Source organism: Labrus bergylta, chromosome 21 (genome assembly GCF_963930695.1).
Source record: "Labrus bergylta chromosome 21, fLabBer1.1, whole genome shotgun sequence".
NCBI classification, from domain to species: Eukaryota; Metazoa; Chordata; class Actinopteri; order Labriformes; family Labridae; genus Labrus; species Labrus bergylta.
In genome coordinates, this window is record NC_089215.1 from 20,605,848 (window position 1) to 20,750,026 (window position 144,179).

Sequence of the window (144,179 nt, forward strand, 5' to 3'; positions counted from 1 at the left end):
TGACTTCCAAATAAGTCAGCTCACTTTCAGTTCAAACAATTAACGCGATTGACCTGTTACGTGACTCAAATTCCTAAACCTGTTGTGGGCCAGTGGCTTGAGGGAAGCAGTTTAGAAACATGCTAGCCTGGCTAAATGTTCACATCATTCTTCAGCTGTGATTTCTTAGGGAATTCAGTCCTTTTGTGTTAACATGCTCTTTTTAACATGTTCACCATCTTGGTTTGAATTGTAAACCTGCCAACATTTTCAGCTCATTAAGTCTGTATACAAGGCAGGCGCATAGGAATGGAGATTAGCGTATCCTTGTCATAATGGCAATGCTAACTCGCTGATGTTAAAAAGTTTTACAGCTGCAACCTCTTGAATCAATCAATCAATTTTTATTTGTATAGCGTCAACTCATAACAAGTGTTATCTCGAGACACTTTACAAAAAGCAGGTAAAAGACCTTACTCATTGTCTTTTAACATTACAAAATAGTTTACTCATAGTTATGTTACAAAAAGCAGGTAAAAGACCTTACTTATTGTTATATTACAAAGACCCGGCCTATCCATCATGAGCACTTTAGCAAAGCAGCAAAAGTTACAGTGGTAAGAAAAAACTGGCAGGCTGTCAACCAACAATCTCGAGGAGCCTAAAGCCTGGCTCACACTGCAGGATAAACGGGTCGATTTCAGCTCCGATTCTTCCTTCTCGACAATCTCAGGGTCTCTCCCGACTCAAGGCTGCTCGGACCCGATTATCTGCTCAGATTATCTTGTAGTGTGAGCAGTACAAAGATACAATTGTAACGATTTATTTCAAACATGTTTAATATTAAAATGTAAAATCTTGATGTTTACGTCATGATTGCGTCTGGCAGAAGTCTCACACGACTACAATATTTACAAGAGACAACGGAGGACTGTAGTCATGGAGACCAGTGGCAGGACGCAACCAAGCTATTTGTTTTCTTTTTTGAGTTTCCAGTAGGCAGATCATCTGTGCAGCACTTTTCTGAAACTTGTATCCATATATCTACTAATGTGTCAACTTTCCTATTTCCTACAACAATTTCCACTTCCTTTTCTTTCACCGACCACCGTCCTTTGGAATTTTCAAATCAAACTTTATTAACAATTGTCAACGCTCCGTCCCGATTTCACTCATACAGTGTGAGCTCTCTGGCCGTGCCCGACAATCGGGTCGTACAGTGTATGAACGTCAATCTCAAGGTCTGGTCGGGTGTCGTAAACGATTCAGTCGTACAGTGTGAGCTGAGATGCCACCCCGACTTTTATACAATTGGGGATGAATCGCACAGTGTGAGCCAGGCTTAAGAAAGCTCAAGAGCTTCCAGGACTGAGAGAGTTTGTGACTGAGATTTACAGATAGATACGTGCAGTAATATGATGTACTGTATATACACAGAGAGAGAGAGAGAGAGAGAGAGAGAGAGAGAGAGACAGAGAGAGAGACAGAGAGAGAAGCTCAAGGTGCCAGTTTCCCCTGTATTCTAAGCCTATAGCAGCATAACTAAAAGCTGGTCTACACTAGCACCAGCCCTAACTATAAGATTTATAAAAAAGGAAAGTTTTAAGTCTATTCTTAAAAATACAGATTGTGTCTGCCTCCCGGACCCCGGCTGGAAGATGATTCCAGAGGAGAGGAGCCTGATAACTGAAGGCCTTACCTCCCATAGTAAACTTAGAGACTGTAGGTACCACTAGCAGGCCTGCATTCTGGGACCGTAATGTTCTCGAAGGGTAGTACGGCACTAGTAGCTCCTTAAGATAAGATGGTGCCTGGCCATTTAGAGCTTTGTAAGTGAGAAGAAGGATTTTATGTCTTGATCAAATAGAACTCCTAGATTCCTAACAGTGGTACTAGATGCCAGGCTGATGTCATTAAGGACAGTCATATCATTAGAAAAAGTCTCTCTGAGGTTTTTCCGGCCTAGCACAATAACTTCAGTCTTGTCTGAGTTAAGTAGCAAAAAATGTCTGCTCATCCAGGTCCTAACGTCCTTAAGGCGTGTTTCTAGCTTACATAACTGACTGGTGCCATCGGGCTTCATTGATACATAAAGCTGAGTATCATCTGCATAACAATGAAACTGCATGGAGTGTTTCCTCATAATATTTCCCAGAGGAAGCATATATAATGTAAAGAGAATTGGTCCAAGCACTGAACCTTGTGGCACTCCATGGCTAACTTTGGTGTGCATAGAGGACTTATCATTAACATGTACAAACTGAGATGGATCTGATAAATAGGATTCAAACCAATTTAAAGCAGTCCCTGTAATTCCAAGTAACTGTTCTAATGTGTGTAATAGGATTTGATGGTCGATAGTGTCAAAAGCAGCACTAAGATCTAACAAGACGAGTACAGAGAGAAGTCCCCTGTCTGAAGCTAGACAGATAATTCAGTTCTCTATGTAGGCTACACTTGATGTTTCAACACATTAATCATCAGTTAACATTTTTAGCATGACAACATTTAAGCTACAGCTATGTTGGATTTGAGGCACGCAATTTTGAGCCAAATGCTTATTTAAGAGCAAATTCACATTTTTAAGCTGAGGTATAGGCTACATCTCCTTGTTTTGGACAATAATTTGAATATGGAACTTTAAAACACTTTTAGCCTGCTAACATTTGCAGCTCTGTTAGGCTGTAGCATAGACTGTAACTATATTTTTATGTTTTTATGTCTATGGGCTGTTGCATGGGCATCGGAGCCATTTTTAAAATCATTTGTTTGGGCCCCCTCACTTTTATTTACTTTCTGTAAAGAACATTCCCTTTCTGTAGTTTATAGCCATGTTTTTGTTCACTTAGCATACAAAGTATCTGACTGACAGCAGCCTCACTGTTTGATTAGCATAGCGCTAATGCTAGCTAACATCAGCAGAACAGCGGAGAGATGAGGAGAGGGAGGCTAGAGGACTGACTGGTTTAACATGTTTGATCAACAGCAACATGGGCGTAAAGAGATTTATAAAATAAGTTATGATCACTGTGAATCAGTCCATCTCAGCTAATTAACAGCACATTGGACCCCAACATGTTTGTAGATGACACAATATTAATGTATGTCAATCATCACAACAGCTTATAAAGAAGAGCTCAACTCACGTATGTTTCCAGGATTTTTATCACTGCCCTATCAACAGGGAATTATACTGCGACATACAAAATTATCGTTCCATCCTCTACATCATCATCATATTTTAGCAAAGTGAAGTTTGCAATGGTGACTTTTGGGTTGGATTCGGTCCCATTTTTTGGGCTACATGTTGAACATCTTTATTGTTGTTAGCATACTAACTATTACTAAGCACATATAGCTAGCTAAAGCTGAGGGGAGGATAAATGCTTGCCCCACATGCGCTTATCTCCTTTTATAGCTTTTACTTTATTAAAATCAAATAAAATCAATGTACCAAAAAAAAAAAAGGTGTCTCTGGGACTATGAAAAACATTCACACTAATAATGCAGGATTTTAATTGACAGTCATTAGCGTTCCATCATCAACTCAACCATACTTTCCACAATACAACACAATCCTTTTTTTTGTCAGTCTATTGTTAATGAGACTTCCTTCAAGGAAGCAGCTGGATCACAGCCAAAAGTAAAACTACTGTAGGCCTATGAGTTGCATCAATGGTCGTGACAGATAGTCTGATGGGGAAGTTTATATTTCTCAGATCTTCTCTTATGCAACCACATAGAGATGAATCGTACTGATGTAATGTTGAGCTAAAGATAACTGGCTTTCTTTAAAGGAACAAGGATAAGCTATAATTCTTGTGATATAATAGTGCAGGTTTTGGCTGGTATACCTGCTGTCTCATCACTGTGGATTTAACCTTTTAAAGCTCGTAACTGACACACTTTCCTTTAGTGACTCTTCTCACAAATTAAGTGAGCATAAGCCGTAGTTACATTGTTTGAACATTTCTGAATATGGATCTCCAATTATTGTTGATGGAAAATGTAATAAAGAAAGAAACAGATTCTGAAGTACTCGATACATATAATGTTAGTTTATATGCAAAGAAAAATCTATAAAATTCAAGCTATAATAGCCTAAATACAGAAATTAAGAATATTTCCTCTCCAGGCCATCAACTACATCAAAATGTGTCCTACTTACTTTCAATAAACTAATGACTCACTATCAAACTTTTCCTGGCAAAATGTTTGCTCTACATACTTTAATTTGCTTTGTGTGAAACCACCACAGAGATATTATAAATAATTGTATGGTAATAATGGTCAGTCTTCTCGTCCATGGTCCTGTTTGGTTTTACAGGTTATAGAGAGGCACCAGCTTTAAATAAAGACTTTATTTATGGGTTTCAAACTCCTCATGGTTTAGGTCTAACATCAAATGTATGTAACTATTTACATGATACTCAGTCATTTCTGCATTTTAACCGTCTGATCAAGCATTCAAAGGTTAAGTCATGTTAAGTGATGTAAAGGTAGTCGAACAAGTCTGGTCTGGGAGTCTTGGCTGATGTGCTGTAAACAACAGCAACATGACTCCACCTCTGCTGCCTCTCTCAGACTAGACTGCACTGCAGACTGATATTATTGTCAATGGGAAATCATTTAATACTGAAACATAAACAATCAAATTAATATAATTTTAAAAATGACATTAATAATAGTAATGCAAAATAATCAGTCTATCTACTCCACAATCATCTTCAAATGTCTCTTCTGCTAAATCCAGATAAAAACATAAAAACATGTTCAAATGCATCAGAATGTAAATGACAGCTACTCTCTCTTATAAGGGGGAGGACCCCCAGACCCCCCTTAGATTGTTCCACACATATTTTCATGCTTCTGACGCCCATGGGCTGTAGGAATGTGCTTTTGGCTAAATGATGCTAGCACAACAACGTTCTCCAAAATGACAATGCTAACATGCTTATGTTAAAGGTGAAATGTGCACTTGTGTCCTTTGGGTTGGATTCAGTCCCATTTTTTAAACTATGTTTAAAATGTTGAACATATTCATTCATTATTGTTAGCATGCTAACTACTGAGCAAGTAGCGAGCTAAAGCTGAGGGGAGAATAAATGCTTGCCCCACATGTTCTTATCTCCTTTTATATCTTTTACTTTACTAAAAACAAATAAAATCAATGTACTAGAAAAACATAAAAAATGTCTCTTGGTGTCTCTGGGAATATACTCATACATGAAAGAAATCCATCTTTATAATGACAGAATTTAATTGACAGTCATTATCATTTCATCATCAACTCAGCCATACCTTCCACATTACAACACACTCCCTTTTTGTCAGTCTATTGTTAAGTATACTTCCCGCAAAGAAGCAGCTGGATCACAGCCAGAAGTAACCGTAGCCAAGTGTATTAGTTGGCAAGGCAGTGGTTGTGACAGATTTCCTTTAGTGACTCTTCTCACAAATGTAAGTGAGCATAAGCTGTAGTTACATCATTTGAACATTTCTGAATATAGCTCACCACAGAGATATGATAAATAATTGTATTTAAATGGTCAGTCTTCTCGTCCATGGTCCTGTTTGGTTTTACAGGTTATAGAGAGGCACCAGCTTTAAATAAAGACTTTATTTATGGGTTTAAAACTCCTCATGGTTTAGGTCTAACATCAAATGTATGTAACTATTTACATGATACTCATGCAGTCATTTCTGCATTTTAACTGTCTGATCAAGCATTCAAAGGTTAAGTCATGTTAAGTCATGTAAAGGTCGTCAAACAAGTCTGGTTTGGGATGTCTTGGCTGATGTGCTGTAAACAACATCAACATGACTCCACCTCTGCTGCCTCTTTGCAAAGCATCAGTCTTACTGTTATTGGAAACTCCACATTCCCGGGGAGACAGATTGTAGAGGGGGAGACAGGTTATAATTGAATGTTACCAAACTGTAACACACATACCTATCTTTTTCATGTGGCCACAAATGAAGCCCAAGGCATTACACGTCTTTTTCACAAAATAAGTCGCATGTCAGGTGTAGCTATTTTTAAAATGTAAGCGAACCTAAAGTGCAGTTAGGTACAGTATGTTTTCAGTTGTTTTTTAAAATGTATTTCAATTCAATCAGGAGAGACAAGTAAACAAATAAAAGATAAACACTTATTTGACATATATGATATTGAATGATTGTCAGAGAATCATTTTGCGCTTGAACAATATGTGAGTCTATGTATGTGACACACAGAAATGTGTCATCACACATGATGTGATCAAATGTGTAATTTGGAGCATTAGTTCTGTTACTTTGTGTAAAATATAATTTAGAGTGTGGTTCCAATTTGTGCCACGGAGGCGTAACCTCTAGGTGGGACAGCTTAGTGTGCTCGGTAGCCCTCGTTTTCAGACTGGCAGAAGCAAGGAAAGGGAACAGACTATGTTGCTTTGTCTCATTATTTCCCTGTTATTTACAGGTGAGTAAATGTCATAAATCACATACATGTGGTCTATATATTCTTCTATAACATGTAGAAGCTAACACAATCATTAAGTGTGTGTCAGGATGTGTTTTAAATGTGTTTTGAAGGTTTTGAGGTACTTTAGCTATGATGCTCATGAGCGCTAGCCTAGCTCATCGCCACGTTCATATATGGGCGCCACTGTACGTCGGTCATGGCTTGTCCCTAGCTCCCATGTTGTTTTGCTAGTTTTGTAAAGCTCAAGTACCTGTGAGTTCATGAAGACTGTTCATTTTAATATTTTTTATTTTTTATTTTCTTGTAAAATGTCTAACGCCAACTCCGCTAGCTTCGCAGTTTCTCTGGGATTTCCCATGTTATTTGTTAGCATGGCAAGCTAAGCGAGGATTGATCTCCTGTATGAACCTGTATGCAACTGTGCATTAATAAGAAGCTCTTAAGTAGCAGAACCAAATTACCGGTATTTTATATTTCTTCAAATAATAATAACACACAAAAACATTTATTTTGTAGTTTTGAGAACTTTTGCATGTAATATAAGACGAATATAAGTTTTTATATATATATATATATATATATGTGTTGAATTGTGGATAAAATGCTCTTTTTGAAGAAAGAAATGAAAACCAAAATACAGTTTAAGTAAAACTGAAATACATAATCATATGCATAAAAATAAAGACTGGCAGAAGTGAGGAAAGGAAACACACTATGTTGCTTTGTCTCATTATTTCCCTGTTATTTACAGGACAAATCTAATCTGGCAACAGTCCTCCATACGGGTCCTGTTACAGATTCTTGGTGGCCCGTACGGGGATTGGCCTTTGGAGCTGTGACCCACTAAGAGCAGACAAGTAGCTGAGAGGGACCAACGGTGAATGACTGGGAAAGACATTGCCATGACAGACAGCGAAAGGAAGAGCCTGGTGTGGAACATCAGGAAGATCCTGTTTTCGTTGTCACCTGATAATCTTTTTCAGGTCGCTGTTAATGTTGGCCCAGTTGCAGACAAAGACCCGTCAGAGCTTTCAAGTGGAGACGCCGAGTGATGTTTTGAGTCCACACCTTCATGCACTCATGGGTGAATTATTGGCCTTGAAAGATGTTGTTGATGATGTTGTCCTGTCTCAAAGTGGTGTTACCATAAATGTTGAGCAAAGTGAAAACACAAAGCCACAGCCCACACTTACTGTGCTGGTTAATCCAGCCACAGTTAATGTACCACTTGCTGATGCAGCCAGTGTAGACACTGCTGCCCTAGCTAACCCACAGCTATTCACAAAAAGAACTGATGATGCTGCATTGAGTCATGTTAATGTTTTACCAGATAATGTCCAGAGAATAATTTCGGATTACAAAGATTTGGTTAAAACACTTTGTGGTCCTGTACACATTCCTACTTCACAAGACACCACACAACCTACTCCAACACAACATAGCATGCAACCAGACACTACCAAACACCCTACACCAGAACAAGTAATGTCTCTGAAGAATTTCCCCTACATTCATCGGCATGAATTTAAGGTTCATGGGGGCCAAATTGGGGATCACTCATCTGACATTAGTTATAACAGTGTGTGTAGACAGATTGAGGAGGGAGTTAAGGACAGTTTTATTGACTCTGAGATAGTGAGAGCTGTGCTGAGGATTATCAAACCCGGAAATTTCAAAGACATGCTAGTAAATAAGGAAAACATGATTGTAGCTGAGCTGAAGGGGTTCTTCCAATCACATTTGGGTGAGAGAAATAGCATAGAACTATTTCAAGAGCTTATGTGTGCAAAACAAAATGAAAATGAAAACCCTGCAACAGCTCCTCTATCGTGTTATTGGCTTGAAACAACGAATCCTTTTCGGTTCAAAACAGTCAGGTAACGGAATCCAGTACAGTCCAGACAGAGTACAAGATGTATTTTTACATACAATGTATCAGGGGATAGGACACAAACACAGTGACATTCGCAGAGAGATGAAATCCCTACTTTCAGACCACACAGTTGCGGATGAGAGAATTCTTAAGCACGTCATGAGATTAACTAGCGATGAGAGTGAACGACAGGGTCGGCTAGGGTCAACACAACGTGCAAAACATACTGCTGCACATAGCGTACAAGTTGAAGGAGAAAATGTGAAGCAGCCAAACACAAACAAAGAGACTGTTGAACTTAAAACTAAAACAGACACAGTACAGCAGTTTACAGAGAATATAGATGTACTCACGAAGTTAGTTGACTCACTAGCAGAGACAATACAGAAAGGACAAGCTTGTCGCTGTTCATCTGACAAACCTCATGTAACCAGGAACAGAGAAACCCTATGGATGTCCAAGATGCGTGAAAGAAGGCTTACAGGATTGTAAGCACTGTTTTGCATGCGGTGAACAAGGTCACAGAGTGTTAGGTTGCCTAAAACACCCAAAGCATCAGGGAAACGCGAACCGGTTGCTGCGGGGGGACAAGCAGTAACCGAAGCCCTTTCCAAGTCTCATCAAGAAAATGCTCCAGCTGTGTTAGACATCCACCTTAAAGACGAAAACAATACAGTCTCTGAAACACCTGATGGCAACAAACGTTGCAAATGCAAGAAAACTTGCTGAACCACTTTATGATGTTTCACCATCCCACCAGGGGCTTGTCGCTAAACTAATTGGCAAGAAAGACAACTTACTGACAAAGACATTAAAGTTCAGAGTGTCACTAGCCTACTGTATTAGTTGGCAAGGCAGTGGTTGTGACAAACCACCACAGAGATTTGATGAATAATTGTATAATTGTGTAATATAATTATATAATTGTATAATGGTCAGTCTTCTCGTCCATGGTCCTGTTTGGTTTTACAGGTTATAGAGAGGCACCAGCTTTAAATAAAGACTTTATTTATGGGTTTCAAACTCCTCATGGTTTAGGTCTAACATCAAATGTATGTAACTATTTACATGATACTCAGTCATTTCTGCATTTTAACCGTCTGATCAAGCATTCAAAGGTTAAGTCATGTTAAGTGATGTAAAGGTAGTCGAACAAATCTGGTCTGGGAGTCTTGGCTGATGTGCTGTAAACAACATCAACATGAGTCCACCTCTGCTGCCTCTCTCAGACTAGACTGCACTGCAGACTGATATTATTGTCAATGGGAAATCATTTAATACTGAAACATAAACAATCAAATTAATACAATTTAAAAAATGACATTAATAATAGTAATGCAAAATAATCAGTCCATCTACTCCACAATCATCTTCAAATGTCTCTTCTGCTAAATCCAGATAAAAACATAAAAACATGTTCAAATGCATCAGAATGTAAATGACAGCTACTCTGTCTTTTAAGGGGGAGGACCCCCAGACCCCCCTTAGATTGTTCCACACATATTTTCATGCTGCTGACGCCCATGGGCTGTAGGAATGTGCTTTTGGCTAAATGATGCTAGCACAACAACATTCTCCAAAATGACAATGCTAACATGCTTATGTTAAAGGTGAAATGTGCACTTGTGTCCTTTGGGTTGGATTCAGTCCCATTTTTTAAACTATGTTTAAAATGTTGAACATATTCATTCATTATTGTTAGCATGCTAACTATTACTGATAAATAAATAGCGAGCTAAAGCTGAGGGGAGAATAAATGCTTGCCCCACATGTTCTTACAACACACTCCCTTTTTGTCAGTCTATTGTTAAGTATACTTCGGCAAAGAAGCAGCTGGATAACAGCCAGAAGTAACCGCAGCCAAGTGTATTAGTTGGCAAGGCAGTGGTTGTGACAGATAGTTTTTATTTCCCAGTGGAAACAAGGGAGAATCGTCTGTTGCGCAACCACAAAAGAAATGAATCGTACTCATTGACACATGTGATGTAATGTTGAGCTAATTATAACTGGCTTTCTTTAAAGGAACAAGGATAAGCTATAATTCTTGTGATATAATAGTGCAGGTTTTGGCTGCTTTACCTGCTGTCTCATCAACTGTGGATTTAACCTTTTAAAGCTCGCAACTGACACACTTTCCTTTAGTGACTCTTCTCACAAATGTAAGTGGGCATAAACCGCAGTTACATCGTTTGAACATTTCTGAACATGGACCACGACAGAGATATTAAAAATAATTTACTAGCAAGGACCACGCCACAACAGAATTAGTTTAACATTTAATGTGGATTGTAAGATATATTGACAGGTGTATGTGTATGAGAGGGGTGTAGGTGTGAGATGGCCGTCTTCTTTCAGGCTGGTCTGGGAGGTTGATCGGGCGAGAGACTCATAGTGGGGGTTCCGTCTCAGGTGTGAATCCACCCGAACTTATTACAGCCCCAGACTGTACCTGAAATGAGAGAGACGAGGGGACGACGTGTGCCGAGTTGGATGGGAAGAAATAAGGAAGGAGGGAAGGGATGAGGAAGGAGGGAAGGGATGAGGAAGGACGGTGAATGGATGAGAAGGAGGGAAGGGAGGGTGGGTAGAAGGATCTGAGACAAACGGGTTGTGGTGAGGGGACCAGGTGTTAAGTAGGCTGTCAGGTAATTGGAGGTGTGGTTTTTGGCGTGGTCCTGCTCCCGAACCTAAGTTAATACATTAACTCCATTTGTATTTAAATGGTCAGTCTTCTCGTCCATGGTCCTGTTTTGTTTTACAGGTTATAGAGAGGCACCAGCCTTAAATAAAGACATTTAGGTCTATAACATCAATGTAACTATTTACATGATACTTAGTCATTTCTGCATTTTAACTGTCTGATCAAGCATTCAAAGGTTAAGTCATGTTAAGTGATGTAAAGGTAGTCAAACAAGTCTTGTCTGGGATGTCTTGGCTGATGTGCTGTAAACAACATCAACATGACTCCACCTCTGCTGCCTCTTTGCAAAGCATCAGTCTTACTGTTATTGGAAACTCCACATTCCCGGGGAGACAGATTGTAGAGGGGGAGACAGGTTATAATTTAATGTTACCAAACTGTAACACACATAGGCTACCTGTTTTTTTCGTGTGGCCACAAATGAAGCCCAAGGCATTACACATGGCTTTTTCACACAAGAAGTCGCACGTCAGGTGTAGCTATTTTTAAAATGTAAGCGAACCTGAAGTGCAGGTAGGTACAGTATGTTTTTTCAGTTGTTTTTTAAAATGTATTTAAATTCAATCAGGAGAGACAAGTAAACAAATAAAAGATAAACACTTATTTGACATATATGATATTGAATGATTGTCAGAGAATCATTTTGCGCTTGAACAATATGTGAGTCTATGTATGTGACACACATACATAGACCCCCCCCCCCCCCCCATGGAGTCCAGACACTAGGGGTGGAGGCGTCAGCTGACGATGTCGTCTGGCTGTATGCGATTAGGAAGCTGACTGAAATGTAAAGACTTGGGTTGATGAGGAGATGGTTGATGATGGTCGTCTGAGGCTGAAGGGATGAAGAGGCTAACCAAACTGAAGACTGGGGTTGATGGGACGATGGCTGATACCATGATCATGATTAAGACTGTATGACATGTTTAAAGACATCAAGTCACACTGCCTCAAGTTGTTTCCTATTGGAAGTGTTCAGCAGCATCAAGACTTTTCTTTTGAGCACACTCAGTCTTTATGAAGATTTTATTTTATTTTTGACAAATTATAAATGCTCAGATGTGAGTAAAAAGCTCCATAATTGATGGGAGATGTATGAAAACATGGCAGCATCATGTGGTCTATTCACAACACAAGAAAGACAAGTGTTTGGTGTTTTGATATGATTTTTTAAAATCCACAGTTCATCCTTTACAGTCACACCATCAAACAAATCCAGGCTCAAACAAACATACTTCTCGTCACTTACAATAGAACTCTTGACAGAATTGAGATAGATGGCACCGTCACATGGGGGAAGGGAACATGATGAGGGAGTGTTTTAATAGGCAATTTAACAAAAATATTTCATTTCATTAAGATAGATTTTTTTATTTTTTTATTATCATATACTATGAGGATAGAATAAAATTTTGTCTCTGAAAACGGAAGGTCAGACATACGGAGAGTGCTATGTTGAAAGTGTTGCATAGTCGAGGAGACACAAACATAAGGGTGCTGAGGAGCTTAATTTAAAACGACACACGAGGGAGTAAAAAGCTTGTTGTGTAACGCAGAGGGTAAAAATACTCTTTTTTTTTACGTGATTGTTTTGGCTCTTGTAACCCCCCCACACACACACACACACACACACACACACACACACACACACACACACACACACACACACACACACACACACACACACACACACACACACACACACACACACACACACACACACACACACACACACACACACACACACACACACACACACACACACACACACACACACACACACACACACACTTTTAAAAAGTAGCTTGACCTGCCATCTCGATGCTTGTGTACTAGCACTAGTATTGTATAGTCCATCTTTGTGCAAATGTAACTCAATAGAACATCCACGGCAATCACAAGTGATATAATCTCCCAAGCATGTTTTATGAACACAAGGGAACAGCTCTTTTTGTGTCGCTCGCGTTGCAGCCTTTAAAACTGCCCCTTTGCTGCGATCATTCTGGTTAAAGTAAAATATCCTCATGGCATGAAACGGAGGAACCAGCTAAGCTTTAGAAAAATACTGTCGCTGTAGCTTATGGGCTGATTAAAGCTCCATGCAGTCAAACTTGTCGCCGTCTTTTCTTCCACACAGACTCCTTCTTTAGTGTTTCATGAGAGCAGACTCCTCACAGGAATCCTTGTCAAACAGCAGCCTCTCTTGTTCATTTTACTCACTGCACATCAGCTGAATAATAAAAGCTGGAAAATTGGAGGGAAAAAAAAAACTTGGCTCATAAAATGTCTCAAAAATGCTGTGCAAAGCATATTGTTTTTCAAACCAGATATTAAAACATAGAGACATGGGGTACACTAAGAGAGCCACACCCAGTCTCTGCTGCAGGTTCTAGCTTTACACGCTGCATCCACGGAGCAGGAGCTGAACTCCATTTCTTTCTTCTCTTCGCTCATCCTTTCCATACATTCATTAGTAGTCCTGTATCCCGTCCACAAGTCAACCAGCTGTCCATCCACTTATTGGGAGCATGTAGGAGTTTGTACGTCTCCAATAGCAAAAAAAAAAAAAAAAGTCTCATCCCCTAGTCATTCTCCTCAGTAGCATCTGCAGACCTTGGCTTCACATAAAGTCTCTGTCCATCATTTTCAAAAAAAAGATCCACGATGCTGGCTGATGTCACCGGAACTCATAGATGGCTGCACTGTGCTCAGGGACGTGGGTGAGGTTTAGAGACTGGTACCTGCAGAGAATAAACAAAGTGGGTTTTTTTTTTTAACAATAGGTGTATGTACTAGCAGTGTAATTAGTCAGAAGTGAAGAAAAACAAGAGTATATAGTGCAACCTCTTGATTCAATCATCATATAAACTCTCAAGATATAGGGAAATATTAACAGGAATAGGCATGCACAAGATGTGTGATCTGCTTATGACATTATTGCCCTGTGAAAAGAATGCATTTCTTAAACACACTTTTCACAAAGAAGCCAAACTTTTTTCCACTTTGTGACATTCTTCAGATAGACATGAGGGGTGTTTCAGGTTGTTGTTTTTTATCTTTGAAGACACAGTGCTTCATACTTTTTTGTTAAACTATTTTTTTTTTGTGCATTTTTCTTAAACACTTAGCTCTATCTTTGCACGAGGCAGGTTCCTCCATATTCACACTAGATACAAACTCAGAGTCTGCTAAGTATAGCTTCACCATGGTGTAGTCGTGGCTAACACTGCCGCCTCCCAGCCTGGAGGTTGGGAGTTCTGAAGAATAAACAATTGGGGTTGGAGCGCTCTCTGCTGGACAAACTATGGAATAACACTGTTTCTATCCACAACATCAGGAGCATTGTTTTTGGTCCTGTTGGAAATGATTCTAAATCTGCCCACATTTCAGTTATGCTGCAAGAGTCAGCGTGCTGGGTCTATTACTGAGGTATCAGTATGTGTATATAGGTTTTCCAACATGTGGCAATATTGCAAATTTTTTAGTGATCACATAATTTAGAAAACAATGAATGGGGTGTTTAAGAATTGGGGTCACCTAGTGGTTAGGGCGCGGGCCCCGTGTTCGAATCCTCTCTCTCTCTCTCTCTCTCAAGAAGTCAGAACACCAGTTTACACATCAGTAAGTGGGGACTTTTTTCTCTTGTAAATGTGTTAGTGTAAAAGTCTCACAAAGTTCATATCTTTCAGGCTCTGAATCAAACAGCTTTCAGATAAATGACACTGGGATCCGTATAAATGTATGCTGAGTAAGCACAGTGAGCTGTTAGATAAAGAACTGCAGGTGTACATCTCTCAACTTCACAGCAAAGTAACCAACAGTGTCTGTGTCCTGCTGCTGTGTGGAAAGATTCTAAGAAAAAAAAAAAAAAGGAAAAGCCCAGCATCCAATCAAATATCTGTCTCACACACCGCATGATAAAGGCAGACATGTTTATTTAAACTGCTGGAGCTCATTCGGCTGCAGAATTACTGTTATACTTAATTTACATGCGCTGTCGCAGAATTCCACAAGTATCTAACAAATCTACCAGGACTGAAATCTAAAGGACTAAACTTAACTTAATGAAACCCAAACTGGGATCCTTAAGCCTTTAATTTATTGAAAAAACCTCTTAGAGAAAAGAGGAGATACACAGGGCTTCGACATAAATACAACGATTAATGCTTTGGACCACTGCAACAAACTGCTCTTGGCGACATCATTTTCCTGTAATTCTACTAGAGAGTTTACATTCAGTCATGTTACTATGAATCATGTTTGGGAGATATTTAAAAGTCTGAATCTGTAATAAAGCAATGTGAAGACAACGCCAGGCATCCGTCTGTTGTTTGGAAATGAACCCATCTGATTAGCTTGACTAACATGACGAATAAAGACAAGTTTGTTCAACTCAACCTCAAAATGTAAACGTTTTCTACAATGAAAAATGGAACTTGGGGGCGCAGATGGCCTGGCGTTTAGATCAAGCCCCATGTACGGAGGCTATAGTCCTCAAAGCGGGCGGCCCAGGTTCGAGTCCGGCCTGTGGCTCCTTATCCACTCTCTCTCTCTCTCTCTCCCTTGTTTCCTACCCTGTCCAATAAAGGCAAAAAAGCTAAAATGATTTTGATATCTGAACATCGATCACTACTTCTGCTTGATGGAAAAAGAAATGGAGGGCAAACCTTATGCTCATGTTCTGCTTTCTCTTCATGTGTTGTTATACAAGCTACTTAGAAGGAAATAACAGCAAGAGTTAAAGTAAACACGGCTCCTGTCTTCACAGTAATGATAAAAGCCTGCATCATTTTGAGTATGACAAAAGTGCATCAATCATTTTAAACGTCCCTAAAAAGCATAAAGTTATCGTGTTTATTTACGGTAATCTGAGAGGGAAAAATTAAAACTTCCAACAAGTATTTAGTCAGAGCAGAAATGAAATCAAAAGTAATTGGTATCAATTACTTAACCATTATGTGCCAAGGGATTTAAAATACAGGCCAAAAGATGTCAAATGAACTTTTCTTCTTGAGAAAGCTAAGGATTTTTTAATGTTGACAAATCTCTTCCAAAAATTATTTATTCATCTTTTATTGAGTCCATTTTGACTTTTGTGATGATCTGCTGGTTTGGTGACCTCAGCATCGTTAACAAAAACAGGCTGGGAAATATTGTTAAACTTGTTGGCGTTGACTTGAATGATCTCGGCCATGTTTTTCAAGTAAGAGCCACTCGAAAGGCAAAGGCCATCTTGGAAGACCCTCAGCACTCCCTGCATGCAGAGTTCAGACTTCTGGTGACAGGGCGGAGGTTCACTTATGTTAGGAGGTCAAAATCAAACAAATACCTGAGGTCGTTTGTTCCATCAGCTGTTGGGTTTTTAAATAAGCTGTAGGCATTGTTGTCTTTACACTTACACTATGCACTGTTGTTCTTTTGTCCCTCACCTCACTCACATCCATCATGGTGATATCCATGGTAGTTTTATATGTATGTATTCATGTCATTGTGCTGTTTTTATGTATTGACTGTATGGGCCTCTGTTGCAAACCAAATTGCCCCTCAGGGACAATAAAGATTTTCCAAATCCAAATGAAACAGAAACACTTGAGATGGAGTACAGGCAGGCCTATGTATGCTTATAACCAGACACTCAGAAGGCAAAGGCCATGCTGAAAGACCCTCTCCACCCTCTTTATGCAGAGTTTAGACTTCTGCCGACACGGAGGAGGACCGAATCAAACAGATCTCTGAGGTCGTTGGTCCCATCAGCAGGTCGTTTGTATCATCAGCAGCTGTGTGCATTGTTGTCATTACACTTACACTATGAACTGTTGGTCTTTGTGTCTCTTATCTCACTCACGTCACTCATGACGATATCTATGGTCATGTTTTATGTTTTTGTGCAGTTTTTTTTAGGACCTGGTCTTTGTGGAACCTCTGTTGCAAACCAAATTGCCCCTCGGGGACAATCAAGATTTTCCAATCCAACCCCACAACAATATCAATCAAAAGTAACAAACTGTTGGGTTCATGTTCTGATCATCCAAATAAGGATGTGCACAGTCTAACCATTAATAATCCAGAAAAAGATCATACACATCAGCTCATCATCTAAGCATCTCTAATGAATAAATTGCCGCTTTTCAGAAAAGCACTATATAAAACCAATGTATTATTATTATTAATAATAAGAATTAAAAGCACCTTCAGCTGAAGATTTGGTATGCAATAGACGTTTTCCTTCTAGATTCAGTCTAGATAAATCTGCTGGTTCTTAAACTGACTTAACTTGAGCTTCCAGTAACTTAGTTTGGTGCTACGTTACCATTCAGAGCTCCTGTGGTAGTAGTAGCCCTCGATGGTTGCTGTGGATTTCTGGAAGCAGATGTAGTAGAATCCAGCAAAGGAAGCTCCGCTGATGTCTTTGATTGTGTGGTCAGGGACCAGAAACTGCTCCTGAGAGGAACAGAGAGTGTGAGACACAGCATACCCTGAAGTTCATACATGACAAAAACAAAAAATGCTAAAGCTCAATTTGAGGGAAGCACCTTACCTTCCACCTCATGAATATATAGTCAGAGTTCTTCAAATGCTCGTAGTCAAAATCATCCGAGTTGAATGACTTGGCATACTGGTAGAAGGCCTGGAACTTGCCCTTGACATTAAAAGTAAAAGGATTATGTCAAAGTAAAGCAGCCTGCAGTGGGAGCCCTCTGAGTGAGAGCACGACTGAACAAGCTTTCAACCTACCCAGTGTTTACGATCAACATCCTCATCTGCATCCCATTTTCGGGTGAGAAATGGCCGCTTTCTGCTGATGATCTCTCCAGCAAAGAACGTGGTGAGTGTTGGGTATTCCTATGATAGTGAACGCATTAGAGAAACAGTGACATTTTTCTGTGCCCTTTTGCATTCTGTCCGTCATTAATAAAAGGTATGGCCTGTCTGGTCAGAGCTTACATTCCCGACAATCTAGAAGGAAAAAGTGACTTCTGAGGTGCAAAATTATTCATATTATATCGCTGTTGTCTTACTGTGTTATAACGCTGCAAGTTATGATATACAGTAGAAATAAAACAAAAAAATCAATCTCTTTTACCAAGTACATTTTGGTTTCACTTTGACAGCTACTCCAATGTGTTTAGCAGCAAATCTTACTAACTGTTACTCAGCCATACTGTCAAATATATGCTACATTTACCACTACATGACTCTGATTCAGAAAAAGTTTCTGGCATGAATGCAGACAGAAAATGCACCTTAATACCCTGAAATCCTAAACATTCATAACGCCTGGAGCTAGATTATTTAACAGTCTTCACACAGACACAAGCACAATTATAAGAAGCCTGTCCTATCTTCAATTATGTTTGTTTGTGTACCAAAGAAATCACTTCCCTCACCTCAGTCAGTCCCTTTATCTTCAGGTAGCCACACAGGTAGGAGTCCTCCATGGTGACATGCTAAAATAAGGATAAGGATAAGGATAATACTTTATTGATCCCCAGAGGGGAAATTTAGGCGTTGCAGCAGCACAGACAAGTAAGCTCAAAATACACATTAAACAGAATAGATAAGATAAATAAAAATAAAAATAGGGGGTATATACAAGTACAAAATGAATGATGGCGTTAACTATGCAGGGAATTGAGACAGTATTTACAGAGAATGACAAGTTCAAGTGAGAAGTGATGATTAAAGTGATTTGGTATGATAAATAACAGCAAGTAATGTAAAAACAGCAGAGAAGAGAGGCAGTGTTGTACCACAGTAATGCAGAGTGCAGTTGTATAATATAATGTAGTATAATATAATATAATATAGTGCAATATGATCAATACCGTGTAATATAATGAAATGGTATATAATATAGACTAATATAATAGAAAATATAGAACATACTGAAAAGAAAAGAGACATTTGTCATGCTACAAGTATTACAATAGCTTCTTCTAAAAGTGAAGTGAATCATAATGCTGCAAGAGTAATCCAATTTTTTATAGTATTTTATACCCTGTTATTCAAAACTGCGATAAACTTGCCGGTTTACATAAACCTTAATAAATAGTTTAAGCTCTTACAATAAGCATTTTTGCCAACAACAAATACAATGTCGCTTCATTTTGAAATTGGTTACTATTAAACAGTCGAAAACACCGCTACATCCACAGCTAGTAGCAAGGCAAGTCACTAAACCACAGGCCAGCGCTCATTGATTGTCCAGCTGTCAATCATCGCACCGCCTGTATGACAGCTCACCAAATGCCCCTGACAGCTGGCCTTAAGAATTACATTTTAGTGTCACAGTCCCACCTGCAAAACAACCTCCACGTCGTATGAGTTCCCTTTGCTCTTCTGGTGGCCCCTGAACTTGGAGCCGCTGTACAGAAGCGACGTGACAACTCCCGGCTGTTGGGTGTTTATCGGCGGCGGTGGGATAAGCGAGGCCGAGGATGAAAAGGCCGCGGTGGGGGTGTCGCTGAGGTATCCAGCGGGGACAGGCATGGCTCCCGCTACGCTGGAAAGCACCGTCCACGGGCGATGGCCGTCCGAGCGACGGACTCTGTCAGCGTTTACGGAGAGGTTGAGCAACACCGAAGACGTCCACCAACATTCAAATCCCCCCCGATTCTTCCACAGTTTAGTTTACCGGGGCGGGCAGCAGCAAGCTCCCAGAAAAGTAAGTGGACTTCGACGCGGCACTGTAGCCAGCAGAATCCCTCTTTCTCATTGGCCAGCTGAATTCACCTCGCTAACATCCTCGTCGTTCATTGGTCCAACCTGCGGAAGGCTTTGCAGGAATGTTTGGGTGTAGTTTTTTCCTGTTGTGTAATAGTGAGAAGAGGCACTTGTAAAAACTACATTTCCCATTTGCTAAAAGAATTAGCGGCGCTGTCAAACGTAGAAGGTCACACGCGTGCTTTTGAACACAGAGAATGCTATGTGAAGCTGAGGGAGACATGCATGGCAGTAAATAGAGTAAAAGCTAACTTAAGAAACAAGCGAGTACAGTAGAAAGGAGAGCTGTTAAGAAAACCTTAACTCGTAAAAAATGCTTCTTTAATTTAACTAACGCACAGTGGTCACACACAGGTCGCCTAGCAGAAAAGACAACTAGCTTATCAGTTAGCTTTCTTCCAAACATTACATTTTCACCTCACAGCCGCTATGTTTAGGAACCTTTTTAGACTTCAGACTCAGCTTGGAAGTTGCCTGTCGCTCAGTAAAATATGCCCAAGAAGTCAGCACGTTTTAAAATACTCCACAGCCACGACAGGTAAGATAACATGGATGTAACATCTGCCCTAACAGTTCATTCGTGTTGCTAATTATCCTTGTTGAGCGAGTGACGACTCATGCAATTGTTTCTGCTGTTTCCAGAAAGAAAAAGATTCTATCAAGATGTCAGTATATCCCAAGGTGAAGGTAAGATGTCACAAATATGACAGAGCTGTGATTGAGGACAATAATGCAATTGGAGGAAGAAAGTAGGCTACTCTCCTTGTGTTCACTCAGTAATAAGAGCTCACTTAACTTTGTTATTATAGAGATAATGACTGGAATAATAGTTCCTTTCTATATGTGTGTCATTCTTCTTCTCAATGAATGTCCTAAAATGTCATGCAGGTGGTTTATTTGAGATAAACCTAGACCGAAGGAAACTGAAAACTCCTGGAGGGAAGCTGTTCACAGTGCCAAATGAAGCCTTGGCCATCGCCGTAGCAACTGAGTGGGATGCTCAAAGGGACACACTCAAGTTCTACACCATGCACTTGGTATGGCTTTTGAATGGGATCTGGAGTGTGAAAGTTTAATTTTCTATATTAACTCTATTTCTCTAAAGTTCAAATGATACACCAGAAAAAAAAGTAGAAATAGAAATTGTGTTATCACTCTTCCTGCAGACAACACTGTGCAACACCGCTCTAGACAATCCCACCCAACGTGATAAAACCCAAATGATCAATGCTTCCCTGAAGTTCCTGGAAACTGACACTGTCTGGTAAACTATTTATTTATTATAACAATTTATTAAAGCATACCATATTCATTGTATCGCATATATCACCCGAGTTAATTTCTTGGTCTGCCCACTGTAAAAGAGATCACAATGTTAATTTAAACATTTTTTCATGACTATGTTTACAATTGCAGCAAAAGACGTAGTTCAATATAGATTGACAACGAGAATATTAATGTCCATAATGTGATGCAACTGACTGATAATAAGTCACTTTATACTGGCTGCATTTAGACAAACTTGTTGACTGTAAATGTTGTTGGTTATGTACAGAGATATTGTGATGATTTTTATTTTTTATTACTCATTTGTAGATGTCAATGGTGTTTTATGGTTTGTGTAGTTACAGAGTAGATGAGCCCCATGGATTGGTTGAGCTACAGAAGAATGAGTGGGACCCTGTGCTTCACTGGATTGAAAACAGGTAACAGCTGTGTTAGGTTTTGGAAAAAGTCCAGAAAGTCATTAAAGCCCCCAAAATGCCTTTTAGAGCCTTTGTTATTTAGTCTACTGTTATTTAAAATGTTAACTTCATTAGTCTTTCCATATTACCTTTTTTTTCCACAATATAATTGCAGATATAATGTCACCATTGGCTCATCATCCAATATATTGGGTCCTGAAATCCCAGAGGCAACCAAAGACACATTCCGGCAACACCTGAACTCATACAACTTCTGGTCCCTGACAGGTTGGTTATCTCTGAACCGATCCTACAGCAGCACTTCAGACATTGTGCACTTCTTCTTTGATACTGAAATCCATTTAGAAATAATAAACATGCAACAATAGTGCTGAATCTTGCCATGCTTAAATATTGATCTGGAATACAGTATTGCAATAAGGTGTAAATGTATTAGTACAGAATTTAACAGTGAAACGTTTTCTTTTTTTGTCCTCTGCAGGGCTTGAGTATGTGATCACTCAGTTGAAGTCTGTTGTTCTGTCGATGGGGATTATTGACAGACATCTGAGCGTGGAACAGGCTGTGCTGCTCTCCAGGCTGGAGGAGGAGTACCAGGTAGGAGACTAGCGATGGTGTTCCCAACAGCTCTTTTGTTATAATTAAGCATATTTTTAATATTTCTGGCGTCTACCTTGTGACAATCAAAGGAAGAGCTAGTATATCCTATCAATAACTTTTAAGAAATATTGGCAGTACTTTCTCTTTCTGTTTTCACAAGGAGTTCTGCAATTATACAATTTTTGCTCAAAGTGACAATTTTTCTGTCTCTGTTTCATAGGTTGTCATTAGTTGTAACAGCTGAGAAACACAACGGTTAACTTGCTGGTCTTCCTGCAGACAGCCATATTTACATGTTTTTCTTTCCTCCTACACAGATTCAGCACTGGGGAAACGTGGAGTGGGCCCACGACTACGACATGTATGAACTGAGGGCGCGAGCTGCTGCTGGAACTCTTTTTGTTCATCTCTCATCTGAGAGCACCACTGTCAAATGCAAACTTATGCAGGACTGAGAAAAAACAAGCTCCAACGTTCTTTTTGAGAGCACCAAGGAAATCTGCCCTCAAACTTCCCAAACCTCTCAGTTTATCCATGTTTCTGCATCCTCGCTGACAAACATAACACATAGTCATATGTCTTCAGTTAGCAGTGGCAGCTGCTGCTTCTGTGATCTGTTATACAGTGACGTTATCTCATTACATAAAAACACATTAGCACGCTGGTTGTGTTGTTGTAGTGTTTATATGTGTTGGCTGCCAAGTATGATGCCCTTCACCGAGTTTCCAGTCAGTTCTCAGTCAGCCGTGACATTTTGGACTCTGCTCATGGTTTGAAGAGAATGGTGACTAATGTTGTCTGTGTGGTTGAGGAATGTTAATTCAATGCCAGCTTTCTCTGTATGCTACATTTGAACTCCCAAATGCAAACACAATCCTCTTACAGTGCACTATCCGTACTAACTGTGCTATGTAGTGTTTGGTAACAGTAAACTGCATGCAAAAACATGAACCTGCTATACATGCCACTGATTATATACAGTCATTTAGATGGTCCTTCTATATGATGTATGCACATTTATATTTACATTATGCTAATAAGGGGGAGATTGAGTGCTGTACTCAGAAAGACTATTCATTTGTATGATAAACATTCAGTTATGTTTTTATAAAATATAAACTAAGTATGAAAGTGACTTTAATCCTCTTCTGTTTGTCATTTTTTGTACAAAGCTGAAGGTTTTGTTTTATAACAGTTGACATGATTAAAAGTTATTACAATAATTTAGTTATCTGTATCGACTTTGTCTATTTTCCAACTTTAAAAAATACCTCAGCAAAGGTCATTATGATTTACTCACAATCTGCATCATTTCATATCACCATGGGTGCCACAGTCATAAAAAGCCATTTGAACTTCGATTGATGCGACCTTTAATGCATATTATTTACAACCGCCCGACTGTCTTGATGAGCGTCCCAGCTGTCCAATCAGGCTTCAGGTCAGACCTGGAGAGCCAGTGACGTTGCTCTGTGGGCGGGACTTAGAGAACGTTTCCTCATGTATCATCATCGTCCCATGGACTGACTTGTTTGTTGTCGAGCAAGATGGAGTTCCTTTTGGGAAACCCTTTCAGTACCCCAGTGGGGCATTGCATTGGTGAGTAACCATATGTTTCTGATGCTACACTGCGTGAAGACAGATGTATTATTGTCCAGGAAATTTATTTAGTTTGTGCGATGTCCGTTCACGGGCTCGCTGCCGTTAGCATGCTAACGTTACAGCTGGAAACCGTTAGCCGCCTAGCTAACCTGTAGTAATGTTTATATCTGCTGCCAGTGTGACAAACATACCCCGAACTAATTAAAGATGTGTTTTTGTCATAGGTCAGCGCTTAACTCATTAATGAATTCAATTATATAAACCTTAAATGACGACTGAAAGCTTAGTCAGCTAACAGTCAGCAAGCCACCTTTCATCGTCATTTAATGAGTTGATCTTCTGTTAGTTACTGGGGCGCCTTCATGGGTCATTTCCCCCTAACACATCATATATGTTATCCAGAGAGAGCGACGGATGGCTCCCTGCAAAGTGAAGACTGGACCCTGAACATGGAAATATGTGACATCATCAATGAAACAGAGGATGGGTGAGTAACTGGAGAGTAACTTATTGATCTTTGCTCTAATGTGCACCTGTCTTCCTTGTGCCGGTGCTGTTTACATAATGAGATACACCATCAAAGCCAGTCCGTTTCCTGTTGCATCTGTGTCAGACTAAAAGAAGTAACCCGGCTCTGGCTGTGCAAAGTGGATTTATGCAAGGCCTCGTTGCTTATCTCATCCCTCCATTAACCTTGTACTGTATGTTTAAGCTGGTGTGTGTGAAGTCCAGGTCTTGTTTGATTAGCAGGTTGTAAACTGGCTTAGGTGGGTCTAGACCTGTACTCTGTGCTTTATAACAGTAGTATAAAAGTCTGACTCTACTTTTCTCTTCTACAAGCGGTGGCATACACCCACTGCTGTGTAGCTGCTTTGACCTGTGAGTAGCTTGCAGAGAGAAGAAGTGAATTATTGCCACCTTATGTCAAAACAATCACATATGGGGGGATTGCAAAGAAGAATCATTGACATACACCTGCACCTTATATTAAGCTTCCCAGTCTTTGCACTTGACTGGATCATCGCCTTCCCTCAGCTTTAAAGTCTCTCTTGATAATTGTTTTTTCCCCCTAGGAAAACCAGTCTCTTTAAAAGCTGCAGGCACTGAACTATCCATAATGTGTGCTTCTGCTTGTGTGTTTATTTGTCCGTGTGCAGGCCAAAGGATGCCATTAGAGCAGTGAAGAAGAGGCTGAATGGAAACAGGAACTATAAAGAAGTGATGTTGGCTTTAACGGTGAGTTCAGTGTGGACAGACGAAGGTCATCACCGTTGTGTTTACAGTATATACAGCAAGAGTCTAGCCCTGTAATTTCCCTCGAGCAGTGTAAAAGTATGTCAGGCAAATAACTTGGGGCCCATATTATTTACATTCACACAAAATTTGCATCCAAAATATTATTTCCAAAGTTTATTTTCTGCACCCATCAGGTTCTGGAGACGTGTGTGAAGAACTGCGGCCATCGTTTTCATGCTTTGGTCACTAGCAGGGATTTTGTGGATGGCGTACTTGTAAAAATCATCTCACCTAAAAACAACCCGCCTACAATCGTTCAAGATAAAGTCCTCGCCCTGATACAGGTAAGATAACAGATAAATAACCTAATGTCATAGATAAAACTTGTGTCTCTAACTGAGTTGGTGAGAGTTTGAATGGGGTTTAGCCGTTTATTACAGTATGTGTGGTTGCGCAGCGGGCCTCCTGTCCATCACAGGCAGAGCCTCAGGTAGAGTACAGTGTCTCCGGGGCTGCAGCTCTAGTTACCTGTCACAGCTCAGGTAACCCTGCTGGGCTCTTATTTCCTCCAGGGAAACCATGTGACCACATCTAACAGCATGGACCCAGGAGGAGAGGAGTGTAGGGGAGGGAAGGGGGGGATACTGTACAACAACCGTGAAATTGTTCCTTGTTTTGTCTCGACATTAGAAAGGCAGGTTTTTTTTGAAGAGGAGGGTGAGATTGGAAAACTTTGGGAAAATGAATTGACGAGCACTCCCTTCATACAACAGAAAGAGTATTGTTGACATATCTTTTTGCACAGTGTGTAATACAGTGTTGGCCAACATGACTGCGGTTGTGTTATGCTGCTCCCTTATAACCTTTCTTCTCCCTTAGGTGCCGGTGTGTGTACTCTGCAGTTGTTAGAAAAAGTGCTCGTTTACACAGTAAATAGTGCTAGCCAAACTCTTGCCAGTTAGAGTTGACTTTTATTGCTTTTATGTAGTTTTTCATCCAAAGCTGGAAACAAGTATGCAATTTAAACGTGAGCTCATCTAAGCTTGCAGATGAAGTGACTCAGTGTAACACTTTTTGGATAAAGACCTCCTTCAAAGTCCTTGTGCTATTTTTCTTTAAAGTGTGTCATGTGTTTAAGCTCTCGTAATGGCCCAATTTAGCTTCATCCGGTCCAATCATGAGAGAGAGAAGCAAACAGCTTTGTGTGGTTTTCTGACTGAACGTATTCAAGCCAGACAAACAGAAATGATCAGAGAACAGGCCTCTTTTAGTAGTCTGACATCCCCCGGCTTTGTTTGCCGTGTTTGTCTCTCCCTTTAACCGCTGCATTTTCCTTTTTGTTGCTTCCTTCTCCAGGCATGGGCTGATGCATTCAGGAGCAGTCCGGACCTCACAGGCGTTGTCCAAATCTATGAAGAGCTGAAGAGGAAAGGCATCGAGTTCCCCATGTCAGACCTGGAGACCCTGTCACCTATACACACACCTCAAGGGGTAGGAAGCAACTCATTAAGCAGCTTAAATGTGGACAAAGGTTTCTGTGTAAAGACCAAACTTATTGTGAGATCATTTCTCATAACTCCTCTTATTTCTCTGTCATATCTAGGTGGCAACTGCTCCAGAGGGCGACACCACCCTTCATAAATACAGCACCGCTACACAGCCCGCACCACAAGTTGTCCCACCAGCCTACACAGCCCCTCAGGTCCCCAACATCCTGGCATCTGGAGCCATAAATCCTACACCTGAACAGGTACAATGTTCTTATCACAAGCACACTAAATCCAAACAGTCCTTTCAGATATGTAAGCGTACTGTAGCAGCCTGCCGGTCCGTCACAGCAGGACAGACTCCTACGTTTTTGTGATTTTTCTTTGGCTCCACACAGGTCACAATGATGGGTCACAAGCAAAACAAATAAAATGATGTACTACTGCTTAGTTTAAATGTCTTAAGTAAATAGTTGCCAATCCCACTCTTATTTTGTCGCATGATCCATTGAAAGCCCTTACAGATGATTTAAAGCACCTATGTATCCACTACAGTTATCATTCTTACCAGCTGGATTTTACTAAACATGAATTATTATGTCGACATTTTTGCCACAATCGAACAACCCTATGTGTAATTTGTGTTTTCTTTTTTTTCTTTTTTGTTATGTTAAGTTAAGAACTCCTCACTGGAGCTTTAAGTTCTTTTCCAAAAGTGTGCTCAAAACTTTAGAAAGTCTTTGAATGTTTTTTTTTTTTCCGTACCTTGAGCTAACTAGCGCTTACACTTTGTATGTTACTTTTACATAGAAGTTTCAACTGTTAATTCATAACCTTGAGCTCACCTCGCTACCTTTTTATTAGTTACTTAAGATAACTGTTTGAAGTTTATCTGTTTCATCATAGTGTATTTTTTTTCTCAATTTATTTGTTACTTTTAGAGAAATATCTCATCCTTGTTTTTCATACTTGTTGCTAACTACTAACTACATACTTGTTGCTAACTACGTCAGCTGCACTTGCCTAACAGATTTCTTTATGTTATGTTTCCTTTTATAAATGACTGAGTTTAACAGGTAGCTTAAGTGTTTTTGTAATGAGTGTTAGCCTCATTCAGCTTTGAAACATTTTGTGTTTTATATTCCTCCTGTAACACTGTAAGAATTAAGAAACTATGTACACAAAAAGTTTTCTGTTCACTCTGACATCCAGATCTGCCGGCTGCGCAGCGAGCTGGACATTGTTCGCGGAAACACAAAGGTGATGTCAGAGATGTTGACTGAGATGGTGCCAGGACAAGAAGATGCTTCAGACTATGAACTACTACAGGCAAGAAACCAGTGTGTGTGTGTGTGCGTGTGTTTGTATGTGTGTTTCTGCCTCTATGTCTTTGTGTGTATGTGTGTTTCTGCCTCTATGTCTTTGTGTGTATGTGTGTTTCTGTCTTTGTGTGTACTTTCTGAAATCAGTGTTAATAGACTTGGACTAGTGCACTGATGCTCAGAATATATGGACTCAGAATATAGAGAGGAAGACTTCGACTTACTTAATGGTGAACACTGTTTTTATCTTTTTTAAATAAGGCCCTAACAATGTTTTAAGAAAATGCTGACACACGTGTTCACCTGCATGCTTGTTCACTTGCTGTCTTGTTCAGCCACTGTTTGAGTTGTGATGCACGGATTGCAGTCATATGACTTTGGACTGGGCAAGCTGCGTCATAAGATTTGACATTCTGATTAATAACAGGAGGGTTGCAATTATTTTTGAGTTCATTAGACACCTTCAGCGATCTCACCGCAGCAGAGATGATCAGTGTGTCTACCTGAGAGTGGCCCGGTGCACATTTATGCACAATGCACAGTGCTGAAACTGAGAAGTCTGATGACCCGCAACAGAACCCCTAAGAATCTTATATCAGCAGATGTAAAAACTTTTCTACACATCCAAAAGCTCCCACTCAGACAGTCGTGGTTCATACAGTGAAATAGTTTGGAGTGACACAGCCATCCTCCTTACAATCCTTCATCAGAGCTGTTTTCAACCTTTTATTGTAGATGCTTAAAGTTTATCAGTCCTCTCTGATGGATTCCCTCTGTCCTGTCGCATTACAACAGTTTACAACAGTTTTTGGTCTGGCTGCTCTAATGTCTCTTATTTGCTGCCGTGACATCACTGTGACATCACTGCACACATGGGAAACTCTACAGCTGCTTTAAACAGCTTCTCTGATTATTTAAAGTAAAGAGTTGAAGAATACATCAATAAACACAACACAAAAAAACATCACCTGAAAGCTTTCACTGTTCAAGAAAATTTATAATAATTTAAAGATACATTTGAATCTCTGTTTGAACAGTTTCACAGCCTGTAAGACAAACATGAAGACTCACGGATAAATGAGAGTAAAAGCTCAAATTAGAAGCATCAAATAGATATATTTATGTGCTAAAGTGAAAATCTCAAGCCCATCTTGGAACTTGGCTCATAATCTAACCTTGAGGACTCAGTCTTGGACTCGGGTGATGGAGACTCAACTCGTACTCGTCTCTGATTATTTATTTTTACTCTGACTCAACTCTGACATGAGCACTAGGGACTCATGACCCAACTGGAGGTTTGGTGACTCGACTGCAACGCTGGCTGACTATTGTGTGGCTGAACAAATCTAAAAGTCAAATATTTTAACTTAAGAATGAAGCAGCAGGAGTATACAGCTATCTCAGACCAATATGCATCTGTGTGTTCTTGCGTTTATACACTTTGTGCCCGTGCTTGTTCTAGGAGCTGAACAGGACCTGCAGAGCCATGCAGCAGAGGATAATGGAGCTCATCTCTTGTGTTTCCAACGAGGCAGTGACTGAGGAGCTGCTGCACGTCAACGATGACCTCAATAACATCTTCCTACGCTACGAAAGGTTAGAACAAACGAAAAAAAACCACATACAAACAACACCTTGGTATGTTTGCACATATTTGGTTAAGTCAAGTTAAGAAGTCCTTCTAATTTCTTTCATGTTGTTCTTTTTTTTTTGCCTCAGGTATGAGAGGTTCAGGTCCGGGAGGTCTGCAGCTCAGAGTGTCAACAATGGGGTGAGTCAATCAGTCTCTCAGGTGGGGAAACAGCTTGTTTTTGCATCACCTGTTTGTTTTTTAGTGACTGATGTTTCTGTGTCAGTAGTGTGGACTGCATGTTGTATTACAAGTCATATCAGGCATTAATGCTGTTATCCATCAATTACCCAGGCAGTTCCCGTAACTGAGTTATAAAGAGCGAGTCATGCAGTGTCACTGGATCAGACTAGCATGAGTTAGCAGGTTTTTAAGTTTGTCTCCACAGAGTTTAGGAAATGAAATGCCTTTAAGTATGAACGCACATGAAGTTTTTAATGGTATTAAGTAAATTACCTAATTTGAAATGCTAATTCTGTTCAAGGCATTTTCCACCATGTGTTAGCATCAAGCTAATGCATTCATTTATGTGCATTCAGTCCATCCTGGAGAAGTCTGACCCCCACCCCAGTACAGTCAGAGCAGGCCTGGTGTGTTTACCACTAGTGTCCAGTATGGGCAAATATCGCCTGTGACGATGCAGTAATCAATGCTAAGCAGAGTCTCAGAATTTTGGCAAGTACTGGAAGAAAGCCACTTTTTATTTGGAGAAGAACTTCTTGTTCTCTTTGCCAGGGCGAAGTACAACCAACAGTCTGGTCTATGGAGTGCGGTGCTCCTAAAGGGTGATTTCTGAACTATCAGCCAAAAAACTTTTGTCAACAGTGTTGAAAGCCTTGTTTCATTTAGCATCACCTAAAATACTTTTTTTTTCCTTTCATTTCTTGTTTCCTGTTTTACTTTGTTTTACAGCCTTTCAGCCTTACTGTTTCCTGATTTTCAAGCTTTGTCAAAGCCTCCATGAAATAAGCAAGTCATTCCTTTACTTTCTAAACAGGTCCATGTGCTGTACATAACATGCCTGGGGCGGCTAACAGTAGAGGCCATTCTTGCTTCATCTCTTTATACAATAAGGGGCAAATGTACTTCTGTGTAATGTATCCTTGTAATCCTTTTGCTCCTTTTGCAAACGGTCTAAATCTAAAGGAACACATAAAAAACATTAAATAACCCAGAACTGGGCTGCAGAGCTTTTAGTGTCTTCTTGCTCAGGGGCTGTTTGTGCAAATTCCAAGCAGGAAATTTGACTACATTTGGGTAGTCATACAAGCCCTGACAGTCACACACAGTTAGAGTGAATTTATAACTGTTTCAGAGAGTTGGTGGTAACTGCGCTGCAGTGTAAAATGGTAATCCTGCCTACCCATATCCCTGCGACATGATTGGCTGTTCGTTGTATTTTTATTCTTCTCTTTAATGTTGTGTGTGAACTAGCTCTTTTGGTGCATAAGCGCCCCCCTTTCCCAGTGTCTGGGTGGTGTAATTACAGGTTCAAATCTATCAAACTTTTACTGAACATTTTTTTTATATTTATTTATATTGAGAAAAATTACATTGCGATAATTATTGTTATGGTTTTATCGCCCAGGCTTAGCAGTAACCCCTCCTCCAGGTGGGTGACACTCCCACAGCTAGGTGTTTGTTCTGCCCTCTGAGTCTGCTTGAGCCACCCAAGCCCTTCCAGAGAGGGGGTGTGGTCAAACAGCTCATTTGCATTTAAAGGTACAGACACAGAAATAGCCTGTTCTGAGCAGGGCTGAAATAGAGGGGTTTATAGACATGATCAAATACAGGATCAGAGTGGATTTAGAACAAGAAACTTCGCACATATGTTTTGAGGAGTTCTGAGACTTATTTATACTTGTTGAAAAGGAGGATAATGTGACCTTTAACAGTGATGTCCCGCTCTAAATCTTTCCTGCAATCACAACAATTCTAACTTTTTGTGACATAAGAAATCTAATTCCCTTTAAATACAGTTTGTATAAAATAATTTACAGTACCATTAATTTAAAGCAGTAATATTTCCCAGAGCTGTCTGTTGTTCAACAAAGACAAATATCTGCTCAGATGTTTCGCTGTAGAAACATTTAAGTATTTTATTTTGTAAACCTACATGTGCAGAAGAAAGTTGCTTTACAAATACTGAAAGTAGGGTTCCATCATCCATGCAATATCCTGTGCAATCTCAACGGGACCTTGAGATTGCAACATTTTCTCAGTTAAACACAACAATCGAAATACCCACAGCAAGTTTATCCCATGAACACATGAGGCATTAAAAGTCCTTTGGAACATACAAACCTCTTCATTGGGTTTCCAGTTGTATTTAGACACGTTGTATCATTCACAGTTGTCATGTCATTACATTGTGTCCCTGCACAGGCATGTTACTGGTATTCACTGTCTCTTCCTTTCTGTTCTTTTCTGTTCTTCTGTTTTTCTGTGGCTAGCTGAGACAGGCAAGTATGAAAATATTGTCGACCTCCCTGAACGATCAGAGCTGCTCACCCCACAGTGACTGTAAAAAAACATGGCTGAATAATATGGGCCCTGCCTCCTCCACTAGTATCTATCACTCCCATATGGCATGTTTTGACTTAGTGTTTTATGATATGATGAACCTGGAGATAGACTTCAGTGACACAAGCTAATGCTTAAAACAGTAACGGCTTAAACCTTCAGGACCAAATATTCAATCTTCCCTCCCCCTCCCTGCTGTATTTCGACCTTCTTAAGGGGACTGTTTTGAGCTTCAAGATGACTCACTTTTCTAACAATTAAAACAACAGGAGATTAAGAATTAATGAGGATTTGCACAATTCATCCTTCCCCCTTAAGAAACCGTTTTCCCAGGAGGTACTCAATTTCCTCAGTTTGACATTTTCATGCTCTCCTGAAGCTAACCACCACCTTTTTTTGTCTACTTTTTCTCATAATGCATCATGCCTTTATTTTTAACCACCATTTTTGTTCTTAAATATTTCTTTTTTAAAGACAGTCAAATGACTATATTCTGTTTCCTACCTCTCCTTAGCCTCCCACCAAAGGATTTGTTTTGCTGCTCATGATCCAGAATCCCCTAGTCGTTCTCTTAGAATACAAAATAAAAGGAGTGTTACTGTGTGTTTTCTTTTTTCCTTTAGGTCCTGAGTGAGGCTACAGAAGATAACCTCATAGACCTCGGCCCTGGCTCCCCTGCGGTGGTCAGCAACATGCCCAGTGCTGCAGCCCCGACCAGCTTGCCCCCCGCCATTACAGCCCCGGCAGGGAGGCCCTCCTCCCCGGCCACCCTGGCCTCTCGCCTGGCCGGTCTTGGTACGTTGTACAGACTCAGACATTCGCTTACTGTAGGACTCACTCTGACATCACATTATGTATTACGTTAACATACATGACTGCTGTATAGGAACTTTTTTTTAAAATCCTATTTGCAAAGAGCTCACAAACATTTCTTAAAACAGTTCCTACATTTGTAAATTCAACGTATTTATTACTGTGTTTTTGAAGCGTTGGTTAATGGACTTTGACTGGTATCTCCACTCGTTATGTAAGAGATAATATACTGTCAAATCTGGTGAATAAGATTCTCTATTTCTACCTATTTTTTCATCTAAAAAGTTAGCTGCATCCTATTTACCCACGCTACCAACATACAGCTAAAATAGTGACACGCGCCATCATAACCACAAGAGCAGCCACCACCATCACCCATTGCAAGCAACCTGATTTATTTACCATGGGACCATTTATTGCTTATTGCCGGCTGTCCTTGGATGAATTGCAACAATATAGTGATAATTGTGTGACTGATAATGGTGTTTCTGTCCCCCTCCAGACGTGGGTGCAGACAGTGTGAGCAGCACCTTGAGCACTCTGTCCAGCTGTAAGCCTCCTCTTGCCCAGGATGACTTTGATGTGTTTGCTCAAACCAGGACTGGAACTCTGCCTGAGCCGAACAAGACGTAAGGAAGGACACGTCAGAAATGTCTTCTTGAAACTACATTTCATCATTTTCTCTGACGTCTGAGTATATCGAATGATTCAGTGTTTTATGCAGAGGTGATAGAAGTTGAATCTTGTAGGATGTCATGGTCATTTTGAGGCCTATAATGAATCGTTTTGGAACCAACAGCACATAGAAATGGCATAAAAAAATATAGAAATGTCACACAGACTTATTCAATTGTGTTGTTTTGATTAGGGTTCAGCCCTGAAGGGGTAGAACCCCTATTGTGTTTGTGTGAATGTATCGTTATTATTATTATTATTTGTCTTGTGCTGCGGCTCAAATGATAATTACTGTGTTAGCTTTAAACAGTCTATCCCTTCCTCTTGTTTCAGATCTACAGCCGAAGACAGCAAAGTCCCAGACAGCCTTCCTCCCACTCTGGAAGTGGTACAGCCGACTGCAGGAGCGGTGAGTCTCTGTGGCGTTTGTGTGTCTGCTGTGGGCTTTTAATTTTCAGTGTCTTCATAAGAAAACATCTGAGGGTGTTGATTGTATGCACCATGATTAAACAGACAGCTTGGCTTAGTCCTGGGCGATAAAACAATAATTATCGCGATATAACTTTTCTCGGCATTTTCCAGCACCGCAATGAGCTTATGATGGTGAAATGTTCCTCTGTTTAGGTATAGCTTGTCATGTTCTGACGATAAGGAATAATGAAACCATAATTAACCATCTGGTTTCTTCAGCTTTCACTCAGGAGCAAAAATCTGCCTTTAAATTATGAAAGAAATAATGATTAAACATTTATCGTGATAATTATCGATGATGTGAAATTTGTTATCGCCATAATATTTTTAGTCATATCGCCCAGCCCTACCGTTGCTCTTGATTGTGCTGCTTGATGATGATAATCACTTAATTAAAATTGAAAAAAAACACATTTTTAGCTTAACTTTGAGAATATTTTTTCTTACTCACCTTCAGTCTTAACCCCATATGGTTTAAATACTCTGGCTACAATTCCTGCTGGCTGGTTATAAATCTGTGTGACCCCTTGGCTATTGTGTTTCACGCTTTACTAAAAGTGAGAACTAGTGTGTGGTGTGCACATCCAGGCAAAATGCAAATAAGGTGCAGGATTAAACATTCACTAACTGCAGATTAAAAGAGAAAGATCAGCACACTGTTTTTTACCATTTTATTTTGACAGTGCAACATTTCAATCTGCAAAATCTTCCTCAGGAAAATATGCTTCCTCCCTTACGTATCTCATTGTGGAATATTTAGATACTTCTATAAACCTCTGCCAGCTCAAACATTTGTTTGAAATCTATTTTTGTGCTGCATTGTAAAATACAAAGAGGATTTTCTTGTTCCTGAGGTATATGTCGACCCTCTGCTATGTTTGTTGTCCCTATCTTGACTTTATCAACAGGTGATAGTGATTCTTGACACACGCTAGAAAACACTGTTTGTCTCCTGCCACGTTTGTCTGAGTGACATCTTGTAGATCAAAATGTTGCCCTGATCAAATACATTGCCACTGGACAGTGTGCAGATCTTTCTCTTGTTTTCATGCTTTCCAAACAATTTTGTCTTGTCCAATGAAGTGTGTGTGTGTGTGTGGCTTTGTGTTTACCCTGTTTTGACACTTAACACAACTGAATTGTGGGGTCAGAGGGCTGATCATGTGCTGCTGCATGCGCTCAGTCATCTCCTGCTGTGACTGCCATCATCATCATGTTGCCACGCCGTCCACACATATGGACTTCTTTTTGTTTACCACACAAAATACTTACCGAGTTTGTATTTGAGTTCCTTTAAATCATATTTTTTTGTTGTTGTTTCGGGCGGGTTTTTTTTTTTGTTGTTGTTTGTTTTGTTTCTGTTGTGGCATTGCTGCCCCCTCCACCTGGTCTTGATGCTGCCCCCCCCCACCATAGGGTGTCCGAGGACAGACCTCTGTTATGGATGACATAGAGCAGTGGCTGTGTACTGATGTGGTGAGCCCATCATGATTTTTATTTCTGCCTGGAGTTCTGTCTCACCTTTTTCTCTTTTCCTTTTTTCATCCTGTTTCAATCTTTCATATTTTTAAAGTGTTTTTACAGTAACACATTTCTCACACATTTCCTCACTGTTTGATCAGTCATGGATTCATATCCTACTTCACCTAAACCTTCCTAACAACAAAGTGACAAAGTGGTCAAATCAGTATGGAGTTTTGCTTGCAAAGTGTAATGATATAAAACAAACTTTGAAGAGGTCTGAGGCTCTTAGAGGGGGAATGAAGGTCCAATATGTCAAATATTTAATTAATGAAATCATACAATGACCTTACTATGTGATCAGACATTAAGGAAACATGCTGTGTTGATGTACTGGCTTCTCTGTCAACAATGCAACAGCCACTATGTCCTCCTTCAACATTTAGATTCCTGTGTGGAATGGTTTAAGTTTTGGTTGCTAAAGCACTGCAAAACTTCATGCTCATTTTTCAACAAGTCCAGGCTGCGTTGTTGAGTGGTGTTCCAGCTGTTTGGTTGGGAAACAACTGGTGGATTTTCATTCCTTATCACATTCATGAGCAGAATGTATTCTGGTTTTGGTGGTAATGTCGGGTGAGTGGCTCAGTGTTGTGTGTTAAGTTAATTCTGAAGTTTTGAGTGTGCGTGTGAAATATCTCCACGGTGATGTTGATTAGTGTTTGGCACATGAGAAAGATAATGAATGTCCTGTTTTGCGAGGATTAATTGAAGCAGAATAAACTCTGAGGTGTGAAATTTTATTTATTTTTATTTGTTAACAGAAAGGAGATGAAGGTGAAGAAGGCGTGACAAGTGAAGGTAGGCAAACTTTAATCTCCTCTTAAATTAAGAGTTGTTCCCATACTGATTGGGTCTATAACATGGTATCTGTATGGTGAGTATACCAGTCTCTATACGCGGATCAGATACTTTTAAAAGTTGTGCTCTAAGAAATAAACATTTAAAGCTGAGTGTAAATATCCATTCATCAATGCACTGTAATATATACTTTTTTCCTAATTCAATATCCATTCAGTAAATCCTAAGATTGATTGTTTGTGTTGTCAAAATCTAAGGCACGCTTTAAGCCTAGTTATAGTTATACTATATAAAACTCTCTGAGTCGCCGTTGTCTTAGCAACCAGTTTAACAGATGTGCTCTTTAGAGCATCCTGTACTTTCATGTTTTATACTTTGTTTGTAAAAGAATGAAATAAACAATCAAATAGATTTTAGAGTCAGTGTGTTCTAAAACCAACACAAATAATACACACATGGTTATTTAACAAATATCAGAAGGTACTGTAATTAATTATCAGGGTATTTCTGTCATCTATGTGTATTATTGAATTGATATGAAATTGAATTCTGAGCTCCTTGACAACACGCAGCCCTTAGATTAGCTTTAAGAATTTGGTTTAGATGGATTATTATCATCATGTGAATCAGTGCCATATGTACATGTAATCTAACAAGACACAAGAGTACCAAAAAGTAAGACAAAAAGGCAATAATGCAGGAAGGATATAGTCCAAAACAAATCTGTAAAATTAAGGAAATAAAGTTTTTACATTCAAATTTTCCCCCACATCCTCACTTCTGATTGGTTACCTGTGCATGGTGACGGTAGTTAAATGTAACCTGATGAAACAAACTATTCACTGGCATTGCAGATGCAAATGCAGCTGAGGGTGCAGCTGTTGTTACACGTAAACATTAACTCTAGGTCATATATTTGTGATCATTCTGATACTCACCCAGCTCTGTGCTCTGTTTGTTTTCCTGCTCGTTTGACCTTTGCAAGTCAAGTTCATGAACCGTATTCAAAGTTAGCAAAATGTGATCATGTAGTAATATTTATTTAAAGGAAGAATGTGCGACTTTTTGATCCAGTAGATGTCGCCCTCGAGCAACAGCATGAAACCAAAACAAACTGCTGTTTGGAGACAACTCCGCTCTCCTCCAGCGGCACACCTCCAACCCCTCTCCTATAAAGCTTTAGAACAGCTTCATATGTAAGGCCGTCCCGTCCATGTAAACATGGCCCGCCCCCCCAACAGCCTTCCCCGCCCCCCCTGAAGGTAAAGTAAAAAAAATATATATATATTTCAAAAGATTTATTTTGGGGCTTTTTGTGGTTTTATTGTAGGGATAGGATAGTGGATAGAGTCTGAAATCAGTGAAAGAAGTCATTTAAGGATACCTTTCCGATAGAAAAGGACAGCTGTCTTTTTAAAAGTAACACATGAACACCAAGATTCCTTCAAGTGTTTGTGTTGTCATGTCGGCTTGTCGGCTTGTCCCCACCCCCCCCAACGCTGTAAACCTAGGGGAAACACTGATTTATGTGTAACATGTCGCACATTCTGCCTTTAATACTGGAATCTTCTGAGGCTTCTGTGAACAAAGATGTGAACAGAAGATTATAGTTACTTGGTTTTGTCTGGTACAGAAAAGTTTAGCTCTAGAAATCAGCATTCAGAAGAACAAATCTCTACATTTTAATTAAAAGCTACTTACTATTTAACATCACAAATTTACATTCTCTTCCTTCCTTTAAAAAAAACCAATATATATATATTTCCAGAGTTCGATAAGTTCCTAGAGGAGAGAGCCAAAGCAGCAGAGATGGCCCCGAGCCTACCGTCGCCCCCCAGTGGCGAACCAGGAGCAGGGCAGGGGACCCCAAGCCGCAAAAAGCCAGACCGGCCGGAGGACTCTTTGCTCGCCATGTAGACCCTCCATCCTCTCAAGCTGCATCACCCACAAGGAGAGACTGACCTGACACTGAAAACACACCCATCTCACAACACTGATCAGTTACACTACAAAGATTTGTACACACTCTCCGAAACCAAAAAAAAAAAAAAAAAAAAGGGAATCATTTGTGTTTGGGTTAATGTATCACCAGAAAGGGAAGAGAACACACAGAAAATCTTATTTTGATACGCCAACAGAAGAAGAATCTCCCACACATGATGACGTGTGTCATAGACTTTGAGGCGGCCCTGCTGTCACCTTCCTCTTTAGGTGTGAAGAATCTCCCTCTGCCTGTTTGGACTGCAGAGCTTCTTGTTGCAGCTAATCCTTAAAAAAAAATAAGTTTTATAAAAGAAGCGACCCGCTGTCCTCGTTAACCGTAGAGAATCACTTTCTTACCTAAGCCCTTAAAGCATGCATCAACACCACGCAACTCTCCCAATCATTTACGTTCTCATGATTAAAGACAGAAATATTATGTTGTTATTGTAGGCCGGATGCGGACCTACGACGATATTGTTTTTGGTGTTTGTATCAAGTCCCTTTGCAAGTCAGTCAGTCAGTCTTGAGTTGAACTGTAAATCTGTAAATGACAAATGTGGAGTTTATTAGTCATGTGTATATTTAAGCTACATAATGTATGAAAGAGATGTTGATTTAATGCAGAGTAAAAAGAAAAGGGGGAAGGGGGGGTTTATCATCCAGCTGCTCTGACGAAAGGGGATGTACCTGAGTGGGCTCACGAGAAAAGGGAACGTCATTAACTGAAAAATGAACCGAATGAGAAGAAGAGAATGTAGTTTTTTTTTGCGATTGGCATCATTGCGCACTGCAAACCAACAAATGTGTTGTCGATTTCTCTCTGATTGAACGTGCTGATTTGTTCAGTGCAAAGAGATTACGTTGCTGAGATTTTCTTAGCCTGAAGCTGCTGTCTGACTCATTTTTGAAGGTAGTTTGTGTGTAACTCCGTCTGCAGAGAAATACTCTAGTTACTCTTGTTTCAAGCTGGAGGTTTATCTCTTTCTTTTTTTTTTTTTGCATAGGTTGCTCTGTATTATTTGTGTTCTGCGTTCACAGGACCAAATCTGTGCTCTCACCTGGATGTTTGGAGGACATCTCTTCATAATCCGGTTGCTTACGTGCAGCGACGTAATTAAAATCACACTACAGAAGCTGTTTTGCACGTTTAGTGCTGTGCATTGCTCCCGTTTTATTTGGTCTTTGCTGACCTTTCAACGTGACATTTTGTTTGCAGAAATGAGCTGTCTGCAGACACGACAGCAGCGCTACAAATGAACGCTCCCTTGACAACATTTAATGCAACATGTTCTACAACAAACAACAAGCTGGAAACAAAAAAAAACAAGCACGCACTTTGACGTCAGCGTTACCTTTGGACGTGTGAAGTAGATCATTTAACACTAATGTAATTAATGAGGGAAATAATGAAGCAGAAGTGTAGAAATTATTTATTTGGAGCTATTTTTAATCATTTTATTGTAATAAAGAGAAACATGAAATGTGCTGTTCTAAGGGACAGACGCTGTTTGTTTTGAGTGTTTCTGGATTTTGTTTCGATGTGTACATTGCTGCTGGCTAATGTATCCTCTTTGTCATGGTTCTGTTTGTTAGATATTCTTGTGTCCACGCAGAGTTTATAAAGCTGATTCTTGCTGTAAGAGACTCCCATTTATCTCATGAAGGATACTGGTTTTTAGTCTTTATTGCTCTTACTTTAATGGACTGTAAGCACATGAAAAAAACAGACGTCATTAACTTCCTTTCAACACTTTTGACAAGCATTAACATTGCACATTTTAAAAAGGGAAGCCTCCTGTTCCCTCATTTCAGTGTTGAACGTGTGTGTGTCAGCTGTTCTGTAGCTTTATATCAGCTCATTGAGGAAAAAAAGCAACACGCCTCTAAATGTGTTTTCTAAAGAATACATGTTGTCACTCTCCTGTTTGATCATCCTGGTTTATATCAGTGACGTGAAACTGAATCTGAGCGTTCCTGAATCTCCCATCAGTTGTCTTTTCTTTTTGCAGGAGAACAATGTGTTTCCTCGTGCGTCTCTGAATGATATGAAAAGATGCTGAGAATGGAGGCTGTGCTGTGCGACTACTACTTTTCCTGAGTTGCCTCATCTCTCATTTTTTTTCCTCTGTTTTTTGACTTCTGCATGAACTCTAATAAAACACTAGCAGTGTGTCCGCGAGCTGGCTTTGTTGTCTTTTTTTTTTTGTTGAGCAAAATATCTCTCCAGTCCTCTCCTCGGTGTGCCATCCCTCTCCCTTTTCAGATGGTTAGAATGACCGGTAGTAAACCCTTTCCATTTACCTTACACCCATCCACCCCACCTCCTCCTGTCTCTCTCTGGAGGCCGGTGGGCCCCTCACCAGGGGCTTCCCCATTGGTTGTCAGGAATCGCCTCATCCTAGACGTGGCCCCTCTAGCCTGGGCTTAGTCACTGGAGCGTTTTTTCCCGGTCAAACAGAAAAGAGGGGTGTGCCTGTCAGACAGAGGACTGGACTACAGTAGTGAAGAGGGATCCTCTCTCACTCAACATGTGCTGTTTCTGTTATCACATGAATCTTTATGAACTCATCACTCGAATAGAGCTGCTGGATCTCTCTCTCGAAGGTAAATGGATGCTTTTACGTTCTCTCTGAAGGAGAATTTCACCCAAAAAAAAACAAAGGTAACAATTTTAAAAATGTCTTTCATTTTCTGCCATGTATTTTAAATTTCCTAAAGATTTTTCTTTTTTTAAATCACGTGGACATTTAGTAAAACAAACCATGTGCCTCTTGTTGGTGTAATGCTGACTGTGTAATGATAATCATGAGCCAATGTTTCTAAACATAACCCCCATAACTGTGCTTGTTCTCCAGTAGTGATAAAAAGAGAGATGTTGATTCTATTTCCCATGCTTCACATTTTCCTGAACATAGTAATGTGTGTTGCAGAGTCAGTGTGTGGATCTGCTGGATTCTCAAGAACTTCTTCACTGAAGAGAAGAACAAGGAGCCACTTTCCCCCCCAAGACAACACATGCTCCCTGTTAGCACACCCTGCTGGTTGGACTACAGAGCCTGACCACACACACACACACACACACACACACACACACACCCCCACCCTACATGTGTCGGAGGTCAGATCGGTTAGAAGAAGACCATGTAAATGAAATAATCCACTGAGTGGTATAGTGGAACAGACAGCTGTTGCACCTGTTTAGCAGCGTAGACTGAGAGATGATCTGCCCTCCTGGATGTGTTGAATACGAGGGGGAATGTAGGCCAGAGCTGTGGTGCATTGTAGTTGCATTGCATGTCACGCTCACAGTGCAATGGATCTGCTCTGCAACACAGAACTTGGTCATATAACAACTCCGACCTCAGATCTTCTTTTACTGTACACCTTCTTCTGCATCTCATTCACTCAGCGTTACCCCTGTGTTCTTACTTCTTCTGGTTTTCTTCCCTGTATTTACTCATGGAATAGTTTGTACTTTTAAAATTAATGTCACAATTATTTGGGGTGTGTGGGGCATGTAATAACTTTTAATTATGTACTAGTTATCTACAATGGGAATTTGGGGAATTGAGATGGGATTTACATGCACCCCTGTAGAATTTAAAATGTAAAGATTTGATAAATATAGGTCATTTGACACAGTTTAAACTGGATCTTTGATTTTAAATTGGTAAGATACGGGGCGCCGGTAGCTTAGTGTTTAGTGTGTGTGTCCCATGTACAGAGGCTATAGTCCTCCAAGCGGACGGCCCGGGCTTGAATCCGACCCTTTGCTCCTTCCCCGCATGTCATTCCCCACTCTCTCTCTCTCTCTCTCTCTCTCTCTCTCTCTCTCTGATGTCTGACTCTATCCACTCTCCTGTCTCCAAAATAAAGGCATACAAAGCCCAAAAATAAACCTTTACAAAAAAAGTTGACCAGCTATAAATGTCATATACTTTAAGAAGTTGAATTTTCTGTTATTAATCAGCCCAGATGTGATACATTACTGTACCTCAATAAGCTCACCTTCTCTATGTTATATTGAGTTCAGTTACATTCATTTGACAGCTCCGGTTACCTGCTGATTTGAATCAATTAAAATCAGAACTTTAACTTGAATAAAGATAAACGAGAACACATCCTGTTATTTTATATTCATGTGCAGGTGAGTCTTTTTGAACTCATATGCTACAGGCATATCAAAAATCTGAAAGTCCATTTCAACAAGCTGCAACATTTATATTTACATTTACACAATTAACAAGTATTATCATCCGACCATTCAAATAATTTTGCTTTGAAAGGACCAGTCTGCATTAAGAGCTCTTTTCCTCTCAGTCATACATTTCACTTCTTATCAGCATTTACGTCTATCAAATATGTCGAATGCAGGACTTAGAGTATTTTCTCTGTTGTACTACCATTTTTTCTTCAGTAAAGTTGAATTAACATTGCCATTTTTGTTTTAAACCATTAAACTGGGACTTAGGGGGTGGTAAATTTATTAAGACATCACTTAAGTCTGTTTTATCAAAGGACTTAAAATTAACTATTTATTTCTCTTGTGTTGTTTGAAGCTGGTTTTTAGCTGCAGCTGATGTCAGACTGTGTGGGTCAAAGACACGAACTGTTACCTTCTAGTGTAAGAAATACTTTGCTATCAGTCAAATCAGAATTGACACATTCAAACACATGTCTGGCAGATTTGTGACTTACATTTTCATTTGAATGTCAGGCCCTTTTTATTAAATTGCCTAGTTTCCATTTTTCTATCTGGGCAAAAAAAAAAAAAAAAAAAAAAGCCTCCAGTCAGCTGCTTGAATTGTGTTCCTGGCAGGGACAGTCCAAGTGTAAACACGTCTCCTGACTGCCATTGATTGACATGCTGTGCTGATTTTCTCATTACTGACACACACACACACTTGAAGCCATTTAAAAATAAAAAAAAGCATATTCCTGCGTTAAAGTGGTGTGCCTGCTGTATGGGCTTTCAAATGTCAAAGGGTAGAGACGTGTGAATGTCAAAGTCCTCGGGGTGTTACATGATCTTCATTAGTATGATATCAATGTTGGATCACAGTTAAAGGATAACTTAAAGCTCTTGTGAGGGGTTTTTAAGAGACGAAAAATTCACAAATAATCCTCTTTATGACCCACAAAGGCAAACAAGGCCATCAGCGACACGATTGATCATTTATATATATTTATTTTGAATTATTAAAAAGCTGCTATTGGGTCGTCAAATGAGGTGTGCTGAAGTATACGCTGCCGAAAAAGCTTTAGTTCACATTTTTCTCCTGCTAAGATTCCCAGTTAGGGACACACTAGACTGTTAAAAGACAAGAAAGGACAAGAACAGCAAAGAGCTAAGAGGTACTGCTTTGTCCATAGGGGGCGCCAAAATCAATGCAAACCAGAAATTCCTCACAGGAGATTTAAGAGGAGGGAAATAACTCGGACTGTCGATGTTCACGCGTTTGAACATTATTCAAAAGGCCTTAACATGTTCATAATCTTTTAAAGCAAACTCAAATCAAATGACGTAACATTCATTTTTCTTTAAAAATAAAACATTTAGATGATAACAAACCTTGAAGTGAAAGGGAGACCTCAGTCATGTCACCAAACAGCAGAAAGCAACAGTGTGGGTCATTATGGACAGAAGTGATGATGTAATATCAAACTGTGTTCGTGCATTAAGCCTGATATTCCAATATAGCTCAGTGGATTATCAGTGAACAATAGGAACATATGTATTTTAAAACTGAAGTCAAATAAGCTGTGCACTGCAGACTCTGGTCTCTTTTTACTGTCAAAAAACAGACAATAGATCTGTAGTCATTTACACAAAGATCCCAGGTATGAAACACCTGTCTCTTAACCGGGCTGCATTATCAGTGGCGGGTCTAGAGGGGTGGCCAGGGGTGGCCCCCTAGAAATGTGATTTGCCACCCCAAAACATCCTAAACTGTGATTGGCTATTTACCCTGTCAGAGTAAGAATTTGTTTTAAAACCAACTATTAGCTTTTTTTGTGCAAAGGCTGCTGATAGTTTTCTTTACATATCGATGTAACATATTTTCTTTTATTTATTCTTTCAATGCTAAATAAAAACGTTGCTATCTATTTAATAAGACAGGTTAATAGGAAAGTAATGCACTCTGTCTAACTATCAATGAACTAACTGGCAATGTGTAGGGACCCAAACATTACAAGTTAGTGTGCAGGAGTTTGCATGCAAGTACTTTTAATTGTGACTTTGAACATAAATCTTCTTTTTGTGTCATTAAATATTTGAGCTAATGTTGCTTTTGCTATTATCTTGTGTTATAGTAGATATTATTGGTGAAGTTAGAAAGTGTGAATAATAGATTCACACTTAAGGCCACCCCTGCATAAGTCAGTGCCCCTGTGCATGATCATAAACTCACAGGTCACATCTCCTGATCGAGTCATTCACAGCATGTTCTGTTGCACTAGGCAGCATTTTACTGTCTGTCATTTTCAGGGAGTCATGATAGGCTAAATATACGCGCTTATGTGCTCAAGTTGGGCTGTGTGGAAAGCCAGCCTCAAGTGGACACTCGAGGAATTGCAGTTTTTTTAACTTCCACTTTGGCTTCATTGTTCAACACCAGGCAACATGTGCCTGTGTGGTCCTCTGTAGCACCCATAATGTTTTGTAATAGGTGCCTCCATATGCAGCTTAGCTTGAGGTAATTTTGCACAGGTCCAGGGGGAGGCCTGGGCCCCACTTAGATTCTGATGTACGACGCCAAAATCTTGAATCAACAATTTGGGCTGTGTTGCAGGAGGCCGCTTGTGGCTTTCTTGTCGTTTCAATGTTGCATATTTAGACAATTGTAAAATTAAAAGATGTAATCATGAGTTGTGTGATAACTCATGATTAAAACAATAATAAAAAAAAAATACCAGGCCCAGATATACCAGAATACCATCATCTCAATAATCCACCTCACAGTCTAAACAAGCAGCAGAGACTAAATGATCTATTTGTGTTTATGATTTACTTTATATTAATGTTGCAGATCAATGCTTCCCAATGTTCCTCTACCTGCACTCCTGCTTCTGCTGTGGTCTGCCCCTGAGCTGCACATTTCATGTAATCTCAAAAATACATTTCCACACTCGCAGAAATATGAGCGTGTGTGTGTGTGTGATTATAAACAACTGTTAGATGGATTAAGCAGGAGTGAAATCAAGGGAAACACTTAGAAGTGATTTAATAGAGGCCATTCATCGGGACACTGTGCCACCAGCTACAGTCTCATAACACAATCTGCGCGTTGACTTTTCGGGCCTGACTGCTGCCTTTGCTTTCTGTTTATCTGCCTCCAAAAGAACCCCAGTCGCCTCCGAGCACTTTATGCTAAGTTAATTTACCCAAATATATCCACGGCATCATGGCGGCGGCGGCGGCGGCCCCCCTTTGCTATTCAACATCAACAACTTTGTTAATGGAAACTTGCTGATCCATAAACGTTGACGCCGTTAGCTGGGGGGCAGTTCACATATGAATGTTAAAAACCCACACAATCGATGAGGGGCATTTGCAAAGGAGGCATAAGGTGTGTTTAATTATATCTGCGTCACAGGGTTTTAATGTGAGTGTGTGTGTGTTTGTTTTTTGGGGGGAGGGGGTTGCTTTTCAGGCTCAGGCAGGGGCCTCTTGTATTTAAATAGGGTCACATCTCGGCCTCACCTTGCAAGTGTTGTGCTATATTAAATGCCACTCATGTTAAGTGTGTTGAAAGCCTCCCCCTTGATGTAGTCAAGACATAATATAAAGGTTAAATTGAAAAATGTCCCTTCAACGCTACAGCTACGCCCCATGATTGATCTCCCTCGCACGGGCAGGAAAATGTTGGGCAGAGCTCGGCCTTTTTTTTGTAAGAGTGTGAATACAAAATGTTGTAATAAGGGAGTGACGGGATTAGAATTTAAGTGTCAGTCAATCAGGATTTCCAAAAGGTCAATAAAGAAATTAGCTTAAATGCAGGCAGGAGGACGTTGGTTTGAAATGATGGAGATCAGTCAAAACAACCCTTTTGTTTTTTTTCTCACAGCAGATTTGCTAAAGTAGTAGACGTGGTGTTACTGCACATATTAACGGTAGCTCTGGTCCATCCAGGTGTCCCATTTTCAATTTTAAATTATGCAAAGATGGGGGGGGGGGGGTTGCTAAAATCAAATGTGAGGGGTTGAATGTCCTCAAAATAAGATTAAAATATAAATCAATATTCAAAGCTATAAAAATCATTTAAGAAATTAGAAAGAATGTCAGAATGTTGCATGAAAAACATCCTTTTTTAAATCTAATGTCACATTGCACGTATTGTTTGATTTCATTTTGTAAAACATCAGATGCAAAGTATGGATTTGCTTTATTTACTTTACAGTCTAACTGGTTTAATAATAAGAACATTTATGTGTGACACTGTAGTGAAGGATGAGACAGATCACCTGCGGAGCCCCATGAAAGTTAAACAGCTGAATGGAATTCAGATGTCAAGGATTTCATTATTTACACCTATGATACTCCTACTGTGACACATCAAGAAGACGTCAAGATGTGGCTGTGGGTCAGTGGTAGAGGTCTCTTAAGCTTCTGCATTCACATGTCAAAGTGTCTTTGGGCAAGACACTGAACCCAAAAATTGCTCCTGCTGTCAGCTGCATGTGAATGCGTATGAATGGGATTAGTTCAGCAGCCGTCAGTGTGTCAATGTGGTGTGTCGTTGGTGAATGAAGACTTGAAGCTCAGCGTCTGTTGCTGACTTTTAAAATTTTGTTAAGAAAATAAAAGAAGTGGTATAATGCAGGTGCCTTTTTAAAACCCACATTTCAAACACTTCCGCATGCTGAGACTGTAGTTTGTTTTATTTCTATTAAATTAAAAATTATGAAAAAGTTCAAATGAGAAAATAAAAGATGTTCCACTTGTATGAAGTAGATATATTTTTTGCTGATTTTGTTCCCAATTTTCAAAAGGAGGAAAAAAAAAAAAAAAGAAATTCTAATGAGAAGCAATTGGACCATTAATCGAGGAGAAACTGAAGAAATAAGAGTTAAACATGCTGCAATAACCTGATTAATTAACAGGCAACATTATTCTGAATGAATTCTTCTTTTATGAACAAAATCATCCCCAAACTTCTGATCAGAAGATAATCTTAAATAATCCGAGTCGTGGACTTTGTTTAGACTTTTAAAGAACTTTAAAACACATCATCCTTTGACATTTTATATACAATACATGAAGATAATACTTTAAAGGTAGTGAAGTCTTTGTCAGCAGTGGACACTGAACAACAGTCTAAAGACATTATGAACTCTTTTTACTGTATTGTTCTGTGTTTTTCACATTTGATCTTTTGAATGAATCTTAAACAGTTTCTATTTAAAGATGTCTTCCACGTCTCACATACTGTACCTGTACACTTTGTTCTTCATCAAGTCTTTTCTGTCTCGAAACGTCCTCACAGTTCCTCCCAGGTTTGGACAGAGACGGTCATGAAGGAAAAAGTTTGTGTCCTCCTTTCCCCTCACAGAGTCCAGAAGTGCAGGTTCAGGTGCTGAGGCTCTAGAATGTGTACCGGCGGCCCTGTGGTTGCTACGTGAACCGGGACATGGGAGGATCTGAACCCCGTCAGCGGCGGATCAGGAGTCGACAGGATGTAGTCAATGCTGAACTTGATCTCTGACTCCGGTTTCCCCGGCTGGGCAGGGTTCAGGTTGAGCTGGTCCTGCTGCTGCTGCTGCTGCTGCCCCGGCCTCGGCCTGTCAGGGGTCAAAGGGCAGAGGGAGGAGTCGGGTTCGGGGGCCCGAGCCACTGGCGCGTGCCGATTGGCTCGGCTTTCCAAAGGGTGGAAATGTGTTTCTCCCGAATCTCGGAATCCGATTTTCATGTTCCTCCTACGCCTGCGACGACGGAAGTTTCCGTTTTCAAAGAGGTCGAGCATCGATTCACAGCCGCTGGCAAAAGTCCAGAAGTTTCCTTTTCCCTTCTCGTTGCCCTCTGTCCGAGGAACCTGAGGAAAAACATGGGATCAAAAATAACAAAAATTAGACAAGTGAAAATAATTGGAAGAAAATGAAGAATAATAGCGAAAGGGAAAACAAATAACCTAAAAAGAATACTTCAAATAATGACATAACTCAAAGTGAAGAAAGTACTACACTAAGGTGTGTGTTGTTGCACCTTGATGAAGCAGCTGTTGAGCGACAAGTTGTGTCGGATGGAGTTCTGCCAGGCTCTCTGATTGGAGCGATAATAAGGAAACCTCTTCATGATGAACTCGTAGATTCCCGACAGAGTGACCCGCTGATCGGGGCTCTGCTGGATCGCCATGGCTATCAGAGCTATGTAGCTACACACACACACACACACACACACACACACACACACACACACACACACACACACACACACACACACACACACACAGAAAACAGAAACACACTTAAATCAGTGAATACAAATGGAAAAAAAAACATTTAACGTATTATATAACCTGTCACATGATAAGGGGGATTCACACTTATACATATATACATTATAAATATATTGTATTTCACCTTGAGCTCACTTAAAGTGTGTTTCTAATAAAAAATTAACTATAAATCTCTTAAATCTGTTCATTATTCCTGAAAACATTCCTTACAAGAAACTGGACTTAAAGTTATACATTTTTTGTAATAAAATTCCCCCAAATTCCCATAATGCATCGTAACCATAGCAACTGTCAGAATCAATTATGCGGTAAATATTGTATTGAGTATTTATAAGATGAATATACAGTAAATAAAGATATATAGGTGACCAATCAGAGTACAGTTTGATGTGCTGCAAACATCCAGGAGACGTGTTCTTAACAAAGTGCTAATTATTATTATTATTATTATTATTATTATTATCATTATTATCATTATTATTATTATTATTATTATTATTATTATTATTATTATCATCATTATTATTATTATTATTATTATTATCATTATTATTATTATTATTATCATTATTATTATTATTATTATTATTATTATTATTATTATCATTATTATTATCATTATTATTATTATTATTATTATTATTATTAAGTGCTGTAGAGACTGATGACTAGTCTAAATGGACTGCTTCATGTTCGGGAGGGTCTGCTGCACAAAAAGTATACTACAACACTGTTCACAGATACAGCTCTGAACTCCCACAACACAAAGAGAATCGAGGAGAGTTGTGTTATTTTCGTTTTAAATTCTTCTATAATAGGGCCACATGAACAAAAAATCAGGCTGAAAATGAACACAAAATTCAGACTGTCTTCTCAGCGGAGAAATCAAGAACGCAGTGATTAACTCGATCAGGATGGGATGGAAGGTTTTGAATTATTTTTGTTTTGTTTTATAATAAATGGATGCATGGAATAAAGTGGTTGCAGTGAAAATTAAAATACTGATGTAAAAAAAAAAACACTTGAATTAATGGAAAGTTAGAAAATAAATGGAATGGCCAAAATAACAGTAAAGTGTTTTCAGCAATCACAACCCGCTCAGACTACATCATAATCAAGTCACTTAATCTAACTTTGACTGGACACTATTGTATGTCGTCGTAAAAAGTGTTCCGTACATTTTTTTAACATTTGATTTTATAACAATCAGAAATATATTTAATAAAAATGATAGTTTTTTTTTTCTTTTTACGACAATAATCTATTTAACAGAAAACATTTCAGAGCTCACCACTTGTAGAAATAAAGTCTCATTTCTACTTTGAACCGCACTACATATGTAACTACATCTCTTCTTTGGTTCATTTTTTCAGTTTAAAAAGCTATGAAAAATATTTTGCCCATAAAGTTCTGAGAAAGTGTCCAAAATCGTGAGGATCAAAAAGTTAATTTGACATAAAAAAAATGTCGACACTGAAGAACCAATATCAGCCAGGTAATGTTTTTTTTATATTATTTTACATCTCTTTTTAGAACCTAAAAATGTGTATGACATTACAGATCATTTGATGTGAAACAGTGAATTATAATAACACAGAAGGAAAAAGAAATGTGAATACCTGTAAGCGGGTCTGCACATCTTCTTCTCCTCGTCCGTGCTGGATGAGGGGTATCCATCTCCATCGTAGTTGAAACAGTTGAAGGGGTAGTTGGAGTTATCGAACATGTCTACACCTGGAGGAGTCGTGGAGGTGTGGGGTTCACAGCAGCACCCTAACACCCTGTCCTGCTGCTCTGTTCTCCCACCATCCTCTGCTCTGCTCAGCCAGCTGACACTCAAGGCTCTACTGGAGACGGCTGCCTCAGACCCCCCCCCCACACACACACACACACACTCTGCTCCTCCTTCTCCTGCTCGTCCCAGCTGCTATCCAGGATCGGCTGTTGGTCCCAAGGACTTTAAACTCTTGTTGGGTGTCCGCTTAAGTGTTTTATCCCGTCCTGAAAACAATTAGATTCACAAATGTGGATTTTAATTCAATCTCCCCACTTGGTACAAATCAATTTTACAACCAACACTGCACATGTTTAAGATATCAAGACTAGGCCCTATTGGAAAAATCCACAAGATTTGTGTTTTTCATTTGAATTTGACCATTTTATTACAAACAAAGCTGTACTACAAAGTATTACAAACATTAAAACAATAAACTTACCTAAAGACCTCTTGCCCTGAATAATAACCTTTACCAAGGAGGAAAAAATAATAAAGTGATAAATATTTGCTGGTTTGTTGAACTTGTAGCAGTGCAAATTTTCTTGCAGGATTTGGCTAATAATAATAATAATAATAATAATAATAATAATAATAAGGCTAATATTTGGAATTAAAATGTTATTCTTGAGTAAAAGGATGTATTCCCATAGAAGTGATGTGTTACAGTAAAAGTCCTACAAACAAGAAATGCGTTTAAACTTCAGTTCTCCAAAATTGCCCTCGGCTGTGCAGCCTATACTGAACAGGATATTTATATATATATTAATATAACCCTGGGTTGTCAGGTGTGTTGCCGTTTATTGAGAATATTCAGAGACTTTCTTTCAATAGTTCAGGTCAGAGCCCGACCCTAATTAGGAAACCCTTTTAAAGCCGTTTAAGTCTCTAAATGTAATATGGGAGGTAGAACTTTCAGTAATCAGACCCCACTTCTTTGGGATCATTTGGCAGATAGACACCCTCTCTACTTTTTAAGTAAACTCAAAACTTTCTTTTTTGATAAAGCTTGAACTTACGGCTGGCTCGGCCACGAGTTATGCTGCTATAGGCTTACACTGTGGAGGGACCTGGATGACTTAGGTCTCGTCTCCCCCTCGCTCTCTATCTGTATGCATTTAAATCATATTACTGCATGTCACTGACTATAACTCTTCATGTACCATGAAAGCTGCTAACGATTTATCTTCCTTGGAGTTTCTGAGCTGCCTTGGACCTTGTCTGCTCTGTTTAAAGTGTCCTCAGATAACATTTGTAATGAATTGGCGCTACAGAAATAAAGCTTATTGATTGGTTGATTAATTGATTCAGTATTGCATTTCTAACAACTTATCCCTCTTTGAGCAGTTTGTGGGAAAATGAAAAAGTTGTGGAAAAATGTAGATGACACAGCATCATAGATTTACTGATAACCTGAAAGACTTTTGAGAAAACGATTGCATGCACTGTTGACTATTTTTCTGCTTTCCACTTCTCTCATCTCACATTGTCTATTTTCATGTTAAAGGATATGATGTCATGTTTTCTGATCACAGGGGGGAAAAAACATTTTTTTAAATTGTCCAATAAAAATTCTAAATAAGATACTTTAGTGAAATGATTTCCCCACCACCCCTAGTTGTGGTATATTATATGAGACCTGCCGATGGACTTGAAGGTGTTCCTTTTTAATTTGCACTTCATTGAGCTGGTCCAGTCCAGGTAGACTCACAGTAGCACCCTGAGCGAGTGTGCTGGACAAAGGCCTCTGCTGACTCGCCTCCAGCAGGATTCTGGGTGGTCTGCTAAACTTGTAGTCTGCCTTCATGTTTTATTTAGCTTCTTTTTATAGCCTAATCTCTGTGACTGTACTCAAAACAGCCAGCCCCAAACCAACAAACAACATCCTTTGCATCTTTGTTTTCTTTTTCTCTCCAGTGTGTGTGTGTGTGTGTGTGTGTGTGTGTGTGTGTGTGTGTGTTGTGTCCACTCTGGCAGACGTTTAGTCAACTACGGGAAGTTTTGGAGATGCTATCAATAATGCTCTATAATGGCCATAAATTGTTTCCGTGTCTATGAAACAGGGGGATGTGTATTTTGAAGGATCTTAACGGGGCAATTGGAGGTCTCCTGTGGGGCGACAGAGGCCAGAAAACAGCCTGGGGTCTGCGGGGCCTCTGTGTGTGGCCCTGCTGCTGCAGGAGAGGCTCATGGGAGTTTTAATGGTTAATGTAGAGACATAAAAGCCAGGTTTCTTTTCTTTACTTTTTATAATGGAGCTGCTCAAAGGTCAACATTAATCTCAATTGAAGGTTCTGACAAAGACTTCTTAGATCATTTATAAAAAGTTAAAGGCTCCAGATACACTGTTTTAAAGATTTTGGTTGGAATTGTCTTTAGGTCCTGAGAGAAATTAACAACTCATGTGCTCTGAAAAAGGAACGAAGGAAATCTGTCATCTGTAGCAGTTTGTAAGCATGTAAAAACCTCGACCAATGTCTGCCACGAGGTACCAATCTGATGAACCAATCAGATGCCTCCCTATGTCCCTGTTCGCTCTCTACTCCTCTCGTGCACTAGCTCACACTCAAAGTGCTCCGTTGGCCGCTGTGAGAAGTGAAATAGTCATGTTGTTTCTACACAATGCAAGAGATGAGCTGAAGTCCGCTACGAAAGCAACAGCACTCTTGCATGTAAGTGAGGGGGGCGTGGCTTTTGAGGGAGCACAGAGGGGAGGGGCTGGGTGCAGACGGAGCACTGAGGGAATGCTTTCTACTTCATGCTAGTTTTTTCGAAAATGACCAACCCTGCCTTTTAAAGTGATCTCTGATGTGATCTCGACTGACTCTTTTTTGTGTCTCTATTAACACACAAAGTTGTGTTTTTGACATACAGGTAAAAATAAAAAAATTCCCCTGAGTGTGGGTGTAACTGTGCAGGGCCAAAGCTTAGTTTATAGTATTGAGGTCATATAACAACTTACTACAGAACTACATTATAAAACATTTATATTCATTGCAAATAAGTAAAAAAAGGATGTTGTGTATTTGTTGAATTGCTTGTTTCAGCTTTAAGAATTGTAGATTTTCTTTTATGAAGTATTTTACTTCAGGGCCTCTTGCTGCAACTAACATTATCAGTCATTCCTATAAAATCCGGTGTTAACGCTTTTTGTTGACCTGATGACTTTAACTGTTGTAATTATTATTATCAGTCCTGTTTCCTGCTAATGTCACTCATACTTTTACTATCTTTATTGGCACTATAGCCACATGTATGTTTCATCTGTCGTTACCATTTGCTCTGTTGGTTTTTGTCTCTATCCAGCTCTCTCTTTCTGTGTCTCTCCATCTATCCGTCTTTCCCAGCCCATCACAGTCACAGCAGACATCTGTCTAACATGAGTCTGCTTCTGCTCCAGGTTTTCTGCCTACTAAAAAAGCAGTTCTGCCTGGCTACTGTTGTAATGTTTTGCTCATGGTGGATTCATGTTTGGTCTCTATAAATCATATAACAGAGAGTAGCTCTAGACCTGCTCATTTTTGCACAGTGTCTTGAGATAAACTTTGTTATAAATTGGCCCTGATACAACAAAATAAAATGCTTGATTAAAGATTAAATATTATGGTATGAGCTAGGGCTGTGCGCAATAAAAATCAATATGGCAATATATCGTCATGTGCTGCTTGTATGGATGTTACAGATTCAATATGGTTGCAAAGCTGTCATGACCATTTTGAAATACATTTGATCTATGCTGCAGTTCATAATAACACCATAGCCACAGCTCTGGGATTCAAATATGTTCATGTATTTCTAGGATCTCTGAGGAGCTGAATTGAAGTGTTTGAAGTTGTAGGATCCTTAATATGCATCTGCTGTTATTCTCAACAATAAAGAACAGCTGTTGTAGTGATTTCTGTGTAGGACATGGTCATGATTCAAAATCAATGTATATCACCATATGTATCGTGGGGTTGTGGGAAATACCACCCAGTAATATGAATGAGCTGAATTATACAAACATGGCCCTGAATAAAGAAAGCATGTCATTTTAGCACAGTTCTGTACTTCAATATGCTTAACGAGCCTTTTACATAAGAGTTGTTTTTAACATTGTATTTGTTTTCACAAGACTTTTCTGTTACTACAACTGTCATATATTTCACTATATAATATCAAGTCACTGCAATCAACTGAAACATAAGCTGACAATGGGTACTTTTCTGCCTTTTTTCTAATAGTTTGAATACATTGTGACGTATTCATCGCGTTCAATTAAGAACTTTTCTGTTCCAGCAAAAAATCCAACATTTATTGTATTGTAGGTAAAGCATCACAACACGTCCATCACTACTGAGGAATAGGTTGTTCAGTTAATCTATGTGTTGTTGGTACAACAATGCAACAAACAAGCAGCCACCACGGTGTCAGCCGTCAGGATTTGTATGGACGTCCTTCAGAGCAGCGGGGCAGGTTGATTGAGAAACAGTTCATTTCCATTTCATTTATTTATTTAAAGGACAGTGCACATTAATCAACATTTCTGTAAATGTGCCAGTGTTAGCCAGCAGGCTCATTTTCAACTGTAGTCCTTTGGCAAGATGTAGGCAAGGCACAGGGTGGCTAAAAAATAAAAAACATGTTAAAGAATACACACAGCAACAGATAACAACAGTATAACTTGATGCCAACATACTGGCTCCATTAAAACAAACACAAAACCATACAACTTTTCTGAGCAGCTGAGAGGAGAGAAGGAGGAGGAGAAGAGAAGGAGTGGAGGAGGTCGGTGAGGCAGGTTGGTCTGAGCTGAGATCAGATAAGCACCTCCCATGACCAGGCTTCCTCTGTCTGCGGCTGCTGCAGCGATTATAGCCGACAGCCTGCCTGGTCACTCTCCGTCTCTCTGATGGTTGTCTCACAGTCCGCTTCCTCCAGTCAGAGCTCCATCTGTGTGTGTGTGTGTGTGTGTGTGTGTGTGTGTGTGTGTGTGTGTGTGTGTGTGTGTGTGTGTGTGTGTGTGTGTGTGTGTGTGTGTGAGTCTGTGTGTGCATGCATTTATGTAAACCAACCAAGAAGTGTTTCCGGGGGCTGTTCTGTGAGGAAAGGTTATCAAAACACTCCAGTGCAGTGGGAACTGTAAACATGCTCCTGCACAGAGCAGAGGCTGAGGGCCATTTTTGCTCTGCATGGTGCTGTGCAGCCGCCCTCACTGCATCCATTCACTGCTGCTGCACATAGGAAGCTCCACAGCTGGCCTGTGTGCACCTAGGTGTTCAATCACCCAGTGTGTACCAACACTTACTATTCTCACTCATTGGGCTGTTTTTTTTTCTTAATCTTGTTTGGCTTCCCCAGATATCTTTTGCATTTTGGTCCAGCTTGCCGATGTCCAATTTCTAGTACAAAAAGACACACACACCTTCAGTACAACAACGAAACCTGATGGACAGCTTTAGATAAGTAATGACTTTAACTTCAGTCAGCAAAAAAAAAGGGATGTTTGTTTAACATTTTCTGCCTGAGATGAATTTACCCAATAAAAAATGAACAATCTTTAGACAGAGACTGTAGTATCAGATCACGATTTAAGGAAAAGTTTTCTTTTCTTTTCAAGAGTGTTGTTGAGAACTAAAGGTTATGATGGACATACAGAGCTAGTTAGTTGTAACTAAGCAGCGACCTCTGGTGTTGAATAATGAAGCAAACGCTGAAGTACAAAATCCTGCAGATTGTCAAGTGTCCGCTTGAGGCTGGGCGCAGAAGCACCTAAAGTCACATACACAACCATTCTAAAAAGGTTGTTTTTAAAGCCTGACGTAACATGTTGACAGCCTGGTTCAAAAAACTAAATAGTATGATTAGCTTGTGTCTCGATTTGCAGGGGGGGATTTTGGTTTTATGAAGGATGAGCGTTATTCACAATGGTGTGAGGAGGAGCTGACTTGATTGACAGGTGGGCACGATGTAATCATTTTCAAGAGGCTTAAAACCCGCCTCAGCTCCAGCTCTCAGCCTGTTGTTAGGTTGACTCAAAGTCAGGTTGAGACAGTTTTTCCAGCGTGGAGACCGCCACCGATGGGACTCTAAAGCCCCCTTCAGTAACAGATGGGTGACCTCACTCAGGCTTCAAACATTAATATTTACAGTCTATGATTGTTAGCCATTGTAGTGGCAATTTCTTCTTGTGTGTCATATAAAAATTGTCACTTGTGTCATAGGAGCCAACCTGTTCGTTCCTGATGCCTGTCCACTTAAATATACTCACAGATCCGTTGTTTCACTTGATTTCTTATTTTATTCGTAATTCCACTTGTTTCCAGAACAGATCCAAAATGAATATATCAAAACTCATAACAAAAGGTCACGATCAAAAAACATTTGCTGCGTGGCTCCTAAACCTCCACCACAGTCCACAAACAAAAAACGATCTACTATCTCACCACCTGTGTATCAGACCCAAATTAATTAACTCGGCTCCACCCATAACACAAAATACCTGCCAAAATATGCCCAAATAAATCCATTATTCACCATAATGTCAAATCAAGTACTTCGCATAAATTAATACTTATTTCTTACAACACAAAACATATACTCTGTTAACACAAACTTAAACCATACTTCTGAAACTAAAGTTACCATAATTAAAATGGCCTCTACAGCCATGTTTTCTGTTGCTATGCTAAGCCCAGCCGTATCCTCTCTGCCTCAGGTTGGACTGAATTTGCACGAGTAATGTAGGTTTTTAAAAAATTGTCAATTCAAAAGCTGTCATACAATATTTAACGCCTCTTTTAAAGGGGCACATTGCATACAATCAAAGTGATTTGATTTGACTGTGGAATACTTTTCTGTTTTGGAAAAGCTTGTGTCCTCCCTTGATCCTTTATGTGTTGTGGTCACTGTGTCTCTTCCTTTTGTTGTCTTCTGAATCGTATCTCCTTGGTGAGTCTCTTTGGAAACATTACTTGCAGCTGTTTCTTCCCTCTGCTCAGTTTGCACCCTTGTGGACACAGGAGGAAGTGCACCACTGGAGTTTAAAATTGGTGAGTTTCTTCAGAAAACGTGATGTCTCTGATTAGAACTCAGTTTAAACTTTGCATAAACAAATAAAAAAGAAACTCTCAAGGATAAGGAACATTTATGAGCAGTTACTGAATGGGGGCTTCTTTTCAGGGAGGTGGTTTTGCATCTTTTATGTTTGTGGGTTTCTTATTCTTATTAATTTGTATGAATTGTGTCACATTTTGTTCACAGCACATATTTCATGTCTTTGGAGAATGACCCCTCCTTTGTCATTCCTCTAAAGGTTTCTTACATTTTTTTATCACAAGGAGGATTTAGGAGGACATTTTTTCCTGACTCAAGTATTTAGTTTTTTTTTTGTATATTTAATAATGCCCTTCGAGGCCAGTTGTGACTGTGTGTTATACTAATAAAAAGTAATATTATATAAAACATGCACATTAAACACATACAAACTCACAAACTTTTACTTAAGAACAAAACAAAGACTCACTTTCAAATTCTGCTCATTTTTGTTTTATTGCACTTTTACCATGATGCAAATAAGTGAAACCATGAGTTGAATAATAAAAAGAAGCATTTTCACTTTAAGAACACACCCTCTAAACGTTCTCCGTGGACACACACACACACACACACACACACACACACACACACACACACCTCCAGATACACACACACACACACACACACACACACACACACACACACACACACACACACACACACACACACACACACACACACACACACTCACACACTGCAATGACCTGACAGGACAATGGAATCTCAGACTGTGTAATAAAACACTTATGGAACAGATGGCGTCAGCACACACACATACACATATATGTAGACCTCCGTATCTTATCTAGAGCTCGTACCGTGGAGGATTTGAACCCTTTCTGCTATGAAACCAGACATTCAAGTATTTCTATCATTGCACAGGCACTAGATTTTCCTACTGAATATATTAACTTTCAGCCAGACGCCAACAGTTCAGCTTTCAGCTGTTGGTTTTCAATGAAATATACATCCTGAAAAATAATCTTGCCACAACAGCAACATCTGGACATCAAATATATTACAAAGAAACAAAAATATAAAACTATTCGTGTCACATTTGGCTTTTTGTACCTTAAATCTGACCTCAAATCTGTTTGCATTGTTCAAGTTCAAATCAAGATGAAATGTTGTAAACACAGGTGGAGACTCAGTGAAGTGCTTGTTGTAGCTACAAATTTAAAGTGATTTGGATGCCTACTGGGAGTTCTGGCAGCTGCTTTTGCACATGCTCAGTTTGCCCTCCTGTGGACAAATGAGGAAGTGCATGCTAGTGTTGTAAATTGTGTTTTTAACAGAAAACTTTGATTTTACTGATTAGAATTCAATTCAAACAAATAAATATGAATTTCAATAAATACTCTTTAAAGTACAAGTAACATTTATGGGCGAAAAAAAATTAAAGGAAAAATCCAGGAGTAAACCTGCACTCCAGTCAATATCTCCATCTTTAAAACCAACACTCGTCAGCTCTGCGGAAATAAAACAATAAAAAAGACACTTTGCAATAAATCTTTTTTTTCATCAAATCAATAAAACATCGTTTTGATCATTAAGACAACAGGGACTTCCACCTCTTCCTCCAAAACACTTGCAATACCAACAATACGTAGAAACACATAATTCAGTTTGTGAAGAAGGCCGAAGAGGAGAAGAAGAGGAGGGAGGGGAGGGGGGACGAAGTTCTTTACAAGTCCCTCAGAATTCACTGAATTCAAAAGAGAGGGTCCTGAACGAGTCAAACAGAAGGCGTCTCTTGTAAGACTTTCATGGTTTGGTGGTGCTGTGTGAGACAAAGGGTGTTTCTAACCTACACTACAGTCAGGGGCTGGATATTTTAAGGAGTCTGGGTGACGTGTAGGGCGGGCGAGGGGGGGTTGTCTCATTCGTAACCCGCCCCCAGATCCAAAGAGTCCAATCCAGCAGGCGTCCACTCCCACACAGCTTCTATATTCCCCTCAGACGGGCGCCGTTCCTGTAAGATCAGCGAGAAAATCTAAGAGTCCTCTGAGAGAGATTGACTACAGATGCAGCTCGTCTGTCTAACAGGATGCTATGTCAGTTTAAAGAGAAAGACTGAAGCTGCTCAGTCCAGTCTCCGGTCTCTAGAATTGAGTCTCATCAAGCTGCCAGCTTCCCCAGACAGCTACCTATGTCGTGGGCTGCTGTGGGTGTGGTCTGTCCCGTGGGGTCCCTGTAGGTTGTCCTCCACAACGTAACTGTAGCCCTCTTTATCGATGCAGTCAGACAGCACATTCAGGACCTGGTGACAGAGAAACAGCACCAAAACAAATGTGAAGGTTTGAAATGTTTGGCCTGAAGTATGTGTGCTCACATATGTGTTTGATTAGCATTTAAATATCCAATCCATGCCTCTGAAAATATTTACTTTGACTATTTTTTAGACTAAAGAATCATTCAGACGTTACATTCCTGTGTCAACTTTTAAAAAAACAAAACAAAACAAGGAACAACAAAGAAAATGTGCTTCACTAAAATGTCACAAAATCTACAAGCAGCCAGTTTCATCACAGCACAATAAGTTGGTTTGAACTCAATTACCACTTTAGGTCAGACAGATAGCCAATCAAAGCTCAATATAATGGGGTGGCCATTAGATTTCATAAGGGCCTATGCCACACCAGCCCAGACCCTGGATGCTTTTAAAACTCCAAAGGGTTCTTTTAAAAAGACTAGATGTTCTTAGGAACTGATCTACATTTATGTGAAAAACAATAATTATCTTTCTGGTTTGAGTTAAATTGAAATATTGATGCCACTGTCATATTTGTGTAAATAAGTAAGCCAGCAGCCAGTTAGCTTAGCCAACAGTTAGCTTAGCAAACTGGCTGACTTAAAACAGTGGGGGGAGAGCTCCAGGACCCAGAGGCATTCTTCATACCTGGCGTAGTCGACGGTCCATAGCATCCAGGTGTGGCTGGATGAGGATGGGACTGAGGCGGTCCCTCACCAGGGACTCTGCCACGAGCGTGGACAGCTTGTATTCTTCCTTAGCCAGCAGCTGCAGACGCAAGTGGGTCGACTTCCTTACCCTGCAGAAACATGGAGCCGCGGGGGGGGGGGGGTTCAGTTCTACCCATATGCTCTGCAGCACTGACGATGTGAATAGCCAACTCATCACTTATGTTTCTGTTATTTCTCACCAGGATAGAAAAGGATAAATAACGTAGCACATCTTCAGAAGCTACATGATAACAGCAGCACACGGGTCTTACCTGCAGCACTGAGTCAGCGGCACCAGAATGGACTTCTCATCATGGGAGTGCTTTCCAAAGCTGAGAACAACATAGAAGCATAGATGATTTTAAAGATGATCACTTGTGTTTTAAATATGCTGCTGTGCATTTGTTGTGTTCAACTCTGTTTTATGAGCGTTTGCCTGTTGTCATGTATCTAAGGAAACATGCTGTGTTGAAGTGCTGGCTTCTCTGACAACAAAGCAGAGAGAGGAGTGTGTCCTCCTTGTATGTCTTGGTACAGGTCCAGTATGGTCAGTATTTGTTTTGACCAGAGAAGGTAGGCGGTTTTAAGGCACCCACACACAGCCCTCGGTTTGCCAGATATGGTGTTTCAGCGATGACAGCGGGCAAGTGAACTGGTTCAGATAAAATTGATTCTACTCGACCTGAAAAACATTTTTTCGAATAAGCCCCATGACCAAAAACTTGCTCAAACTAAGTTAATATTGGAGATGCTTTTGAAAAATGGAGAGAAGTTAGAACGCAGAAAGGTTTTAAGACCGATGCAGAGCTGGCTAAACACTGAAGCTTCAGAGTCTGCAACATGGCAACCTACATGCACATCGACTCAAGTGAGGAGGGGGCAGGGAGAGACAGCTTACTCCAATGTTTTGAATTTGGACTGCAGTACCCGTTTTAAACACTAGGTGTCAGAGTTACATTTTATTCATTCCAATGTTTTTTTTCTTCATTATTCGTATATGTATGGATGTGTTGCTATACAGGTGATCCCACAAGTTGAATTAATAAAAGTAAAAAATGACTCATTTGTTAACTACATTTTCTAACCATTGCGAGCATAATGCAGTGACTTACCCTCTGCCATTGTCCAGATGGATGATAAAAGTCTCATTTCCAAACTTTTCAAAAGTCTCATAATGATGCCGATCCATGTTTCCTGTGTTGGAGCAACAGTGAACAATTCAGTAAAAGAAACAAGTTGCAAAACAAAAGATTACACAGAATGAAGTTCGTGTGTCATAAACTTGTTGTCCACCCACCCATGAGGAAGTCAAAGATGGTCATGTCCATGATGTCCAGTAGTCGTGTGCCGCTGTCATAAGGCGGTGTCTGTTTGACTTCCTCGCAGTAGTCGGGGTCTACCTCCCACCTGAAGAGCAAATAAAACTTTATTATTATTTAAAATGTATTCAGATGCATGACCAGGGTATGTGTGCAATAAATAAATAAATAACAACTAATACGATCTGTTTCTCCTTGCATAATGTTAGGATGAGATTACATTGTGAAACTAAGATCTCCCGCTCTGCTCTCATGAGGGTTTTTTTTTCCTGGGGTGTGTGTTTCCCCCCCTGCTTACAGACAGTGTGTGGAATAAATACCCTCTAATATCTGGTCCTACAGTGAATCCATATGTGTCTGCTTCATCTCGTGATGCAGCACTGTCTGAGTGCGGGATCGATCTCTTACTCTGCCTTCTTGCGTTTGTGGTAGGAGCGTCTCCACGGGTTCCTCCAGGTCTTGCGTTTGGCAAGGGCCAGGTCTGGGAGGAAGGCGGCCAGGGAACCTTCGATCTGGTCAGGTTTCCCGCACAGAGCGTGCTCCGTGGAGCAGTAGTACGAGCACTCTCCGTAGAAACACACGTTGTTGGCTGAGGATCGGGAAAAAAAATAAACACAACGTTTTGGGTCTTTATTTTGTTCAACCTTTGTCTGAAGCAGCTGAAAAGTGGCTCTTGGGTAAATCCTATTTTACTTCTAGGCACTGCAGAGTTTGAACATACATTTCCTGCCCTTTTGAAATGCAAACCACATATATTCAAAACCCAATTTCCACAGAGATTAAACCTACCTGGACACATTCAGTGACTTGTATTAATTGCTGAGAGTGTCAGTAATTTGAATCCTATAAAATGTAAAGGTTGCATCACTAATTAACTGTCATTCTTCAGCCCGAGCTAAAGTCCCCTGATAATACTAATCCCATGCAAATGAATCTCCCAGTAATTCAGGGCACAGAAGTAGCTTTGCATTACATTACAAAGTAGGAAAATCTTTAAGTTTGCACCGCTAAAAATGATGGAAAAACTACAATTAGTATTCTTCTGAAATATTGACCCCAACGCAGAGTGGGTTTGGGATACACACGGCTGGAAGTGAAATTTTTTCAGCTATTAAAAATTCTGTGGATGTAGCAAAATCAATCTCATGGTTTGTTGGTAAAAGTCTTTTTTTTCTCCTCCAAGACGTGTCTCTGAAAAGCAATATCTCTGCTCTTTTTTTTTTCAGTTTGTACCTGGTGAAATGAAAAAAGTCCTCCAGAGCTTTTTGTCCCGTGTGACATCTCGGATCTCTTTGGTCATGTTGACGAGTCGGCCTGCCACGGGAGGAACGCGACGGAAGTCCAGGATCCTACAGGACAGAGACACAGACAGAGGGATGTAAAGAGTCTGTGGGGAGGTAAATGGGACAAGTGCATGGGTTTAAAAAAAAAAAAAACAATAAAGTTTTGTAGTTTGGTCCTGCTCATTAAACCAATTCTGTAAGTGGACAATGTACATTAATGCAATTTCTTTAATTAACATCAAAAATAGGACTTCATTTAGTTAATCAGAAGACACAGACATCATGCACATATAATTAAATCTTGTTTTATACTCAGGGAGAAAAGGGTCTTCACCCCAGATGGGACTTGAACCCACAATCCCTGGCTTAGGAGGCCAGTGCCTTATCCATTAGGCCACTGGGGCAGACACAGGTACTGCATTATCTATGTAATTTTAACTCACAACCAACAGAGGGCACTGTGACATCATGAACAGTGGAACAGTTAACCTCCCTGAGGTTTTTTTTTTATGCTATCTTTTCTTATTAAACACATTTTTTAACTTCCACACAGCTTTCTGATTTAAGATGATTCTGACTATAAACATCAAAAATGTTATTCCTGTGAAAGCATCTTGATTTTGTGTGTTTGCATCATTCGGCACGAAATGAGCATTAGTGTCTATGTGAATGTGTTCTATGGAGAGAGAAAGCTTTTAATAAAGCTGTCTATGTTTAAAGATGGGGGAGTCTCTCTGCTTATGTGCGTGCCACATGCTGATTTTATGCATGTGTACTCCCTGTGCTCAATACCTCCTTGCTACAAACTCAGCACGGGCTCTTTAAAAATTGATACCCCTGACAGCACCTAATGGCTGAAGCCTGAGGGCAGAGACGCCTGGAACGAGAGAGAGAGAGAGAGAGAGAGAGAGAGAGAGAGAGAGAGAGAGAGAGAGAGAGAGAGAGAGAGAGAGAGAAAGAGAGAGAGGGGGGGGAGAGAGCGAGAGAGAGAGAGAGACATGTTGTAGAAAAGAAAAAGAAAAAAGAGAGCTGGGAGTGTGTCATACAAGTGATGCCATTAAGAAACAGCGTCGGGTGGAGGGAGTGGGGCAGTCGGACAAATTCATGCCTCTCCCCCCTATGACACATGATGAAGCAAGAAGCTGGACTGTTGACCTGCTGTGCCTGGGAATGATGCCACGCTGAAGGGAACAGCTAGGACTATTCAGCAGCATTTTTTGGGGGGCCAAATGGGGCATGGGCCCTTTTAAGTTAAATTGGGTATCTGTTCAGTCAGAGGCGGGACTTAAGTTCAGAACAAGTCATTGAGCTTATTTGCAATAAACTTCAAGCAGATAATGTTGGTACCTTCTGTCATGACTTCAGGACATACGACTTATAAGGGAGTGCTTTCATATTATGCTGCTGCAGGATTTATATTTAAAAACCCAAGCAACATAAATGAAACAACTGTATCATATCATAGTGTTAGTAGTTAAAATACATATGATTAGTGGGGAGAGAAATATGTAATGTTCCGACGTTGCTGACACTATTCTTACCAGGTAACATTCACTGTATAAAAAGATGGACAACAGACTGCTCCCCAAAAAGGAAGCCAAAACATTTTGAGCTCCCCTATTGGCTGTCAGCACCTGTGGCTTCACTTTTGTACATTGGGAGGAGATAAAGATGCATTGTCCATCTGTATATACAGACACAGGTGATTGCTCTAGTTGGGGCTAAGTAAAAAAAAAAAATGATACGCCCCTTGGAAACGAGTTCACTCCGTTCATAACTCATCCCTCTCCCTTTGATAAAGCTTATTCCCGTGGTGGCCATTTTTATCGTGTTTTATATTCAGGCTTAGATTGAGAGGCCTGCGGGGAGCAGTGCATGAACAACAGAATGAATAAAAATGTCATATACTCCGAGCTGAAAAATATAAAGATGCTGAGGGGGTGTCATGAAAGTTATAGGGTTTAATAATCGAAGGTCATATTGGCCCTTTTATGTCTTCATATCTGCTCTCTTTTACCCACCTCGTGCAGCAATGCAAAGAGCACATCCCATTTAAATCCAATCACATAATTAATGATGCTTAAAGCAGTGTAGCCTATATAAGAACAGACAGTGACTCTGTGTGTATGTGTGTGTGAATGCTTCTTTTAAAGGAGCCTGTGTGTGTGTGCATGCGTGTGTGTGTGTGTGTGTGTGTCTGTGGACCCCCTGGGAGGCAGTGCAGCCTAAGCCTCTGCAGCCCCACCAGCAGCAGCAGCAGCAGTAACACAACATAGTGTAGCTGGGCTCTAATTTAGAACAGACAAAATAAGGGGAAAAAATAAAGCGCTGCTTTTGGCAAACCCTTCCTGGCTTATATTTAGAATGGGCACAGGGCCTTTCATGCCTTTGGTTTCCTCCTCTTACCCTTAACCCACACATATGCTTGGAGTGTGTGTTTTCAATTGTGTGTGCGTATAGAGGACCAGATGTGTAGCAGACTGGTAAGGAAAGCTGCTGCTAATGCAATTGCTGCTGAACTGTGTCATTGTGCCTGAAGGGAAAGCAGATTCAACATCTCCACCCTCCTCTGTGGCCCTTTTGTGTGTGTTTGCGTGTGACCTCAGTATCATCACCAGCTTTCACACAACAACACAATCCCTAACATACAGCCACAGTGACGTCAGCCGGACATTAATAGCAACGCCGCCGCTGATACTCATTGCTCTCTCTTGCCCATCAAGGTTTCCTGTTTTCATTTAAGTGTCTCCAGCAGGCCGGCTGGCTGTAAAGTGTTAACCTTGTAAAGGCAGTGAAGTCACAGAGCGTGGTGGTTAGCTAAGCAAGGAGGCTGCAGTCATTGTTCAGTCAGATGCTAGCTGCAGGAGGGCGGCATTCATTCTCTATGACTCATGGCCTCTTTGAGTGCGCAGCCTCCACTGTACGGGGCCAACTCACACCACTCACTTTGAAAAAGGATGAAAGTCTGAGGGAAGAAAATAAGTGCAGATGATACCTGGAGTACATGCACAGAAGCAAAATTAATATTCCTGCACCTTTCAAACATTTCTATTTACACTTGACTGTAAAAGTGAAGTGCCCAGTTTTGGCTCAGGTCTGGTGTTTGGCAGGTTTTGGTTCCCCTGAGTGGTTAATGAGCTGACACAACGAGAAGAGACTCAGTAATCAAGGAGAGAACAACTTTCACAACACTAGCCCTCAAGGTAAGAAAAACTTACTTGGCATGAAGGAGCAGATTGAAGAACATTGTCTTTAATCTTAATTAAACTAAAAAAAGAAGTGTGGCATCAGGGGTTGTTTCTGGACCAAAACATGCTGCTGCCCCTCTGGGTGAGTTTTGCTCTAAGCTTTAAATAAAAAAAAGAATGTGCAGAACAGAAAAACAATTTCTTAGGATATTTACTGGATTTTTTTTCTTTTAATTTATACCCCCTCTTGTCCATCATAAGTCTGATGTTAAATCTGTGGAAAACACTACCAACAGTAGCAATGTATAGCAGAGTATCATCTGCAAAATGTCGGTAAAAAGTATGGAAAACATCCATCTGTGATGCAGAGAGCCTCCGAGGCTACCTCAAGTTTCATAATGTCCCTGTAGAGCAATCAAAGTCTGACCAAAATAGCCTGAACCACACCCACACATGTGGACTTACCTGTCGAGATGAAAGGCAGCGATCTCAGCGTTGTGTCGTTCAAAGTCAGAGAAATAGAAGAAGTCGGGTGGGGTCTCCTGTTCCCGGGTCTGCCTGCAGAGACACAAAGAAATAAGGCTTAGAGGTCAGAGGTCAGATACAATTGTCATGCAAAGCCACGGTTTGACAGTCAGCAATATCCTAACCTGACCATGCATCATATGAAGACTTAGATCAAGACCCAAGAAGGTAAATGAACTGATTATCTTTAACCACTGTATGAACCGTCTTCTTACTTGGAGAGATGGTCATGTAGTTATGTAATGTATGTCATTTTCTGTGTTATACTGAATGTTACATTTCCTGTACTCTATCTTTATTTAGATCAGCCTGCCCTGATAGTGTTTGTGAACGGTCAAATAAACTATCAAACTAAACTGAACTGAAAGAATTTTCTTTTTTACAATTAACACTGTTACTTTAGTTCGAACTGATCCAACATGATGAAGAATATTTGGGACCTATCAAGAAAAGCATTGCAGATATGAGGTTATTAAGATGAAATGCTAACATGAGATCAGTTTTATATCAGAAGTATAGCCTTCCAGTTCTGCCTAAAATGGTGCATTAGGTCTGATGGTCTGCCGCTCCGTGATGATATGTGTAACAATATCAACAGTGTAGTAAGAGAGAGTGTAATGTTGGCTAAAAAATCAGCAGTCTGTTCTTTCCTCCATGAATCTAACCTATATTTTGAATCCCAGAGGGGTTCCCCAGTCCCCATGTATCAGAACATCTCCAGTTGTAAAATGTGGATATGGCACATAGACAGTGATTGTGGATCCAAATCAATCCAAATGAAATTCAGATGTCTTCAAAACAATTTCACATTTCTCATTCCAGACGAGGCCTCTTCCGTTATGAAACACTTACAACCGTTTGCCAAATACTGCAAAACAAACTTTTGCGAGCGACAACCAAAGCCCAATAAATCCTGTGTCCTTGGCTCAACAAAAAGAGCCCTCATCACAGTCACTGCGGCTGTTTAGTGGGCCGACGAGAAGCGGGGGACAACCGAAGGTCAGATACTTCCTCCTGAAGCGCCCACTCCTGTACCTATTTCTGTCCGCCTCTGATCCTTTTCCCCAAAAAAACTGCTTTGCAAACACATTCTGCCTTTAAGCTCTTACTGGAGGGAAAAGAGGCTCTTAAAGGCTTAAATCACAGAGCTGATGGAACACGGGCCAGGACGGGGCAGGACGGGGCAGGACAGAGAGGACGATTGGGGGTAAAAGGGTGAAAGTGAAAGTGAGTAGAGGGTGAAAAGGGGGTGTGGAAAAAATGTAAATGTGTTTGAATACACGAGGACAGCTGAGCAGACCATCTCCAAAATACACTCTCTCCTGCATTTTTGAATGATTTTTTTCTTGAAAGAAAACGCTGCATTCCCTTTTCCTTTTTTTATTAACAACAGTAAATACTTTCCAAGAAGGCAGCTGAGTGTAATGATTTGGACTGCAGCCCCTGCCATTTCTGCCTCAGCTCGTTGAGGGAGGATAAGAAGAATGGAAACTATCTTGGCAACTTCTCGTTTCGCTCCTTTTCTCTCTCTTTATTCCCTGCAGATGCTTCTCTCTCTCTTTCTCTCTCTCTGTTTATTCTGCTCAAAATCCTCTATCTTGCCTCCTCTGCTTCTCCCTGCTATCCGCCACGCAGAACTGTTTTCTTTTTTTGTCTCTTCTCGTCCATGGCTTAATACTTTTTATCTGTCTGCCGCCCTCGTTTCCCTGTGTGTCTCTCTCTCTCTTTTTCTCTCGCTCTCTCTCTCTTCGTTCGTCAGCTGGCTGGCTGATTGTAGCTCCACAGCTGCGTGGCTGACATATGCACCAGTCATTAACCAACCCAACACGAAGCCCAGAAACACATTCATCCAATAGAAATTCCTCAATTTTCTCCTCTGTTTATCGCCCTTCTTCTTCTGATTCTCTCTCTTCTTCCTCCATCACTCGTCTCTCTTGAGCACTTGACTGACAGCCACATGCAAATAAGTTGCCAAATTGGACCTAAGTAAACAGAAAATCATAATATTTGTGCTTATCAAAAGGGGAGCTAGCGTTCATAGCGCCTTTTTATATATTTCTGAACCTCAGTTTCCTCCCTCTCGTCTCCTCTAGCTCATTCTTCCCAGAGTTAAGGCCAGAGCGCCGTCTGTTGATTGTATCGCTCTCTCTCTCCTCCTCGATAGCCTCGCTTCAGGGACGCAGCTCTCGCTCTACATCAAGGAAAAATGAGACTGACTTTGAAAGCAGAGAGCTGTCTATTTACGCCTGTGACGCTCAGCTAACAGGACAATATCACTCAGTCCAGCATATGAGGTGACTACAGCTGTTTTACAGACGAGGACAGTTGTGCGAAGGCAGGGCCGGGATTTATTGTCCGCCAGATGAAGTTAGTCTTTGGGCGGCATATCTGTGGGGATTTTTGGAGACTGTTATAAATAAAGACTTGGAAAAGTTGAAACTGGAGTTGAATGATATCATTTGTTGGACTAGCATGAAAGGCTAAAACAATGTTTTTAAGAAGCTCTCTGCAATGAGAAATGTAAAAAAAAGTTAACTGTTCTGTCACTATAATCTGGATTTTTTTTTTAATGGAATTGACAACATTTAAAGAGTGAAAACTTATTCAGCTTTTTTGACAACAGGAGGTCTTGTATTAATTTCTTAAATTTGAAGCCAGCAACTGCTAAGATTAGCTTAGCATAAAGAAAGGACACAGGGGAAAGAGCTACCCTGGTTCCGTCCAAAGGTAACAAGCACACTTAAGTCACTAGTTAATCTGTTAAACTTTTGTCTATCTGTGCAAAAACACTTTATTTCTGAATGAGATTGTGTATAAGCCTTCATTAACTGCAGCAAAAGATGCAACACTGATGCAGTTGTCACTTTGTCAGTCGAAGTGTCGCCTTAAATTAACTGAATACATCTTTAATGACACTCCAGAAACACAAGAATTCCCCAAAAACGCATTATAAATACATGTGTGTTTTGGTGAAGATGAAACCACATGATTTCAGTTTTTTGTCACTGATTCATAACTGTTGAGGTTTTCAGGAATCACATTGAGGTTTTTTCTTTGAAAGTTTTAAATTATGGGATCTTCTGCAGAGTTACTTCGAAGTTGCCAGGCAACAATTAGAGCAACTGAACCAGGAAGTCACGTTAAGAGATGGCATCTTATTTAGTGATCTTTAGAGAGGATGGTAGGTGGATTTTGTGATTTCATGACAGAGAAAGGCCAGCTGTGGCTCAGTGGTAGAGTCGGTCATCGCTCAACCGGAAGGTTCGATCCTCAGCTCCTGCAGCCACATGCCCAATGTGGAGCAATTTAACCCCAAGTTACTCCCGCTGCTTCGTCGGCTGCGTATAATTTTGCATGAATGGGACTAGCTAATACTGATGGCCACTTTACAAATGGTGTGTGAATACATGTGAGTAGGTAGGTGTGACCTGCAGTGTAAAAACGCTTTGGGTAGTCAGAAAACTAGAATAGTGCTCTACAAAATCAAGTCCCTTACGGTTTAACCCTCTTTTTTGTACACTTATGCTAAGCTAACTACTAGTTATGTCTTCATATCTAACTGACAGGTATTCTCCAAATCGTACTCTTGCTAAGACAAAGAGGCCAATAAATCAGAGTATATCCCTAATAAATCTAACTGTGCATGGATGATAGCATACAGTCTGACTCTTATCCTAAGTAAAACTCATTTTGGGGTCACTGGGTTTTTATCAAGAACAGTACGACAGCATCAAATAAGTAAGGTACATTCTTAAGTAAACCAAGATCATGTTCTGAAAACTGAAAGTAAAGTAATCTGTTACATCCACAATTTAAAACCTTAACTTTACATTTCAAGAAGCTAACCCTAAAATTGCGATATTGGAGAGCTGACTTGCCAGTATTTGTGACCTTGCTGAGCATACAGGGGTCAGGGAGATATTTTTTTGGACCATGAGTATGAGCAAACACTCTCCTGCAATGATTAATGATCATTCAGCTTGAAAGAAATCCACATGCATACTTCACACAGTCCTGCTACATTTCTGTCTCTATAGGGGAAGCTGCCACAATAAGCTGCTTTATTCACACTTCTATACATACACTACAATATATATGAGGGAACACAGCTCAGTGTAGGTGTGCGCGTTTTGCGTCGCTGCTTTTTTAAGTAGTAAGTAAATGGTAATATGAGGGAGCATCATGTGAATACAAGCACGTGTTTTCATTCGAGAGCGATTTCTCAGCCTGGCTTGAGATGTGGCTGCACTGATGCTCTCCTCTCGCTGAATGCCAGCCAGGAAGCAGGAAGGCTGTATAATTACCGTGATCCACAACCAATTCAAAATGTCAATAAAGTTATTTAGAGCATGACATGAAGCCTCCCCCCCCCCCTCCTGCTGACAGCGAGAGAGGGCGACTGAAAAGAGAGAAAAAGTAAAGAAAGGAGGGGTGGTAAAGTGTGAAAAGACACTGAAGTTAAATAGGGGAAATAATGAGGCAAAGTGTTGAGGACAAACTAGAGTACATGTGTCTCAGTGTTCTTTGAAGTAACAAATATGCAGCTGTTACAGGTTATGTAACATTATGTTTGAATCCGCGTAGAGCAGCACCTGTGTTCAGGCAAATCTGAGCGTGTTGTGATCAAGCGAACCATTAGGGGCAGGGAGGAAGCGGTGTCGTCGGCGTAAGGGCGGAGAAAACATACATAAATTCATGACCACATCGTAAAGTCTATAAATGTTTGAGCGCACAGAGTGTACTAGGCTCTGAGAAAACAAGAGAGGAGGGCAGTGATGTTCAGGAGCTTCTGGGCTGCGGGGTTGAACTGAACCTTTCAAATATTTACAAATTCAAGGCAGATTTATGCTGAATGAAAAAGCAGAAATCCTTCAATAAGCTGCTGGAGGAGGCATATTTTCTTTCTCTCCTCAGAAAGACAAGAGTAGAACTGCCAAGAAACTGAATATTTTTTTAAGTAGGTTTTGGCACCACTTTAGTCGCTGACACAAGATCATTAATATAGTAGCAGGTGAGACTTACTGATCTGAGCATGCTTAGTGTGACCTTTGCCTCACTGTAAACACATAGTTTACACCGGGTGGTCAGACACTTTCTTGGCTCCATTCCCTGACCCCGAGGGGCCCAAGCAGCCAGCGCGGCAGTGGAGGTCTATCAGTAAACATACAGCAGTGTGAGAAGGTGAACAGAGGCGAAGCTGCATCTGGAAAAATTCTACCTGAGCACACAGGACGTAGCTGACCTCTGCGACACCATCAGGAGAGATGGAGAAAGAGATGGAGTAAGGAAGACACATTTCCTTCAGCCATGTTATTGACATCAAGCTGCAGAAGAAACTCACAAAATGTAACAAACAGTTCTGGTGATTGCCTTCAGCCATCAGGTCAAAGTAATATCATACTCCTACACAGCTAGGCTAAACACAAGCTCACATGTCCCCTTGGTATAAAACTGTAGCAGGATAACAAACCACATCGGCTGACATGTAGTGTGGCTCAACTTTGTGTAGTTAGTTGATACAGAGCGGCAAGTTTTATTGATTTTTCATCCAACTGAATCCACAAAAGATTTCAGATATAAAAAAAAGGACGATGTTGAAGCTAAAAGCAGAAATATGTAAGTCTTATTTTTTTAGTCAGGTTAAAAAAATAACACAAGTCCTACATTTCCCATAATGCAATAACTATTCTTTTTAATCTTTTGCAACGTTAAGTTCCCCTTTTTGTAACGCAGGTTTTCTGATAAAGATTTGTAGTTTGATTTGTTACCCCGATGATGTCATTACCGATTTCAGTAAGCTACTGTAGAGCCACTGATGGAATCACAAACACTTATTCACAGGTTTGGTAGTATTCCTGACATTTAAAATATATTGCTTGTGTAAATTGAAGGAGCTCTTAGTTAACCACCTGCTTACAGTAATTGCAGCCTCCGACATGTGATGATAGCAGAACAGCTCGTTCTCCTCGTTGGCTGCTCCACGCTGCATTATACATATTTAACATATTCCTAGAAATGAACAAAATGTTCCAGGAGATGTGCACCTCTGGTCTTCTGCTCCATGTTCAACCTTTTTTAGGACATCGTTGGTGCATCTGAGTTATTCATGATGAAGTTTGTTGTTACAGCTCGGAATTATGCATGATGCATTTCATTGTGACTGTATCCCACGCAGCTAAATGCGCGGTGGACTTTCAAGGAATAACCCGTTAACTTTCCAACAATCCTTGCCTGAGTGTTCGTCCCCAGTGGTCTGTTTTATCTGAAACTATAGCTGAATTATGGGAAAGAAACCTCATTAAAAAGTTGTGTCATTAACTTCATTATAAGAGTTTAAGATCTCGTCCAATCAATACCCGAAGCTTTATTTTTACTAGTTTCAAAGTCAGTCTGCTGATCCATCACCTTAAGCTGCTGTACAGTAGCTACAGTTGTTGTACAGTTGCAGGCCTCGGTGTAGAGGAGAAGCGGCGCAGAGGAGTAAAAAAAGATCTGTTGTTAAATATAAAAGGACAAGGGCATCTTCCAGCCCCAGCGGGTTCCCACCAAAGGGCTGACTCCACACACTTGTCACACATCATCCGTCAAACCCCCGGGCATTGCAAAGGGAGGGCACATACACAAATTACAGTACTGTACAGGCACACACACACATACAGATCGGAGCTTTGAAACCTCAAGAGGGGGATGTTGAGCTGCATGGAGGCAGTTGAGCTTTAAATGCATGAGGAGGTAAGTTAACGAATCCCATCTAAGGGTCAACAAAATCATAAAAAAAAAAAAACACCATCACCACTACGACGAGATGAGGGGAGGCGGTGCATTGTTTTATCTCAAGCATAACGCATGTGAAGGCTGACCTTTAGAGCATTGGCATTTGATAAATTGAGAAAAAAATCCTCTCACCAGCAAATGAGACAGGCGTACCTGTGTGCTGCTGCTGTTTACCGGTGGTGCTGCCGTAACCTCCTGCTGTAATCTTATATGTGCTACAAGGAGCGCGCGCACAAATGGGAGGCTATGACAGGTTAGTTTATATGAGTAAGAGCTCCGTAGGTGGTACAAGGGATGACATTTAGTGTTTTACAGCATGAGGAGGGCACAGAGAAATACAGAAAGAGGGAGGGAGGGAAAAGAAGAAAAAGGTAAGAAAAACTGAGAGGACTGAAAGGAATATATACAGGAGTGAGCAAGGGGAAAGTTAAGAAGGCATGAAAGCAGGACAGAAAAGTAAAGGACATAGAGAAGCAAAAACAGAAGGAGCAGACGAGAGAAGAGAGGAAGGGTAGATGATAAAAAGTGAGGAAAGTAAAACAGGAATGAGCTATAAAAAAAGAAATAAGACAGCTGTGGTGTGTCTTGTTGTAAAATTTCACTCAAGGTTTATTTTTTTTCCAGAGACTACCCAAGCCCCTAAAAAAACTTTCACTCTGCAATCCAGGTGTGTGTGTGTGTGTGTGTGTGTGTGTGTGTGTGTGTGTGTGTGTGTGTTGCTGCTTCTATGTGTGATAGCTGTCATAGCTTCCTAGTGCACTGCAGTGCTTTTCTTCCCCCGGTTCCTCCTCCTCCTTTATACCCTTACCCCCTTCAGATCCTGGACCTGACACACACAGAGACAGCTGTTTTCTTCCAGCAAAGCTCTCTCTCTCTCTTTGACACATTGACACACCCACACATGTAGGTAGGTGAGCACACACACATTTGGAAGAGGATATAGACACAGGGAGAGGAACACATAGGATATACACTGAGGAGGAGAGTCACACATAACACACACCTACACACAGACACGCACACATGCATTAAGGTGATAGAAGAATAGAGAGCTAGAAAACTGACAATGATAACCCACACACACACACACACACACACACACACACACACACTCATTGCAAAAAGACACTGTTATTCAGCCCACTCTTAAATCATAAATTATCTTTTCTCCATTGAAAACAGCTAAGTATTCATGCTTAATGCTCCATCCTCCTGAGACCAATTCATACAAATAAGCATGCTTCAAATACATCACAATACATATGAATAAAGCTAATGTCAATACCATGAATTATGCAACAGAGATGATTTGAAAAGAAAATACATCCTGTACGCAGTTTAGCCTCCTAGTCCTCGGGGCCAGCAGCACCATGTAAATTAAGTCATCCTCAATAAGTAGCCAAAGCTTTCACAACACCACCAAAAAAAAAATTCAATCTGGTGCCACTTCAAAAGAGCTGTGTGCTTCAGCAAAGAACTATCCTAAATTAAAATCTCAGCTCAAAACACCACTGTTAGCAGGTTTAGCACGTGGCAAGCAAGAGCGCTAGCAGCAAGGAGGAAGAGGAGGCGGATGCTGGAGGAAGAAGATTAGCTTACTACTTTTATTGACCATATTCACTGGGCGGCCATTTTTCCCCTGATATCACGCTCGAGAGTAAAACTCAAATACTCTATAAATGCATAAATGTGGAGAATTTTATCATTCCATAACTTCTGGATTGATCTAGCAAACAATATACAAGATACAATGGATACTGTATACCAGAAAGGATAACGTGCAATATTTCAAAGTTAAAAAACAGGTTATCTTTAAGCTACCATCAGACAACAGCCAAAGTAAGCTTTCAGCTAATCAAGATTAACATTAGCTAGGAATTTAATAACACTCTAATGGTATTAACCCACCCACTACTATCAGACAACAGACAACTACGTTATAGGATTCAACAACTTTATCTTCAACTTCAACATGAGCTCTGAATTTGGTTGTTTTCTATCCTATCATTAGCCAAGTTGTAGATAGCCAGGAAGTCGCTAAGTACTAACATTACCACTTTGAAGCTTATGTTAGCTTGTAAGTGGCTGGTTGTTAACCTACTGATAATAAAATATAATACAATAGATATGGAGAAAATTCCGAGCTAACATTTATGGCTTATGGCTAGAAAGTAGCGGAACGCTAACTTTAGCTGTAGTTAGCCTATGTCATATCATAGCTAATAGGTTATTAATGTGTCGTTTACAATGAAACATGTTCTGATGTCCCTCCAAACTGTAGCTTATTGTTTTTTTAGTTGCTGATTATTGAAGGAGGTGTAAAAATGATGAACATTTGTCAGCTTCCTTGTATATTAACCAATAACACATGGTGGTATGACATTATAACAGCTTTTGAACTTCCCAGCTTTATCATAGCTTCAGAGGAACATGGCCATCAAATAAATGCAGTGACTTGTGAAGCTTCTTAGATGACAGAAGGAGGCAAGGGACACAAGGGTGATACATGTGCACAATGATTCATGGTATTTTCTTTAAACCTTTAAAGCCTAGCATAAATAGAAGCATGTAATCACACACAATAATATCATAGAAGCTACAAAGCTCCACGCAGCCTCCTCTTCGTCTCCCGCTGCCTGAGCTGCTGTCATGTCATCCTGTAAATATCCTGGGCAGATAAACAGGCCATAAAGATGAAGCCATCATCTGAACATAATCTGAGACAGATATACAGCCGCCTCTGACAGCAGGATGCCTCTGCCTCTTCCTGACAGTACACATCCTCATACAGCAGCAGCTCTCATCTCTGGACCTCTATCTTCCTCACTGTCTATGTTGGTCTCTCTTTAGAATAAAAAATAACACCATCAGCTCCACTGCCTCTGACTGTCAGCTTCTCTCTATATCTGGAGCTCCCGCTCAGAGAAAATAGAACCATCCCAGGTCTCGAGCTTTACTTTTTTTTCGGGGGATGTTTTTCGACGGGGCACACAGGCATACTGTCAAGCACAGGAGCTCTGTGTGAAAAGAGAGAAAGAGCAAGACACTTCCAGGAGTCCTCCTTCCAGGGCTGAATATTGCTAAGAAATATCCAATCGCGTTTTTGGTTCGTTTCAAATGCATCAAAGCCAGCAGGAAATCAGGAAGGGCTCCAAGTTAATTAAATTGCCTTGGATTATAAATTGAGCATGTGAATGCAATTAAGTATTGCAAAAGGCTTGATGTCATTTCTTTCACCTTCAAGGTGGAGTGGAAAGGAGGGACAAAATGAGATAGAGATGGAAGGATGGATGGATGGGCCCTTGCAGTTCTGCGACAGCGCCTTAACCGTCATTACACCCTTTCTACTTACACATTGCATCCATAACAGTGTATTGGTGTACCAGTGTTGTAAGTCCACATTGCATTATGGCATTGTCAAAGCACGAGAGGCACGGCATGTGAGCAAAACAGGCGTGGCTTTAAAAGACACATGACATGCACACACATCGCCAATGTCTTCACCAGTTAGGCCTCTTTTTCAATCCCCAATGGCCAATCAGGGGGAATTACTATTTAGCTTGTACTAAACTTAGTTTAGTTTGTAAGGGACCATGTACACAATATACATTAATCTCAATTAATGAGAGAAGATGCATTGCACCAGATTTAGCTGATTAGCTCAATTCCATCTGCAGTATCTGCAGGATGGATGGGTGGGTGGGTGGATGGATGGATGGATGGATGGATAGATGGATAGATAGATAGATAGATAGATAGATAGATGTAAAGAAAGAAGAAATACTCTCTTCCTAGCAGTTCAAATGTTGAACTGGAAGAAGAAATCCAATTTTCCATGCACCAAGCCAAGAAATGAAACATGAAGGCACGATAGAACGTGCTGAAGATTTAAACTAAATCTCTTAACAGAAATGTAAACATGCGTCATTGAATTCTGATATAGGAGGCCAAGTGAACAGTTTTCTAATCTCCATTTCTAAAGCAGAGGTGGATTACACATGCATGTGTCTCAGTGAGTGGGAAGGGGAGATGATGAATTTCCCCGTATGGCATAAAAGATGATCCCTAATCTGCTCCATTCATTCAGTTTTCAAATAAACAGCATCAATGAAGCGGTGCCACCATCAGTCAGTTCACTCAGATCCGCTCAGGAGTGTTACATGCAGGGTGCATATTGGCCAAATAATCACATTATGCTACACAAAAGCATGGACTCTTAACATTCAGGGGAATGCGCCTCTGGAATATGTCAATTGTCATACATTGGAACAACTTCCAGGACCTTAAGTTCGTCAAGGGAGAAGAAAAAAGTGTACTTTTGGTTTGCAGTTTGAATAATTCAGATGTGATTCTGATTTTGTAGATCAAGGGCCCTTTTGTGCTGTCAAACTGCTTGCTAAAAAAGAAGATGGATTTAATTTTGAGGAAACAGTAACAGCTTTGGCAAATTTCTTAGATATAACACTTATAAGCCTATGAGAATTCCATATATTTGGTGCCTTTCGACAGAGCGCTGTTTGGTAGCCCAGTTTTAAATGAAGCCTTGAGGCAGACAATTTGCCTCGAGGCATTTTAGAAATCGATTTGTTTCAGTACTGTAGATTTAAACCAGACTTTGAGTTTATTGCTATGCTAGTAGCTCTAAGAGACTCTGTAGCATATTAAGCTAAATGTAAGCACTTTCAGAATTATGCTGCTAAAATCTTTATAAGAGTTGGTGAATGTGTTTGTGTGTTAGCTTGATAAGTTTTTGATGTTGTCGCTAACAATATCAACCAATAAGATGCTACTTTCTAAATTTATAAATTATAGCTCATTCAAAACAACTACAGAAGACAAACTTGTAGTCCAGTTAAAAATTGAATATGCCTACAGTAAGTCAGTAGACCTCTCTGATCAAACTTTGCTTTCCTGTAAAGCAGGAACAGTGTCAGTGGTTGAGTTGAACCTCAATGGTGGAGAAAAAGCAGCTTCACTAGCCTGTTATAAAGCCCACTCTCTGGATGTAACCACTCTTTGAGAACAGTTATTTATTCACCATTCAAGCTTCCCAAATAGCAATTTGTGGATCTCGCTGATGTGCCTTTTTAGCTTCAACTCAAGCACTAAGATTATATCTCCTGCCCTCTGCATTAAAGTATTATTAACCAAGAGTCTGGACTACGTGTCATACTTTTTAGTGGGGAATAACAAAAGAATCAACAACAACATCATAACATTCACAATCACTGGTTAGGCTAGACAGTGAATGCGTCATCATATTCAATTATCCATATCTGTAATTGCTGCACAGTTGACTTTATTGGAAGTGCTTCGAGTGGCAGTTTGTAAAAATAGCCTCCATTCAAAATGAGAATCTCCGCTGGATGATTAGGGGACAGGCTGGGCTAAGACTGATTGCTGTGGCCTTTTCCAGAGCTATTCTGGCCCTGCTGAGTGTGTGCCTTCCACTCATCATTGATCTATCGACCCATCGTACGGTAAAACCTCGCCCAGACCAAAAGGTGAATCTCGTTTCTTAACAAGCACACACAATCAACAACGGCAACGACATGCATATCGGCACACCTGAGCCCATGCATGAACACACACACACACACACAGAGACACAGACTAACAAGCGTGTTGATTTTTGATGACAAGATTGATGCAGCCTCTTTAGAAATTTCCACGCGTCAACAATAGCCATCCGTTCTCAAGAGTGTGTGCATGATTTTGTGTGTGTGTGAGTGTGCTTTGTGTGTGTGTTTGAGTTAGTGGATGTGTGTGTGGTCGTGCACCAGTTACCGGGCCCTGTAGGCTCTGTGACACCATTGCAATCACAGCAGAGTAATTGGAATTGAGCACACCCATGTTACTGTGCAGCACAAGAGGTAGCGTGAGGAGAGCGATTGCCATTGTTTTTGTAATGAGATGCAGATTGACACTAAAGGTTAAAGGTTACATATAGAAGACAATCATCTCATTCATGAAAAAAAAAAACAATAGCCAGCCTCTGTCAGGATTAGCAAACCAAAAACTGCCATCAAGAGTTTCCCTTCTGTACCCTGTTCATGAAGACAAAAAAAGCCATTTCTATCTCCATGTACTTAAAAATGTGACTCCCTAATACATGTTTATGTATGAAGTATGTATGAAGCCCTGAAAGGCAAGTGAGAAAGAAAAAAAAAATGCTAATCCATTAACAAAGTCAGATTTAAACTGTATTCTCTCCCATGTTTAAAACTAATGAACAAGGGGTATGAAAAACTAATTTACCAGCATAACACTGTATTTCAAACAAAAATAAAACACTTTTTCGGTTTATTTATCTAATTTACTTTTTTACTTCTTCATTTTAATCTGTGAAAAACTGAATAGAGAGAGAGAGAAACAAAACAAAAGCTTTACATAGATCTAACATAGAGGCCTAAGCCAGATACAGGGTCGCTTCTTCACAGCAGTCACAGCATTCATGGATGTCCCTTTCTCACAGCTTGTCTGCATTTGACTTTCTCGTTTTCTCTATAGACCCTTTTTGGCATGATTTGAGCCTAAAGTCTGCCCCCCCCCCCCCCCCCTTCAATAATTAGGGGGGTGTGGCGAGTCTTTGTTAACGATTATTTGTTTGAATAATCCTTAAGTGTCTGGTGTCAATACAATTATTATACTGCTCCCAATCAAGTCTGAGCCTCCTTAATTTCCATCAATTACCCAATCACAATGGTTGATTGGTAAAACATATAATTCATAAGCTGTGCCTTTAGGGTCTTCTAATGAGCCAGGAGTTTACCCATATTCTTCTCATGTTTTTTTTTTTCCCCTTGCATACCATAACGTACACCGGGACAGCCAGCTGACGATGTAGATCATCCTCCATTTGTTTTCTTATGTTTGATCACATGAGTTTCTGTGAGATCTCGTGTCTGTGGAATCAATGATTTGAAAGTGTTACTACAGACAGCAGGTGTGTTCTCACAGTCTGGGCAAATTCTAGTGTGTGTTTTCAAAATCAGTTAAAAACTGTCTTTATGTCTGTGGTCTCCCACTTTTTAAAATCGGTTAAGATTTAAAGCTCTACTGTTGCCAGCCTTTAGACATCAGGTCTTCATTTAACATTTTTTTGGTCACATTATTTGATGACATTTTTTTTTAAACTTTTGGTCAGACGTGTGCTGTTTGCTAAGTCCATTAGGCCCTCTATGTACATGTTCAAATCTTCACAAGATAATCATCCTTATTCAGATAGTTACTGTGTACATAAAGTCCATTTATGGCAGTTTGGCCACTTTGGTTAGATATTGGTTAGAGGATCATGAATCAGAGCAGTAGTTTGAAAGCCAGGTAATTATATGAAGAGTTAATCGATTTGTCAGCTGATCAACAGGAGATGTATTTGAAAATAACTTCTCAAACACAAAAAGTCAAACATTTGATGGTTACAGCTCCCTTAGTACTGGAATGTTTTTCTTACATTATAATAAATGATATGTCATTGGATACTTTTATTATTAAGACAAAACAAGACTTTCAGTATGATATCCATGGGCTCTATGATTTAGTTAAGAACATGTTCTCCTATTTGAGTTTTTAAATTGAAAATGTTATACAATTTGAATTTTCTCCACGATATTTAGCTTGTATTTAATTAATATCATTGAATAACAGACGCACGTGAGCACAGGAGAGACTCTGTGACATGCAGTGAAGAGACTGAGATGAAGCCCCTTGCTTATTTTACCCTCCTGAACAACAATTACTGCTAATTATCAGCTGCTCTGCCACCTCAGCTTCTGTTCTTAGCACCCAAATCACGTAGCACACATCCATCCGCTCACTTCTCAGGCCATTCTTCTCTGCTCCTATCTCTCCCTCTCCCCTCTGCACACCTAGCCTAGCCTTCATCTGCCTGTAACCAAAAAAAACAGCACAGGAGGATGCCGGGGTGTCGCCAGGCCTGATGGGACATTGGTGTGCTGGTGGTATTTTCATTATTCTTGCCCGCCCTCCTACTCAGTTTCTCTTCTCCCTTCCCTGAATCCCTCTCATCCGCCCTTTTGCTCTCACAGCGTGCAATGGATTTATTGGAAGGTATTACGAAGAGGGCCCGGTGTTACCGTGCTTACATCCTGACGGACACAATGCAGGGTGGAGAGGAGAGGAGGAGGAAGAGGAGGAGAGGGAAGAGGAGGTGATAAATACTTGGAGAGAAGGAGAGTCAGATATGGAGGGAAGTAACACAAGAGGTAACGCAGCAGGAACACTTATGGGAGGAGACCATTTGCTTTTTAAAAAATACATTTTTTTATAACCTGAGCCTGCAATGAGACACACAATTATGTTTTAATGATGCTATGATGTGGCTTCATTTTGTATTAACATGTTGCTGGACTGTATTTCCCCTCAGACGTTTCAACCCATCAAATCCTCACTTCAACTCAAAATCCCCTCCCCCTCCCCCCGTTGCTTAATGGGCTTCATTTCTCATAAGTGCATCATGGGAGTGCGGGTTAAAGCCCCTGACTGTAGCATGGACTGTTCAAATAATGGAAGCAGCCATCAGGGCATTGAAAAGCCAATGCAAACATGCACAAAACAAAAACTGCAGTACCTCGAATTGCCACTTGAGGCTGGCTGCAATTACAAAGGAATCCCCATTAAAGAATACTGAATGTGCGTTTTACACCAGAAATATGTTTAAGGCATATTTAGGGGCATTTTGAATGTCAGGCTGTTTGTAGCTGTTTGGCTAGACTTTCCTGTTAATGAGTTTATACTGTTGGCTTTGCTCGTATTGTTTTCGTTGTAATATGTTAGATCAGGGGTGCCCAAACAGTCGATCGCGGCCTGATTCTCAGTCGATCGCGAGGACGGATGGACATCACTCATTAGTTTGTTGACTGTTGTTTTTAAAGCCACAATTTCAAGTTTTGCCTGCAGCCTTTTTTTTGTTTACTGGAGCCAGAAATTATCATACCTGGTTAAGAGTGTGGAGCTGGAGAGCAGCCAGGGGTCGGCAAATGTCAAGTTGTCCTATGTGTGCCCATGGCTAACTCTTTAGCTCTCAAATTAGCAAGCTATTTGATGAGTTTTGGTGCCTGATGGAGATAGACCTGCTTTAGGAAACAGCATTAAAGTGGCCAAATTAAGGAACTGAAGTTTTTTTGCATTTCTGTATTGGCTGAATCGTTTTCTACCCTGAAGGTTTCTTCTTGGACTCTTAGAAAAAAATTACAAACATATATGACACACACGTGGTTGAGCTGACATTACTATATCCCGGCGGAACATTAGTGATGACAAGGTCAGACCATTTCCATGCCCAGCTTATGACTCCAGTCTGACATAATGGCACAAACACACATTGCACACGGACACTGGAAATATTAATCTCTTTTTTTTCTGAGTGAGCGGCCCAGTGACACGCACTCAAACACACACGCACGCACGCACACACACACACACACACACACACACACACACACACACACACACACACACACACACACACACACACACACACACACACACACACACACACACACACACACACACACACACACACACACACACACACACAAACATTAAGGTACACACATGTTCCCTGAGGGTGCAGGGACACGGATCCTAGAAGATACTAGAAGATTTGCATATATACGTCTCTGTATGTGTATGAAAGTGACACACTTAAGATGCTATACATCGTGCCATTTGTGGCAGCAGAAACAGAGCATGAAAGCTAAAAGACACAGAGCCTCTCCTAAGCTCATCAAGAGCCTCTCAGAGTTGATAGGCTGCAGCTTACTGTAGCAGCATCAGAAGCTGCTAGAGGCTACACACTGCTGAGAAGAACAAAGCTGTAGCTCTCTGAAACATCACACAGGCCAGCGCCGTCCAAACCCCCAGAAGAACCTCTTCATCGCTTTGCTCATTGTGCGGCGGACTTATCAGGCCATTTCCTGAATGGGACGTGCTAATAGAATTATGAGGAGGGAATGAAAGGAGAGAAGAATGGTGGCCATGTTTCTGTTGAGAGTGGGTTCATTACCACAAGAGGCGACGCTCAAGCCGACATATGTTGTAGCTATTGTACGGCCTGCAGTCAATAAGGCCTTAGCTGACATTAAATGAACTCACAGGAGCATGAGCACCCCAAGGAGGCACATCCACATCTGTGATTGGTAGAGAGGAGGAGGAAGATGTATGTGTGCGCTGAAGTCAGTGCTGTTTCCAGCAAGGTTTTTTGATTCAGTATGAGCGAGTGGAAATGCACATGCACAGGCCACCAGGTGTCTTAAAACACACACACGTTTTTTATGCTTGTAGGCAATATGTGTGTGTTTCCACAGGAGAAAAGGCGCAAGGCCAGAGCAGTCCAGACTATCTGGAAACAGCTGGCGGTGTTGGATCAATTTCCATGCAGTGCAGAACCTCACACAGGGGGGTCAATCACTTCCAGGAGCGTGACACAATGTGGTTTAATAATTTTCTAATGCACCAGGGTCCCATGTCACATTATTAACTCTGTTATAAAGTGCTTACGGTCATCTACAACACATAAGAGGAGAGCATGGATGGCTTTATGAGTGAGTTTTCCTTCAAACATTTCATCATAAAAATGCCAAATTCCACACGTGTGTTCATAAAGAAAAGTTGTGTTATTATGATTTATTATTATGTTTGTGATGTTGTATAGCTGCCACCTCTGCCAGCTCTCCCATTTAAAATAGGTTTTAAATCTCAAAGGGACTTCCTGGTAAGATAAAGGTAACAAAATAATTATTTGGTGGCATTCATATCTATACTTATCTGTCCATGTTTTACAAAATGTTTAACCTGCTTCAGGCCGCACACAACATCGTTAGCAATCATATAACATCTATACAGAGTGATGAGTTTACAGTTAGTTTGTCTTTGGCCTACTGCACTGATTCATCCAATTTGTAAACTCTGGTATCAGAATCTATACCTGGGAGTGATATATTGTATTAGAAAGTCTCAATTCACAAAGCTCATCACAAAATGACATCATGCATGAAATTTAGGCTAAAAGCTCCAAAGGAACATTTCTCCTGGCTGGACATGGGCAGGTTGGGACATCTCTGCTGAGTCCATCTTCCAGTGCTTAGGAACATCTTAGTATTTCTCTTCTTATTGAGCACTTGGGACCAGGCATCAATGATTTGGGCAATTAAGGCGAATCACAGCATCTCAATTATAGAGGGACGACATGTTCTTCTCTATTTCAGCCAGGATTTGAGAGCATTAAAAGACAGGGAAATATTTTCCACACAAAATTAAATTGAGTGCAATTTCCAAATTGGCCTTTTTTTAATATAACATTTGAATTTAAACTTAGACATCTCCTGGAAATGGAATCCTTTAAAACGTCAGTCTTGTGAAATGTAGTTAACAGCATATGTAGCTGTGTGTGTGTGTGTGTGTGTGTGTGTGTGTGTGTGTGTGTGTGTGTGTGTGTGTGTGTGTGTGTGTGTGTGTGTGTGTGTGTGTGTGTGTGTGTGTGTAGGCTACCATGCTGTGCTTATATTACTCAGGCTGACACTTAAATGGCTCCACTGGGCTCAGACTCCCATTGTGAACTGGATGGATAACAACATGTCTGCACTTTGAGCACATGATCAGGTTTTATATGACACAGCGATGCCTCTGGGGACATGCATACAGCAAATTGGAAATGTAGTTATCCAAACATTTAAAGGAGCCAGAGCCTCTCTGGAGGTAGAGATAATGTCATTGGCTGATATTTACGTCAGAGGTACCGAGGCAAAGAACACAAGTTGTTGAGCTGATTAATTACAGGAAAAAGAGAGAGAGAGAACTTTCACAAGTAAATGAAATGTGGGAGTGGTGATTTTATGACAGTGATTTTATGACAGTTTATGACAATTTCCTTTTGTTTTGGTCCATAAAACATCAAAACCTAGTCACACATTGTGATGTCTGTTCTGGTCCTTAACAGTCCAGCCGACAGACTTAAACATTATTTGCTTCAGTTTATGAGAAAGAAAAGTATTTTTTGTGATGAATCTTGACCATCAAATTATTTTTTTTAAATGTTTATTTCAAATGTTACCAAATTGTACTTTCATGACTTTGGAGGCTAAACTATATTTTACAATATTGTTAAGCAAAACATGAAATCCTTCAGTTTGTTTCCAATGTAAGTAAAGAATAAAAGAAACAGAAAAGAAGAAGCAATATTTTGTTACCAATAGATTTACTTTTTCCCCCTTGAAATTATAGCCTAATTATTGAATTGTTTATGTCAACGTTTATGATGAATTTTGATTGAATTAAATCATCAAATCACCTCTGTGTTCATACGTTTGTATGGTAAGCTGACATAAACAGGATAAGGGTGCACTCAGCTTAGTTTACAAGACAGGTGGACTCAAAGAAATAAACTAAAAATAAAGAAGGGATGCATGATCGAGTCTGCATCCACACGACACAGAGAACATGACTGCATTTACTAACTTTGTGGCTCATTTCTGATCATTTTGTTCAGATACACCATTAACACTCCGGGATTTATCGTGCATCAGCAACTGTACCGTGTCAAAGCACACATCCTCCCTCAGTGCCAGGGGCCAAGGAAGTGTACCGTGCAAGTAGGTAACAGAGCACTCACACTGGGTAAAAGAACTGGAGTATGTATGGATTAGAGTCATCGGCTTACATAGCTACTTTCAGGTTACCTAAACTAAATAAGCTTGGCTTGGAAAAACAGTTTATGAATACTTAATTGTACTATCATCGGATAAATGTAAAAAAAAAAAAAACATGTTTAAAATGGATTTAAACCAAATCCAAAAGAACCAACTAAATATTTGACATCAGAAAGGAACAGATGCTTCCACTTTCTACCATGTGTCTGATCTTTTTTTGCATTACTCATAGAAAACAAATATGCACCAGAAACACTTTGCACACACACTCAAAAAACAAAAAAAACAAACTATAACCAGACTTAACATATGTTAATGTTTGTCCCTTGCACCTGTATTCAATCCAGTTTTGTAATATTACAACATGGCATGTCTTGGCCCAGGTTGTATGACTAGATGCCACACCCACAGTGTCAACAACATGTGTAGCTCCATAATGTCTAACATATATACTCAAACAGGAGATAGAACCATCATCCTGTAGCAAACAGCACCACAGCCAACCTTCGGACTTTAGAAGACAGAGATAAGACAGAAGATCCCCTAACCTCCCAAGATATGAGTCATTATGAGGATATAAGGGAGAGAAGGAGAAAGTATGGCCTAGAGGTACAGTCTGCAGTCATTTCCTTTCAGGTGGCTCCAAATGGCCCCCGGTTACATGTAGATGCCTTCAGATTGCCTCAGATTGGGGCTGAAGTCTTCACTCTCCTCTTCTTGTCTTTCATGTTGGACACATTAGTGACAGGAGAGTAATCAAAGATGCCATTAATGCCCGGGCCATTTCCTCTGCCCTTGTCATGCAGGGCCCGCGGGGGGAACGACTGCACTTCCACTGGACTGAGTACAGTGTGTGTCTGTGTGGTGTGTGTACGGGGGTCGGAGGGGGGGTGGGGGGGGGGTTTAAGACGGCTAAAACCATCCAGCTAATGGATTCTCCTCATTTCCTGTGGCTTTTGACTTGAAAGAAAGAAAAAAACCACAAAGATGCCAGTGATGGTTAAGAGTAGTGATTTGTTTAAGAGTCGGACACATTAGATAATCTTTTAACCCCGGAAATCAAAGTCCCAGACGAAAACAGGAAAACCAGTAAAAGACTGAGAATGTATCTGACATGAAATGTTAGTTGTTTTTTTTTGGGGGGGGGGGGGGGTATTTGTCTTTTCTGTTACAAAGAATCAAGAAAAACAAAACGTTAAAAAAAGTCAGTCAATGTGTTTGTTTTAGCATTTTGCTAGCTGCTGCGTAAGTTTAAAATATCAATTCCACTCTCATGTCTGTGTGAATTCTTAATTATTGAATGAGTAATCGTTACATTTCTACTTTCAAATTCGGAATATTTTAACACAGCCGCATTACGTGTTTTTTTTAACAAACACTTTTACCCCCAATTTCCACATACTCAGCGCCACGGTTTTGCTACGTCTGACGGCGCGTGCCCCGCCCCACTGGATCCATTTCTGGAACGTGAGCGCAGCCATGAAAAGCTGTACACTTATCACTACAAGATCATGCGAAAATAAAGAGAAAAACGTTCAAACAACATGTTGCTTTATTGTTCGTTCGGTGCCTGTTTTGAAGTTATGTTGATAAAGTGACGGCGTTTCCTTATTTGACTTCCTGTCTGGGTTGTTCTTTTCTGTCTGGAGGCGTGCTTGCAACGAAAATAGACTCACAGCGTATTTGAAATTGGAGCAGAGCGTAGTGGCGCTGCTGGCACGCTCGGGAGATGGATCGCGGTGCTCGCTGTGTGAAACACAAATCATTGACTAGAGTGGCAGAAAATGGCGGCTTAGTGCGCGCATGGACTATGTGGGAAATTGGGGGTTACACTGAGTCGTCTCAATCCAAACACTATGGAAAATGTTTGATGTTGTAATCTGTAACAGTTCCTGTGCATTACATTCAGGAAGGTGTTCTTGTGTTTTTTGCAGAGGTGGATCTGAGTGTCTGAGGGGAAAAAGGCAAAATTACCTTTGTTGGTAATGTTGGCAACAATTAACACCAGAGTCGTATCAAATGTTCACAGAGCCTCCAATATGCATGACAAAATCACCTGCCACCGACAACAAGCTCTCTTTACACGACAGAAGTCCCACACCAGGCTAAACGGCCTAAATCTTGTTGAATGACCACAGAAAAAAGAGTAGAAGGTGAGCCTATGCTTTTTGTTGTCGTTGTAATAATGTAACGTCTCATCTTTATTTTAAATAAACTAGAAACATTCGGGGTACATTATGTAAAAGGGGCCAGAAAATGCACCCATCAAGGAGCTCTCGAATGCAAATGTGTGCCTTTTTAACAAACACTTTATTAACCGGGTTAAAGGGAGTATAGCGTGACAGGTATGTCTAACCTATATATAAGTCTCATTAGGACGAGATGAAAGGGTTTTTTTTCCCCCCTCTGTAGCGCCTCGCTCTCATTCAGAGCATCTGACAATGAGGACAGAGTGGAAGCTGAATTAGACTCGAGCAGATAAACCATTCATAGATCCGTTAAGCAACGTCCCATTAAAATCCAGTTGAAGTGGCCCGTTGTGTCAGGCAGCGCTTCATCCTTTTCTGCCTCCCACGTCGTCTCACTGTGAGTCACACCGCACACTTCAGACTGCACCCAGGGTTTTTTTTTTTTACACTTAATCTTGTGGCTTTTGTGCACAATTTCACTGTGTCTCAACCTTTGATTTTCACTTTAATCAACCCTGGCTTCAAATTACCCACGATCCATCACATGCCAGTCTCTCGCAGTCATTGGGCTCAAAACACGAGCTGCAAACTATGTAAGTAATTAGCAGCGTGAACCCCCCAAATTCTTTCATGTCTGGATTGAAATTTACTGCACAGACAATTAGTCTAATTATACAGTTTGCCGCCTGGATAACAAGGCGCTGGCATGCCACTGTTACAGGATCCGACTTGTTGCCCCTTCTCTGTGTCTCGACATTTACCTCGCATGTTATTGCAAAAAACAGAAAATGTGCACTGATGTGAGGTTTGGCCAACACGGCTGTGGTAGGCGAGAAGCATTTATGACAAATCTCAAATCTGCGCGGCTCACAGCTCACACCTCGTAGCTGAATTCATACACACATGACGAGAGGGGAGGGGAGCTGGCGTTCTTGTGTTGTCCCTGGAGAGAGCCAATGAAGGGAGTGAGAGAGAGAGTGGGTACTGGGTAAGCAAAGAGAGACTGAAAGAAAGAATAAAAACTGGGTGGTGAAAAAAATAACATGAATCAAGGGATTTGGGAACATTTTGGTAAGAAGACACAGATGAGAAAAGACAGGCATCAAGGTCTGGTGAGCGGTGATTGACTGCAGCCTGGGCCTGTGGTGTCCTGAAATCCCAGCCGCTGTGTTTGGTAAATTAGTGGGTGGGGTACACGGTGGCTGTTGATAAGCAGATAGAAAACAGGGCTCCAGCGCCTATAAATACCCTATAAATACACATAGGGAAACCTCGGAGCCATGGGACCAGCTTGGAAAGGGCACAGAGGGAGAGGAGGATCCCAATTGGATGGTAAATATTGAGGAAGAAAACAAAAAAAATGGAGTATTTAGAGGTAGAGGGGGAAGGAGATGTGAATGGAGAACCACCAGTAGGAAAAAATACACACAAACTTTATCACATCTCACAAACACCATGACTCACTTCTTCTGTTACATAAGAGCAGTAAACCAAGAGAAAAGACACATCTTACTCCTCTGACCTCAGACGAACCAGCCTCTTTTTTTTTACTGCACCACCATTATATCCTCACAAACACACAAGAGGGAAGCGGCATGGATGGACGCTGCCGGAAAGAATAATACAAAACTGGCCTTGTTAAGCGTTTATAAGCAATGTCTGCGAGGCTTTATGAGCAAGGAAAAAAACATGTTTTGTGAGAGGAGGAGCAATAAAGGACGGATTCAGATTTTCCAGGGATTTAATGGGCTGCGAGAGTAAGCAGCAGAAAGGGAAAAAAGAAAACTCTCAGGAGAAAATGGAAAGGGACAGCGTGAAAGAGGGCCTGTTTCTCCCAGCTGAATAAACTTGAATCATATCAGGAGGGAAGATGAGAGGAAGAAGCATCGCCTCCCCTCTCTCGCTTTTCTACTCTCCCCCAAGACCAGAGACTGAGAGGTGTGGCTGGAGGGAAAATAATGGAGTGATGGTGAGAAGGAGAGACGGGGAGAGGAAGACAGGGAATGGACCTTAGGGTGGTTACAAAAGAAGCAAAAATTAGAAATAGAAAAAAGTGAGAAATAAAAACAAGGGTGTGGAAAAAAAGGGAAGATGAAAAATGCTTTTAAATGAGCAGAGTAATCCTAGCAGATATGCGATCATGCTTACAGCTTCAACATAAGATATCAGAGAACAACAGTCCCACTTTGTTCAAGACTGGTTTAAAAACATACTTACAAAAGATAACAGTAAATTGTTTGCACAATTCACATTTGTAATTGATGTGAAATCCATAATCCTCATTCGTATAAAAAGTAAATATAAGGACTTCAGGAGAACTTCACTGAACAACTGTGAGCCAGTTTGTAAAACACGATGGAGAGCTGTGTTTGAGGCTATGATTTTATATTCGTCTATACTCACAGACGGTTCAGTCAAAACACAGCAGTGACATGCAGTTTTGTGTATCTCCCATGTTCAAAAGGAAGCTGTGTTATTTAACAAGAAGGCTAAAGATGTGAAACTATTAATCGCAGAGACTCTGAACATCACATTGGATTTCTATTTCACATCCCTCTACCTCAGAAAAATTCCTGAAGGTCTTGGTAAAAAGGACATATACCTTTTAAAGATTCTTATGGTGGCAAGTAAAAAAGCGATTACTAAATGTTGGCTTCAGAGGAACCCTCCTACCATGAGACTCTTGAGGAACATTGTGAATTCCATCAGCTTTATGGAAAAAATGACTTTTGTCCTGCGACTTCAAAATGGAGAAGGGAGAAGAATATTGGAGAAAATGGGATTATACAAAGATAAAGACTTGTAAATATCTATTTTTTCATTAGAATGTACCATCCATTATGTACTGTACCTGTGCCTTTTACATTCTTGTATTTGATCTTATTCATACTGTCCTAGTCCTCACTTGTTCTGTGTTTCTTGTAAAACAAAAATGAAAAATAAAGTATAAAAAAAAAAGAAGAAGAAGGCTAAAAAAGCATAGACTGTAGACTGTAAAGGCCAGCAGGGGGAGGCTCTATTTGTTGCAAAAAGACATCTGATTGCATGAATCCTGATGCTACTTCTCACTTGAATTATCATCTTAACAAACATAAATAAACATAAACAAATAAATAAGATCATGTATGAGTATTCATGTAAAGACTTAAACTAACTAACTGTGTCTTGTTTGGTCTTGTTACTCTTTATTTTTACTTTAGTTTAATTTTGTTGAAAATGTTTGAAACTAAGTTTGTTCTGCTTTGTTATGTTGCAACTGAACTCTTAGTGGTTAAAGAGCTGCTTAACAGTAAAGGTGATGTCAAAAGGTATAACAAGCTTGAGCTTCCATCTACACAGTTTTGATCAGTTTAATCCCCCAATGTGTCGTCAACCTTCAAATAAGCCTGCTCAAATTGAAGGCCCAGTCCTTTTTACTAGTCTGCTTTGACAAATAATAGCAGGTCTCAATTAGAGGCCCCCATGTGTTCAGTGTTTAACTAGTTTGCAGATCAAAAATAAGGAGATAACGGACGCAGATGGGCTAGCGGTTAGGTAGCGCCCCATGTACGGACACCATAGTCCTCAGAGCGAGCGGCCCGGGTTTAAGTCTGGCCTGTGGCTCCTTTTACTGCATTTCATTCCTCACTCTCTCTACCTGTTTTCCTGCTCTATCCACTGTCCTATATAATAAAGACAACAAGCCTAAAATAAATCTAAAAAAAGCAGCAAGACACAACAAAAAAAGATGAGAAAAGAAAGACAGAATAATGCTAACATGTGTATCAATGTGAGGCAGAAGGTTAAAGGTCAGCTGGAGTTTCATATGTTTGTGTGTGCATCTACAGAATCTCCTACGTGATGATCTGAAGAAAGACTAAAGAAATGTAAATCTCGCTGAGTGTCAGGAGGGACTCTGCTGCTTGTTCCGGCTTTACAGATGGAAATAAAATGTTGAAAATTAAGAAAACAAATGTTTTTTTCCAACTCTCGTGCAAAATGGTAACGCTATAATATATGCTTTCAACAACTGAAGACTGTCTGATATGTTTACACAGCTCTAAAGGCCAGCGCAACACTTGTTAGTGATGATATTAACAAGGGTCTTTCCCTCTCTCTCCCCCCACAGTGTGTAGTCTTACAAAGCAAGAACAAATTGGAGGTTTGTAATTGAACTAGTTCATAAATATCCTATTCATTTATACAGTTCAGTATTCTTTATGGAGTAAATTTTCTATTTTATAGTCTTTATCGTGTCTCTGCACAAGTTGTGTTAATAAAAATAATAATTACAGTACAGACCTGTGTCGTATTGACACTTGTCCCAGATATTGTCAATTGTCAAGTAATTTCAACTGCAAATAAAAGCCTGAGCTATTTTTTTTAAGGTATTTTATTCATAATTTGAATACAACATCTATCTTTGTTTTGTTGGAAATGCTGATCGAAATGGACTACAACTACCACATTTTGGAAGTTACAACATGATGATAATGGCTGGCTCAGGTTCTCACCAATACAACGTGGTCATTCTGCAAATTTTGGTCCAACAAGGAAGAAGCACGGTTTGCATTAGGGTGCGGCTACTTTTGATTGAAAGGTGACCACCAGGTTGGTCTGTTAATCAGGAAAGAGGCACTACAATGCCTGTTGTTTAAATGTGGTAACTTCTGATGCAAGAGAAACAAGAAGTAGAAGACTGAAATGCAGAACTTGGGGCTTCAAAAGAGAGTTCTCACAAACGGGCGCCGCTTCAGTGTCTCTATCAAGGCTTTTAAATACAGTTGATGAGGAGAAGAAGAACTCCCCAAAACCACAATGATTTTCACATATTTGCAGAAAGCCCCAATAAAAATCAGAACAGTGACATTCTGTTTAGTGTTTCTTCTGCATTCTCAAAGAAACGGTTGGAGAAAAGAGGGCTAAAAAAAAAATGCAGCATGCCAACTTGGCCATCGAGACATAAACCATCTCTGAGTTCCTCTAGTGCTGTCACGCTTTTTATAACAAGAGAACCAAGCATTTAAAACTAAAGTGTTAACATGCCAGCTTCTCCTCTGCCTTGAGAGAAATACTGGCAGAAAATGCAGCAACAGTTGCTACCATGGCAGATTGAATTAAAGAAAAAAGAAAAAACATTGGCAGAAACAAATGGGACCTGCAAACTTTCTTATTTAATATGCAGCATTTCTCTTAAGTCCGTTGCACTTAACTGCAGGCAGCTCTTCCATTACTGCACTGTGGACCCAATATTGGTTGAAAGCTTAAAAAAAAAAAAAAAAACTGCTTTTAATGTTCCCTTATACACAGTGACAGATGTGAAAGCCCCTCTTCAGACTGACTAATAAATTATGAGTTGTAGTCTTATATTTAGGAGAGGGGAGTGTTCTGGAAAGTGCATGCTCCATGTTTAAGTGGTCCGCCTGCTTGAGTTGTTCATGAGCGGTGAATTAGGGGAGGACGTGTGTAAATAAAGGTGAATGCACTGCCCTGTTCCAGCTGCTGGGCTTTGATTTGAACCGGATCATTACTTTGAATGATGAGTCAGCCACACCCCCTTAAGGAGTTAGCTTGTGTTTAGAGCAGGACGGAGACTCCAAAGCTCATATTTGAATAAGCGCTGGGCAAACACCATAAATGCCCCCTCACACACCCCTCCCACTCTGACGCTGCATAAGAGTTAACTGAACACAGCCAGCATCACAGTTGGAAAACACGCACTCTCTCTCTCTCTCTCTCTCTCGCAGCACACTAATCCGTGCCATTTTGCCAAGCTGCTTTCTCCTCGCTGCGCCTAACAATGCTGAAGTCACTTTTCCTCCCTCGCTCGCTCCCTTTTTTTTTTTTTTTTTTTTTTTTGAGGAACAACAACAAATCATAATCCTTTGTTGAGCCCGAGCATATGGTCTTTTCTTTATCCTTTCTTTATCCACACCCCACTGACATTAATAATCTGTAGGACTGGGGAGACGGTATGAAGCCAAAACACATTTAACAACATTCAAATAATCCTGCTGTCATTTCTGTACTTCTTTTGGATTTAACTTGTATTGCAAAAGAAAAGGTTTGCCCCTAAAATCTTTTATTTTTATTTTTTTTATGGAACTTAACGGGGAAATTATCACACTCTTGCTACACATGTATTTTTGTTTTGAGCTAATCAGTGTTTTCTATCACTATAATGTTAAAATTAGTGATGACAATCCAAAAGGAAATTATCACCCTGCTGTGCAGTTTTAGCATCTGTCAGTGAAGCTGGTCTGAAAACACCACAGTATGCTACGTGTTAGCTACATTGAGAGCACCAAGCAGCAGAAAACTAGATAACAAAAAACATTTAGACAGATGTTTTCAGAAGTTAGCTGAAACAAAACCCAGCTTAATATTAAATATTAAACTCAAAATGATCAGGTAAAGTCTGACACATAACTCCATATGAATGCTAACAAAGCTACGCAGATGCCTGATGTCTAGGAAGGCTGAATGCTTGCTAACATGTCCACCCAAACAACTTAAAAGATGAAAATTGGATTGTTTTGAACAGCCCCCAAGTGGCAAAAAAGGTATTATCACAGGCTGTTAATGCTGGTGGCTGCTTGGCTAAAGTTTTGTCACATTTAGAAAAATGCTAGCAGGTTAGCATGATAGCAGTTTTCAAAGTCTGATTGACTTACGATCAAAGCAAGGTGTGAAATGTATATCTTAATGCTGATTTTGACAAATTTTCTCTTCATTTTTATGGTGGTCTGAAAACACAATACAAAATGCTAATGCTAACCTTTGTTTGCTCGATGTTTAAAAAAGCTACTCATTAAAACGTTAGCTGCATCAGTTGTAGAAAGTTTGCTAACATGTCACTCTTTGCACCTCCCCCAGTGGCAAAATAAAAGAATCAGAGCTGCTTCATTTCAGCTGCTATCATAGAGAAAACGACGCATTTATTCTGCTCATCAGTACTCGATTAATTTTCTAACTAATGACAAGATAATGCTATAATTATTGCTATTTCTCTCACATAACAAAGCTGTTGCTGCTTGAGCCTATGTATAATCTTTTATTTGAGAGTTTTGTTACAGCAAAGAGCACCTCTGCCTTTCCCGTGCACATAAAACACCCATAAAATGTAATGAAACTGAAATTTAACACAGTTAAAATTAAAGAGTGCCAATATAAGAAAAAGAGGGGAACTCTGTCTGAGAACATTATCATGCCACTTAAGCAGCACATTCCCAGTGAAACAAATTACATGCTGTCATCACTTTTAAATTATGCCCATTTCTAGCAGAGCTGTTTAAGTGCACAGGGCTGCCTTTTTCTACAGTACAATACAGGCAACCTTTTACCATCCTATTTCATGTGAGGCAACTATTCATGTTGAGACTTGAGACCGTAATGGATTGCTTTTTAATCTCCCCATCTGAGGTTGGTTGCATCACTTTGTTTTGACGATCCTGCCTCCTTCTTTTTCCCTTTGTGGCGGACGTTAGCTCTGCAGCTAGTTGGGGGTTTATATGCAGATATTGAATTGTAAGAGCAGACTACTTTAATCAAGCTCATACACTATATATGCAGCAGTTTGGAACAGATGTTGTTTAATCCGCATCCATAATGTAGCCAGGGCGCTGACAGCTGTGCTTTTTTTTTTTTTTTTTTCTCATAAGGTATTGTTAGCTTCCACGGCTAAACAGGGGCAGTCCAGTTTCCACTTGTTGGAGGAAGGATTCATCTGGACACGGGATGTAACATTTATCCATGTTTACTTTTTTTTTTTATTGTGATAAGGTGAACAAGTACAAAACAAAAATGTGCACATAGACATGACAATTACAGCTGTGCTTCATATAACCTCTTTCCCACCATAACCTTAGACGTCCACTTTACTGTTTGCTAATTACGTATCACAACATGCCCTCGTAATGCCACGCTCCTGAACGCCCCCCCTCAGAGCGCCAGAGAGAAAGCCTAATTAGACAAAGTGTCCATCTGCTGAAAGTGAGAGGTGAAGGGTCAGCCGAAGAAATTAGATAAATACGGTAAGAAAAAAAAAACCTTGAGGAGCTACACAATTAAACCTGACAATCAGGAATGTTGAAAAGTGACGGCTGAACATGGTATTTTACCTCCTGCTTTATTACGGTCTAATGATCCCCCTAAGGTGTTTTCCCTGACACTAACTACAGCTTATAAAAAGGGATCAGTTTCTGCTGTCGGGGACAGCGAGGAAGAGACGGGAAGCTTTAATGGGCGAGTGAGGGTGAGGACAGAAAGCAAAGAGGAAGATCACAGAAGAAATCCTCGAGCTCTGCAGACCAGACTGAAGCTCCAACACACCACAAAACACACACACACACACACACACACACACACACACACACACACACACACATTGAATACTTCTGTAAACGTAAGAGCTGTCTCGCCCTGCGGCAGGATAACAGACACTGTGTGCTTTATATGAACCACAGATCACGCTGTTTTCTCCAGGCCATCGAATCTCTCTGATCAAAAACAAAAAGTTAAAGCATGGAGCGTTTGCTTCATTTCTTCTAAAGGTAGAACATTTCTCTTTCACTGCAAAATCAAAGCACATTCTTCTTCTATGATTTATGAGACCTGCGGCACTTTCGCGCCAAACACACTTTGGTGCAGTTCCGTCAAACTGTGTGAACATTTTTCAGCGTTTGGTCCAGAACATTCAGGTTCAAGTAACCTTAACCAACAACAGGCTGACATGTCGTTTCTAAGAAGTGAAAAAAAAGTATCACCAAAACAACCACAGACACAAAAGGTTTTGAATGGAACCCAAAGATGATGTTTTATGCCTTCACATGCTCTGAGAGCGTATAAGCAGCACAAAAAAGTAAATTAGTCCATGACTTTTGGCTGAATTAAAAGGAATTCCAGTTAGATTTATTTAGTCTCACTCCGCGGCCAACATTTTGGAGGATGACAGGTTTCCAGGGCTCAGTCCAGAAAATGAGTGTTTTTTGTTTAGAAGATCAGGTTTGCTTGTAACCACGCAGCATGAGACTAAACAAACCAAATCCCAAAATGTGGAAAAACAAGGACTGGCCCTGCAGAAAAACAACATCATATAATGTCAAAAACAACTGTGACATCTTGTGCATTCTCGTTGAAAGTCACTTTTTTTATCCTCAAGAATATTACCTTTGAACAAGAAGCGTTTGTATTTCAACTTCAATCAAAAATGTTCAAATTGAGGTAACATGACACCCTTCTTTTGCTCTCTTTTTGTTTTATTGACACTGTGAATTCTATGACAAAGCTCGTTTCCCTGTCTGAAGCAGGCAGCTCATCTGCTCCGTAAAAAAAAAAACAGCAGTGCAGCTGGACCACTAAAATCAATGTCTGCTGTGATTGTCCCATCAGCTGCTGAGGTGTTCTGTGTCCACAGAGAGAGAGAGCGAGAGAGAGAGAGTAAAGTCTGTCTTGGAGTGACAGCTCCTTCAAAGCAAAGAGAGACAAGATGACAGATGGTATCCAAGCGCACACTCTTCACAAAAAACACAGAGCTGGAGCGGGTTTTCTCTGATATCTTTTTGGGCGAGTAATTAAGCTTCTTTTTGTTGTTTTCCGAGAAACAATGACTGAGTTTATCAGGGATGAACTGTGATTGTAACGGGCCGGGAACAAGTTGCCTCTGAGACTGCAGAGAAGCGGTGTTTAAAATGCAAAAGTGTAAAAAACTCTGGCACGCACAAACACACAATCGTGCACTCACACAGATGGCAGAGGAATTTAGCCGAGGCTTTGATATGCAGATTGGATGCTGGGCTTGTCATTTCTGCTGGCTGCAACACTGTGTTATCGCTCCTTCAGCACAACATTAGAGCCGATAACATTTACCTGAAGGGGGTGGCAGCTGACTGATAATATCATCAAGACAAATTCTGCCCCCTGGAAGGCCCGAGCGAGGCCTGCATGGAATTTGCCATAACAGTATCAATGCTGAGAGAACACACACACACACACACACACACACACACACACACACACACACACACACACACTTACAGACACACAGATCAACGCAGAAAGGCAAGAGAAGTATGACCGCTTACTGTCTTCTAGGGAACTTGTGTAAAAAATTCTATGACAGATTGGAAGCCTGTGTGTGTCCAAATTCTTCAAAAGGAGAAGGTAAAACTGTTACACACACACGCTCCTACACACACACATCTCACCGCGGCGACAGTATTGCAGGATGAAAAAGTTTAGCAACAGCTGGATGCTGATGTTGAGTTTTCAAAAAAAAAAGAGGGCGTGTAAAAAAAAATGGTAGAAGAAGAAAAAGCAGTGTGTGGTATAGCATCTGACAGACGTGTCAAACTTAACGATTATGCTAATCAACTCACACTGATTAAAACTGGCACAGTGTTTTAGAATACATTACCGAGGAAAACATCTCCAGCTTAATAATATCTACGTTCCCCATAAATCACGACGGCTGATTACTGTAGATGGCAGAGTGCCAACAGTACATTAACAGATTATTACAATGTGCTACATGCCACTCCCCACAGACCATAGATTAGTTGTCATAAGCTTCTGGGTTTTTTTTTTATCATGTTTTTCTGCAGCATTTTGGGCCATAGGTCTGCACTGCTTTCTGGTGCATTACCATGGCAACTTCAGCCCCTTTTTTAAGAGGTTTTTATCGCAGCCAGCCAGTTAACCCTTTATTTTTAATTACAGGGTTTTTCACAGCTTCATGTGCTTGGTAAATAAGGTCCTCCACCACTTTAACACAGCAAACCAGAGCGGGGTTATATTTGTCCTGCAGAAATGATGTCCCTCACACATACAGTACAGGAAAGTGGTTCATTTTGCAGACTTTAAGAGGAAGTGATAGGGGTCTACAAAGCCTTTAAGTGCAGCAACATCCTTAACCATTGTGTACAGAAAGACCTCTAATTCATCACCTTTATGTGTTAAAACTGTGCACAATGCCGCCTGTTCTGGTGTTGACCATCTACTTGAAAACAGAGAAAGATGATTTATAAGAAGCTGGCCTCTGAATGACACATTTTGAAGCCCTTACAGGCTACAATATGGATCAATTCAGTTGTGCTACTTATTTTTAACAAGAGGAGGAATAATTCTAAGCAGTTTTACTTTTCAGCACATTTTGAACAATGCTTATCAGATCAGGTATCTCTAACCAGACCTTGTCTTGCAAATTATGTTTTTTTTTTTTACATCTTTGTCACATCAAAGCTTTTTTAGCATCTCTTAGCAATAATTATTTGCTAATAAGCACATTTGTTTCTCTTTTGCCACTTCATCAAGTAAGAGTACAGCTGAAGAAGCATGGTGTCCAGGCTATAGGAAAGTACACACGCTAAAGCAGGGGTTCCCAAACTTTGCAATGCCAATGACCCCCCATATAGCCTCAGCCTCTGGCAGGGGTCCGTACCTTCTGCACATCTTTTAACATTCCCCTTTACATTACATATCATATATCACAAATAAAGCATACACCTTCTCAGAATATTTCCTCATACTTTTCAACAAAGTGTAATCTTGTTATTCATTCATTTCATGTAATGTCTTTATTGTAAACAGCCTTTTATAACTCCTGTGTTCAAACTGACCAACAAATTAGAAGAAAAGAAATCGAAAAGGAACATACAGATTTCATTATGCCATGATTAGAACATCTCTAAAAGATATATTACGATGGTATTGTCTCAAATAATGTTATTGGTGGATTATTTCTGTTTTTATCCGTTTTCTTCTTTTCTGTATTTTGCTAAGAACAACAACACAGAGCTCTACATGATCATGATGCACCAGTGGCCTGCAGTGTGTCACAGTCTCTGCAGGGGACACAGTAAGGGGGTCAGATTACTAAACCTGAGGGCTCCTATTTGATCATCACTCCGCTGCACTGACAAATATGTGCATCTACATCTACATATATTTCATCTACAGTATTCAAGTAGAGACTGGTGCATGTGTTTGTGTTTTTTTGTTTGGGATTATTTTTGGTAAGAATTTCTTTAAACTGAGAACTTCAAATCACTATTTTTCCCCAACAATTTTCCCATGAACGTCTTAATATCCGCCTTGGCACAGTGCATAAAAACACCCTGGAAACAATTATAAAACAGGAGGGAACAGTCAAAACATTAAGCGGAGAGCAGAGCGCAGAGCCTGAAGTGCTGCTAAATCACACATCTCTACGGTGGCCATTATTTGAGATTAATTATTCAACTGAACCGGTTTTACAACAGAAAAGAAGAAAACTGTAATATTTCCCGAGGCCGACCTGTGCGTTTACAGGCAATTAAATATTCTTCTATTTTTTTTTTTTATGATCCCCAAGTGTTATATTTAAGACATGGAGCGTGTGCAAGGCATATTGTGTTTACGGTCCATACAGACTCATTTTCATAAATAAGATAGTTGAATGTGTTGGATGCGTGTGTGACTGCAGAGATAAAACGATTTTCTAAATGATATGTTTATATGTGTGTGTGTGTGTGTGTGTGTGTATGGAGATAACTGTGAAGATTTAAGTATAGAAACTGCTCATATATAACCATAAGCAGGCGTGTAATTGATGCAAACACATTCAACATTGAGCTCTTTAATGTGCTACCTACTGTATATAATTGTGTACAGTAAAGGGTTTAATAACTGTATCTACTGTTTAATTCCAATTACTATAGTGTTTAAATACCTCTGTTGTGTGACTATGTAGCTGCTGCAGTAGCCAGTACTTAAAGGGTTAATGTCTACCCCGCCCCCCCCCCCCCTCTCAAGTGTTGCCACTGTGCTGCTGTGAAATTTCCTCTATTTCCTACCCAAGCTGCACTCATCATCTGCGCTCTGAATGACTTGTCCTGAGGCAGTTCATCCCTTTATTTCCTGACTCAAAGTCAAAGCAGAGGCACGGAGGACCTTGTGAATACGACATCACACAGTAAACAAGCGCCCATGCACACTCTCTGACAAACAATCAGCCAAACTGTAAAGAAAATATGAGTAGGCTTATAGTCCACAGGGACGTCAGGTTGTTTGACATTCTTTTGTCGGGGAACATATAGGAACAACCGCCTGAATTGTTCTGTCTTTGATCAGTCTCGCCCTGTTCAGTCTGGGCCTTATTTGGGGACAAATCTAGGCAGCTTTAAGCAAGAATATAAAAGGGTTTCGTTGAGACATGCCCACCCCATGTTCCCACAAAGCTGCTTCAATCTTACTATTTCACCTCCCAGAGCATATGCAGCTTGATGATACAACATCAACTCAGCCATGCAGCCAATTTCGCACCTAATATTTCACAGTTCACACAGACGTTTCCTCCAGGCCCTTGTCAATATGTTATCGACACAAACAAGGTGACATTATGTGACTCTCGTCTCTTGTCTCCTAGACGTGTCAATCAAAAATGACTCACAAACCCAACTAAGCACTGATATGGATCGCTCTGTGGTCGAGAAGCAGCGGAAAGAGCAGATATCTCTTCTAGGAATACTTGGATTGATTAGTGTGTGACTGAGCCAACAGTCAGCTGATTGACAAGCGATACAAATTAAGTGGCAGCAGGAGGGAACGGAAGACCATCATCATATCACTAATCATCCCTTCCACCTTTTCTCTTCGATCATCTGCGCTCATGATCTCTGTGCTTTGTGTGCTCTAAAACTGTAAAAATTAACATCGTTAATCCGAGCTACCAGCATAAAATGCAAATGACAAAAAAAGTAAAGAAAGAAGAGAGAAAGAAGAAGAAGAAAATCAAAAGATTTTTTTTACGCAGGATTCACCACACTAAAGCTTCAAAGCACTGTAAGGTATGAGACTACAGCTGGAACTCAAACACGCCGTGCAGCAAAGGTTTATTTCTGTACAAAGTGATGCATGTAACAAAGGTCCCCGATGGTCCTTTCATGCATATGTTTCTATTGTGCTTAAGGGTACATAGCCATTTCTGACAGCAAAAGGCACAGTATTTGTATCGTTTTAACTTGAGGGGAAGCTTCTGAAGGTACAAAATGTTTGGTTGCCGGAGCAGTTCTCCAACAGGAACTGTACCTTTTCAAAGAACACGAGACATTTATTCTCCCACAGCACTACAGAGTAATACTGCCATCGGCTAACAGTCCAGTTGCTGTGGTCCGTTTCATAATGGCTGCTGGCAAGGACAGTCCAAATTGGTATGGGGTGTTTGGAAAGGTCTAGTTAACTTTCACACGCATTGAGAACAACTTACACTATTGTCAATGAATAATCAAAGAAAAAGAGAAAGTGAGGTAGTCAGAGCAAGACAACAAACAAGATCATGTACAGGATTTAATAGAAAAATAATATTTTACGATTGCTCTTTTGGTGTCCCTCAAAGTTCCATTCTAGGTCCTTTTTTTTGTTATCATGAGGGGCCTTTCAAGGAGGTAAATATTGTACTCTATACATGTGACACGTTCATTAATCTACATGAAAGTTCTTAAAATGAATCTGTATCTTTACTGTGAGTAAACACAGTAAAGGTGGTAAAAATTGTAGACTGGTATATTATACTTGGTTGGATGTATCAAAAACTTTCAAGAAATAATATCAATCTTGCTTGTCTTACAAATTATAATAATTCTGGTGTTAATAATATAAATATTAGCTCCCTTTTGAATTTGTTATGTTAGCACTGAGCATTGAAACCAGGTTTCTTACACTAGGCAATCTTCACCCCTAAAGTCCAGTTCGTTTGACTAGTGTGAGTGCTCCGATCACTTCCTTGGCCCTGGCACACTTGGAGGTGCGCTTACTGTAGGCACAGTACAGTTCATGCACGAGAACAAGCACGAGGACACAACGGACAGCCTTCCATTATCGAGAAATCCCGGAGCGTTCAAGCTGTATCTGACTAAAATGACTCAAAATAAGCCACAAAGTCAGTAAAGTAGATGTCATGTTCTCTGTGGAGTTCCCTGATTTGTGGACATGGGCTCAATTGCGGGCCCCCCGACTTTTTTTGTTTGTTTCCCCCACCTGTCCACCTGTCTTGTAAACTAAGCATGCTTCATAATTACGTGATCAGGACCACTAGCATTGTTTTTTTTTCTTGTTCCTACAAAGGATATCTGTGTATTATATTATTAAGATATTATAGATTAAACGTCGACACCCCATCTATTCGTTCTGTATGTTTGAGAATAATGTGAATAATATGTGGCTTTTTTTGCACACAAATTATTATTTTAAGTCCCAACCTGACACTGAAAAGTGTTTGTTTATGGTAAATAAAGCAGAAATGCTTTAGTCCTACAATCCAGAGATAGTCCAGTTGTGTCATGCAGGGGAATAACATAATGCAGAGGATGATAATCAAGCTTAGTCATCAAACTCACCGAGCTTTATTCAGGTTACAATGCAGTAGTTGTGACAGAAAGCACAATGATGTTGTTTTCATTTGTCTTCTTATGCAGCACAGGGCTGGACTTCTTTAAAAGTGCAATCCCTTAAAGCCTGTAGTCTTAACAGTCATTGCAAAGCAATGTCAGTGTCAGACCAGTTAAGAGCATGTTTATTCCATGTCTGGAAAACTGGACCGCAGACAGCCATTTAGTGGCCTGATTCATCTTGTTAAATCATAGTGGACAGGTACTTTTGTGAAGTCTTAATTCAGTCGAAGGTGATGAAATCTCGGTATTTGAAACCACACAGGACCAAATGTTGAACTGCAACAATAAATCAAAATGTTTCCATGAAGAAAATTAGTGGCAGAACATTCTGACATTCAATTAATCCTTTTTAGTGATTTTTTTAAAAGAAGAAATGTCAGACATTTTTCTTTGGTTTTGAGCTTCTTAATTGTAAGGATTCGCTGCTTTTTGTCATTTTGCACAGAAAAGTATTTTGGACTTTAAACTAGTGGTTTGGCAAGAAGTGTAATATTGGTTTCAGTTCAGAAATACAGACACAAATACAGACACTGACCACAGTAGCTTCATCAGAAAAAAAAGAAGAAAGAAAAGAAAAGGAAAAGAAAGAATAACTAAGGATCGATACAACACGCCTGTTAATGGATTTCTTCATCTGTGTCATTCATTAAAGCACGTTCGAAATAGAAAAGGAGGAGTTGCAGAGACTGGTGGAGAATATTAAGAATGAGGAAAAAAGACCAGATAAAGTGAGAGTGCGGGGCTCCACAGATATGGATGGTTGGAGGGTTGATCGTCGCCACATGCTTTCTTGCCTCTCTGCCTGCCTCCGCTGCATGATTGCCTGGCAATACATTTGCATCAGAGTCGAGAGGAGCCGAGCAGAGGAGCACAGCCAGAGAAGTCTTTGATCTCTCAGCCCCTGTCTCTTTGATACACCATGTGGAAACACACCAGCAGATTTGGAAACGAGTAGATGATGTTGGGTGTGAAGTGGGTGTGTATGTGTGTGTGTGGGGATCTCTGCGAGGGGAAATCATGTACATAGCAGGAATGACAGTGCAAATCTGTCAAGACCTTGATTGCAGACCAAATGAGCACAACACACACATGCCTAGCGTGAGTTGCCCTATTTTGTTAAAGTCAAGCGCAGTCAAGCAGGAGTTGGGGGGAAAAAAAGCCCCCACCCCTTCATTCTTCAGGATTATCAAACATAAAGGCAGATCTGACAACCACAACTGTCAAGCAACAGATTTACATCCAACCCCATCACCCCCGTGCTTTCCTCAGAAAATGTCATTTCACATTTCTGTCTGGGTTCAAATTCGAGGCACTGAGATTATCTGTGGATTTTGACTCTGTGTGTGTGTATCGACAACACTCTCTGCCCCCATCCCATCGCCCGTTTCCCTTCCCCACCCAACTCTTTCTCCTCTAGTCCTTGCCCCCTCACCTCTCCTCCTTCCTCTCTTCATCTTCTCCTTCTTCTTCTCCTCCCTCCTCGTTCTCGTCTCTCCTCTTCCCCCGGCCTGTCAGGATGATTTCAGGCTTGTTGCGTCTGGCCTGACTTAGTGTGGCACGATTGAAGCAGTAATTACAACAGTCTCTGAATAGCTTTTCCTCCCACGGAAAACCCTCGCTACCTATCATCCCCAGGCTTAACCCCACTCTCCACGCTGACATGTAGGGGGCCAAACAACAGCCTGTGTAGAAACCATTAACCCACAATTAAATTACAATCACCGTAACAAAGGACGGGTGACATTTAAATCCACCAATCGAGGAGGGATTAGGAGCAAAGAGCATTTCTCTTGGGGTGTGTTATCATCTAAATATGACAGTGTGGATAAAGGAAATGTGAATTAATCAAATATTACACAGTCCCTACCAGTGTGGCAGTTTTGGGGTAGACTTAAATCCTCTACAAGTTAAGCCAAGGAGTATTACAGGGAGTGCAGAGCTTTTGCGACTCTTCACCTTAATGACATTAACGATATGCTGAACTTGGATGGATGTTCTCGTATCACAACTGGAAGAGGATTGAAAGGAAAGATGAGGCGAAGAACAAAGGCGGTTGGATCACAAAGCTGCCACCAATTATATCTGGCACCATTAGAAGAGAGCCCAGGGGAAATAATGACAAATTATGTACTACCTGGGTTAGCAAGAGAGATACCTGAGAGGCTGCTGCATGTAGCCAATGTTAGCCATTAAAATAAAATATATGTAGCATTCATTCAACTTTAAAAATATGCTGGTAAATTCACTATTACAATACTTACTGCTCAAAAACTGGTCAGGATCCTTTTTGGCTCCATTTTCAATTGATTTCAGACACTAACTAAGAAGACCTCAATAGGTCCAAATCATTAGTTATACAGTATATTCAACAAGACGACTACATTCTACAGCTATGCTTACAGCTTGGTGAGGCTGCATGATCACGTGCGCCGCTAGTAAGCACCAGAATTAGCCAGTTAACTAAATATTAATATTTTTAATGTCAACCCACATTAAGGTGTAACACTGCCATCTGTAACTAGTCAATGCTGTAGGTCCCACTAATTTCCCTTCTTTTTCTTTTCATTTTCTTTATATGTTACTTGAATTGGTTTACGTTGGTTACATGGGGACATAGACAAAAGAAGAGTAAAAGTACTGCAAGGAGTAAAAATAACACAAATGGCCTTAATAATGTGATAAAAAGAAAAAGAATCCTGCAAAGCTTGAAAAAAATTGGGTGATATAATATTCCTACATAAACATATCTCAATAAGGTTGAACACCATAAACTTGGGAAATTAATGTCAGCTCAGGTATTTGCTTCATCCTATAGCACAGCAAAAAGAGGGGTTGCTACCCTTATTCAAAGGCATGTCCCATTCAAAGTTGAAAAAGGGCATTATGTATTAGTGATAGGGAATATAGAAAATAACAATAAGTCACACTTTTGAATGTTTACAACCCACCAGGACATGATCCAGAATTTATGGTCAACCTACTGTGGATACTTGTTCTGGAGGCAAAGGGAGTAACTATCATGGGAGGTGATTTTAATATGATTATGAAATCAAACGATACCCAAAGCAAAGGGAAACATAAATCATTCACACTGCCCAGGTGTTAACCAGCACAGTGGATGGATGGCATCTTATAAGAGCAGCTCAATTAATAGGCTTTTTCATGTGTTCTGTGTTCACTTTGTGATTTGCTTTGTAATCCTGGTGCTTTTGTATTATATCCAGTGTTACGTCTGCCAGTGTTCTGTTTACTGCCTTGTGTCCCAACCCACCTGTGTCTCATTTTGTAATTAGTCTGACCTGTATATATACCCCTGTGTTTCCAGCAGCCCTCAGCCAGATTGTCATTGTTGCCTTCGTGTGTGGATGCTTTCCAGTCTTGCTCTCTTTGTGTTGCTGTGTTGTTGGTTTGGCTTACTGCACGCCCTCGCTGACTGCCTCTCTGTGTTTCACTTATGTACATTTAAGTAAAACACTTTTTCTGATAACTAGTATTTGTGTCCTTTACTTTCCTAACATCGGAGTTTGGTTTCGATTTGTAACAAAACTGGCCCGTAAACAATCGACCAGAGCAATGTGGTGTCACATTCAGCGAGGACATTAACCTGGACTGTGCGCTGGTGATGCTAGTCTTACTATCTGTAAACTTTTATTCAAACAGCAATTAAAAAGGCTGTTTTCTGTGTGTTTTCTTATGATTTCATTTTCAGTTTAACTGACAGGGAAATTAGTCTCTAGGAACGTCCCATTCTTTGACACAGAAGTGATTTGAGCTAAATGCTAACATCGTCATGCTAACATTATCAGAATGACAATGCACATAACTAGAAATATCTTGGCAATCCATCCAATATAAATACTCTGGAACAAAGTGTCGTCTTTGCTGTCGTCAGCTAGTATGATGATAAACTACCACAGCAAAACTGTAAAGACGGACAATTAACATTAAATAATAATACAGATTTGTACCTGTTCACAAAAAAAAGAAGTAAAAGGTTTCCAAAGGTCATTGGTCCCAAATTTGTTAAGGACTCCATTGGGTTATGAGCACCTAAAAGCTACAGCAAGCAAGCACACAAATCACAAAACGGTGACATTTAGCACCATGGCTAGTGTGACATTTTCAAAAACAACAGAAATTGATCAGAGGGATCGGTCATAAAACGACACAGTCAGAGTTGCCTGAGGGCTGAGGACGGCCAACATGGCCTCTGAAAGACATGCAGTGTCATCTGCACAGCACTGTGAGGTGAAATGCCTACTCAACGCCTGCCTCTGACACAGCAGAATGATGTTGGCCTTCAATCAAATACCAAGGTTGCTCTGAAATGAAAGCAATTTGATATCGCAAGAGCGGAGAATGAGGAAATGAGATTGATGTTGTGAGGAGAATGGATAGGTGTTGAGATGAGTGAAGGAAGTCAGTCGAGGTAGGAAGCTGCATAGTCAAGCTTTAACGCAATACTAAAGAGATAGCTTTTGTGTACAGAGAGAGGACTCCTGCCTGGCAGAGGAGCAGTGTGGAGGTGACAGTTCAACCACAGGAACTTAGAACACATAAAACACATAAAAAGCCTTTTTGCTGAAAAGCAGGACAACTTACTTCATGGGTTTAAAGAGAGCCTGGCCGTAGTTCTGAAAGGTCATGATGAGTTTGAGCTGAGTGCCTCCAGACTTCATTGCTGTAGAAGTAAAAGAGAAAACACAGCTATTAGCAAATAATTAACTTGATGCAACTAGACCATAAATATTTTACTGTTACACCAATGAAATGAGCTTCAGTAATGGACATACAGTCTGTTGTGCCTTGACCCAAATCGACCCTGCAGAGTTAAGTTTTAACATAAACAATGGGCTAATTTGATTAGCTACATAAGCTAGTGGTGTTAGCTTGTTAGCTGTTTACTAACCTAACTAAAGTTTTAAATTGAGCTTGGCTGCTGCCAGTACAACATCAATTTCAATATCTATACAAAATAAGTCAGTGCACTATGTTTTTAACCATGGTTAAAATGTATCATTGTGTTAGCAATTTAGCTAGTTGTTGTTGTGTATTTTCACCTCCAGAGGGGCTCTGCGCAATTGAACAAAATGCTTTACACACAAGGCAACTTGTTACAAAAAACACAATACAGAAATGAGTTCAAACTGACCAAAACTACTACCCCACTAGTTTGTCCAACCAGCAGCCTACAAATGGACCATAACTTAATAATTAGCATGATTTTTAGTGTAGCAATTACTTTTAAAAAATCCCCCTTAAGTAAGTCAGAGAACTTACTGCCTTTTCTAATAAAATCTAGTTCATGTTTTCAGGAGTAATTCAATCTTTAGGCTACTCAAAAAACATATGATTTATTGTGTGAAATGGTTAGTTTGGTTTTGTTTTTTAACACAAAAACTCAGTGAGCTTTAGAATAAGACTATTTTTGGGGATGCAATAACCTTGTTATGTTAGGTAGGTCACGTGATGTCACAGGAGCGACTCACGTGAATGACAACCGTACAGTATTATCCTTACAACTTTTTATAACATTTGTTATTTTTTACGGGGCATGAACCCCAGTATGGGTAAAAGTCCATCCACCCCCTCCATCTGTGGACTTTCTCGCTCTTTATACTACTTCAACATCCCGGGGGGCGTCTCCTACAGCCACGATGGTTTTACATTGAAGTCACTTGAAAAGACTTGAATGGGTAGAGTCTGTGTGGGTCACTGAGGGATGTTGATTAAAGTATGTGATGAGTTTGTAAAGACATGGGCTGGTTGGTAGAGGAGACTGAAGTCTGAGCGAAAAATGTGGCTGTTTGTGTTGGGAGTTTTCTGAAAGTGTGAAAACCCTATTAGAAACATTTTAGTAATAGTTTACATTTCAGTACTCTTTACACCTCTTGTACTAGAGTCGTAGAGTATCATTCAAGGATTAGTCCAACTATATATTATTGAAAAATATATATATGTATATATATTTTGTTCATTTACTTTAAACTTTATTACGGCCTTACACTGATTTAATTTAAAAGACAATAGCTCACCTGAACTATCATCTGGAGAGCACTATTGTGTATGTGATCCAGCATGTGTGCATGTAGATCCGCATTTGTTTGTCTGTCCGTGCGTGCGATTGGCACACATGTATGTGTTTGAAAGAGCAAGAGCAAGAGAGAGAGAAAAAGAGAGAGAGAGAGAGAGAGAGAGCCTGTGCTTTGAGGACTGATGTCACAGTGTTTGTTTGATGGAAAGGCAGAGTGAGGGGGTGAAGGACAGCCAGTGCTCGCCGATGCTCAGTTGCTGCGCTGTTTATTCTCTCAGTGTATTCTCTAGAGGGTCCATCTCTTCTCTTCCCTCTCTTCTCTCCATCTCTCTGTCTCTTTGTGTTTCTATTCATCCTGCTATCCTTTATGTTTTCTCCCTTTCTGAACATGATAATGCAGTCTAAAGGCTCTCATGGGACTGGTGCTCGGTGCTTGGGCGAGGACCCTTACGGAGCTAAAACACAACCAAATTCACAAAAAAATAAATGAACAAGGCAGCTATCGAGCCTGATGTTCCTTCAACTGATCGATTGGAAGTAGTGTTTCGGTGGCCTCATGCCAAAGTGCCCTTCCAATCAATGTTCTCGTTTATTCTTACAAACAGGAATCACAAGGACAAGGGAAACTTTAATGAGAAAAAAAAAATACACGTTAAAAAAATCGATTTCTGTGTGCCTTTACCTGCTGCTGTGTGAAGTAGGAGACGTTTTAAACAAAAGGGAAATCTACCTGTTATTGTGAGGAACTCATGCATGCAGGGCAGCTGTATGCAGGGAACGTTAAAATGACATTTCAATTGAGAGTAAGCAACCCGTATTTTTGGAGACTATACGCTGCAAAAGTGTTCACCCTCCTTGTTTTCCACTGTAGACCTCAGCTTTCAAAGTCTTCATTATCATCTATATTCAACTCTATCAGATCTGCTGCTTTCGCACGCGATGACTTCATCAATGAAGGCTGCCCAAAAGAAGAAGTGTGTTGTGCATCCAAGCACTCCTATGCTTAAGTTTAGATAATAACCAACTGCTATTGGCCTCTATTGGTATTCTGCCTCAGGCCAGTGTAAAGGCTCTGTAATTACTAAGCCACCATGTATTTAGCTGGCTAGAGACCCTGAGAACGGCTTCCTCTATCCAACCAGCCTGACACAGAAAGCAAGAGGGAGAAAACTGGGCAACATCTGGAGGAGAAAACAAGAAAAGAAAGTAAGAAACTCTTCCTCTAGTGTCCAGACAGAGATTCAAGTTTTATAAGAAGCCAATCCCATTCCTAGATAAAGATTTAATCTTTGCTTGAGGCCTGTTACAGTTCTGCTATTGGCACATGAACCTGGAATCTGCAATCACTTCTTACACCGAGCGCAAGATGGGCGACCTTGAGTCGACAAGCACTCTTGGAATGTGGGAGCCGTACCGAGCCAAAAAGAAAGACAATCCCCCCCCCAAAAAAAGAAAAAAAAAGAAGTAGAAACAGATTCCATATAACTGGCCTAGCATGGATTAACGCCTCTGACAGGTATCTGCTTGCACTTGCAGGGAAAGCTCTTCAGCTTTCTGTGCAGAAAAAAAAGGAAAAGCGCTTGATAGGAATCAAACCGAGATGTGTGGCTGTGTGATTTGCATAGAGACCAGGTGTTCTCTCCAGCTTGATGTATTCTACTTGTAGGGATACATGAGTGAAGATTGTGGTGTTTTATGACAGCGGGCCTTTCAGATTCAGCGCTGTTGTGCAATAGCCTGCAGCCGATTTCCATCTCTGTGCATCCTTGTGTGTGTGTTTTTAATGTCATCTGTGCCCGTGGCAGCAAGGAGCACCGTTGTCCATCACTTAGCTGTGCCTCCTCTTGCCGTTAACCGGTAGACCCAGTTACATTTGAGGCACACATTCCCCTTTGGCTTACTGTAAAGACTGACATACTGTGTGTTCTGGATGGGCTGTTTTCTCCCTCCTTTGACTATACTTCATATTTGACACATATTCTGGTAAACTTGTTATAATTTCAGTGGTTCCCAAAGTGGGGGTTTGAACCCCCAGGGTGTCTTGACACATAACCTAATAAAAAAGTTAAATGATTTAAATTGCATATTTTACCTGTTACTGTGAAAATACATACAACAAAGTACTTGAAATGAAAGTACAACTATAGTCGTTAAGTAAGATTTTTGCTGAAATGATAGTTATATGTAAAAAAAACAAAAAAAATTTTAATGTAAATGTAGGTTTGCACATAACTGCAACAATGTATGTTGTTCCCTAAGAATAAAAATACACACACACACACACACACACACACACACACACATCCCCTGTGTGTCTGTTTATGCTATTGTGTATGTCAGCTCAGTCCTACAGTTCATACATGGAGATGACTTGTGTTCTGCTTCTGGCCTTTCTTACAATAAATTACTAAAAGAGGGACAGTGGAAGACCCCAGTCTCTAGCACTCAGTCATTTTGGGGGTCCCGAGCTGAAATCTTTGGGAACCCCTGATTTAGGCTTTATTTTGTGCGGTTTCCTTCGGGACGTTTAATATGTTATCCAATTGGATAAGATTGTTTTTCATCAGAATTCTTATACTTACTTTAAACATAGCAGGAAGGGTCTGATTGGCCTCCTTTTCAGCACCTCATGACAAAGCCAACTATACAGCTCACACAACACTTTATAGTGTATTGCCTCTTTAAGAAAAAGCTAAAGACCCAGCTCTTTCATGAATACCTACTAACTTAATGATGATGGTCTCCATATTATTGATGATGATGATGGTAATGACGATGGTTTTTGTTTGATAAAAGACGACTTATAAGATAGTTTCTATACTGATTAGAGCTCTCAAGAACTGTCGTCAATGTTGTGCTTTGCCTCTGGTCACTTCCTGTCAGCACCTGTGTGTCCAATCAGCTGATCGTTTGCCCTTACTGTCATTGTTCCCTTTTTTCTAGATCCTTACTTGTGTTGTTCTTACTCTCTGATGTACGTCCCTTTGGATAAAAGTGTCTGCTCAGTGAATTGTAGAATTGTAGAATTGTGAATATTTCATATATTACTGATAGTTACATTCTACTTTTTTATTTTCATGACAAAAATAATACTGCAGTTTACTTTGTTTCCACGTTTTAATTTATTTCCAAGTTAATTAAGCACCAAAAATTCCAAGTACATGTCAAACAACTTGGTAATAACCTTGATTCTGATTCACATGAGTATGTGACATTGTTATCATGATACTGTTGTGTGGATAGCGGTTTTTGGGGACCATGTCCATCTGTTTTGTTGTAATTTATGTAAAAGCCATATCAAAATAAAAACAGCTGACTTTGTTTTTCACAGGAGTCTCTTCAAACTGAACTTTGAGCTCTGCATTTGTACACAGAGACTCCACACCACTGGAGAGCTGAAATGCCCCAGGTTGAACCCATGAACACCAGCAGTACTTCTGTCCTAAAGGTGTCATTGGAATCTGAAATCTGTAGCTGCTCTTTATATATCCAATAATATGGTGTAGATACTAGAAAGTGACTGTTACACAGCAAAATGAGCATTTGACCATCCTGAAACCATAAACAACCTTTTTCTGCCCGATTCTCTTGGTGCTGTCTGTGTAAGGTGTAATTCAGACAGTCCACCTGTGCATTAAAGCCCTCTTTCTGGCTGCTGTTGCCATGGAGTCACCCCCCCCCCCCCCCCTCCCTCTTTGTATCCGTATGACTCACCCACACTGGTGATCCTTTGGGTGACCAGGTCCTTGAGGAGAGCTTCGATGACCGGGTTGTGTCTGGAGTACAGCTCGTATCGATTAATCCCAATGTGGAAGCGGAGCCAGTTCGGGTAGGAATCAGCGGTCAGCTCACCTGTGGGGCTGAACTCATCTACAGTGCCTTCAGCGTTCCTGGAGGATGAAGAAGAGGAAGAGGGAAATGCAAAATAAAGAGACAAAGGTTTATTTGTCAATGTGACTGCACAGAACTAAACCTTACTACATTTTAAAATGTTGTTGCATAAAAGTAAATGTTTGAGATGATTTTATAAGTACAACACCATACCATGCTTGATCCTCTGCAGCTTTGGGGTCAAACCTGATGTCCGTGTTGACGTTAAATAGCGTGTCATCGTCTGTCAGAGCAGGGACTGATCTTTTATACAAGGGGTGATCATAGAGAGCAGACAACCTTGAACCTTTAACCGGCACGTTCTTGGTCATAGCCGCCTCCTGGATGAACTGTCTCTTCCTGTCATCGCGCTGCTGCTGCCCGGGATGCTCAATCCTCCTATAAGCCTGCTGCTGCTGTTTTTTGTCCCCTGTGACCGGGCTCCTCTCAAGGCTGTGTGAAGAAACATTAGAGCTGGGCTCGTTGCTGAAGTCCTGGAGGATCCGCAGGGTATGTTTGTTAGGCCAGCCCGGCTGCTGCTGCTGCTGCTTCCCCCAGCTTTGAGGCTCCTCGCTCGGCGTGTGCGAGCAGGAGCAGCCGCTGTTGCCGTGCCTCTCCAGCTTTGGTAACAAGTCTATCATGATGTGCATGGAGCAGGCGACGAGAAACACCATGAGGATCAGGAAGCGGAATTTGCGCAGGAGAATCATCTTCATGGTTTCCCTTTTGAGCAGATGTGAGTATTTACTGCAAATGATGAGCACGCAGATGAACAGGCTGACTACATCGCTGATGATGTTAACTAGACTGGACGCCAATCTAATGAAATATACATTGAACACGTAGAAGCCATCTCCACTTGCCGTCTTAAGTAAAGGATTCAGTGTTCAGCCTTTGTTTTTCAACATCAGAGTTCACCAGATTTCAGAAGCGCAAAATCATCCGCAAGCGTGCAGGTAGAGCAGGTCGCATGGGCTCAGACCAGCGGTGAATATGCGCAAGCCACATCCTCTTCCAAGAAATATCTCAGCAGAAAAGCACAGAATGATTAAAGACAAGTGTTCCCAAAAGCAGCTTTTGACACACGCTCCGAAAACGATACCTTTACACGCCCGTATCTAAAAGGTTCTGGGGTCGCGTTTCTGTCTCGATCCTGTGTAGGGGAAGAGAGCAGCCGTGGATGAGCTGGGACTTCATGTACGGGGAAGTGCAGCTCTTCTTCCCATGTAGTGTTGTGAGGGGGGAAAGTCCAAGAAAAAGTGTTTGGATCCCGTCTAAACTCAGCGATCCGCGGCGCGCTAATTTATCTCACATCCAGTCCGGAGTGATCACCAGACCCGAGGCGAGCCAAAGGAAGGAATACACAAAACAAAACAGGTAACAGGGGGTTCAGAAAATCCTCCCGCGGGGGCCAGGCCACCTCTTAGTATAAGAGAATGCACCTCTTGTAACATGTGTGAATGTGGGTGGGTGTGTTAAATATGATGATGAAGCCAGGGCAAGATCCAGCCTTTTGCGCAGCGTCACTGTGCGCAGATTGGCTGAGGGGAGAGAGAAAGAGAGAGAGAGAGAGAGAGCAAGTGAAGCCCATATAAATGCACGTCTGTATTCCTCTCGGAGTAATTCTTCCCTGCACATCCCGGCTGTGCAACAAGAGGGCGTCTTTTCACATTTTTCAGCAGCTGTAGCTTTTTTTTTTTTTTTCGGGTTTCTGAAATTCATCTGCTGGAATCCCTCTGAAATGTCTCCTCTGAGACGACAGTCAATCCGTCGATGATACATTAGACAGGCCTATTAGAGCGCTCATCAGTCTGAGGATCCACTTCCATCCTGCACTGCTGCCACTCAGCCGCAATCACATCTTCAATAAAGTTGAAAGGCTGCATGAAATGAAAACCATAAAGCACCTTTCAGCAGCAGACAGAAAAAAAAATGTCTCTTGAAGTGAAGAAATACACTGACTCCTCTCTTTTTTCCTGCTTTGACCTCCAACTAGAATTTCAGATATTTCAACATGATTTCCTCCAAATAGGCTACGGGTTTAAAACCCCAGTTTTGATAACAAACTACGGTAATACTTTATAATAACCATCATCTAAAAAGGGTAATTAAGGGTAAATAGGTAGTTAATTAACCATTAGTTAATAGTTATTTACTGTTAACAAACAATTAAATGATAGTTAATAATGTTAGCTAATGATTTGTAATGCTATAATTTATGTTATGTTAACAGTTTATTGATGCACACATTATAACATTTCATACACTTTAGAAAGTGTTTGTTAATGATGACCAAATGATTTATAAACCTTTAAGAGATGGTTTATAAAACATCTATAAACATTACAGAGACACATGGACCAGATATTTGTTCATGGTTTGTAAATATCTTATAAAGCATCTATTAGCATTATTTGGATGGATTATAATCCCTTATTGATAGCTTGTAAAGCATCTATAAATATTTTTTAGATAGATAATTAATATTTTATCAATGATTAATAATTGGTGTATAAATACTATAAATGTTCTTAAATATCAGTTGTGTGAATACAAAATACATGTATATATTTGTATTTAAGGAGCTGAATATACTCAGCCTGTATTGTTATGTTTTCTGACATTGTTGTTTGGCCTAGCTTGATTTAAACAAAGGTTAAAACACCTTTGCTAGCTAACGATAGCAGAAGTCCAATATATCCATCAAAGAACATTTAAAAAAACATCATTTTCTCACATAACATTTGTTTTGTGTTCATTACATTTAAAAGATGTAGCCTATCAATTTTATTTAAAACAAATAGCCTATATTTGTTAAAACAGCTCTCACATTTTGCTAGCTTGACTAATACTGCACTGTAGGCTTTGATAGCACAGCTTCTTTTGCTTACTTGAGATGTTAAATTACCTGAAAACAGTTGTTCTTATCCATTTTAAAGCTATGTCAAATCCACATTTAATGTAATTACATAGGTTTCTTATTGGGAAAGAAGATAATAAAACAGAGAGTAGCCTAGCTTTATAATTAGCAGATTTGAATCATCAATTACTCTTACAGATAGGCCTACCGGATACAATTTTGGGCCATATTTGTGTTGGTATCAGAACCACTCTACTTCCCTTACCTGTAAACTCCAAGAAGCCAAGACTCCAAGTCTCCAGCATCCACTCTGTGCACTAATGTTTCTTCTTTATGGCTAATTGGCACAGTATTATGGCTGCATGCATGCTTCCCAGTGGCTGTGAAATAGGCAGCAGAGAGAGACAGGGTTGATAAACTACTTCCGTTTCATAGTATGGCGTATATGCATGAGTAAGTGATCATGCTGTCTGTGATTACCTCCACAGATTAGTTTATAATTAAAAAGAGCCCAGAGAGAAAGGGAGGGGGGGGGGGGGGGGGGGGGTCGTTGGCTGTTTCACTAACACAGAATGGAGTCATAAGAGAGGGGAGTGTAGATAGCTTAACATTGGCTCTATGGGGGATTTCCCCAGTGGAACAAAACATTAGTTGTCAGTGTTAATGAAGCTGATACACAGGAAACATGAAACAGCAGAAGAGGAATTTTTGCTCATCTTAAATCCTTAATCAGGCCTCTTTAATTACTCTTTTTAAAAGGTCCAACTTTAAACACAATATGGCATTTAATGTGTCTTCTTATTAAATTCCTTAAATAATAAATAAGGTGATAATGTCCTTATAATGAAACACCATAAACTTAGAATTTCAGAAGTTCAGGGGTGCCGGATAGCGTTGCACTTATGCTGGGCGCACCATGTACAAAGCAACAGTCCTCGTAGCAGCGGACTTGGGTTTGGGTACAACCTCAGCCCTTTGCTGCATGTCATCCCCCACTCTCTCCTCCCAACATTTCTTGTTGCTCTTCAGCTGTCCTATCTAATAAATGCAAAAAAATAATGATAATAATAATTTGAGAAAATAAATGGACTTGAGCTTGTATGTTGCTTTTCTAGTCTTCTTACTACTCAAAGGGCTTCAAAGGTCACAACTCCTATTCACACCCATTCACACACAAATGGTAAATGCTGCTATGCAAAGTGACTATCGGAAGTGACTAATCACATTCATACGCCTTCAACGAGGCAGTGGGAGCCACTGGGTTAAGTGTCTTGCCCGCAGGGACACATCGGACATGTGGCCTCAGGAGCTCCAGATCGAAACCCTCGACCTTCCAGATGAGAGATTACTAACTCTACAAACTGAGCCACAGCCACTCAATTCTCTTGTCTTTTTTTCCCCATATCTTTAAATTTTGATGAGTGCTTTAAGGGATTGATTTAATTTTTCTGTAAGGCCTCAGTCAGCCCAAGGGTTACCAACTGAACAGGTCTGCTCTAAACTCCGTATGTGGGAGTGTGTGTCTGTTTTCGGAAACAGCGAGAATCAGGTGTCAAGCGCCTAACAATGGATTCAACAAACCACTCCATTGTGTATTGTCCCGGAGACAGAGGACAGATTGTTGTATTTCTCCTGGAGGGAGTATTCCCCTGCTTCCCTAAACGACTGTGTAATGGAGGGTTTACACACATAAGATACACTTACCGCTGACATTTTGGTGGCCCTTTACCAGTGACTAATTCCCAACAAAGCAAAAAGGTCCGTCAGATCGCCTGGTCTGGTGGGTGATGTCAGTGATATGGCGAGTGTGGAAGACAAAGTGATGCCTGTTGCCTGTCCAAATGTGTATAGCCCGTAGCCTGCTAGCCTAAGGTGAAACAGGCAGAGATGAATGTGTATTGATGTCAGTCAGACATGGATCACAGCAGTCGATGGGTCAGTGCTTCCTCACAAGGCCTGTCTTGTGCAATTGTTGCTGAGTTTCTCATGAGGAATCAACCGGCCTGCTCGATTCCATCCCCCCTTAGGCTGATGCGTCAACACATTTTTTATTTCACATTTTATCTGCTGTCAAATGACATTAGCGCTGCAGGTCCGGTAATAGAAGTTGACTGTTGTGAGATGACAATTTGCAACTCCCAAATTAATAATCTCACTCTATTACCGGGACAGAAATGCAACCCATCATGACACAGCAGAGTATGTGTAAACAACAAATCTACACATTGAACGATCCAACTGTTCAACCCTTTTTCTTGCACCGTTTTTATTTTCCATAACAGAGATTCTTCTGATTGCAATCTGTGACATAACACACTGATTGAGAATCACCATCTGCCGATAGCCGCTCTGATGACAGTGTTAAAAGCACATAGACATTGCACAGACAAGATCAGAAAGGAGGAGGAAGTGGAGGTGGAGGTGGGCATCCTAACAGATAGCTGACTACAGCACAGGTCGTAAATAAACAAGATTTATGTCCTCTACACTTCACAGTGTCTCTCAGTGAGATAGCACGGGCGGATAGCAAGATAGCACTATCTGTACCATCACAGTGAAGGAGGCTGAGGTCTACTACTGTACAAAGTCTGCCCAGGCAAGATGAGGTGACTCAAGTCCATGTGAGAAATTAGATTTTCATTTTGTAAGTTCCTGTTTAATACATCACAGCAGAGCAGTGGGTTTATTTTTAGCTTTAGTGGTGACCAATTGCCTAGTAGATTTACTGATACTGGTTTGGTTGCATTCCAGAGATGTGGGATTAGTCATTTTAAGAAACAGGAAGTTGTAACAACAGCTCTTTGTATTCTTTTGTAAGTCCCTCCCTGTATTTTGTCTAATTTGAACTTCTCTTGCAGACATTTTTATCATGGTAAAGTCTTACAAAAAAAAAAAAAACACACACTACTCTGAGGAGTCATCTCTAAAAGAGGTCGTGTCCAGACGTTTTTGACTCGGGAGGTCCACCTTGTGCATTGTCTAAAAAGGGTGTGAAGAATTTGTGCACATACATATCCCAATGAGATCAATTTACCATTTCCTTTTATGTGTATTTTATTGTATCTTCAATTTCATACCTAAAGTGTTTTTGTTTTTTGATACTGAACACTGTTTATTAAAACAGCCACAATTTGGGAGAAGAGATGGAAACAATCAAAAAGCTAATAAACCCTACGTGTTATACATGAGTTTCATACTTTGTTGGATTTGACATAGCTTTAAAGGCTTTATATGCAATTTTTCACACTTAAATGTAATAGAAATCAAGTATATCCTCTGAAAATAACTCTGTGAGTCATGACTGTCTACAATGGGTGTAACACCCGAGTCCCACTGTCTGTGATGTTTTCAGAGTTTTCAGAGTCCTATCTTCAGTTTGTTTACATCACCTGGACGGCCGGATGACTCCTCCCCTCATGTATAAAAGTTGTTTAATTGAGGGACTAGAGAAAAGAAGAATAACATACTGTACTCACTGCTTAACTGTGTTTCTAGATCACGCTCATTTCAGGTAAATTTACATGCAGTGTGAAGATACGAGCATAATAAAGATCACTAGCATTAGCATGCTAACACAACAATGCAGCGCAAGTTGTTTTGGTTTCATGCTGGTTCTCAAGGGCGACATCTGCTGGATCAAAAAATCACCTTTAAAGCCTTTAAATTGCATCGTCCCTTTCATATAAAATAAATTCTATTCCATTTTTAGTCCGTCTCAACTTAAGGTATTAGTGAGTTATTTTAAATCTGTACAGTTTTTGTTTAGAAATGAGGCGACGCCTGCGAGCTATTTCAGGAAGACTGATTTCACACTTTGACATGCGTCATTAGCCACCATCACCTGACAACACCTCCTTCCAATTAGAGGTCTATTTAAGCTGCAGGATTTCCGGTCTCTCCCTTTTGCTCCTTCATTGCCAGCTCTGACCTGCACCAGTACTGCACTCTTGCTCAGCCCCACCACCACCCCAGCATCCACCATGTAGGCTCCCACTGGGGGTTTAAAAAATCATCCCATCACTCCTCAAATGTATGCATGTAAAACTAAACTACGAGGAGTGATGAGGTCAGAGCCTCGACGCCAAACGCAAACTATGTTCTGCTGCAATATATATATCCTAAACTAATACAAATGTAAGTTTCTTACCGACTGATTTATAAATAGTACAACAGAGTGGCAACTTATAGGATGACTATCCCTTATATGAGGTTCAAAACAGAAGACTGAACACCTTGAAATGGAAAATGGACTGGCTGAGAAAAGTGCCCAACTGTCCATCAGCACTACACCTCCTTTCACAACAGATTCATACACTGGGAGCAATTTAGGGTTCATTGTCTTGACCAAGTAGACTTGGAGATTTGATACAGGAGCTGGAGATCAAACGCCCAACCTTCCAGTTGAGAGACAACAGACTCTTCCACTGAACCACAGCTGCCCAACAAGTCAGTACCTACAGCCAAGGCGTGTTTTTCGCTTTTAGGCTAAGCTAGTCAGCTTGATATGGCTCCATTCACCTGGCCTTCAGACTGCTTAAACTGCAAACGACAAAGTCTGGGGATTTCGGAACTCATTTTACATCAGATCCTAGAGGGAAAAATAGGCTACATATGGATTAGTTGGTGGCTCTAGCCCTGCGCTAACTACAACGGATGTTACTGTTCCCTGCTACAGCTTCGCACAGACTTGGACGGATGGCCCCTGGCACTATTTGGGAGCGAGGCCTAAGGTTTTTCCTCAGCTCCACCTTACCACCAACCTCAGTTGGAAATTTAAAAAAGTCTCCCCTTGAAGAACATTGGCCTGCCTCGGTTCCAGCCACAGCCACCTATAGCCACCTTCCGCTAGCCAACAGATTCAGCATACTGAACGAGTTCACGTTTCCCTGGCTGGGGGAGCACATTCACCCTCGGTTACCTGTGCTTTACTCCGGACCACCTTCTACCCCAAGACAGCGGACATCAAGGAGAGAAACTCGCCCAGTGCGCACTTGGTCCCCGTCTAATTTCACTCCCAGACCAGCAAGCAGCCGAGACCAAGACGCTCCATGAACGTTGTCAGTTCCCTTGTGGTGATAGGAATCTATCGGCCTCCCTCAGCTGACCCTTGTTCCTTGGCTAAGCTTGGAGATCTTCTTTCTCAATATGCTCTCAAAGAAATTATCTTCCTACTTGACTTTAACCTTGACTGGTTATCTAATGCATCTGAGGACCTTAAGAAGTTATACTGTGATATGAATATTTCACAACATCATGTGGAAAATCTGACTGTTAAACTTCGGCAGAAAGTTGAGTTTCTGTATAGAAACAGATCCAACTTCCCTCTTAGTTGTAGGAAAGGTATTGTTGAAGCAGTCTTTATGTCAGTCTTTGATTATGGTGATATTATCTATAGACATGCCTCTTCTTCCACTCTTAAAACACTAGACTCAGTTTATCACTCTGCTTTTATTCATACCCGCAGACATAACACTCATTGTATTCTGTATAACAAAGTTGGTTGGTCTTCTCTGGCACACAGACATGATAAACACACATATCTCTTTATGTATAAATCCCTTATCCCTTATCAGACCCTTCCAATGTCCTTGGCGTATTCTCTGAACTTGGAAAAGTTCTCAAGACGGACACTTTTGTTTCTCTTGGGCATATAAAGACAAAAACCTAAATGCTTTTGGAGGCTTAAATAAAGAAATGAAATACAAGAAAATAAATGAAAATTAGCTACATTGAAATGCCACAAAAGTTTGCAACAACCTTTTGTGATAATGTAATACATTCAGCTTTAATAATTTCCTGTTTTTGAATCATAGTTGTGAATTATGAGGTGGCAGCTTTGGTGACCGACCAGATTTCTTAAGTGGGGCCATGTCCCCCCTGGCCCCCTCCTGGACACACCATGCCCACTTGAGACTCGTTAAAGTTGACTAGTTAGAGACTAGAGACTATTTTATTGTGAATTTTAGAGCTGTAGTGCTATCCTGGCAGCTCTGGGTAAAATATAAAATGCTTTAGAGATGTACATTGAGTTCAAATGAAATGTGAAAGTCACCCTGAAGCTGCCTGAAAATATAATGCTGACAGTTGTTTATTATTGTAAGAAAAGTAAGTGAGGGCGTACTGATGCATGGACTGCTCTGCTTCACACCCCTCCACTGTTTCTGCTGCTCATACATCCTTCTGCCTCGCCAGCGCTCCATATGTATTGTCTGAGTAAATTCATTTGTCTGCATTTGCCCTTGGCGTGACCAGGGCTGAGTGGGGAACAAGACTAATTTCCATCCCTGAGCAGCGCCGGACTCACTGCATCTGATACGACACATTTGAATGGATATTACAGATAACAATGCCCTCTGTTGGCCCCAATAAGCCTCACGCCGCTCTCCATCTCCTCCATCCTCCTCCTCGCTGAGCCCCTCCTCATCTGTGGGTTCCGACCCCAGATGTGCAAACACAACATTTAATCTGTCATGACCATAACTTCCTTTAAAAATAAATAAATCCCTTTTCAAAAAGAAAACATCCCTGGTGACATTTTGAAAGACTTGTTTTATTTCATTTTCAAGCATTGCTCTTCTTTTGACCATTTTTACTATTTCGTCTTCTGTTATCTTTTGAAATATACAAAGTGCCTTCTGTTTACGGATGTCAACACAAAGCAAACTTGACGTTCTGCTTGATTGCATATCGGGGACGTGTGTTCTCTCTGTGATCATTACTTAGTTCTCCGTTACAGAAGAATGGAAGTTGTTGATAAAATTAATTGGCATCTCATTTAGAAGAAATATAAAATTCATTGTTCATTGAGATGATGCCCTAAGGGCTTAAAACAAACACTTGGCAGCTCTTAACAGATCAGCAGCTCTATAACAGCATTAGTCTATCTACAAAAATGACTGTGTATTCCCTCACGAGTAATCACAACAAATCAATAAATTAAAGTGGGCTGTGTTGTTATAAAAGAGATGAGGACTGGAGCTTCATCCAGCCCTTTCTTTGCCAACAACAAGAATTAAATTGTGCTCTAAATATAAAAATATATTCATATATTTAAATGAGTTAAATGTAAATAAAGCAACACAAAATGAACTAAGGTTAAATAGTTAAACATGTTGACCATCTTTTTTCAGCATGTTAGCATGCTAACATTTCCTTATTAGCACAAATGGAAATTGCAGATGAGGCTAATGGTAATGGTTACTAGTCCAGTACATAATTTGGTGTGTTTTGGACAAACTAAGAATATCAAACCAGATGACAGTCTTTCATTAACCTTTCAGGGATCATGAAATCTTTCCAACTGATCAAGCTAAATTTCAAGGAAATCCAGCCAACAGTTGTTGAGATATTCACAAATGGTAACAGTCCCAAAATAACAGTGAGAAGGGTTTATCCCCTAGGGACCATGGTTACCGTGCCACGGACAATGGAAATCAATGAGTCTATCCAATAGTCGAAACATTTCAAATGTGCAAATCAGAACTTTGTGGTCAATGGAACCTGATGGTCCAAGAGGAAATACCAGGGGATAATCAACGTTGCAGGGTTCAAAAGGTAGGATCGAAACCATCTAGAAAAATTTCGCACTTTGGACCAAATTCTTTTGTTATTTCTTGTGTGTATGTAAACAGTCCTGGAAATCAAAAGAAAAAGTATGTTTCTTGGGCTTCCTGTGGAGCAAACCATTAGTCAGATAAGTAACCGAGGATATCTGGATGAAGACTTCTTTATCCTTGCCGTTCACTAACAGTCCTTTAAGCAACTTGAAACATGAGAATCAAGTTGGTGTCTATGACTGATTGATAATCTGCACTCATATCCTAATTCCTTGTCAAATGAAAGCTGTTGGGTTCCAGGATGGCATTAGGGCCAGTGTGGTTTGTCTCTACATAGACTAATGAAATACTTCTTAAGACCAGAAATGGAAACCACAACACGTCCAACATCTTGTCCCTTGCCTAAAGGTTTTGCATACATATGGATATCTGTTTTACAAGATACATATAAGGAAACAGTTCAGAAATGTTTGATTTGCAGTTCTGAAGCTGGTCGAACCTTGATGTAGGCCGTTACAAAAATTGCAGTCAGAAAACAGGAAACATTAATCTATTCCCTGAAGAAATGTAAAAAGAACTGAAATGAATGAAGGAACTGGCTCAGAAGGGTGTCCTGTGTGTTATTGCTGCCTGCAGAATACCAAATATCTAAAGGCAGGAAAAAAGATGGAAAGTCTGCATGTTCCCCCTGAAATCGGGGCTCTTAAGTGGTGATACAGGCTCCCTAGGGTCATCTCTTAAAACATCTTAAAAGCCCAGACAGTCTGTGGCTATAATAAGATGTTATTGAGAAGAGTTCTCCTGACTCTGTCTGCCTCCCTCTGCTATCAGACCTCGGTGCTGACTCTCCTTGCTGCTCCACCTCAGGGTTATTTTTAAGTCCTGGTTGGGAGGCACACGGTGAGCACTATACTTACCCAGGTATAGGTTTAGTTTGGCCTGTGTGTGTTGGTTCAAACTCTGAGCGGTGTGTTCAGCGTCCTGCAGAGAGGGGGAGATAGACGAGCTCTGTGTAAATTAGTGTTTGGGGTTTGTGCAGGAGAGCGTTGGCCGGTGGGTGGATACCTGGGTCACTAGGTGCAGTGATCAGTGTGTTTTGGCACAGCTGCATCCAACCAGAGGCCCTGGCTGTGTTTGTCCTGCTGGCTGCCCCATAATCCTATAATTAGAGCTTGGGCGGACCACTTTAATGAAGGCTGGCTTGGACGGATGAGTGTTTCTGTTTGGATCATTTCGGTACGAGCGTGTGTTTATTTTAGAGTACGGCTCTGCTGACCGCCAGGCCTCCTCGGCAAGGCGCTCACTGCTCAGGTCCAGATTTAGAAACGACCCCTCAGCTCCCTCACCATTCCTCGACAGATAACAGTCATATGTGGGCCTTTTGCTTGTTTGTTAACTTCTCCGATATCCTGAGATGCCTCCTAAGTCAACTTGCTAACCTTTAGAAAAATTGCAGCACCTTAAACACAGCAGAGCATGTCACCAAAATTGGTTGATTTAACATGTAGAAAAAGTTTGAACACATTTTTTGTGTATGTTAAGCTCCTGCTGCTGCTTGTTTAACTATTTGAACTCGCGCCCCTTGTTACTGTAACACAATGTGAATTCACACACTTGGACACCCATATTACACTGTTGGGGGATCAATGTACAAAGATGTCATGACAGTGCACCACAATCTAAAAAGGGCTAAAAATGCCGGTCAGAGTGGAATCAAAGAAATGATTGTTCTATTCTTCTTTTAAATACACATTGCTTGGCATTGTTTCCAGGTTCATATACATTATGTGGGACGACCATGTGAAGCAGAACAGAGAGGTGAGTATTTCTGTGGGATCAGGTTGAAGTTTTTCCCCCCAAAAAAAGAAAGTGTACTGATTAACATAAAAGGCGGAGTAAGTCGCATTGTTCGTTGCAGCCTATAAACACAACATTCAAACTGGGCCCCCTCACACCCACTGCAGGCCGCTAGTGTGTACGTTTACTGCTTGTTGTACCTACACTGCAAGCTACCGCACTTGCACTTACCACTGATGTTTAGCACCTGCCTGTGCAACAGAAAGCAGGCTAAATCTGCGTCTACGGGTAGAAGCTAACCTAAGGCTCACTCTTGTTTTAGAACAAGCTTTATCTGCTGCTTTGTTATATTTTTATCTTGCTGCTACGTCCACATGCGTCATATTAGCCGGTGTTAGGGTTGGGTAAGTTAGACTAGGCTTAATTGTATCCACTCCACATGCGCATTTATTGGCAGGAGGAAACACAGCTACACCCCGCCCAAAAACATCAGGCACAGTACAGGCCGAGGTCAGGGTCTCTGCAGACACAGTCACCGCCACACATGAATGGAGGCCCATTAGTGATGATTGAGAGGCATCACTTTTGTATAAGTCTATTTTATTTTTTATGATATCTTTAATGATATAAGCGGCTCATCACAGAGCTTCAGAGGGATTAGCAAAGCCTTTTAACTCTTCTCCCCTGATTCCTCTTTCATGCTAAGCTAGGGTAACTATTTAGTAGATGTAGTGTTCATGAATGACAAGGTTCATCTCATCTCACTCTAGGAAAGTAAGAAAGAGAATATAAAATCTCAGTCCGTATTGGGTTGGGAACCGGAGGGTTGACGGTTCAAATGCTAGCACAGACAAAAGTGTTGGAATCGGTCTAGTTATAGGTTCCAGGTCACTTTCACAGCAATGCTGACATGTCTGACAGACAAAGCACCACACCCCCATCTGCTCAGGGGGACCCCCGTGTGCACCCCCATCACTTTGACATCTCTTCATTAATGCATGTTTATAAGTGTTTGTGCATGTGTGTATTTCGGGCCTTTGTGTGTGTGAACGGCACGTCTTAATAGCAGAGTATATCAACTTGAATTTATCCTCTAAGATAAATAAAGTATTCAGAATAAAAAAATGAAATATATATAAATATATCTGCTATACCTGCTTGCCTTTAATTTCCCCTTGAGCAAGAAATGAGCTAGCTTTCTCCTGTCAGTGGCTGCATGTTTAATACACAGAAACAAAAGTATTGTTTTAATACAACTTTAGGCAAGTAGACGAGCTCATTTTCCCAAAATGAGCAGCTGTTATCCCAAAAGAACAGAGCTGTCAGAAACTTAAGTGTTGCTGACAGTGTTGTTTTTAAAGAAAGCACTGGAAGAACAACACTTTTGACAATCATTAATCATTTAAGCATTTTTTATATATATATATATATATATATATTTAGAAAAAATGTCTCACAGCCACTGAATCAAACTTTTTAAAACATAATGAGTTGCAGCTTTTCTCAGTTTGACATCATTGTAAACTAAATACCTTCATATCTTGAAATGAAAAAATGTCTACTTAGGCTTGATCAAAATGTATTTAAACCTCCTGAAAAAAGGTTAGGGACCACATTTAAGGGTGCATTCATGTTTGAAACAAACTCTGGTGCACTTTGTCGGATAGTTTGGTTGGTTTGAGGTGGAGGTGAACTCTTGTGGGTAACAAAGAACCTAACTCTGGTCCGCTTAAAAACAGGGGTCTCGGTTCTCTTCTGAGTGCACCAGAGTTTGGTTTGTCGTTGGTGAGAATGCGTCCTGGACCAAAGAAGGTGAACCAAACTGCAGTGCATTGTGGGTTTAAATTGGCCGTATGTAAACGATGTCCTACTTGCAGGTTAATGTGTCTAATGTGTTAATATCTATGCTAAGTGTGGTTATATGCCAGTTTAACCTGACACAGTCTAAATATAACTTTACTTTATATACTTTTTACGCTTTTCTTCCACTGTCCTGTTGTTTACTTTCAGGTCATAGTGCAGCATGAGGCCGGAAGGCAGTAACAACTGACAACATTTGACAGTTGCAAACTTCTCCCCTTGAATCACCCCCGTGTCCGACAACTTCATATGTGAAAGCCACCTAAGAAACTAAAATAATTTTCCATTTCAGTACTTTGAGTTTCTATTTGATTCAATATCAGTGTTAAGAAAATGAACAGATTTGTACCTGAGCAGAAAATTTAACAATTTTAAACTAAATCCAGAATTTTGGCAAATAATCATTAAAAATGCACTTCATCCTTAGCTTGGTATAGCTTATAATATTTTGTTCCGTCCCTCCTTAACTGCTTTAGAATTCATTATAATGTGTGTGCCTTTTTGTTCTGAATGTTTTTATTCATAAAAACATTTAAACTTTTTTCCGCAAATATTTGAATAAAACACTGAAACAACAACTGAGTAAAAAAATATTCTTATCTTCTGACATGCTCCTTTTGCTAAACAAATATTTTCTCCTCCGCTTTTACATGACCCCGTTCACAGATACAATCTCACAAAAATCAGCATTTATATTGCTGCATTGTACAGGTTTTTGTGCAATCCACTTTTACAAGAAGAGGCTGTGTGGCAAGAGCAAAGCCTAACGTCAGGAGCTTTAAAGGATATTAACATCCTGATGCCTTGAACCCATTAAAATCAGACTTTTAATCCAGCTGTCTGCCCCAGCACAGACTTGTTTAAGTTGCTAAATGCAGTGGGAGTGCGCAGAGGAAAAAAGGCTGTGCAGTCAATCTGAACAGTTATGACAGCAGAGCTAAAATAGAGCTAAATGGAGATGGATCCTGAAGTTGTTAAGTGATAATGAGAGAGAAAAAAGGAGACATCTCAGAGATTTGACTCAGGGCCAGCATCATTAGGAGGATGATAGATGAAACTATTCCATTTGTGATTTTTACTCATATAGTGGACAACACCACACACACACACTTTTTTTATCTACACCCTCACTTACTTTCCTATATCAGTGCTTCTCTGCACACCTAGATGCTCCCACACATACCACCCAACTGCTGACTTTGCATCTCACGCCTTCCTGCTCTAAGTTTTTCTCCACCTCTTTGTCTTTTTTTCTTCTTCCCTTTTTAAACCACACACTACTGCAGACTCCTCTCTCTTCTCCTTTTTTTTTCCTGCTCTCATTATGTTTCTTCTACTTCTAAGTCTACCTCATCCCTGCTGCTGTGGCACGTTGACAAAGTCTTGTCGGAAACACACAAACATGAGGTTTCAGGAGAGTCAGTTTTAGGTGTTGACTCACACGACGAGTATGAGTGTGTGGGAGGATAACCAGTCACAGTGACACAGCCAAAGAGGCACTTGTCTGTTGTTGTTTTTAGACTCACACAAAACATCTTGAAACCACAAAGCTCTCACAAAGCCACAACATAACTGCAGTCAGGGGGATTTCAGAGAATAAAATGTATTTTTGAAGACATTTTTTAAGCAAGTTATTGTACTGCTATGTCCTAAAGTTATTAATGTTACAGCACATTATATCTCTGGATCTGTTTTATTTTTCATTCTAACAAACTTCTATTTAATGAAGGGTCACTGCCAAAATGTTAATCTAAGTATTTGCTGGGTCTTAATGAAAGCTTTGGGTTAAATTGCTTTGTTGCAGGAAACAGTAGGAGATGAGTAATGGGAGGATAATCCTCTTGTGGGTCGATATTTAGCAACAAATCTGATTCCAGGCCAATAATCACTTACTAAATTGCCAGTATTCTCCGTCAGACAGCTTGTGAAACAGCAACAGGAAAGTCCTCCACCACCACCTTCCCGACATTGCAATCGTCATCAGGCTTGTTTGTACCTTTATGAAACCAACGTCAGATTGATCTGACATTTACACGACTTCACCCTGTGATTGACCTGCTGTGCAGAGGTGAGAAAATGAGCTTTTTTGCATTACATTAACTGACTCACTGTACTTTTAATACTGCACCTCTTGTACATTTTGTGTTTTTATATTTCTCATACTCTATCATGTATATTTGTAATAACTTCTTATATTTTATTTTATTGAAGTTCTTGCTATTTTGCTTTATTTCCTATGTGAACTGTTTTTTGCACTAAAACATCAAGTTCCTTGTATGTGCAAATGTACCTGGCAATAAAAAAACGATTCTGATTCAGATTTTTTGACATTTTCTCTTTTTTCATCGTTGACTTAAAGTGACTCAAATTTAGATTTGAAAAAAAGTAGGCTACTACATTTAGCCTACATTTAATTCTACTGAGGAGGATAAGGGCCTTTAAAACATTTTTTGTGGAGGTTCTGACTTTTTTTTTTTTTTTTTTTTTTTAGAATATTGACTTTAATCTCAGAATTTAAAGTAATTCTTTCCAGGACAGAATTGAAATATATGCCATCAATCAGAAATGCTCACATGCTTTGGGTTACAGTAGCATGCTAATATCTGCACAGCCATGCCACAGACAGGGCTAAAAAAAACTTTGGGGAAAAATGACATATAGATGCAGACTCAACATTTTTTCCATATGCTGTGTGAATCATGAAGACCACAAGACTATTGCTATTCAAGTTTGAATTATTTTTCAGGTTCATGGAATGTATTAAACGTACAAGATGAATGAAAGATGGAGAATACATTAGCATCAACTTCAGATAAGTTTTCTTTGTTTTGTTTTGCTCCTTTTGCTTAAAGGCATTTTGTGATCCAATTTTGAAAAAAGGCACAATCTGGAATACACATGAGTTATTAAAATTGAGTGTGATAAATACACACAGAGCAGCGACAAAGCAAAAGGGCAGTGTAAATGGGAAAGACACAGGTTGCATTTCTGACATCAACAGAGTGTTAGATGCCCATCTATATTCAGACGATCAAAAGGTCAAAGCGTTGTTCTGACACTGTCTACACCTCTGTAGCTCGTACTCCCCCCGCCAGGATGTGAAAATGTTATTTTTACTAAGATGATAGCTGGATGGAGCCCAGTGTGGTACGGAAAGTGTGTATCCTGAATGGAGTTTCCATGAGATTGTGAGAGGCTTGACCTTTCAGTGATAGCCTCAATGTGAGGTACTTTCCCCTCAGGGTAAAAAGAAAAGGTGCGTCGGCTGTTTTTCTCTCCTCAATGGGAGCATTATTGAAAGGTGAAGTGGGGGGGGGAGAATGGTGCCTGGTTCTCCTCCACTTTTTAAGATAAAGTCCAACTCTCATATCATTTCAAAAGCAAACAGTTTATCTTTTACAGAAATAATCACAAAACAAAATGTATAAGGGTGTTCTAAAAATTGACACCACTGAGGGTACGAGACATGTTCCAACGTACTTCAGTGCCGGGTGATATGAGCCATGATACACTCACGCCTTTATATCTGTGCTTTGTGCATTAATAATTTTTATAGGATTTGTGATTTAATACCGCAGCTTTCCGGATTTTGCTTTATGACATCTGTTGCAACATAGGGAGTGGAGGATATGATCAGCTGGAGCAAAATACGACAAGCCTTGAAGTATGATTGCCCCATAAAACATACACATCAGACTCTATTACTGAGCATGTAAGACCTCGGTTGCTGTGTTTTTGCCATTCAAAGGACGTATTGATTTAGCTTTACACAAAACAGTTCCTGCTTTATTTCCCTCAAGACCACAGAGACTTAAGCCCCCTCTGCTCATGTTGTAGATATTGAACTGTTACCCTTCAAAGAACACACACAGGTGCACTATTTTGGCTTCCTCTTCTTCACCCTGTAACTCAAAGGACATGTTATCCTTCAGGTGGATGTTAAAGGCTTAATATGTGGTTTTTTTATCCATTAGATGTCGCCCTTGAGCACCAGCATGAAACCAAAACAACTCGACCTGCATTGTTGTGTTAGCATGCTAATGGTAGCAATCTTTATTATGCTCGTATCTTCACACTGCATGTAAATTTACCTGAAATGAGCGTGATCTAGAAACACAGTTAAGCAGTGAGTACAGTATGTTATTCTTCTTTTCTCTAGTCCCTCAATTAAACAACTTTTATACGTGAGGGGAGGAGTTAGCCGGCCGTCCCGAAGATGTAAACAAACTGAAGATAGGACTCTGAAAACTCTGAAAACATCACAGACAGTGGGACTCGGGTGTTACACCCATTGTAGACAGTCATGACTCACAGAGTTATTTTCAGAGGATATACTTGATTTATATTACATGTAAGTGTGAAAAATCACATATAAAGCCTTTAATGAAACAATGCAATTTTCAGTGTGATAACGGCTATTTTCACTTCTGTTCCATACGTTGGAGGATGTTGAGTTTGTTTAACTTATAAGAACCATGTAATCCTTCAATTGAATTTAAAACACAAGGTTTTTCACAAGCAAGCAGAAAACTGTATAAGAACTCTGAAATAAATCTCTATTGTTAACAGTGCTTATAAGGAGTGTGTGTTGTACTTGATTCAGTTCAGTTCAGCTTGCAAACCGCCCAAACCTGCACCAAATGCATTTCATTCCACTCCTCTCCTTCCTCGTTTTTTTAACAGCGGTTCAGTGTTTCCGTGCGCAAAGGCAGTCTCTGTTGTCATTGGTTGTGGTTTGCGTTGGCCAGGGCAGGTGGCTGGTCCTGATTTGATTAGCCTGATGACGAACAAGAAACACCACAGGGGGGAGAAAAAGGTCGAGGATTCATTTCCTGCTATACCTGCCAGTGGTTTTCTCAATCGGGGAGGAAAAACCTCTGAAGTATGCGAGGTACAAAATAGATCCAGACGAAAGATTGACATAACGATGGGAGTATGAGAGCTTTGGAAACATTAAAGCTTGAAACTGTGAAAACACATACATGGAGATTTGTTCCCCACAAATATCTTTAAAACACTAATATGTCCTAGGTTTGAACAGTCCCTGTCCCAGGTATAATACATTGAATACACCGTGTTTGCTACACTGATTTGTCATATGTCCATTAATGTCGTTGCCAAGGCTGTTGCTGTTTTAACAAATAGAAAAACACCACGAGTTGAAGTTCAACACATCCATCTTTGAGGCTCTTTCTTTGCTCTGGGTGGAATTACACAATCTATTACTATTAGGAATGACCAGCAGGTAAATCTGTGTCTTTTCAGGGAGGTAAGACTAAGGTAAATCGAGAACTTCAAACTTTTTTTTGCCATATTCTTTATTTCTTCTGGATCTTATATATTTACGGGTACTTACTATAAATGCAGGGCAAAATAACTCCCCAAGCATGGGGGAGAGACTGGGAGAGGAAGACAGTGAGAAAGAGAGAGATTATTCCAGAAGAATTCTGGCCTTTAACCTGGTGAGTTTTAATTATTCCCATATGGGATTGGATTTAAAATGTAATATAAAGACTTTAAAATATAAATAAAACCCAAAATGACATAGTTTGAAGGCAATTGAATTGTGTTAACGGTGAATTTAAGAGGGGAAGTACCAGCATTACCTGATCCTTGTTGCACTCATTTTCCTCTCAAAACAAACATTAAAGCCTCACGTTGCTGCTTTTCCCAGATTACAATGAGTCAATGTATATCACTGATTTCCCTCCATCAGATCCCCTGTTGTCTGAGCTCCCACCTGCCTGCCTGGGCTTCATGCCGGAGCTTTGTTTGTTCCCGAGAGCAGCTCAATACCTGTAGCTGATCTTAAACTAGCAAAAGGCTTTCTCTCAGGCTCTCCCGCTGCACCTTATTCCCTTCCACCAACTCCTCCTCACAAGCAAGACGCATATGGGAACACTTAAAGTCAGAGGTTTATTTACAGTATTGGGAAAGAGATGGGCTTCTGATGCATAGTTGGTGTAGGGCACATATGGACAGATTCAGTATCTTTAGATGAATTCAAAGTAGTCAAAGAAGAAACCAAGTTTGGATCATTGCACGTCCATCCAAATATCAATGGTAGGCATCAGTTAGGTCAGTTGGTAGAGTAGGCACTGGTTGTTTCACTGTTTCACAATTCCTGAACCTGTGCAAGTCACACACCACTCTCTCGCCCCGCATTTCTTCTATCCCTTTATCTGTTAATCCAATAAAGGCTAAGTAAATGAATAATGAACAATATGTATCAATGGCAGCACATTACAATGACTGTAGATCTCTCCGTTCTCAATCTGGCTGGATATGGGCGAACACCAATAAATCAAAAATGGGGACTTGTTGAAATTGTTCTCGACGGGGCTCATTTCTCCTGCTTGTTTGTTGAGCATAATAGAGTCGGGGTCCTGTTGTGTTCAATGTGGCAGACTTTCAAAGGGGCTGGAATTCAAAGGAAGTGCCTATACAGCGTCCAGTGCATCTCAAAGCAATGGACGCTGTTCCAAGGTAAATACGGTGGAAAGCCAGCTGATTTGTAACAGCACTCACCTAAATGGATACCACTCGCTTCGAATGAGAGCAGACCCTGTGTACAATGACGAATTCAATCCAAGCGTGGATGTACTCTGTGCCGAGTGATCACAATCAAGCCCAAAGACACTAATACCCTCAGTCTCAATCTGTCATTTAGCCCACTTTGAATCAAGAGGAGGAATGGAAAACAATTCAGGGCCTCTGAATAGCCTCGGTCAAACAGGGCTAAAAGAAAGTAAATTGGATTAGTAGTCTTCAATCATTCAATCCTACTATTGATTCCTGGCCAGAGGAAATATCTGGATGGTCGCTGCAGTATCCAAAGTGGGATTGATTTGGAAAATGGGATGGACACAGGCAGACTTAGTTGATGGATCCAATCACTTCTACGTTTCACAAACACTAATTAGCCTTTGAACTCTGTTCACCCCACAAAAACACACAAATACACAAAGTACATTTAAAGTGAAGCTAAGTAACTTTGGAAAGTAAAAAAGTACATTAAGACAATTATAAATTAAAGTGGTAAAGACATTTAAAGGCATCTTCAGGAGCCAAGACGATAGACATCAGTTTTGTTTTGGAGTAATTTGGCCCACAGATCATTATGCAGATGCGAGTTTAAAGAGAAACAGTACAGACTGTGTTGTTGTGAGCATATAACCCCACATTGATACACACAGATTTGAAAAGTACTTAAATTGACTGAATTTGATGGCTCCTATAATTTGAATGAGAGGAACCCACAAAATGCAGCACTGTCTGCTTTACCACTGCACACTGGACTGATTGGACTGATTGTATGTGATTGTGTGGTGAGAGGGGCCAATCAAGACCAATCCTGGGTGTGATGTGTTCACTGTGGTTACTAAGAATGAGATTTTCAAAAACTGCAATAATTTTAATTGTACCGTTCCAAAGAAAATCTGTCAAATTGTCCTCATCAAACATTTTTAGTACATTAGAAGGTAAAAGAAGATATCGACATATATCCAAAGACTATTTTATTAGTTGACTATTAAGCAAAAGTCTTTCAAAGCATAAAACATGGTGGCAGCTTTTGTTAAAAGGATGCAACGCTTGTTTACACAAAACGTGTTTTGAAGACATTGAGTATTGTATTTCTGATCATAGATTTATTGTAAAGAGCCTTTGTAAAGTCTCGGGTTGAAGCCTCATTGGAGCAGCGCATCAGTCTTTGTTTCAACCAAAAAAGTATGTTGGTAGCATGCAGCGTTTCAGGAGACTGTTCTTTTGTGTATTCAGGTCTATATGGGGATCAATATTTTGAATATCAAATAATTGGTGATGCACCTGACGACTACTGTGAGGAATTATGTTGAGTAGGGACATTTTTATAAAAGATTTGGTTATATGCCTAAATAGTAGGTGAGTAAAAGTTTAAGGGTATGGGTTGAATTTGCAAGCAACAGCCTTGTCGTACAAATGGTTGATTTTTACAGCAGCCAATAGTGCTGAAGCCGGGGATACTGTATTTGTAATTTAAGGCTGCTTCTGACCCAAATTTTGAATTGCACAACTGATTTTGAATTTGTTGTGCAGTGTACAGGGGGGCACAAGGGCTGATCATGGATCATTTTCTGGCAAGTTTGTAGTTTTGGTAATACACTCTATAATACAAATGGCTTGACTGGTAAATGAATAGATTTAAAACAACGGTGAGCGATGTTTTTCAGTGAGAGATTTCTAACATAAGGTTTATTGCTTAGATTTGTAGACTCCTTAAAATTTGGTGGTGCAATTTTTTTTTTCTTTTAGGTGATAGAAATAAAAATAGAAATAAAATCAAACCAAACAAAACTGATGGGTAAAGAAAATTAAAATCAAACCAGAACACCATCTTCTTCCTATACACACATGCAAACTTTTTTTTCCACTATTTGAGTTTTTGTTGGTTGGATAATCCTCTGTGGATTGTCAAAGCCAAAAAAAAAAAAAAAAAGGAAAAAAAATGGGGAAAATAAGTTTCAGCACAAAAAAAGAGTATTATTCACTCGCGTAGTAAAAGTAGAGCCACAATGATTCCCCAACGTCAGGCCTTTCCTTCCCAGATTTCACCTGCGTAAAACTGGCAGGCAGTGTCTGAGCATCAAAGTATCAAGGCAACTGCAGGTTTGCTTGCTTGATCGCCTAAAGATATAGATATTGGCAGAAAATAGCTGTGGACAGCCAGCTCCCAGGTAATATTTGTTATGATTTATCTTGCTTGTAAGCTTGTGATGCTGAGTGCATTTTCAGGGGGGGAGAGTGGTTTTAACTGTGTTTGTATTTGAGTCGAGAATATGAGACAAATGAAATACACATCGATCTGACTACAACTTAGGTCTGTGGGAGGTTTGCAAGGACATTTTTTAGACAATTGTCAATGATCTGTTCCAATGTAAGCACATAAATTGTGAGCTTTGGTCTTGCCTTGTCAACGGTTCCCTCGTATAATGTGAGATGATGATTCACCGGGGCTTTTACACAGTCATACGGTGTACTCTCAGCCTCTGACACTGTGGGTAAATGTTTAAGAAAAATCCAAAGTTTGGCGGGGTTTTTTTTACTGTCTTTATGGAAAGAAAAACTCAGAGGGATTCAGAGAAAGTTATTGGGAGAGTTGCAGGAAACTCAAGAGGGTTAGCTTAGCAAGCATGGGATGTTAACATGCTAGCTAGCTCGTAGGGCCTGCAACCCAAAAGTGGAGAATGCATTTCAATATGTTTCCAGAAGCTAATAAAAACTTGTAAATCCATTAGGAATACCTAACACATTATTTTGGTATTGCTGAGTTAGATATTTCCACATGGGGGAAAATCAAAACTAATGAACAATATATTTTGGTAAAGAAAAAAAAAGTTACCATTAACAATGCATCAGCTCTTCAGTGGGGTTAAAGGTAATGGAAGACCCCAAATGGGTTTTACAGCTTATATTGGTGCAGAATCCTGTTAAGACCATCAGGGATCACACACAAAAATCCACATGAGCTTCAAAGGGACACTAAAGCCAGAAAACAGCACACATGTTTAAGGTGGTGATACATCACCATGCCCAATGCAGACATAATAACACTGCTCCACTTTGCTTTTTGGCTGGAGTAAAAGGCTCTTTAGCCTTCGTGGTTGAGCAATCATTGAGTCACCGGTATTGATCAACAACTCCCATCGACCACCATCAGCCTGTTTTGTTCTCTGGGGCAATAAAAGTCTTACCTTCTAAGTAGAGCTTTATTGTAACAGGAAAACATCTTACACAATAACAGCTCTGCCAGATTGCATTATATGTTTGCTCATTTTCTCAAGTGTTTCTTGTCCGATTATGTGCACAGGGAAGGTGACAATGAATGATCCGACAAGTGGAGCAGCAATCAAGATTCTTTCGCATCGAGTCCTCCTCAGCCCGCCTGTGTGGCGTCTTGTGACATTCTCCTTCATTTTAAATGCACAGCACATGTCCAACACACAAAGTCACACAGCAGACTCTGGCCTTGAGAGAAGGCGCTATCATTATTCCACCAGTTGACATCCTTCCTTTGCGCCCATTTATGATACGCCTCCTCTCCATCCTCACAATAATGAGGGTATGATCCTGTGTTGAAAGGTAAGAAGACTTAAAACCATGTTTTCTCCAACTGTCAACATGTTGACAGAGCTGCTGTAGGGATGCTGTGCATGAACACGCCTCTTGGAGGGCCTCTAAACACCATTTATATGACGGCCAAAGTATACTGTGGGCAAAGCATTGCAGGGCCTTAAAGATTGGAATGAGGAGAAATGGGCAGCAAATACTGAAATAAAAAGAAATAATGAATACTACAGTCAAACAAAAATGCAAGACCTCTGGCAGTTAACTTCTTCTATGTTTGTTATTACTTTACGCTGCAAACTCCACCCACTTTGTATGACATCAGTTAGCCCATTGGGCAGTTTCAGCCCTTGGATGACGGGAGCCACTCCCAGCAAGAAAATCCTTTCACCCGTTACCTGTCGTATTTCTTGTATAAAATAAATGATTACTACTAATGGTCAAAGTGTTCTTCTATAGTGAAGATTAAACCTGTGATTTAATGAAATTACATCTTTTCTTAGCAAAACTGTCAATTCAACTTTTCAGATTGCAGCTTGCGGATGTATCTTTTAAACGTTGTGGGTATTGACGTTTTTATTTTTTTAAAGATATCAGACAATTTTGGTAATTTTGCATTGTGAGAGAGAGACTGGTTGGCCTGTAAAGTATCGTGAGGTATCGGTTACTGTATGGTATTGTGTTTCGTATCGACTGCCCCCGTTTGACGAGGTTTTAGATAAAAATAAAATGTCTGAAAATAATGGAGAATAACCCATTAAAAAAAGCCAAGTGAACTCTAAAACTGACCTATGTTTTGAAAACAGGCTAAGAACCCCTCGTTATTGCAGTCAAGATCCCCATTCAGTTTCACTTAGCCCTCCGAGAGGCCTGGAGGACTGGATAATTCAGAGTTTGTGTGTCTTTAAATCGTTTATAGCAACGCAATAATGTCGATGTATTTGTTTTGGATATCTGCTGTACTTTTATTTGTTGACTGTTCATGTTGCTTATTTGTCCGAGGACGTTTTTCTTTTCATTTATTTTATTTTTGAACGGCAGCTTGTTTCTTAAAAATTGAAATCTTTTGATCAATTAAAACAAGTTTGCCTTGGTCTCTCAGTGCACAAATGTAAGACAGTGATGACATTGATTTTTGTGAATTTTTCAGTTTGTAGATCTTTATTTTTTTCAGGTTGAGATGATATACATTATTTGATTTAAGGCTCACTTCATTTACATTTATGTTTTGTACTATGCATACAATTGCAAGATTTAAACTGTTTGATGTGATGCACTTTGCCTTTAAGGTTGCTCATGGTTATGGTGTGATATGTCTTTAAGTGAAGTGGTGTATCACTGTTGTCGTCATCAGTCTGTGTATGTCATGTCATGTCTATGAGACAGACAGCAGAAGTTGTTCCTTACCCACACCCGAAAGTAGGCTTTAATTAAGTCTATTGAGTGTCTAGTTAAAGGGATACTTCACCTGTTGAAACATGAATCTGTATTGACATTGGGTCATATATGTAGTAGAAATGTGAAATACATTTTGAAGTTGATGAAAGACACCAAATCCCAGAATGCACAGCACCGCAGGCCACTCCCACTAATGTCCTCTAGTTCAGAATCAGAAATACTTTATTAATGTTAAGTTTTGATTCTGGGAGTGAGTTCCCACCCACTGATCTGTGATTGGTCTGTAGCTTCAGTGGTCGAAAATATGAGGAACTAGTGTTGTGGTTTCACCCCGCTAACCGCAACAGCTTCCAAAAAATGACGATTTTTGCGTCACTGGAAGCTCCTTTTCAGACTTACAAATACAAAGATTTCCCGTCTCAGGGGAAATTGAGGGTGGGATGCACGACCATTCAAAAATACTACCAGCTTTCTAATGATACAAAGCTTAATGCAAATAGGTGAAGTATCCCTTTAATGGCACAACCAAGGGCTAAACTTAAAATAAACATCGCCCCAAGAAATGCCAATACGCAAGTAATAAATAAATAAAAAGTATTATATAAATTGATTATTTTGTGGCTGATATTTCACTGATTTTCTCACAAGCATGTCAAATAGAGATATTTCAAAGAAATAATCTAAAGGCTGTAAAAAGGTCAAAACTTTAGGCTTAAAATGTGCATTATTAAAATGTAGATGGAATAGACTCCACACTTTCTTGAATGTTTTTTATGTTAACCCCCCCCCCCACACACACACACACACACACACACACACACACACACACACACACACACACACACACACACACACACACACACACACACACACACACACACAATGAACATTTAAAACACTCACACAAAATCGTTGTAAACATTTCACTCATTCCAGCTTCACTTCAAAGTATTAATCACTCAATGTATCTCCTGAATTTCTGGAAAAATCTGTTTGCAAATCACAAGATGTTGTCATCAAATGGAAAGTGGATGCAGTGCGGCCATGGCATCTGTTATTCCAAAGATAGACACATTGAGATCTTGATAACATACATGAAATATCACCATCATTATTAGCCACCCTGAACGTCTGACAGGCGGTCGCCCGTCACAATATGGCCGTCATCTTATCTGGGCTGCGGCAGATTGAAATGTTAATGAGGCCTTTTGATCAACAGCAGCCCCGTCTGTCAAGCCAGCCTTTAAACTGATGGTTTGTTTGTCCAGAGGATGCAATAGCAAGCCTTAAGTCCCATGACCTCTTAGTCGAATTAAGAGATACAAATAGTTTTGTCTGTTGCTCATTGGCCAGCGCCTCCTTCTTCATCTCCTGCCGTGTCTGGGTATTGATTTAGAAAAAGACAGAAGAAGAAGGTCTTTGAAAGGGAAATTGATTTGTTCAAGAAACTTCAAATGGCAATGAGTTTCAAAGCACATGATCTGGCATCACCTGCTATTTGAGAGCGACATTGAGCACAGAACAGAGAAGAACTGCCAACGCAGAAAAGGAGACTGTAAGAAAATATTCATCTACAGTTGAAAAGGACCAAAAAACAGATCTTTGACGTTTCTCAAACTCCAAGGAAGAGAATAACTTCATTGTAAAGAACATAACTGGCAGAGATGAATGGCTTTAGTGTGTCTCACCATGTGTCAATCGCTTTCACTTAAACCATCACTGAGAGCATCGGCTGCACGGTGGTAATGGGAGCTCTGATTACAAATTGATCCCCGGAGAGTAATTCGTCACACAATTCCCCTCACATAAGGAAATAAGTATTTACATACATTTTATACAACATTTAGCATTATTTATACTGTCTAACACTATAGTGTCAATCAAAGTATTTTAGTCAAATTCCCCCATTCCTTATTAGATTTTCAGTCAGTGTTGTATTCAAACTGTATGTGCAGCAATTCTAGCACATTTTTAAAGAATCAATGATATCCAGATGAAAAGACACCTCCGGAAAACAATCTCTCATTTTCTTCTGTCTGATCAACATTGAGCTGACAGTAATGTTTGAGGTTCTGTGATGGAGGAACAGCACAATTTATACCCTCTGTAGTGTGATTAGAAAAAAAATCAAACTGGAAAGGCATACTTTCCGTGAACTGAATAAAATCGTCGTAACAACTGAAATTGAAGGGGGTTTTTTTAGGACGTAAAAGATGGCTGACGTGACTCAGGCTTCGTCCATTAATATTTACAGTCTATGTACTTGACCCATAAGCCAAACAATTTCTGTATACTGTACATATATATACCCGTATGTTGCAATAGTGGTTCTCAACTGGTGGGTCGGGGACCAAAAATGGGTCATGGAGCGGTTTTCAGTGTGCCTGGAAAGAAAGTGCAAATAAAGTCTATAAAGCACTTTTAAAACATGTTCATTTTGTTGCCTTTCTTTGTCCACTTAAATGTTTTATACTGGCTTAGGACCAAACTGCACCATTTTTCATTTAACAAATATCAGTTGCAATTTCTCGGTGGGAGGAGTTGATGGTGGCTCCTGAGGCTAGACCGGTTTAGAACCACTGTGCTACAAGACGTCTTGTTGCAGCACCTTTTTAATACCTATTTTATTCATTGCTCTATTTAAAAGATTCATTAACAGCTGACTCCTCACTTCTCTTAGCTGACTGCCAGAGGCCTAAAATGAGCAAAAACTGCTTAAGATCTAAATCTAATTGCTGCCAGTTCAGCCTAACTGTATATATCATAAATATATATCATGTATATATATCATAAAAGTGTGATATATTTTCCTGTTCAGTGAGCTTTTTTTGTGACAGAGGGACAAAGCAGCTTGTTAACAGTTGTTAGCATTTGTCAGCAATCGTTTAGGCCCTATCATAGATGCATGCAACAGGTGCTGACATTGACCTAATTTGAAGCAAAAACAAAAGGGAATTTGGCTGGTGGAGCCATCATATTGACACCATGCCTCTTCCACTATAACATATATTCTTGTGTCGGTTTGAGGCATCCAATGTTATGAAAATTTGTGTGTCCCCACAACCACCACCTGACGCCAAAACCACCATCATCGGACTGTGTCGTCCCCACAACCACCACCACCCTCATTCATGCACGGTCTGCTCCGACCTCCACCTCAGCGGACAGGAAGTGTGGACAAAAGGAGAAATCCTGCCTGCATATTACTCCATATGCTCTTTTGTAAAGCGTCTTGAGATAAAACTTTTTATGAATTGGCGCTTTACAAATAATGATTGATTGAGTGATTTAAATTTCAATGACTCATAAGTTAGTGTTGGTGTTGTTTTCTTTCGCCTTTCCTCAGGAGCTGCATTTGTCAACAGACGATACCTCTGCTCTTTTTTATTTTACATCAAATAACTAATAAAAAACTTAAGTTGTCAAAAGAAATGAACACTTTGGCATTAATCAGCTACGACGAAGGATTAGGGCCACGTTTAAAAAAAACATTAAATTACATTTCGAGATTAAAGTCGTAAATTTACGAGAATAAACTCGTAAATCAATAAGTTCGAGACCAGCCTGCGCAAAAATGATGAAAGTAGAACTCTTAAAGTCTTTAAAGAATAAAAGAATAAAGTGGTTATTTTAGTCTATATCAGAAGAGCAGCAGCATCCTGTTCTCAAATGACAAACATGGAGCATCTTGTCCTAAATGTTTCACTAATAAGGAAATAGGATACTTCCTTGTGTAGTCGGTAAAAACAGTTCAAGAGAAGTTTTCACTTCAACTTGCAAAACCTTGTTTATCTGTAAAATGATTAACAGGACACAAACTGGCTCTGCACATGAGACACTTTAACAAGGCAGACCGATAACAGACACAAATAGTTGTGTTGGGGCTTTACTTATGCAGATAAGAAACTACACATGCTTTTGGCACATCATCATCTTCACATTGTCTTTAAAATATCAGCACCCTGAAAAGATACTGCAAGAAACTGAAGAAAGAACCACACTGACTTGGAGGAAGTTGTCTGCAGAGGAAACGACTTTAAAAGTTCTGCTTTCATCATTTTGCGCAGGCTGGTCTCGAACTCGTTAATTTACGAGATTATTCTCGTAAATTAACGAGTTTAATCTCGAAATTAAAAAAAAAAAAAAGTTAACATGGCCCTAATCCTCCGTCATAATGAGCACAATTAGGACAAAACAGAAAATGTGTTCACAAAAAATATTTATGACGTTTATTTTTTCATAGTTTACTTGGACCCATGTTCCATCTGTTAAAATGCAGAGGCGGGCTTTATGACCTATACTACAGTCAGTGAGGGAGCTCTAAATGTTCTGGCTTTTGGCTGGAGCTATTGTGCTGTCTATTGTCTTTACAGTCTGTTGTCTTTTTAGCACTCTGTATTCTACTGTGTACATTTACACATTAGCTACACTGAGTTTTGACAGCCTGCATGACTTGAGCCAGCTATAAAAAAAAAACCTGCTTGATTCTATGACTAACACAGAGAACAGGCTAAAAGTTCCATCTCATTGTAATAAAGACTAGTGTAAGCAAATAGAAGCTAGGTAGTCTGACAATGGCACCTTTACACAATGTACCATATGTTCCAATAGTGAGCAACATGATCACCTTACCTCTGAAAGCCCGATCATTTCCTGTTAACACAATATACAGTGTGTGGACAAACCCACAAAGGACACCCATTTAATATTGTCTGCACTTTTATGAATAACTAGAAGGTTCCTGAAAATTGATATGACATAGAATCCCTTTCACTGCCACTTCCTGGTTCTCATATTATTATTATTATTAGGCAGGAACCTTGAGTGGTTTGTACAGCCGGGGTCCACATGTACAAAGTCGTCATTAGCTGCTTTCATGAATTTTGGAGCCCTCAGAAATCTTTTCTTTGAAAACTTTTTTTTCAAATATCACTCCATAAACTCAACGGCCTTACCTTCAGTCTTAGACAG

At 40.2% G+C, this 144,179-nt stretch overlaps 5 protein-coding genes and 1 non-coding gene across 8 annotated transcripts; 2 read left to right on the top strand and 4 right to left on the bottom strand.

Moving 5' to 3' along the window:
- Nucleotides 1–12,027: 12,027 nt before the first annotated feature.
- Nucleotides 12,028–19,695, bottom strand: LOC109990426 (glucose-induced degradation protein 4 homolog). The gene is made up of 6 exons (XM_020642565.3): nucleotides 19,318–19,695; nucleotides 18,408–18,467; nucleotides 17,755–17,862; nucleotides 17,558–17,659; nucleotides 17,330–17,460; nucleotides 12,028–13,760 (listed from the first exon to the last, which is right to left on the bottom strand). Exons 1-6 carry the CDS (start codon nucleotides 19,507–19,509, stop codon nucleotides 13,697–13,699), a joined length of 657 nt encoding a protein of 218 aa, XP_020498221.1. The 5' UTR covers nucleotides 19,510–19,695; the 3' UTR covers nucleotides 12,028–13,696.
- Nucleotides 19,696–19,888: 193 nt separating this feature from the next.
- On the top strand, nucleotides 19,889–23,276 carry atpaf2 (ATP synthase mitochondrial F1 complex assembly factor 2). The gene is made up of 8 exons (XM_020642564.3): nucleotides 19,889–20,281; nucleotides 20,386–20,430; nucleotides 20,632–20,780; nucleotides 20,910–21,007; nucleotides 21,369–21,449; nucleotides 21,604–21,716; nucleotides 21,931–22,046; nucleotides 22,367–23,276. The coding sequence occupies exons 1-8, from the start codon at nucleotides 20,173–20,175 to the stop codon at nucleotides 22,502–22,504; spliced, it is 849 nt and encodes a 282-aa protein (XP_020498220.1). The 5' UTR covers nucleotides 19,889–20,172; the 3' UTR covers nucleotides 22,505–23,276.
- Nucleotides 23,277–23,527: 251 nt separating this feature from the next.
- tom1l2 (target of myb1 like 2 membrane trafficking protein) lies at nucleotides 23,528–40,289 on the top strand. 3 transcript variants are annotated; one of them, XM_029279033.2, is made up of 15 exons: nucleotides 23,528–23,648; nucleotides 24,054–24,138; nucleotides 24,809–24,887; nucleotides 25,082–25,231; nucleotides 26,244–26,378; nucleotides 26,491–26,637; nucleotides 27,587–27,703; nucleotides 29,159–29,292; nucleotides 29,416–29,488; nucleotides 32,473–32,644; nucleotides 33,165–33,291; nucleotides 33,671–33,746; nucleotides 35,225–35,284; nucleotides 36,091–36,127; nucleotides 37,896–40,289. In XM_029279033.2, exons 1-15 carry the CDS (start codon nucleotides 23,597–23,599, stop codon nucleotides 38,042–38,044), a joined length of 1,593 nt encoding a protein of 530 aa, XP_029134866.1. In that variant the 5' UTR covers nucleotides 23,528–23,596; the 3' UTR covers nucleotides 38,045–40,289. The 3 variants fall into 3 exon arrangements, with proteins under 3 accessions (XP_029134866.1, XP_020498194.1, XP_029134867.1); XM_020642538.3 differs by having other exon boundaries at nucleotides 29,416–29,467; XM_029279034.2 differs by lacking the exon at nucleotides 35,225–35,284.
- Nucleotides 40,290–46,523: 6,234 nt separating this feature from the next.
- Nucleotides 46,524–50,386, bottom strand: foxl3 (forkhead box L3). Its single transcript, XM_065949797.1, has 3 exons — nucleotides 50,187–50,386; nucleotides 48,315–48,483; nucleotides 46,524–48,144 (listed from the first exon to the last, which is right to left on the bottom strand). The coding sequence occupies exons 1-3, from the start codon at nucleotides 50,291–50,293 to the stop codon at nucleotides 47,659–47,661; spliced, it is 762 nt and encodes a 253-aa protein (XP_065805869.1). The 5' UTR covers nucleotides 50,294–50,386; the 3' UTR covers nucleotides 46,524–47,658.
- Nucleotides 50,387–57,972: 7,586 nt separating this feature from the next.
- On the bottom strand, nucleotides 57,973–115,126 carry fam20cb (FAM20C golgi associated secretory pathway kinase b). Its single transcript, XM_020642586.3, has 11 exons — nucleotides 113,808–115,126; nucleotides 113,478–113,653; nucleotides 108,332–108,410; nucleotides 66,635–66,727; nucleotides 62,932–63,047; nucleotides 62,107–62,287; nucleotides 61,677–61,786; nucleotides 61,492–61,573; nucleotides 60,652–60,711; nucleotides 60,318–60,468; nucleotides 57,973–59,678 (listed from the first exon to the last, which is right to left on the bottom strand). Exons 1-11 carry the CDS (start codon nucleotides 114,347–114,349, stop codon nucleotides 59,562–59,564), a joined length of 1,707 nt encoding a protein of 568 aa, XP_020498242.1. The 5' UTR covers nucleotides 114,350–115,126; the 3' UTR covers nucleotides 57,973–59,561.
- Nucleotides 63,313–63,385, bottom strand: trnar-ccu (transfer RNA arginine (anticodon CCU)). The gene has a single exon. It is a non-coding gene; the product is annotated as a tRNA-Arg (tRNA).
- Nucleotides 115,127–144,179: the final 29,053 nt, after the last annotated feature.

Excerpts from the sequence above, each read along its gene's own strand:
- LOC109990426 (XM_020642565.3), bottom strand. The coding sequence starts at position 19,509 with ATGCCTGTCCCCGCTGGATACCTCAGCGACACCCCCACCGCGGCCTTT. Across the intron at positions 18,468-19,317 it reads ACGTGGAGGTTGTTTTGCAG|CATGTCACCATGGAGGACTC; the intron begins GTGGGACTGTGA and ends TCCTTATTTTAG. Across the intron at positions 13,761-17,329 it reads TACCACAGGAGCTCTGAATG|GTACCAGTCTCTAAACCTCA; the intron begins GTAACGTAGCAC and ends TATTCTCTGCAG.
- atpaf2 (XM_020642564.3), top strand. The coding sequence starts at position 20,173 with ATGTTTAGGAACCTTTTTAGACTTCAGACTCAGCTTGGAAGTTGCCTG. Across the intron at positions 20,431-20,631 it reads CAGTATATCCCAAGGTGAAG|GTGGTTTATTTGAGATAAAC; the intron begins GTAAGATGTCAC and ends AATGTCATGCAG. Across the intron at positions 21,008-21,368 it reads CTGGAAACTGACACTGTCTG|TTACAGAGTAGATGAGCCCC; the intron begins GTAAACTATTTA and ends TGGTTTGTGTAG.
- tom1l2 (XM_029279033.2), top strand. The coding sequence starts at position 23,597 with ATGGAGTTCCTTTTGGGAAACCCTTTCAGTACCCCAGTGGGGCATTGC. Across the intron at positions 26,379-26,490 it reads CTATACACACACCTCAAGGG|GTGGCAACTGCTCCAGAGGG; the intron begins GTAGGAAGCAAC and ends TGTCATATCTAG. Across the intron at positions 33,747-35,224 it reads TACAGCCGACTGCAGGAGCG|GGTGTCCGAGGACAGACCTC; the intron begins GTGAGTCTCTGT and ends CCCCCACCATAG.
- foxl3 (XM_065949797.1), bottom strand. The coding sequence starts at position 50,293 with ATGTTCGATAACTCCAACTACCCCTTCAACTGTTTCAACTACGATGGA. Across the intron at positions 48,484-50,186 it reads ATGTGCAGACCCGCTTACAG|CTACATAGCTCTGATAGCCA; the intron begins GTATTCACATTT and ends GTGTGTGTGTAG. Across the intron at positions 48,145-48,314 it reads TCAACAGCTGCTTCATCAAG|GTTCCTCGGACAGAGGGCAA; the intron begins GTGCAACAACAC and ends GTTTTTCCTCAG.
- fam20cb (XM_020642586.3), bottom strand. The coding sequence starts at position 114,349 with ATGAAGATGATTCTCCTGCGCAAATTCCGCTTCCTGATCCTCATGGTG. Across the intron at positions 113,654-113,807 it reads GCTGCAGAGGATCAAGCATG|GAACGCTGAAGGCACTGTAG; the intron begins GTATGGTGTTGT and ends TTCATCCTCCAG. Across the intron at positions 60,712-61,491 it reads CATCTGGACAATGGCAGAGG|CTTTGGAAAGCACTCCCATG; the intron begins GTAAGTCACTGC and ends TGTTGTTCTCAG.